The sequence below is a fragment of the Parambassis ranga genome, chromosome 10 (genome assembly GCF_900634625.1).
Source record: "Parambassis ranga chromosome 10, fParRan2.1, whole genome shotgun sequence".
Classification (NCBI taxonomy): Eukaryota; Metazoa; Chordata; class Actinopteri; family Ambassidae; genus Parambassis; species Parambassis ranga.
Window position 1 is genome coordinate 21,091,735 of NC_041031.1, and position 104,659 is coordinate 21,196,393.

General features: G+C 41.8%; 1 protein-coding gene across 2 annotated transcripts; it reads right to left on the reverse strand.

Annotated features, from left to right (window-relative positions):
- Window positions 1-2,189: 2,189 nt before the first annotated feature.
- fat2 (FAT atypical cadherin 2) lies at window positions 2,190-82,252 on the reverse strand. 2 transcript variants are annotated; one of them, XR_003671406.1, is made up of 30 exons: window positions 82,024-82,252; window positions 68,128-71,391; window positions 66,934-67,245; window positions 61,527-61,585; window positions 60,964-61,275; window positions 59,726-59,933; window positions 51,383-51,522; window positions 50,549-50,611; window positions 50,089-50,301; window positions 49,734-49,944; window positions 45,296-48,966; window positions 43,637-44,033; window positions 41,830-42,029; window positions 41,493-41,646; window positions 41,181-41,414; window positions 38,786-39,175; window positions 29,777-29,988; window positions 28,108-28,245; window positions 27,882-28,025; window positions 24,629-24,826; window positions 23,417-24,017; window positions 23,124-23,324; window positions 20,579-20,736; window positions 14,549-15,002; window positions 12,919-13,072; window positions 10,733-10,832; window positions 10,489-10,637; window positions 9,787-10,061; window positions 2,605-5,212; window positions 2,530-2,565 (listed from the first exon to the last, which is right to left on the reverse strand). XR_003671406.1 is itself a non-coding variant. In XM_028417058.1 (29 exons), the coding sequence occupies exons 2-29, from the start codon at window positions 71,381-71,383 to the stop codon at window positions 4,716-4,718; spliced, it is 13,101 nt and encodes a 4,366-aa protein (XP_028272859.1). In that variant the 5' UTR covers window positions 71,384-71,391; window positions 82,024-82,252; the 3' UTR covers window positions 2,190-4,715. The 2 variants fall into 2 exon arrangements, 1 of the variants encoding a protein (XP_028272859.1); XM_028417058.1 differs by having other exon boundaries at window positions 2,190-5,212.
- Between the last annotated feature and the right edge of the window lie 22,407 nt (window positions 82,253-104,659).

Sequence of the window (104,659 nt, forward strand, 5' to 3'; positions counted from 1 at the left end):
TTATAGAGTGTGTTACCACTACTGCACACACCTTATCAGGTGGAGTCAGGATCTGCCAAAAAAGTTGCTGACTGGGTCAGATAAGGATGGTCTCCGTTGTAATGAGTGTTTAAAACACACGGGCTCTGTCGCTCCTTGATCTCATAATTTCTATCTCTAATCCCGCCACACTTCGACTAACACAGGCGCTTCCAGTGTCGTCCTGCCTCAATCTCATTTCATAAATATGTCTTTGAATTGTGAGTTGATTAGTGCAGCCGCAGTTCATTTCCCCCATCCCCTCACTTTCATTACGACATTATGAAAATACAAAAGAAAATTAGAGCATTAGACGGCATCAAGCGACTCTAAACAGATTTGAATGATCAGAATCTGTGAGTGTGAATCTTCAGGTACCTTATGAATCACTGCAGGCAGTGTGACCCCTTCACCTCTCGCCCCCCATCCAGACTCTGGACTGCATGTGATCCTGCAGTACAGTCCCTTCTCTCGGCCCGCAGTGTTCAGCTCTCCGTCCTTTTTGATGCACGTTGACTCACACATGCACAAACATGCAATTATGCAAGCAATTATGAGAAGTGGGACGTCGGTGTTATCAAAGATTTTTGGGGCACCGTGAGGATAGATGGTTATTTATGAGTTAATAACCTGGTGAGGTGAAGCACACCCCAAAGCACTCTGTGTCACTAATGCTTTGCTATGTTTGTTTAGCAAATGAGTTTGGAAAGGTGCTTTTCATTTGTGGTGAGTCGGGTCATTTCCAATATCTTTAATCTTTAATGCCCCCTGTGTGTTTAATAGCGAAACAGAAGAAGCGCAGAGCGACAGTTTAACCTAGTCAGGGTGTGTGTGTGTGCTGCCATGTGCGATACAGACCGCAAATTGTACCTTCTGTGATTTATAATACAGAAAAGATGGAGGCAAATTTGTTTACCTTAATTATTGTTTTTTTTAAACAAATATACATTATTTTACAGGTAGTTACAGAGGTAGAAAAAAACATCCCTTATGAAATGATTAATTGAGATACAGTTAATCAATACAATCGCTGAATCGAATCGTGAGGCGCCTTAGATAGCACACCCACAGAGTGACAGTGACATTCTATTTTACATTTTTTCACATTTAGATTATCGATTCTTTAACATTTCTAAATCGATTTTGAATCATCCACAACCAACTCGCGATGCATCAAAGAGTTTTTGTTTTTTATTTAATTATGCGCAATATGTTCAAGCTGTTCAAAGTACTTTTAGCTAAAAAAAATAAATAAATGCCCTTTTCTACTTTATTCTGTTTTTTTGCACAATGCAGAACTTTGCTTGGGTGAATTTGATTTAATCCTGTTCACTCTGACTCCTCCAAAGCAAAGAGCAGCGTGCTAAACATTTACTTAATTTGACAGTGGCTTAAAAAGGCAAAAAGTTACCAGTCAAAGATTAAAATTATATATATATATATATATATATATATATATATATATATATATATATATATATATATATATATATATATATATATATAGTATCTATAATACACTGATCCACGTTCGGCACAGATAGTATCAATGTTTAATTCAATAAGTTTATTTAGTATTTAGAAGCTGTGCACAATGTTTAGGTAAGTTAATCAGTTATCAGCTTGCGACCGATAAATGCGATTGAGATTCTAAACATTAAAGATCATCCTCGAGTCCCAGCTTTTCAGTTCTAAGCTGCTTTTTATTATTTGTAAAACAAAAGATTGTTTTACAAGGCTCACATGTGGTGTATTGGTATTTACTCTGTGCTGTTTGAGCCAAAAAAAAAAAAATTACTGATATAGGACACAAATTTGGTCCAGTAATTTAACTTGGGAAAAATATGTTAAACGCAAGTTTAAAAACCATTTATTTAATTCTTGTCACCATCTTAACTGTTATGAAGACTGCCTATGACATTTCTCTGTAGATGTATTTGAGACTAACGCAAAAAATGATTCTACGGTCTGTGGAACTTAGGATGTGCCTGGGCAGATTCAAATTACCCATGATTTCCTCTGATAACACTAATCCCATCTGGAGAGAGGTTAGAGTTCGTTTTGACTTTTCTTCCAGACTGTGATGAAAAAGCACAGATGTTTTATAAAACTCTCGTAATGGATGTTGAAAGTGAGGAATCTAAAATAAGTCTTGAATCCGTAATGAGCGTTTATAGAAGATAATATCTTTATTCATAGTCTCTTAACAAACAATATTGGAAATGGGAAGACGGCATCTTAATAAATTCTCTCACAGAGAAACAACACAACAAAACATGGGGAGGCCCACATTGATACAAAAATAAACTTTGAATGAAAACAAACCTTCAAGTGATTCATATTCTGCACGAGAGCAACACACAGGTACACACAGTATGTACAACACAATACTCTTTTGTACAAACAAAAAAAAACAGCAGTCATACTCAAACCACACTACACAGAACCCACTGTAGTGACACAGCCCCACCTTGATGAAAAATAATGAGAGCCATAATGTTATAGTTTAATTGGAAAGTCGTCGTTCTATGAACATAGCCATAGCGTCTCTTAATGCATCCTGAAGTGCTGCAAATGCTTCCGAACCCTAATTCTGTTCAGTTCCCTTGTTTTGTTAGAAATGGAGCCAAAACTCAGCAGCAGCTCAGCAAGACTGCAGAAAAGCCAGCAGTGTCTTAATATGTATTAATGTCTGCAGATTGCGTGCTTTGCTTTTGCCAGTTAGGGTGCCAGATGGAAGTTATTTGACTGTCAGAACATGAACAACAAATGAGAGAGATGGAGAACATCTTTTTCTTTGATTCAGCCCTGTCTGAATCACCCTGATGTCTGTTAATACCTCCATCTTACAACAAATGCTTCGCCCGAGTACACGCCTGGCCTGGTGTCTTGTTTATCTCCCCGGCTTGCATGAGCTGAGTAAAATGTAGTAGATGCAGGTTGTGATTTTTTTTTTACAAGGATCATCTGCATTCTCAGTATGCGTACATGGAGGCAGCAGTAAATAGTGTGCAAATATAGCCTGTGCTCTAGTGAAAACACACTGTCAGTATGGAGTAAAATCAGATCTTCTCCATGACCTGATCAAGGTTTGTGTTCGCAGTGATGGAAGTCAGTCTGAGTAATGGAGAACTTTGTAATGTTGTTGCATAGCTATGTGGATGTGTCGCATTATAGATACATGGCTTTTTGCATATGCTGAGTTTTGCTTCTTAAAGCTTCATGGTTAAACCTGAAACCACAGTAACTCATGCAGCTTCTCTAGTTTGACATGTTTGCGTGTGTTTACGTTAGTAATAACTTTATAAATTTTATAAATTTAATGATTTGAATATTGGCATGAAATGTTAATTAGAAATCTGATTATTTGTTTTTTTTTTTAATCACATATTTAACTGAATATCTGAATATCTGAGAGTCAGACACATAATAAAGTAAAAAATAGAATGGCAGCAATATTTTGAATAAATAATTTAAATAAATGTTGAGATCTAATTATGAAAAAAAAATGTGGTTCTTTACTGCAAAACAGTAAACTTAAACTTAGAAATTTGCTGTTCTGGCTAAACATCAACATATTTACTTTTTTAACATGCTGCGTACCTCAAACAGACCTTTTGACCAAGCCTTTCACACCATTAAAAATGGCTGCATGAGCTTTTCTTTGCTGCTGCGAAACATACTCCACATTATGTGTTCTCTTTATCATCGAGTGTAGCAACACTGCAGAGCAAAATTATACAAGCGTCGCCTCCAAAGGGAAATACTCTAGTTCTCGCTCATTAAAATGCATAAGGAGACGCTTACAGACTATGAATCTAGAGTTTTTACAGTAATGTAACAGTTAAAAATACATCAACTTCACAAATAACATCACCTTATTACTTGTGTTCATGGCTGTTATAATTTCTTATGGAGGATCCAGCCCTCTTCATTGTAACACATACCAACAACAAACAACAGCAACAGTAAGCAGATTAAAGAGTTCCATGAAATGTTTTATCCCACATCATTGTGCTCAGAGTCACTTAGATTGGAAATAGTGGGCTCGACAAGAGGCATTCTCACAATTTTCTTACGACCAAATCATGATTTACCTTTGACCAAGTCCTCATCAAAGCTCTTTCTCAGAGTTTCATCATAATGACATTTGTTTCTGACTCTCACACTGGGCACTGTTACGACAACAGTGCTCTCTTTGTGTCTGCAGCCTCGTACATCTTAAGGGTCCTAGTACATGTACCATTGAATCATAATGTTTAGCAGATAAATGTAGCAAAACGCAGATGTTGTTTTCCACAAGTTAGCTGAAAGATCTTTGCACAGCCAAGTCGCTAATACTGTTCATGATAATGAGTGCTCACGGCAGCGTCCTTTAGACAAAAAGATGAACTTCTGTTGAACTTCTTCCGCCGAGGTAACAGAGAAGTCCTGAGTTACCCCGTCTAGTCTAGCACAGCAAGACTACACTATTTAAAATGTCAAATAAATCACAGACATCTGAACTATTGTTTCACATGGTGCTTTCATCTCCAGCAGAATGAAAAAAAAGATAAGATCTCACAGTGGGACACTGCAGAGTGGATGTTCACTCGTTTCAGAGAAGTGTACTCATACACACAGCTGCCTTATAATAGAGGAAGAGTTGACAGGTGCCCTGTACTTGCACTGTTTAGGTTCCCATATAAAACCAGACCCTAAAACATCACCTCTTCACAGCTCCCATAATCGCTCTCCACCATGCTTGACCCATCGTAGCTGCGAGGATTCTGTCCTGCAGGTCGTGTTTGAGGCTGGGCAGGGTTTGATGCTGGTGGTGGGCTGGCCTGCTCCGCGTACGAAGGCATAGCTACACTCAGACGCATGCTGAGTCTCTTGTAGCCTCCTGAGACATTGTCTAGGCTGCGGGTGTGTTGGGTGGGGTAGTAACTGATGGCGGTGTACTCATTGGGGCACTGAGAGCTAGGAAGAGGAAGCCCATCTGGACCCAGGAAGTCATCCAGGTTCTGGTTGCTGTAGCATGGTGGTAAGGGTGCACGGCGGTCACAGCGATCCAGTGGGAAAGGGAAGCCACCGAACCGAGAGTTCCTGCGGGAGTCCATAGTGGAGGTGGAGTAGGTGTCTTCGACAATGTCAAATTGAGGAAACTCCTGAACCGTTGGGCGGCCGTAGTAGTCGGGATCAGCTGGGTAGACTGAGGAGAGAGAACAGAGGGGCTTCAGAATCATTTGTTGAAAAGCTGCCACAGCATCAGGTCAGCCCTCAAAACCCACAGATTCTATAACTGAGCGATTTATACTAATAAACACAGACAGCTGTACCAGTGTGTGGCTCACAGGATGGATTTGAACAAGACTGGGGGCAACAAAAACAATATTTACTCTTAAATCCTTTGTGTGGGTTTGAGTAGCAGATCAGGGCGAGGGAAGGTGTTCAAAGAAAGCTCAGTGTGTGTTTACTGAAAGACAGGTGACAGATCCAGAATCTTTTCTAATGGTCTAAGTGGAGTAATCCTCCTCCTCCCTCTCCTACAACCAACATTTTAAGACAATGTATTAATGGTAACCCACAAGATAAGCTCCTTTGCTTTTTCTGCGCCCCTGTGTGTGTACTGTTATTTAAGTGTTTTTCAGAAACTCATTTTATCCTAAGCCCCCCAGCCCTGGAATATGTATTTTGTCATAAAGCAAATATTTATTGTGCTAATCCTGAGTATGCTCCTTAAATCACCTCCTGTAGAATTAAAACAGGGTTAGGGTGGAGGTGGAGGAGACCGTGGCAGCTTTCCTGAGCTTGATCACCTCATGATTAATCAATGCATCAGTTTTGCTTTCTGTGTTTTCACACTCAGTGAGGAAAGCAGGCTGTTGACACACATTCATTAAATTCTGTTGCCTCATCACCTCAAGCTCTTAAAAAGGTTTCTTTAGAATTTGAGAATAAGGTATTGAAATATTTTAACAGTACCCAGACTGATGAAGAATATTCATTTGTGCCCCTAAAAACAATTATAAAAGCCACAATAAAGTAATGACAGTAATCCACAACAACTTCTGAGGTATCACAGCAGCGCACTCCCTGTGTGACTGACAAGAGTTGCCCTGCAGCGACGGGCGCTCAGCAGAAAGGGGGCCGCGCAAAAATCTGAAAACAAAATGAGGATTCTCGAGGATTACCACTTCAAATTCCTGCCCTTCATCCCCAAAGTCTCAAACTAACAAGACAGCTGTATTATACAATTTGTTCAAACAAAACGACATTAAAAAAGCCTCCCGCTGTCACTCGGGTTACTGAGAATACTAAGCAGACTCCCAGCTGCTTGTATTGTGAGACGGAGATAGGAAATGAGACAAAGTAGCAGGGGGAGTTTCAGGGGAGGCGGTGGGAAGGAGATGAAACACAAGGAATGGAGAGAGAGAGAGAGAGAATCTGAGGGTGGGAGACAGATGGTAAAGAGAGAAAAATACAGTGAGAGATGGAGGGAGACACTCAGGTGAACAATGTCAGAAGACTCAGGAAAGAAAGTAAAAAATGACAGTGGTCCACAAAAAGTGATGACTATGGCCCCGTTCACACTGGAGAAAGTCATTCCAGCTAGAGTAGGATTGAGCCCAGACAGCCTTTAAGCTGGATGCGTTCAGACCTATTTTCAAATCTGGCTAGCACACAGTTGTGTCCGCACTCAATCCGGCTTCATCCAGCGTGTTTGCTGTTCTTCAAACCACTAGGTGGCGCCTCGTAATATGGCTAATAATGTGGCTAGCCGGATTCGCTAGCCACATTTGCGTTCACACCTGAGCCACATTTGAGCCAATCCTGCTAGATCCACCTCTCGAGGGTGGATCTAGCCGGATTGAAATCAAACTGGATTCAGCCGGATTGGAGGTGTTCACACTCGGAAAAAAACACATCTGGATTGATCTGGATGCGGCCAAATCCTGCTTAAACCACATTTTTTTTCCCAGTGTGAACGGGGCCTTAAAGCACAGATTCAGATTTTGTGTTCTACTCTTTGGCCCAGACACAGATTACAGCACTTGCTCAAGCTTTAAAACTGTTTTTCCTCCCTAGCTGTAGAGATAACATATTAAACATATTATGAAGAGTAATTTAATATGTGTATTTGATGGAATATGAACTCCTCTTTGTATGACTACAGACAGTCATTCATTACAAATTGGAACCCCACTGTCATTTTCTGGCATTTTAAAACAGGCCGCATCTTTTTTTTTTTTTTTTTTAATTTAAGTCCAGATGGGAGTATCGAGGCCTCACGAAATGTAGAGGTTGTGTTTTATTTGTGACGGTTGTTGCGTTCTACATGTGGAGTGATAAATGTTTGCAGTCTCTGGGCCTCTCCCTACAATCAATCTGTGAAATGGTATGAAACAAGTCAAAATCATAATTACATGTTTGCATGTGTGTGCGCACTGGAACTTGCCAGCAGTTCTTTTTATATTATGTATGCTTGTAGTCCTTTCCCAAATTGTAAAATATAAGCAGCCTTGAAAATGTTAACGTATTTAAATATCCAATTCATTTTGTTTGAACGGTCCAAACCTGGGGCCAAGGTCTGTGCAGCATTTGAATTTAAGGCTTTAACTGCACATCAGTGCACTAAGTAAGTACTTACAGAAGTTGGGAGGCATAAGTAGAACCACAACTGAGGGGGAAGTAAAAAAAAAAGCTTCGTGATAAAGGATTAAACATCTGTGCTCGCCAAAAGTGAGGCTCCATCTAAATACACAGACTAGTTTGGTAAAAGTAGGGCACATAAAGTATCACAGTCCTGTGATGTTAGCATCACTTTAGTTTTGAACATATTTCTCTATTGACTGTCTAAATGTGTATGAATCACTTCTTTTTGGTGCCTTATGATTTCACAGTTTCATTAATATATCTTGTAATATTATATGCCTTGATATTGTGCATAGACCTACATGCAGACATAAAATCCATCTTGATATTTTGCATAATTGAGGAGCAAATTGAAACATTTTTGTGCATTGCGGATGCAAAAGAATCAGCTATAGAGGATTTATTATTAGGTCAGAGGGCAAACTGAGTGCTGTGCTGTTTAACGGTGAGCTGGATAACAAGTGAAGTGCTACAGGAATGTGTCCTTTATTCTGCCTGATAAGGTCAAGCAGATGAATGACCTGCCAGCCTGGCGTTGCCTGGGGAGCGGTGGCTTGACGACTGTGTGATCTGCCCCTCGTCATCTGTCTCTAAAACATTGCCTTGCCGTGGATGTACGAGGTGCGGCTCAGTTGTATTGATCGGTTACATGAAAAAAAAAGAAAAAAAGCTGCATACAAAAGGAGAGCGACAGAATGTGAGGAAGACAGGGAGCGAGAGGAGAAACTGTGATCATGTCAGGAGGAAAGAGAGATAAATGGACTGAAGAGACAGATGAAGAAATGATAGAAAGCAGCTGGAGAAGGTGGCGGGTCAATGGCTGAAGCATGCTTTCGTATTTTAGGGTGTGTACTTTTGGTGCAGACCATTGACAGTAAAACTATGGACAGAGCTTCCGTGACGTCACCCGTTTGTTTCTGAAGAGCCGTTCTGAGGCCCGGTGGGAGGTTCCGGGACGTTGATGACCGCCGCCATGTTGGCAGCATCGCGTCCGCCAAAACTCCAAATATGGACAAAGAGGGGGAGCACGAGCGGGGTTTAGGGGGACGGGCGATCGTGGAAGCAGGAAACTCACGCTATGATACGTCAACTGTCTGTCACTCAAGCGGCAACATAATATGCGCCCATAATTATGCGTAATTTTAAGTCCGAATACAATTATTGAGAACCTATCATTTGAGACCAGAGTGGTTTTTTGTACCAGGCTGTAAACATGTTTTTTTCTGCTGTGAAGTCGGCCATTTTAACATGGGAGTCTATGGGAAATTACTCACTTTTGGAGCCAACCCCCAGCAGTTGCGGCGTGAATTACAAGTTTTGACACTTCCGCATGGGCTTCAACTTTGAGCCCCGAAGGTTGCCGCTTGGTGCAGACTACATCAGAACATTTGAGTTTTTTTACTTATCTAACAGCACCTATATGTGTATAAGTGTGCAAATGAAATTATATACAGTAGGTATGACGAGTTCAGCTTCATACAGAAATGTGTTTTTGTTTAATTCATATTGACTAGAAGCATTTATTTAAGTTCACATCTGCTTAAGGTTCGTGTGAGTAGTATTTGGATGAAGGCCAATGACCTGCAGGAAAATACTGCAAAAGAAAAAATGAGATTAAGACACAAAGGACGTAACTGACAGAGACAGAGATAAAGTGGGTGGTGAATAAAGACGGGTAGAATAGAAAGAAAAACATTCAGAGAAGTATTGAATATATAGAATGCAGACGGCGTACAGGGAAAAGGAGAAGATGACCTAAGATCGCAGAAGAAGAAAGTGGGAAATAAAGCGATGCAGTGAAACAGAGAAATCACTCTGCAGATGTTATCACATCATCTAGGCTGCCTCGTCTATGAATGTTTCATCTTCCCGAGTTTAATCAACGCCGCATATTGACAGACAGTCTTGTGTTTCCCATGACGCACCGCCCTGCATCACTGTTAAATACTTGTGTACGATGCCCTTGAATGACTGAATCTGTCAGCCTCTTCTGACCTTTTATATTATAACAGAGAATAGCTTTTTCTAGAAAATAGTGCTTCTCCACACTCAGGAAGATTTGCAGCTCTTCACCATAATTTGTACTGTCCTAAAACCCTGGATGGGTGGATATAAATACATAATACACACCTTCATAGTCCATGTCCCAGTGGTTCTTCCTGATTGAGTCATTGTCAGAGCTTGATGGCGGCCTGGCAGGAAGATTGGGTGCCACGCTGCACACCACCGGGCCCTGTGTCTTTGGAGACCTGCCCCCCGAGGAACTAATCTGGCTGCGGGGTCGTAGTGACCTGAATGGCGTGTTGTCCAGGTCATTGGTGGGGCCTCCTAATGAGCTCATCTCAATAGGGTTGCCTTCCTGGGAGTCTGCTTTGAGGCTCTTGATCAGACCAGGCTGGAAATATCTGTGGATATAAATAATGTGTCACTTTAGTTCTGATTACTTGTTGTTAACTGTGAACTGGATGATAATGTTCCGTTCTTGTGAACTAGTGTAGTATGAAAATGGCCCTGTTTTGTTCATTCATAGCCCTCTGGTGGCAAAAAAATATCATCAGTGTATTAATGTTGAAAATAAACCTGCACAACTTTACAGTCAGATAGGCGACGAAATTCTGTTGATGCTGGGATCTTTGTGTCACTTTCTCTTCTATATCAGCTTTTACCCTTTTAGTAAATTAATTTTTGCTTGTTTCAGATGTTGATAGAAAATTATTTTCAGGATATTTGAATCAACACGTGAAGTTTAGGAAGAGTCAGTAACAGGCAGCAGCTGTGTCAAGTCTCTGTCGATGTTGAAGATTTCATTTAGACACAATAAGGCACACGTACCCGTTGGAGTCTTGGACACAGACGGGCTTTTTCTTCTTCTGCTGAACATATCGCTTCCTAATGCAAACAAAGATGGCAACCAGGAACAGCAATCCAAGTACGCTGGCAGCGATTTCCATGATTTCTACATAGCCGATCATTGGCGACACCTGATGGACAGGAGGATGTTGAATTGAGAATAATGTAAGAAAGGTTAATGTCTTTTCATTGAACTACCATTCATTCATTTGTGGTTCTGACTGACCTGAGGGAGCGGGTCACAGTGGATGGAGCCATCGGTGACTTTACAGTCATACCCTCCAGGACACACATTGGGCGAACAGACTTCAATCTCATTGTGGCACCTAAATGGTTAAAGGAAGACAGAGTTAAGGGATCTGAGAGGAAAGAACATTTTAACTTTGGACTGTGTGTTGGTTCAGTGCATGAAGGCTCAGTTGTTACATTAGTAGACCCATAAGTCCTAAAACCCAACTCATTGTGTTTTTCTGACATGAAGGTGACATTTCAGGAGCCAGAGACCACATACTCATGGTAACTCATTACAGCCCAGCTCCACTTTTGTCAGGACTTTGAATACATTTGCTGTGCTGAGGTTCAGCAAATATATGAACTGAATAATGTTAGTATGCAAATGCTCAAACATCTGCAGTTGTTGAAATGCATGACATGCATTCATCTACAGATATTAAGGATGCATCATTTATCATGGTACTTGGATGCATTGCTGCATAAAGATCAGTAGGTTACATTCAGCATGTGCTGCTCATGCATGTACACGAAAAAATCAACAAACTATGTAAGTTATACAAATGACTGCAAGTGGTTCTTGAGTTGATATTATTTTGTAAGTCTCCTAGAAAGTTATTTAAACAGAAAACAAGACTAAAAATCACAAAGAATCCCATGATAGCAGTGACATACACTTATGTCTGCCTCGTGGGTTTTGCTACTCATAAAATTGTCAAAATTGTCGCCAAAAATCAAGTGTTTCTCTGAACACATTTTTAATACCCATACTGCCCTGAGCGGCTGCAGCCCAAGGAGTGAAGGTTAAATTTGGCCGATGATACTAAAAGCTTCACAGCGGCCCTCCATCTTCCAGGCCCAGGCATGGAATACCGCCCTAAGGACCTACTGGCAGAGCTCTGATTGCTAAGTGCCAGTGCTGCAACACTGACAAAAACCTATCATTTTGTTTTACATAAAAATGCCTGGTGTTCAATGTTGCCCGCTCATTTCCCAGGTGTTACATCCCCTTGATGTACTTTACTGAGACTCTATTCCAAGAGCAATTTACAGAGCAAAATACAGCCTTCATTTTCTGAAAAAAGTTTCTGAATTAAAAGAGTTGTCGAAGTAAAATTATTTGACAGAATGAGTCTTGGTCCTTGTATTATTCTGTCAAAATGAAAACTATGGGCTTTATAAATACAAAATGTGGTGCCGCCGACCACACTGATTATTGTATGAGGCAAAGTGGCATGAAAAACATCTCTGCGTGTTTTACAAGTCATACAAAACCCCACCTGGAAGCACGGGCTGCTGTTAATAGCCGCGAGGAGCAACGCAATTCCACACGCCGCTTTAATTAAAGAAGGAATATGCGAATGTGGCTGTCATTTTGTTTGCTGGCTGCTGGTTGTGTGAGCGGAATACATCTGTGTGGTTGAACGAGGGGATGAGCAAATATGTGTGTTTGTGTGGTATAGCTGGAATAAGTAAATCCAATCACATGTAGATGAAATTCAAGGACATGCACATTGATTTTTTTGGGAATGCAAGCATGTGCTTGAGAACAAGTGATGGTGCATATTATGAGGGTTTTGCCAGTTGTTGTATTTAGGCGGCCTTGCAGGAATCATGATCATACCTCCGTGTATCTAATTATGATTTTGTGGGTCTTCATCATTTGGTAGGCTACAATACATCTGGGAGTCGTGGTCGCTTGTAATTATCATCAATATTTTTGTTCTTCTGCAACTGTTCTTCTCATCATTGACTCATTTGTCACTTATTTTCTCTATTAATCAGTTTCACAGCAGGATGCTGTGCTCATTTCATACCTTTAATACCCCAACAAGTGCATTTCTTTTTTTGAAGATAAAAGCATAATTAATCAATTGAAAAAAATGATTATTTTACTAATTAATAAAGTTCTAAATCTTTTACTATTGGCAACAGAGATGTAATGTAAAAAAAAACCCAGCTGATTTATACATTTTGAACAAGTAGCCGCCTTTTTCACATGTTTAGTGATGGTGCTACACAAAACCTGTGGTTTCTTAGGTTGTGATGAAGTGTTGGGCCCCCAGCAGCTTTGTTAGAGTTGGACATTGAAACATTCAGAAATCAGACATGTATAAATCTTTCTGTTGTCATCAAATCTTTTCATGGAAGGTCAACCGAGGTGTGTGTACATGTGTGTACCTTGCTTCAGCGTTGTCCAGCGAGCAGTTGCACATGTACCCTTGAGGCTTGGGTATACACATCCTGCCGTGGGCACATGGCTGCGAGGCGCACGGGTTGTCGACCAGCTCGCATCGGGCACCGTGGAAGAGTCCTGCACACCTGCAGCGCGGCTCTGCAGAGTAAATAAAACACACTCAGACATCTGAGACAAGAGCGGCTGATCAAAGCCACAGTGAGTTTCCCCTACAGGCAGGAAATAATCAAAGCAAAGGTCAACCTGATCCAGCCGGAGAACACAAGACTGTGTTTGATATTTAAAGGGGAAAATCAGCCCTAAATAAACATCCACACTGTTCAACTGCATTTTGGTGATGTTGTTGTTTTTCTTCCAGTGTAGAAGTGGTAAAATATAACACCTGAGATCAGGTCCATACGCTACAGATGAGTTTGATCATAAATATCATCAGAAACACATCACGCTTTTTCCTAAGAGGAAACAATATATTACTATCTACTGCTGTGTATTTTGACCTCTGCTTTACTGATATGAGGAAAAAATAGAAGTTAAACTCTATTTTCATCTGTCCTGTTATTTCAATTTCTCTTTACTTCCTCCAGAAGCAAACAAACACGAAGTGTCTGTAGAACCAGAGAGGACTGAGCGCACATTGTGCAGTAAAAAAAGAAGCATTCACAGTCTACTTTGTTTTCTCCTGCCTGTCTGATTACATTTCCTTGACCTAAAAGGATCTTTTGGAAAATAACTTGCATTTTTTTTTTTTTTTTGCTGTTCATCGCACCCCAGATTTTGTGCCTGGAGTCTTAACTGAAATGTGATTTGACATGATGATGAATAAAGTCCTGAAGAAAGTAATACCTGGCTTTAAACCTTCTGCCCACAGAGCCACAGTGGACTTTTCTGCTTGTATTATAGGAGAATAAGAAGTTATGCAGTTCAGTGACCTAACAGGTAAAACCTGCAGTAAAGGAATAACATCAGGTGGCAGGTGTGTGATAACAGCTTTTTTTTTGTTTGCTTACAGTGTTCTTCCAACACACAGATCTATATCTTGTCCAGTTTTTGTGTTTGATTTCATATCCACCTCCTTGGGAAAAAGAAGAACATATTGCCTGCACTCGGTTCCACCGTCTCACAGAGACTCATAAGAATAATATTTAAAAGCTCCTGTTTTTTTATCTGTGAAATTGCAGGACTCCTTATCAGCTGCTATTCAGGTGAAATAATAAGTCAAGCTGGCAGACAGCCTTTTTTCTTTTTGTAAAAACAGACATTGCAAGCCTCTCTGACACTTATTAAAAAAAAATCTATTGTGCTGACCTGATGCATTCTGTCCAATCAGGATGATCTAAAACAGAAATAAGCAGGCGCATGGGCCAAAAGTCAGATAAGGATTTCAGGCCAAACTAATCTTTATGGCAGAGTTAGTGGAGGTCTCCTCGACCTAGGGGTGCTTGAGGGGTTTTTGAAATCCTAGAAATTCATAATTTATGTTACCTCTACATCTAATAAGAAGCTGATTATTGATTTCAATGGGAGAAGTTGAGAATTTTTGGATGAAAATGTGCGTGAAAAATACAATAAAATATGAGCACGACACATTATTGTGTCATGCTACACATCACTCACCTCCAGCACTGTCCTCCTCACAGACTCCGCCATTCTCACAGGGGTTGTTCTCACAGGCCTCTGCCCTGTTGCAGCACTGGTAGACCCCAAACACTCTCCTACTCCCTGACCGTGTCCACTTTTCTGCGTCACCCACTCTGATTTCCTCCTTACTGAGCTGCAGGTCATCCAGGCAGCCAGTGAAATTTCTCAAATGCTGGCTGACCTCCGGTGCAGAGTCCTGAGGAAGTGAGGCAAAGAGGAGAGCGCCATGGGAGCGCAGCATGCGGCACGGCTCAGCCAGGGCGATGTAAGCTGGATGCTGATGGTCCAAGGTCAGCCTCAGGAAGGTGGAATTGACCTCCAGCAGGACGCTGTGCCAGTGGCCATTTGAAACCGGATCAGATCTGATGAGCAGTGAGCCGGGGGAGGTATTTCCACAGCTGTACCTGAAGTGCAGTTCTCCATTGGTCACCTAAGGAAGGCCAATGAGAAGTCCATTAATGATAAACAGAGGCAGTGCCCACTCAAGTTATTCTCTCACTTTAAGTCAACGGTTGTTTTTAAGCGTCCCTCCAGCGCAGTGGAAGTATGAGAGAAGTTAAGGACAAGAAATTAAATCACTGTCACTTAAACCTGGGTAATAAATAAAAGAACTCAGAGGAATCCTCGGGTACCGTCTGCCTTTAAGTTCTCACTTTTTACACAACACTTTCTTTTTCAAAGACCATAACTCTCTGGATATAAACAGGAACAGGAAGTCTAGGTCTGTGTGACATTTTACTTCTGCCTATTGACATTTAACAAACATTTCAGACTTTGTAAATTTTAACATTTTGCTTCATGTTGTTCGTGTCGCTCTTCATATTGATTTGGATGCCTGATTATGGCAATTTCTGCAGCCATTATTACTCTGTAGGAAGCATTGATTTGTGGTCTGCACAGCTTGTTACCAATTTGTATTGGTTAGATGGTTCATGTCAGTTTGCAGTTATCAGCTTTACTGAGACTTCAGACTTGCCATAGGCAGGGCATCACCCAGAAACCAAGCAATACACTGTAAAGCCACTAAAACAAGAATATTAGAATATTGAAATGTTGTCACTGTCACTGCTTCTCCTTGTTTCTGATAAGGCCTGTAACTACAGAAACACAAAACACAAAACAATCAAGGCAGCAATAGACCTATCAACTTCCATGTTCTGTGAGATAGAGTTACTGCTTTTGTCAATGGTGTCTTCTGACATCTACTTCCTTATAATTTGATACAACGGCCACAGCTCCCTGTTGTACAAGGCTGTCTGTCAGGCTTCACTCAGTTGCTAAAATACATTTGACTGCTGACCCTGTCCACCAACGCAGGTTTTCCCTGCTGCCTCCTCCCTAAACTCCAGTCATTTCAATTCTCTTGCAGTAAGTTGTATAACTCAGGACTTTATACAAACTTTTAGGAACAAATGCAGCTTAGTTTAAATGACTATGCTCTTAGTTATGAAATAAAAAAGTGTTAGGGTTATGGTTACCATAATAATATGTACCACGTGGACCATGGAGACAGACATCAAGTCAATGCACAGATTTTTGTGTCTTTGTTGTTAAGTTTTATGTGTTACAAGTAAACTCTGCGTTAGCTGTCAGGTTACCGTGTTTCCCTCATAGAACACCACAGTGTTCAGAGTCACACACATTTGCTCAGCATTTCATCAACATCAGCGGCAGCCTCTTAGGGTTTCTGCATGCTCAGCACTCCTGAAAAGTAACAAGCAAGCAGCTTTTCCAGCACCTTTTATCTCTTCATGTTTTCTTTATGCAACTCATTGCTCCTCATATCTCCTCTATTAAATATACAGATCGGGTGTGTATTTTGCAAATTGCCAAGCATCAACCCATTGGACATCGAGGGCTGTGATGCATTATTGATGGGATCTACTTTCTGCAGGACGATGAGTTCTTTGTTTTGAAAATGTATTTCTGCACATTTCTGTTCACTTACAGGTTGTTTAGCATTCTCTCTGGGTGCTGCTGGTTTACATTCTGTCCCTGATAGCAATTTCTGTTTGACTCCCTTCAGCTGGGACAGGGAATGATTCATTTTGGAGGGACGGACCTGCAAAATTCTTCTCATGGATCAATGACAGTGCACGGGGATGAGAGGGGAGTGAGAGGAGCAGCGTTCTGAGTCTGGGTCTTATCATGGGAAGATGCCGTAGAGCTGGCAGAGGAACAAGTAAAAACCATGTCACTTGTCTTTAAATCTATTTTACATGATTTGATGTGACTCCCGCCGTGATTTATGGTGGATATTTGAAGAGAGATAGCGCAGTTTGATGCACCAAGGATTTCACAGGATCAGCACAGCCGATGGAGCATGGGCACCGTGTCAAGACAAACTCTGCGGGGACTAAGGCTCTTCAGCATCAGTACCTCATGACTCTATAAATCACAGACCCCAAGCGCTGACACAAACACTGCGAGCAGGGTGCTTCAACGCTGCTGGGGAAATCTCAGTATGCGACAATGACTGCTACACTCATGCATTCTGGGAACATGTGATGTATGTGTGTGCTTCCAGCACTGATGCTGCATTGAATAAATGCAGGAAGCGACACTACATCTCTGCAGTGATAAAACCTTCACTGAGTGAGCTCAGGTGGTTTGTTGTTGTTGTTGTTATAAAAAAGGGCAATATGGGAATAGCTGTAGTATTATTGGCTCCATTTATATTCATGCCAATAATATGGATTGTACTTTTGTACCTGCCAAGGTATACATCTATATATGTCTATCTATCCATATTAAAATTTAAATGCATCGACAAAATCATGTAAGATATCCTGAGGGAGATGTGGATGCTTCAATCTCAACCATTCTTATTGGGTTTATCCTCAGAGGATCATGAATGTCTGTCTAATGCCCGGTTTACAATGTTCGATTTTGGGCTGTCGCAGACGAAAGACGACCATCGTAGGAGAATCGTGGAGATATCTTTGGTCGTGGCTCTAAATCGGTGGTTTTACGTCGCACTGTGAGACAGCTTTCACGACGGCCATTGTTAGCGTCTTGCGACCAAAGACAAGCTGAGATAAAATTCTAGCGGTGTCAGAAATTTAGGATGACTGACTCACGATGTGACAGCTGCTATGACCTGTCACTCCACGTCCTCCTCCTCCTCCTAGCATGTTGACGTACGTCACAACCTGTGATCGCCTGCGATTCAGTGAACGGTCATCGTACAGTCTGCACGCATCAAACTTGACGTCGTAGCAAAGTTTATTAAATTCACGTCGCACAGTGTGTCATGCGACACACTTATAAGTCTTATAAGTTCGCTAAAAATCGCACAGTGTAGAAAGGCCAGCCAGCAGAGAGTTGTATCCCCAACAAGGCTAAAACACAGAAATCATCTTCTGCTGTTAGAGGCTAACATAATTAGAATCTGGTCAACAAGACTCATCCTTCCAGACCGTCCACTGAGAGACACCTTCCTGTTCACTTGCAGAGATAAAAGCACTTGGACATGTACTGAGTCAGTTTGTGTTACTGCAAGGATGAAGACTAAGCGTTGGTCCACTGATTCCACACCAGTGTGAATCCACATCACTGTCGAGTGTGCAGACTGCTCTACTGTCACTCCTCATCAAGGAGTGTTATCCCTTCACTGACAAGTCACCTTTACTTGTTCTACACAGCTTACCACGCAAGCAGTTACAATTTACATTTCAAAGGCGACAATTTAAAGTACACTGTGTAAGGACATAAAAGGGAACTGGCAACACCAAATAGGTCTGAACCTAGGCTCGTATATTTTTTTTTTTTTAAAGCAACGGTGTGGCTTCTGACAGAGCATACTGATGAGGTTTGGTGATTTGTAAGAACCCACGAGATCCACGGCAGCTCATGTCCCAAAGGGAATGAAGCCTGCAAATGGGGCCTATATATCCAGGAAGTTTCTCTGAAGTCATCAGAACACTCAGGCGTGGGTCCTCTCAGATGACCATGTTTAGAAATTCCTTTTGAAGCCATTTCTGCTCACAATGAGTCAGGCGGGGGCCCATTCTTGCATGTGCAAGATGAGATCCAAAACCCAAGAGGTAGAACCTTCCGAAAGACTGAATGCTGCTTTTGAAGTTTTCCCCGAATAGGATTGATTGAATATTCAGACTAGCGAGAACATGAATGTCACACAAATGAGCGGGGGCCACGGGGGGGAGCATCACGCAGCATTTCAAGTCCATATCAAGCCCATTTTTTTTGTTGTTGTCTGTTTGGAGAATTATTCATGTCTCAAAGAACACAATTCATTATTCTCTTTCAATGTGCCTGTTTGATATGGTACAGTAGACCTTGTATTGTAGCACCAAGATGAATCTTCCTTTCCCCTTGACGGTTACACAAAAACATGTCAATAAATCTTAAAGACGGCGAGGCTTTTTATCAAGACTTCTGCACAATCCTCACTGCTTCCTTCTGTGTGCACTGGAGAGAGAAGTGCAACATGTGCCTCACGTGCAGCGCTCAGAGGCAGCAGACTGGAGTGAAAAGGGCACTGATGTACTAATTATGCCGAAACAGGAGAGAAGAATCCGCTAGAACTCTATCACTGGGTTCAGAATCCATTGTGTGTGTGTGTGTGTGTGTGTGTGTGTGCAGGTTGGGAGTTTTTACGTCTGCCTCTGATAGCCAGTCAGGCATTTAGCACACAAATGCATGAAACAATCTGCCACAAAGAGATAAAAGAGAGGAATGCCTGATATGCTCCGACGTGATCATCTGCAGGATTTTTTAGCAAGAGAGGACAGGCAGGATGCAGACTGAAATCCAGAGCAACAAAGTCCACTCTCACATCGATGTCAGCACAGAGGATATGGAAAAAAAGGGCCCAGGACACAGCTGATATTTCACAGCGAAGAAGGGCAACGTTGTCTAAAATGTCAGCGTTGCCACAATAGAACAAATTTAAATGGAGTTGATTCTGTTTGCCAAGTTTCAGGGTGTCAACAGGTGTTGTGTGATGCTGACAGAGCTGACCCAGATACACAGCAGAGTGTCCTGCTATTCTGGGGTCTGTGTTTGCAAGTAAACACAGAAAAGGACACGAGAAGATTAAGACACAGATATCCAATATATTTCAAAAGACATGACACCTGTAGTGATAACAGGTGATGCTGGCACAAAGAGGCAAATCAAATATTCAATCCTGGCATTTAAGATGACATCGGTTGGCGGAGTTGAAGTCTAGTGGTGCTGACTGGAATCAGAGCAGGAAACTAAATTAGAATGAAAAGCTTTACTCGTCGTTTCCTCGTGAGGAACTCCCTAACTCCCTTAGATTAAATCAGCATCTCTGCGATTTTATCATTCTGCAAGTAAATTAGTGTCAAACAACAACATAACACTATCCGCATCTGAAAATTAGGAGGAGATTCAATCTCTCAGCAGCAGCAGCAGCACTTGAACAGCAGCATAAATTGATTCCCAGCTCAGAACACAACAAATGTTTACACTTCCCTAAAATGAAAATAATGCATTTCTGGTTCCTTCAGTTGTAATTAAGCTGCTGTCTGTCTTATTTTATTATTTTATCTTCTTCAGCTGAACATAAAGGTGTCCTCCTCCTCCTCCTTATGTCAACACAGTAAACACTTAACATTATGTTGTTTCTTTTCCTGGATTTACCTTGGTTCACAATGCTGCACAACCACCACATAACTAGCTGACCCTGTGTGCTCAGTGCTTATTCTCAGACAGATAATGTGGCGAGTGACGAGCTTCATTATGTGTATATGGTGTCACCTTTTGTATGTAAACCCCTAATCTTCAGTCTATGCTCTGTGAAATACTGAAAATACTAAAGTGAACAGCACAGTGCTGGAGTAACAACCCATCACTGACGACATAATGAGCTACAACAGGACAACTGAAAGGCAACAGAGCTCAAATAATACCCAGCATTATGTGAATTATGATGACAAACACAAAGAGGCTGCAGCGGAAGAACACCGACATCTGACACAAATGTCCTTCCTAACGCAGCCTTGGAGGGATGAATACCTGTAAAGCTCCCCAGTCCTTGATGCTGTGGGTGGAAACAATGAGGCCGTGCTGCTGGAAAGTCTTGAACCTCAGAGTCAGGCTGAAGTCGTGGCTGTCCTCATCCATCCGGTGAAGGTACTTCAAGTAGGACTTCCCGTCAAACCTCAGTGCCGACTCTGAAATGTAAAACAACCTGTAGTGAGCAAATACAGCTGCAGAGGAAGATGCAACACACACACACACACACGTTTACACACCAGTTCTGTTAAAATCTGTTTTTTAAGTCAGCTGACATCATTTTTCAGTAAACAATTGTGATAGTTTTTCTTTCTTTAATCAAGAGAAAACAGAACCTTAGCTGATTTGTCATCTGAAGCCTTCTTTGCAAAACAACAATAATCATCATCATCGTCATCTTTTGATTTATTTGACTGCTCAATCTGCAGATGAAACTGAATGTGATGTGTGATGTCAGATCTGACACAAATTTGTTTCATCTTTTCACTGAGAAAAAAAATCAAATGCCAAAAAAAAAAGAAACAGAAAAAAGCAAAACGATCCACAGCCTGGCAGAGCTACAGACGCAGGAGGACGGACTGAGAGCAGGCTGGACGAGCGATGTGATGGGAGGATCATTCATGAATCCAGGGAGTGCATTAGTGTATCGCTTTTTTTTTGAGGCTTTGGAAATTTTTGGAAAAAAGTAGAAAAACACTGGACTTGGATCCAGTAACTCTGAATTTTTTTTCTGCTCCACATCGCTCGCTCTGAAGGGGCAAAAAACCTGATTGGTTGAACTCATCAATTCTTCAAGCGAGCAGCTCTGCAGCCACCGCTCTGTAATGACCATAGTGATTAGAAAATATTCTTTTTAACTTACCAGCAAATACTAAACATGGAAAATAAATGACAACTACAGAATGTATTATTTAATCAAACTTTGCACGATTAAAAACCTTCACCTTTTTATTATTCTTAGTTTTGAATTAACTGAATGAAAGTTTAGTCTGTAATGTTTTAAGAAAATACTTTTAAAAGTGATCCACTGATTTACTTTTTGACAAAAGTAACATTTAATTACATTTCGCTTCATGAATTACTTCAGTCTGTTATTTGTTTTTTTTAAAGGTAGGGTAGGAGATTTCACTCTGATGATCTTTTTGTTAAATTAGTGTAACTTCTCTTTACAATCCAATAGCAACCGATTAGTTCAGCAGTTTCTCATTAAAACGAAGAATATGAATCATCTGTGGAAGCTATAAAACACTAAAAACATCAGCCAATCCTCCGGGTGGACCCTGCGCGGAGTATTGGCTGGTTGTCACTCTCTTCCTGCTCTGAGCACCAGAGAGGTACGTGCATGATGGCCGAAGTCACAGACCGCAGCTCGTCTTCAGGTAATGCGCGTCCATGTGATTGGGAGGCGTGGCTTCGGGGTGAACTCCGAGAGAAAGGGGCGTGTCACTGAGTTTTCAAAATCTCCTACCCTACCTTTAATATATATTTATATATATTTTTATATATTTTTATTTTTATATATATTTTTATATATATTTTTCTACAATTCATTTATCTCCTTTTGTAGTTTATTATGACCAAAAAATTTTACCCAAATATTTATTTGAAATCAGGACATTACAGTGTTGGATCTGTCACAAGACATTACGTTTGTGTGGTTTGACCTCCTGCAGCTCTTTGTTTTCCTGGAGTGTTTTAAGACCTAATATCCAATAGTCAAAATACGGTGGCACAGACAGGAAGTGTTCCAGATAAAAGGGCTCCAAACAAGATAAAGTGTCTTATTCCACAGAGCCCCTAGCGCTCTATAATTCTCCGGGCACGGCGCTAATCCTCACAGGAATGCTGATACAAATTGTTGAAGAGCATCCGGCGAGGTGGCGCCGCCGCTGAATGGTTTAAACCATCAAGCGGCTGTAATCGAAGCTAGCTGAGGGCACATTCACACTAAAGGTGTTCTGAGTGGTTTATATGCAATCTGGGGGATTTACTCTCTTTTGTGTAGCTGGTAAGAAGAAAAAGAACCTTTGATCTCCAGCACCGACAGGTGCTTCCATTGAATTGTCTGAAAATACAAGTGACTCTAGCAGACAGAGGGAGAAATTAATCTGAGCCGAAGGGGTTCCTGCAATTAATCTGAACCTGGGAAGGAGCTGCAGAACTGAAAACAAAAAAGCTGAGAGGATCATACTGTTTCCTCTAATGATGGCTACAAATGTGTCCTGGCAGCAAGACAGAACTTTTTTTGTACATTGATAACTGCAAAAACAGTCAAATGCCTTGGCTTCACCTCTGTTTTTCTAAACCACAGCTGGATGTGAGGCAGTGGAGGACAGCACTGTGTGCTCTGTGTGGAGTTCTCAGCTGTCAGAGCAGCAGCTGTGTCTGAGGTAGCAGACTCGTCCTACTCTTCAAGACAAGATGCATGTGTGAATTGTCATTCTGCTTCCTTCCTGGCTTACACTCTCACATCAATACCCACATAGACACTCAGTCATTATAGCCTCTCTGACAAACGCACACAACAACAGGCAGGTGGGCGTACCGTTACAGGGGCAGACGCTCTCCCAGGTGTGTTGGGGGGTGATGTAACCCGCTCTGGCCGTGGTGAAATGGCTCAGTCTCTCTCCTGACAGTCGCACGGTGTTCCTGCAGCCTCGTGGTGGACACCCAGGACCCAGACACCCGTTGTGGCTCACTCTGAGGATGCTGAGGCCCAGAGAGTCCTCGATGTCTGATATAATCCCTACAGCAAGGAGTTCAAAGTTTCAGATTGTACACATTTTTATGATTGTTATTATTGATTAATATAATTCACTCATCATGTCGATTAATCACCTGCAAGTCTGCTTGTTGGCAGAGTGTGGATGCCGCCGCTCTGAGGCCTCCAGATCAGCAACACCTCCAGGACCCGGGCATCAGGCAGCTGCTGCAGGCTGGCGAGGTGAAGCTCTTGTCTGGGGAGATCCAGCGCTTGTCCTAGGCTGCGTTGGAGGCCTCTCCAGTGATCACCCAGAAACTCTTCTGGCGACAGCCCGACCAGCTGTAGTGTCAGACCAGAGTCCAGCATTCTCTGGTTGGCTGCCCACACATGAACTTTGACCCCCGTCCAGATACTGAACTTCCCGTCGCTCACACTGACATTGAGCGCATACGAACCCTCCTCCAGGTTTTCGTCTGCCCATATTTTACCATCAGCAAAGTCGATGGAGAACCGTTTCCCGTGCGGGTTTTCTGACACCAACTTGTAGGTCAGGATGTCCTGCAGGTCCTGGTCCGAGGCATGGAGCCTGCCGATGACCCGGTTTGCAAACAGCCCTCCAGATGTGGTAATGAAGACCTCGAGGGGCACCACAGAGGGAGGATACTTGCTCTGCTCAGTGACATTGATGTTGACCACACAAATGGAGGACAAGGGAGGGTGGCCGCTGTCTGTCGCCTGAGCAAAGGTTACAAATGCACAACTGTCACAAGACAAGTTCATTTAGTCACTTTTAAGTTTTAGTTATGCTTATTTAGCATGAAAATCAAGATCAAATGAAACTTTAAATTAAGTCTTTAATCAAATTGATACTGATGGGTTTCCAGGCTCAGCTGATTTCCTGGATCCCTGAAGGACACACACACACACACCTGCATCTACAGTGGTGCCCTCACCCCCAATCAGATGGTGATTATCAGCTTATTTATTGATGGACTGAAAATTACTTTGTTTTCACTTCTCTCTGCTGCTCGGCCAGAGTGATGCCACCTCTCTTGTCAGCAGGATAGCGGCTGAGGCTGCCAGGGACACTAAGGCCATGCATCAGCATGTTATCACTGAAGCAGGAGTGCAGTGCACCGCTTTGTATTTTCTTCCACGGTGTGACAATTTGTGTGATTTTCATTTTGTTGTCAAGAAATTTGAATCGCATGAGAGCAGATGTGACAGTGTATTATTTCTGCTCACTGGGTGAAGACAGAGAACAGGCGCAAAAGGTCAATGCAGAGAGAATAACAGGAGAGCTAACTCTGTGTAGAGAACAAGGTGTGTGTGACAGCCTTTCTTACCTGGATCTTGAGCTGATGGTGAGGTTTGACCCTCTTCCTGAGTGGAGCGGAGAGTGACAGCAGACCGCCCTGGTCGACATGAAAGCGGCGGTCCTCATTGCCGCTGACGATATGGAAGGAGAAAGGAGGGCCATTCTTGGGCGTGTCTTTGTCCGTCACCACGAGCTGGAGGATGCTGCTGCCGACTGACTCACCCTCCTGCAGGAGACAGGTTTATTAATCTTTCTTGTACCCCAAGTTTAATTGGTTCCACTTTGAAACCCTTCGTGAAGGTCATAATGTGGTCCAAAGTACAACAACACTTCCTCAGGCACTGTAAGCTTGATAAAACAAAATAATAACAGTTTTCTGTGACGGATTGCCTGACATGCTGATTTTTTACAGTGCACTGGAAACTGATGGTTTCTTGGAAAATAGCAGCAGTACACACAGTTTGGAGTTAATGGGCTAAAACATGCAACACCTCTTGGGTGCTAAATTTAAATTACAGCACACGTCACAAAATGCAGTCCTGTTGTGTCAGAGCATGACTTCATCATCAGTGTGCACTGTATATGCAGGCAGAGCTCAGTGGTTTAAAGAAAGCATTAACAACAGACTGAGCTTCAGCTTCCCTGCAGCCAGCAGATGTCTTTTCCTCCTGTGCGGTGCAGTGACACTAAAGATCCCAGGAAGAAGTGATTTGATTGATAGTTATCAATGAGAACTGATGCTTGGAAGATTAGGCAGGTGATTGTAGTGTGGGGTGAACACATGTCTGGAACTTAACTAGTCTGTGGTTTCTTATACTTTATAACTCATCATTTTGCATCACCTTAGCAAACCTGCAGTCCAACAAGCTAGACCGAGTTAACACGCTGCAAGTAATTTTTAAATTAGACCTTAAGAGGATATGCAGGAGCAGGAGCAGTCTTAAAATTCACAACACTAATGAATGACATCTGCGGTGAACACAGCCTAACGGGATCTTTTTATGCCTGAGCTGCTTGTAGGCGGTTTCAAAGAGAGAAAAAGTAGTGTCCCAATCTTCCTTAAAGTTCCTAAAATTATTTTTTTGCCACTACTACCATTATAAGTTTTATTATTCTGGACGAGACTGCAGACTACAGAGTAACAGAATTACAAAAATAAATAAATAAAACAGTCTACCAATCATTGATATCACTTATCAAATCTGCCAATCAGCTGTAGCCTGGAGATCAGCCAGACAGATACGATAGGTTATATTTTTTCATGGAACTATCATGTGGTGCATTCAAGGACAATTGGCCAATTTAAAGTCTGAAGATTCTACCCATCTTGTTATGATTAATGATGTAATAAAACTCTGTGTCTCCCATTAGAATGCATGTCAGCTTACTGAGGACAGCACAGATAAGCAAGCAGAAATTATAGAAAACATTATGTTGGTATTTCTAAACCCAGTGATTGAACTGCTGTTAAACAGAGATTAAATACAACAACCTAATTTTAGCAGATGTAACTTCCTAATCCAGATGCTGAACACAAACCACTTCATTCGATCCAGTTAGATGTGAGTGAGACCTGTTTGCATGGATTACTAATGTGTCGCTGTTCCACATGCCAGAACCAAGACTTCAGGCACACGTTGTCCATCAACACATCTGCAGCCTGATTCATTGCTACAGTGCTGCTGCATATTTTAAGGATGCTTTCACCGACACAATGAATCACCTGTTCTGCTGCCTTTAGTGAAATGCTTCGACTGAAACGTGCTGCAGACACTACACTACAACAGATGCGCCAGTCGTAAACGTCAGGCGTCCAAGAGTGACAAACAGTCAAACAACCGCCTGTAATTGCTGCAGGACAGAGGGCGCTGCCCCCGTCAACCTGCGGCACCTGTCTGGAAAAAATAAAAAGACATTCCCATCAGCTGCTTCAGCAGCATCCATCTGCTCAATGCAATCAGAGTTCCTTCATCAGGTTGAGCTGGCTGCAGAGACATTAGCAGATGGGGCAACATCACCGAATTTGGATTCATCACCGCAGAACGTTTGGCAACATCTTGGTTCATGAAGTATCCGCTCTGTGAACTGGATGGAGTCTCTGAGCTGGCAGAGCTGCAGCTGTAGGACTGATGGAGAGCTGGCAGCAAACGTGTCAATTGTCAGTGAGCAACAGCCAGCGAGGATGAAATAATGTGGTGTGAGGCTCCAAAACACAAACACAGGTTTGGGACTGAAGCATCCAGCGGTGCAAAGCTCTCACACACGGACGCACAGAAGTGCAGGTAAATTGCCTGTTAAAAGTTTTTCTACACCAGCAGACTTGGCTGCGTAATTAGAGGTTTTTAGGTGAAAGGGTGGCACTGATGTCCTGTTAGCAACACACACTCGCGCACACACACACAGAGCAAAAAATCATGACGGCTGATGTTCCTGCTGCTTTGATCCCCACAAAGTTCAGAAACCCTGCTATGGTTCTGCCTCTCTGAAGAGTTTCACTCTTGAACTCTCAGCACACAGTTTTAATGAGCTCTGGCTGCCGCAGTGATGATGGAGCAGCACTTACAGGTCAGCATATTTTCACAGAAGCACGGAGAGTTGATACAGAAAGGATGGAGAGCGACTGGTGTGTAGTGAATTTTCTTTAATTATCTGTAGTCATTAGTCCACCTGTCCTCAGTGTAGTTTGGACATATGCAGCTTATAGCAGAGTATCTATGTTTTTTAGGAGTTGCATGTTCTGCTCATGCTCAAATATAACATAGAGTCCTAAAATAAGTTCCCCCTGTGCATATTTTTCCATTGAGTTGTCAAAACTCACACTTGAATGCAGCTGCGACGTCCCCTTTTCCAGGACACCGGAGGTTATATGAGGGAGCTGATGTGCAGGCGATTCATTCTGGGGTGTCCTGGGTGAATTTATTTATTTCCCCCCCAATGATTGGTTGTTGACTTTTTGTTGATGCAGTAAGTTTTGTCTTTTTCCTGAACTGCCGCCAACATTTTTTTTTTTTTTACAGCCAGCCTATATCTCAGGGCACAAAACAAAAACCGGACTTCTCAAACAGAACACATCAGTAAGTGTCTCCCAGAGGTGTGCAGTTTTCTTCAGGGGTCAAATCAATTCACAAAACTTAGTTCATTAAGAAACAAATACCTCTACAGATCCATGTCTGCCCAGGATATCAATACTGTATGTAAAGAAGAATTTTTACTCTGCAGCCCTGCGTGTTCTGTCACATGTTCTGGCCTGCCTTTCATTTTTATGACTCTGGTTGTCGTACCTGCAGCAGCAGACTGTGGTTAACCTGGGAGAAGATGGGCGGGTTGTCGTTGACGTCGGTGACAGTGATAGTGATGAGGACGGCCGATGACAGAGGAGGATTACCTTCATCGGCTGCCTGCACTGTCAGAGAGTAGTGAGGGATCTGCAGAGGAGGTGAAAGGAGTTTGTTTATTTCTTGTTTTTTGGGGGAAGTGAAGCTCGTGACTCGTCCTCCACAGACTCACCTCCTCTCGGTCCAGCGCTGTGCGGACAGTAATTTCACCGCTGCGAGGGTGAATGGAGAACTGCTGCTGAAGGTCTCCACTCACTATGGAGTACCGCAGCAGATTATTGATCGGACCATCCTGATCTGTGGCTGTTACCTGAAGGCGAAGGAACAGAGGGGGGGAGATGAAATGGTTTTGGTTGGATGTCAGAGGTCAGGCGGAAATCAGACAAAGGATCAACATGTTATTGACAAACAGGCGCAAGCTAATAGAGCAACAACAATGTTTTATATTTATATTTAGGTTGTGAAAAGGAGGTCCTGGCTAGTTACTCATTCCAAGGTCTGAATGCACATCCTTGGGTTGAAGAATCATTTAAAAGGAGACTTCCCTTCCATGACAGTTTACATTACAACTCAATATACATCTGTATATTTCATTATATTGCTGTAAGCTGTTTGGACCTCTGTGACGTAATGTCAACATATTTGAGCAGATAAATTCCAATAATATGTTTGTGTTGTGCTGACTGGCCTTGATGAACAATAGGAGGTTGTTTAGCCACAACTTTAAGTGATTTTATTCCCCCGTGTGTCACCACTCAGAAAGAAGATCGGACGTTTAACATTTCTAAAATAAAAGACTTTCAGGCTCAGTAATGGGAAACGATGACTCATTAAAAAAAAAAAAATAAAACAATGCTGTGAAATCATCCTGATTCCTTCTTAATCCCTCATTATAACCAGGTCCTACAACAAAGGGCTGACAGCCTCTCTCCTAATTATGGAGGGGAAAAAAATGAAGGCGTTTTTAATGGAGACATATTTCAGTTAAACGGTGAAAATGAAGAGAAGGGAGCAGACAACGGCAGAAGAAAAATGTCAAACGTGAAACCTTATGATTACAGACTCATCATCCAGCCATGCTACAACCATCAGTGAGCCACTGAGCTGTGTTATTGCTGTGTTATCTCTGCTGCTGGCCTGACAGATGACGGGTGACATGTTGTCGGATAACTCTGTGTGTGTGTGTGTATTTAATCGGTCTTTTGCAGATGTACATCATAAACACGATCGTCTCGTGCCATCATGGTGTTATTGCGTGTATGGATTCATCTATAAATATTATTTTCATGCCTTCAATTCTCTGTGTTTGTGTGTAATCTTTTTATTTTTATTAGCTGAAGTGTCAGCCGGCTGCCAGATGCCAGAGAAGTCATATTACTTACGTGTGTGTGTGTGTCTGTTCTGCGTGTTTGTGATTTTGTGTGAAATGAGATCATCTGAGTTTATGTGTGTGCATGACTGTTAAATATTTGCTGGTTACACCTGTGATATGTGTGTGCTGATGCATGTCTCATGCGTGTGTGTGTGTGTAAACATCACTGTACTAAACCTAAAGATACCAGATAAATGTCGTCTGACCTTGGAAAGATGTATATATAAGGCCAGTTCAGTTAAAAAAAAGCCAATGTGGAAGTGTTAAAAGTTGCAGTTCATGCCTCAGCCTCTAGGGGTTGGCTCCCAAAGTGAGTCATTCCCCATAGACCCCCTATGTTAAAATGTCCAACTTCACAATCAAACATGTTTACAGCCTGGTACATAACACGACGGTATGTTGCGGTGCATTCTGGGTCAGCAAACACAGGACACGTGTAACTCCATATTTGTGTCTCCTGTCTCTTTACCGTCATGACCAGGCTTCCGGGCGTCAGGTCCTCTGATATTTCAGCTTTGTAGTCACCCTTTCCAAACACCGGCGCGTTGTCGTTCACGTCCGTCACGTTGATGATAACCGTGGTGATGTCAGTGAGGGACGACTTGCCGCGACTCCCCTCCACAGACAGGTAGTACTCCCGGGCAACTTCAAAGTCCAGCGGGGCGATGAGGGTCATAAGGCCTGCAGGACCACAAGAAGTGACATTTATGGCACTACATACAAGAACCATGACTGGGAGCAAGAGAAACATCGACTCTATTAAACAGTATTGTTTTTACTTCTTATCATAAAACAAGTGCAGTGGCATTTAGCTGGCTGGTTAAACAGCAGTGGGATTCATAAAACATGTGCAAAGTCTAGATTTTGTTGCGTGCAGTCCCACCAGAACACTGTTGTGAAGTACAGTATACAAGGTTATTTACGCAATGACATGATACAGACCACGTATGTATTTGATTATATAAGCTTACACTTAGAGAAAAACACATCTATAACTCTTACAGAGAGTTAGGGAGGAACTCTTTGATGCGGTGAAGGCCGAAGCACTAGGAGGCATGGACTAAGATAAATCATCCAACATAGAAGGGACAAAGGGTTTCATAGTCATAAATATGTTGGACCAATTATGATAATTAGTAGGTGGAGATAAAGGGGCAACATGTCCCAATATGGGAATACCAACGAGGGTCTTGAAGAACTGTTTATCTATTATGCAAATGTACCTCAACTTTCAATAAAACAAGCCTGTGTCCAGGGGAAGGGCAGAACACTTATGGAGGGGAGTGAAGCAGACTGAAAGGCCTGTGTTCACTGAGTGTTCTCCCTTTTGCAAAAGGCGAAACTACAAAACCCAGGGTATTTTCTTTCACTCAATGTTCTGAATACAGGAGACGGAATCTGACAATCCGGGGTGACCAGGGAAGGTCACGACACTGTTCAGAGTCACGCAGGTTTAAATTCAAGTCACACGCCTGGTCCTGTCAGCGTGAAGACGCACATTGTAACACTGTATTTGGTGCTGATGCTCATTAGTCATTGCAAACCACACAAATAGACATAAATAGGAGAAAACAACCAAACTGCATAATTTTCTGTATTAAAAATTTACCAACAATTTTCTAAGAGTAAGATGTCTACACATCAGTGTGTACTCTGGCAAGGTCATGCTAATCAGCACGTCAGCTGTAATGTTTACCAATTAGCATGCACCACTCAAGATGTAGGACCATTAATGATGTTGGTTTATTTGAGCCTTAGTTGTTGTTTAACTATTGTCAGAAAAAAAAACAAATGTCTGAATGAACTGTTCTTTTATTGATTGTGTAGCTAATCCTTGTAGCATTACTGAGCATCAGTGGTTAGCATCTAAACTGTCAAAAATTAATCACACAACAATTGTGAACATGTCACATTTTAGCATGCTGATGCTAATGATGCAACTCTGAACTGATGAAATGCTAACATGCTACTACTTAACTTAACTTACTATTTTAGCATATTAACAACACTAGCAGTGTTGGGAAGAATACTTTTTTACATGGATTACTTACTGAAGTAGTAGTAGTAGCTAACAGCTAACTAGTTCACTCCTTCAAGTGACGCTAACAGTGTACCGGCATCATGACTGAGGAGCATTAAGCATGCAGCGCTTCATCCTCATCCTCAGACTCTGACCCCCATCAGTCCGGCTGCTCTGTCCTCTCTGTCTCCTGCAGCTGCAGCTTTGCTGACATGAACCAAAAACGTTAGCTTTGCTCAAAGATGTTGTATTGACGGTAAGAGATCTCACTCCAATGACTATTTACTGTCATAAACACGTATATGCACACTCAATGAGACCAGCGATCAGGAGAGAGTCAGACATCTGCCGTAAACAGGATCTTTGTTGTAAGAATACGATGATTTTTTATGTGACTTCATCCAGCAGAGTGAATAAACACATGAAAGTACCGTCGTGTAATCCACTGATTTTAGAAATGTAACTGTATTCTGATTACCATCTCTTTAGACTGTAACGGAATACAGTTACTATTTTTTTGTATTCTAATTATGTAACGTCGGTACATGTTCCGTTACTCCCCAACACTCAACACTAGTGATGGAACCTTCTTAGCATGCAAACACATCTGTAAACAACTGTAAACATACTAACATGTTACCAATTGTGTGTAAACTTTGTTAACATGCTGCCATTTAGCATGCCGGTGCTAATTATGTAATGCTAATATTTTGTAAATGGTCATGCTGGTTGCTACGAAGTACGATGGAGACATGCAGGAGTCAGTTGTTACTTTTTAAAAGAAAAACCCATCAGTCACAGGTGTGACACCTGTCCCACCCCCCCAATATAAGCATGTATTTTACAGCTCTGCTTGAACACACATCATGTTGAATTATGTAGACTGACAGACATAACAGACCATTTAAAATGGTTGTTATTGTGGTACATGGAAGGTGCTTCGGATGGTAAAATCCACCGTAAGTCAAACGCGTCCCGTGTGTGTTATCGTGTGACATATGTGGTGAACTCTTCCTTTTGTCGGCTCAGTGAAGCTGTGAGTTTAACCTTTCAGGGACTATAAATCTCTCCACAGCTGGCTGCGGTGTTCATGTGTTATCCGTCATCCACATGTGAAGTCTCACCTCAATTTATGGCAGTGATAAAAAGAGGCGTCAGAGTCGGAGCGATGCTCACTGTGTGGCGTTTCCACTGTTTTTGTCTCTGCCTTCCCTTCAGATACTTTCAAGTATTCATTTATCTGACCTGCCGTAAACCTGCTGAACTTTAACACATAGACCTTTTCACCCGCCACTCTCTCCTCGTGTGGTCATTTCATTAGTGCAGCCATGTTACTGAACACTTGCTTTGTTGTGGTTATAAATGGCATGTCTCTGTGTCGGGGGAGGGACAAAGAAAACACACATTTTCTATGTTTTATGTTTAACAAAATACCAACACTGTGGATAAATGGAGATGTTAATCACCTGGAACTAAATACTCACCAGAGCAGTGTTGTTTTTTTTACTGAGGACAGACATTTTAAATGTTTTTTTGCCCTAATTCACCACAGACTGTACACATGGTGAGAAATCGTCCATTTTGAAGAGATGCACCACACTTGCTACTCAAACACAATAATTATTTGAATAAATGCCGATATAAGTCTAATAAAGTCTAATTTTGAACCTTTATTTGGTAACCCAACTATAAGCAACAGATGCACTAAAGCACAAGCCAAATTCATTTTCTGATCTATACTCTACTTTCTGAGGCAGCTGAGGTCCTTCGACATCTGCAGGACGATGCTGAGGATGTTCTCTGAGTCTGTGGAGCCATCATGTATGCTGCTGTCTGCTGGAGCAGCAGTCTGAGGGTGAGGGACATCAACAGAATCAACAGAATCATCAGGAAGGCGGCCATGTTGTGGGAGAGGACCTGGACTCTCTGACAGAGGTGTGTCAGAGGAGGACGTGGTCCAAAATAAAGACCATACTGGACTGTCCCTCTCACCCGCTCCACACTGTGCTGACCAGCTACAGGAGCTCGTTCAGCAACAGACTCCGACTCCCACGATGCACCACTGAGAGACACAGGAAGTCATTCCTGCCTGTCTCCATCAAACTACTGAACTCTGCACTGTAACATTCACTCAGACACTGTGCATTCATACTGGTACATTCATGTCCTGCTCTTTACTGTGTAAAGGTTTTTATACAGTGGTAAATATGTTTCTTCTTCTTTAGACACAACTCAGGGATTTAAATTCAACGTATCTTTAATCTGTATTGTCTGTAACAAAAAAGAATTTTCCCTCGGGGATAAATAAAGTAATTCTGATTCTGATTCTGATTCACAAGAAATTAGTCTGGTCTCTGTGGGTCCAAGCGGTACCAACAAACACAGAATAATCTCTGGACTCTTGATGCATTTGGACTCAGCGTGTCTACTTGTCTTCTTTTCTCATAAACCACCACGTCTCCCTCTCTTTGCAGTCGGACCAAATGTAAACATGGAATCAGTGTTTTGGGTTAAAACTTTTATAGATTCGGTGCTGAGGGACTGACTGTGTGTTTGTTAAACTGAACGTACCTGAAGAGAATGGAAACCTCCGAGTGAGTTCACTACAGCAGACGGAGCCCGGGAGCAGCAGCCCACTGCAGCTCATCATATCCAGCAGCACTGTGTGTGGGTGAGACACACAGCCTGCTTCCCTGGGCTGCCAGCCAGTCTGCTGAACCACACTTCATTAAGATAAAACAAAATGGGATCCAACAAAAACAACCATCTACCATTCCCCTCCAACTAAACACCTCCAGGTTTCAGCAAGTAAATTATTTGCACCTCGTACACACACACAGCACAAGTCTCACTTTATTGATTTTTCTGAGATCAAGGAGATTTCTACAGCCAGTCTGACTCACACTGATCCAAGCTGGGTTATTTATTCATTTGTTTTTTTACTGTGAGAAAGTTGGCTGAGCTCCAGCTGTTTTTTCCCATCATAATCTCATCCACGCTCCCCTGTGAGTCCTAACTTCACCAGTACGTCCAGTTTATCCTGCGTATAACACAGAGCTGCTTCTGTACACGCAGCAGCCGACAGCCTGGATCATTCACATCACTCATATCTGTGAGGAACATGAAATAACGACGGCCACTTAAAACAGACCCCTTCTGTGACAGTGAAGGACATTCAGTTCCCATTCGAGCAAACGTCATTCAAAGCTGGATGTAAGAAGTGGAACTGCAAATACTGTCATTTAAAACCAGCTGGAATAAAATACATTAAAAAACAACACTGCTTCATGCTTTTGTATTTAAAGCCCCTCGTGGAAAATCTCCCCCTCCTGGCAGTGAGAGGAATTACACCAGAATAGCTATAACGTATTTTGCATGTCTTTTTAATCCAGATGATGGATTATTGTCCATGTTTTTAGTGTGAGAACAAGGCTGCAGAGCTATTTGAGGAACTAACTTTTACCAAGATTTGAAATGTCGCCTGATGTTTTAGAACCAAACTTGCAGGCGCCTTTGTTTGAAATTTAAACGTGTATCAATGTCAGAAACGTTATAAAATATCCGTTCCATTCCTTTTAGTTAAATCGACTGTAGCTGTTTTGAGTCTGATAACTCAGTTTTTGTCCAAGTAGCTGTGAGTAAAGCAGTGGTAACCTGATTTGTGAAGGAGGCTGAGTGTTCATTCCTGTTAACCTCAACACCAAAACTCCCCTATGAAGCTGACATCTGTCATGCAAGCCTATTATTTTCATTTCAATATGACTGCACAGACACACCAAACCAAACTTTTCGGCAAAAAAAAAAAAGGTGACACTGCTGTTTTCCTTCCCTGGCACTGATTTCCCATCAGCCCCTGTAACTCCTTCCAACACCTGCCACTGCTGAGAGCTGAGAGAAGCTTAAGCTCCAAACAAAACAGCTTTTTTCTGTTACTGTAAATAATTCCCATCTTAAACAATGCGACGTGTAGATTTCCTCACACATTCACACATTGTAGAATTTCCACCAGAGACAGATGTTCCTCTGTGTAACAGCTCTGTTTGTGCAGGTAATTATGCTAATGTGTGAGGTGTTGTGCTCCTGTTCAACTCCTGCAGCAAGTATCTGATATAAACAGTTTGTTGAGCAGCTCACACACACACACACACACGCAGCTGCTGCCAGGTTTCTGTCAATACTGTCAATAAGGGTTCATATCTCTGTATTTTGGGACTTCTCAGAAAGAAGGCACTGGGTGAAGGTGATTTGTCTTTGTCGAGTCGAATTCCTGTACACACACAGACACACAGACAGACACACACACACAGACACAGTCAAGTGATCCGTCAAGCAGATCCGTTGTTTTGGACACACACACACAGACACAGTCAAGTGTGTGTGTGTGTGTGTGTGCAAAACAACGGATCTAATCTATTGTATTATATTGTCTATCTACTGTAAGATAAAGACAGCTTCCTGTATGTATTTAAACACACAAAATTTACTTTATGCACACATTTACGAAACAACAACTGACAGGCTGATACAGATCTAACCGACCTGTGGGTTTCTCAGGAGAAGAATAGAGTGGAGCCAAGATTACGTCCAGGCTAGCCTCTGTCTGTTTCATGAGCTTTTGCAATGAGCTTTTCTTTCATCTGCGTTCAAGTGTGTTCAACATGTTTAATATAATAATATAACTTTTTTAAATATTATACACGGTGACTGAACCTTCCTTCTAATTATATGTAACACAGCAGTAGGTGGAGCTAATTTAACTAATCGAGTGCAGGTAATTTGTATTTGTGATTAATCAGGAAGTGTAAAGCCCTGTTTGATCGCTTGCTTTCTTACATTTCAGAAAATTAAAAAATTTTTGCATGAATGGTTTTGAAGTAATGTTGTGTCTATTAATTACACAAAGCAATCACAGTACACATTTTTCCAACCTACAAACTCATTTATACCAAAGCATAAAAGGAGCTTTGCATTATTAAATATTGTATTCTGAAAAAGTCACCGTCTCTTCTTGAGGAATTTATCAGTGTCGTTCCCTGACATGTTGCTGGGAAGGCCTCGTCCATCTGGGACCTGCAGTAAGATGTGACAAATTGCCCTGTGTCTGAAAAAGTCCCTCTGATGCAGGGCCGGCGTCAGAGATACTGTTTACAACTGTGTCCTTAAGAGCATCCTTGGAGACGTTAACTGATGACGCAGAGAATCCATAATTTATTCAATAAATTCTGCAGACATCAAAAGACAAAACTCATGAATTATCTAATGTGGTCTCACAAAAACCAGTCAGTCTATCTACTGAGTGAAAATTAACTTTTATAAAAACAAGAGAATTCTTCTGCAGCACAGACACAGACTGAAACAACTTAAACCAACTGTAAACATTTGTCTCCAGAAACGTACACCACCGATCACATATGGATTAATGAAGAGCTCCGGGCCGTGTCTTGTCTTGTGGAGTTTATAGGTGTGTCCAAAAAGTGTTACCACCACTTTCCTGCGTGAAACGTGGGGGATTCATTGTTTGGAGCCAAAGTTAAATATAATAAAAACACAGTCGGCTTCCCTGCTAAAGGTAAATAAATAAATGCATCGATCCCTGTGAATTCTCAGGTGTTTCACCACCATAACATTTACCAATTAAAATTTTATTTGTTACTACTTTAGGGCAAAGAGAGGAAGATTCAACTTCCCCTTCTCACAACACTGACTTTTGTCGTCACTGGAGGCGACACAAAACTCAGAAAAGCCTTTAAACTCTGCACGTGTGCACTAATCGCAGGATAAAAGCCCCCCTGTTAGACCGTCGTCCCGATCACAGACTCACTGATGGTTTAACTTTAGAGAACTGCTTCACGTAAAGTTTGGGGAAAGATTCATAAAGTTCTTCATGTGAAAACAGGAGCAGACACACAACAACAACAACAACAACAACACCGAGCCTGATCTTAGGCTCTCTACGAGAACAAGTTTCAAGTTTGGGCCATGAATCAATTTCTGAGTGTGTGAGCAGGTTGCTCTGGCTTCGGTATGAATTTTCATTAAGATCACTTGACATGTCTTTGCACAAATGCTGACTCAGGCGTTGGGGCTGGTTAGGTCTTAATAGAGACACGGAGAATGTGAATGAATGTGTGTGTGCTGCTCATCCAAGCAGAGCGGGTACCATTAGATGCAACATTTGAAATGCAAACTGAAAATAAGGGAGGAAAAAAAAAGCCACAAAGGAATCAGGTTTTAGCAGCTAAACACCTGATGTGAGCACTTATTGATTAGTAGACGCTACAAAGAGCAGAAAGAAGTGAGCAGCAGTAGAGTTGTAGATGGTAAAAGTTTCTTTCTCTTCGGCATCAGAGCAGCAAAGTCTCACTCACATCTCTTAAACTTTCATCCCTTTAGCACTCAACTTTTTGTTTAGCGTTTGTTTCTGAGCTGAACAGTGAAGTCTCTGATTCTTGATTGATCGCAATACAAACATCACGCTGCAGCCTCCACAGATAACAAATCTCAGCTTAGACACTCAAGCCTTCAAACAAGGCTTTTTAATCCCCCTTCATAGCTGTGTATTTCTCATCTCATGAATAAATATATAACATTTCAAACAAAGCACCAACAGTAATCTCAACAACCTTGTCGGATCAAATGTGTTTGTTAAGTTGTTCTTTTTGTGGCTGAGTTCCAGATTCCGTTCAGCATCTCTCGTGGTTTTCAAACTTTAAAAGTCTCTGATCCCGCTAAATAATAAAAACCTAATGCAGCGGACAGTGATCAATGGATGCGCTTCTACTGACCAGCTGGCCTTTAATGATTTATTGGCAGCAGGCCGTGAGACAGTCTCTCACACGTTCCAACGGGCAGAGCTGCAGTTCACTCCTGAGCTCCTGAAAGTTTGGAATCCTACAGGGGGGATGGGTCATGTGACTAAGTGAAGGTCAGAGGACCCATTCTCCAGGTTTAAGGAAACAACAAAACAGATGAAGAGGTAAAAAGGCACCTGGGGAGGTGGAGGAAAGAACTTGCAATTATCCATCAAAAAATATGAAATGATTTTGCTAATTTCTAACTTTGCCTGGAGCATGTCGCTCTGTGGATTCCACCGGAAACCCGTGGTGTTGCATTTTAATTCAAATGCAGATATAATAGCAAGCGGCCTCTAGCCACTTCAGAGGCAAATCGTATTAAATCATTTTTTTCTTTACTTTTAAACCTTTTTAAAGTTCTTTTGTTTCCAACAAAGACGCCCTGACAACCCCACAGTTCACTAAGAAAGAGCAGAGCTGAGAAACTGGACTTGGATTTATTAAGAACCAGCGTAATTATTGTATCGTCAGCTGTTTCCATTGCCCCCAAGTGGCCAAAACTTTAAAAACAAAGCCATCGCAGAGAAAGTAACAAAGCCTCGCGTTGGACAGGAGTGTACAGTGAGTGTGTCTGTAGAGTTTAAAAGATAAAACCTCTTCTAACCTGATCGTGAGTTCAGCAGGAAGCGGCCGTCCTCGTTCCCGGAGATGATGCTGTACATGATGGGATCCGGCCCTCCGCCATCTCTGGTGAGCGCAGACACGCTCAGAACCTCCGACCCAACCGGAGAGGATTCCGGGAGCTGAGCGGTGTACTCAGAGCTCAGGAAGACCGGCTGGTAGTCGTCCAGGGACACCACGTCCACCGTCACCGTGGCGACGGAGTAGAGGTGACGGGGAAGGCCGCGGTCGGTGGCCTTCACCTTCAGCTCAAAGGTGGGCGGGGTGTCGGCCGACAGAGGCCGCTCCAGCCGCAGGATTCCAGAAAACTCGTCCAGAGAGAAGTAGCCGCCATCACCAGCCAGCAGCGAGTACTTTACCTCTGCATTTATACCTACAGGACGAAATTAAACACAGGTAAGACTCAAACTGATCACTTCGATTCCCTGATTCACTCACATACTCTCATTTCATTTAATAAATCACATCAGATACTACTTAAAGATCCATGCTGGCTGCACTTAAAAGTCTTTTTTTATTTTGGCAACAGAGGAACTTTTGTTTCTTTTACAGAAGCACGTCTTTTACAGAAGCACGTCAAATAATTTGGTTTCAGTCATGTGACGCTTGTTGAGAACGAGCACCGACAGATGAGCTCCTGCGTGACACCTTGATTCTTTTATTTGAAGGGGGAAAACAAATTAGCCGAGAAACTATTACTATTATCAAAACCACACCTGGATTTTCACAAGGTGTGTTTATGATTAGAAGAGATGACATGATGTCAAAACACAGAGGGAAAAAAAAAAGTTTGAAGACTTTCAACTCTCTGATCACAAAAGATGAAACACGCCTTCGAAATTCTGACGACTTTCCGTGCTATGCTACAAACAGAGATAGACTCTAATCATTTGTTATGTATTTTATTGTCATCCTTTGTGAGCCGTGCGGAAATTTTAAGCCTAATTAACTTTAATGTTAGTTTCACACCTGGAGTTTGGAGCACAGCAGGAGGTCAGAGCATAAAATCTAAAATGTGGTGAAATGCTTCAGACAGAAAACACTAAAAACACTAAATATGCACTCAAAGTATAATATATGCACAAAAAACAGATTTTTCTCTGTTTTTGTGAAACAGTAGGTTTTGATCTTTTGGCCCTATTCCCATGAAACACTCTGCACTAGAATCCTAAAAATCTGCAAAAAGCCTGCAATAAAGCCTAACGGGTAATTAATCACCTCCTCCATCTGATCCCTTGTAACACATGCAGCAGCTCACAGGACCCTGAGAGTTGGAGGCAGCTCTGGAGCTGCTGTTTTAGGATCATTACAGGAGCTAATGATGGAGGGTCATGTTTAAAAGTGGGCATTTTTAACAGAAACTCTTAACAAACAGATGACGGACCGGCCTGAAGGTGACGCTGCAGTTCTAAAGGCCAAATGTTGGATTTTAGGGCATGAGTTGTAAAAAGTGGAAGGATTATATCGATCCTAGAACAGATCTAATTCATTTTCTTAATGTGTCAAAGTGCTTTGATTCGTTTTTTGGCAAATGAAACAGCTGAATAAAAAAATGTTTGTGGGTTTTTCTTGTCTGTGAAACAGTTGCGAGCATTGAGAAAGAGGACAAGCTGCTGCACATCTGAAGGAGTGGCTGAGTGAGTGAGCACCTACCTGTCTGAATTCGTCCATCCCTGTGCAGACAGAGTGTGTGTGTGTGTGTGTGTGTGTGTGTGTGGGCAGAACATATAATACTATTATGTATTTGTGGTTGTCTTTTTTTTTTTTTTTTTTTTAAATCAATCCCAAGACTTCAACAAGCTGTTTGCGCTTTTGGCATGTGTTATCTGACTGTTCTAACACCTAAAAAGTGAGCAACTATCAAAGGCATCAGATGAATAAAACATTAAACCACTGCAGTGGATTTTTGCACCCAACTGTGCCGACTCACTTCAATCAGAACAGATCAGTTCTGAGTTACTTTACGTTTTTCCGGGGGGTTAAATCAGTGTTAAAACTGAGTAATTGAAAACACTTGCAAACATCTCACAACGTGAAACTTCAGAGAGCTGAATACTGATTATAAACACAAGTTAAAAGCTGCTGGGGTTAAAGGTGATAGTCTGTGAGCAGCAAATATTACAAATACAGCTGGAATGAGAGGTATCAGGTGGGTGTTTCAAAAAGCAAACTCTGACTTAGAGTGTTATTATGTTTGGGATCAGCTCATACTCACACAAAGCCAGTGTATTAAGGTTTAATAGTTTAAAAAGGATTGCTGATACCAAAGGTCTGTCACGACACGCTCTGACCTGAGAAAACCAGTATAATGTTCTCTCTCTCTCTCTCGCTGTTCGCTGCTGCCCCGAGATGACATTTAGAACTCGGCAGCTGCTCACCTGTGTCCGGGTCTTTGGCGTATATGACGGCGATGGGCGTGCGCACGGTGGTGTTGTCGAACACGGTGACCTCATAGTGGCTGGAAGAGAAGCGGGGAGGGTTGTCGTTCATGTCCTGGATCATCAGCAGGATGTCGGCCTGACAGGATCGACCCCCGCCATCCGTCGCTTTCGCCACCATGTTGAACTCCACTTCCTTCTCACGGTCCAACACGGCGAGAGTGAACAGCTCGCCTGGAGAGAGGCGACAGCTAGTTCAAACACACACAGTTAGCGAGAGGCGAGTGTTTTAAACCCCAAACGTTATCATACCTGTCCTGTGTTCGAGGTGGAACTTGTCTGCGTCTGGACCGTGGAGGGTGTATGAGATCTGACCATTAGCTCCCACGTCTGGATCTGAAGCAGAGACCTTCAGCACGAACATGCCGGGAGGCGAGTTCTCCATCACCACCTCTGTGTACACCAGCTGGAGGAGCAGGATAACGACAATAATCAGACTCCACTCTACACAAAGGACCCCCTTATTCCAGCTGAGAGCTGATTTACAACTTTCAACAGGAAGCACTGATCACTTTGAGACATTCAAAGCAATGAATCAACATCTTTCATAGATCAATACCTGTAGATGAGAGAGGAAGGCGTCACTCACCTGTTCACATAGTGGACTGTTGTCATTGATGTCCAGCACGTGGATGTCCACAGTAATCGGAGCTTCAAACTTCCCGTCAGTGGCTGTAACTCTCAGCATGTATCTGTCTTTGGTCTCTCGGTCCAGACTTTCTTTCACAATCAGACCCCACTGGCCCTCATCCTCCTGGACGATGGCAAAATGGCCCAGTGTGTCTCCATCTGGAGGAGCAACGGAGAGGCTGTCTGATGTTTTTCTTTGTTGTAATGTTTCAAGATAAGTTTGCAGTAATTGAAAAATCTCATGTCTTGTTTCTTCTCTTTCGGTAACATTTTCCACCTCCTGAGTAATATAATGGTTTTTTTCTCCCCAGTATTCTTATTTAACACAGCAGCTTATTTGATACTGAGCACCAGTGCCATGTTTTTGTTGATGAATAATTCAGTGACTTCTGTCTGCTGTCTTCTCAGTTTTTGTATTGAGGGGGATGTTTTAACAAATCCTGACTCACCTGGATACTTTGCATTTCACCGTTTTCTTCTCTGTTGTATAAACCTTTATCTTTGAGACCGCCTGACACCGGCTGCTGAACGGGGCAATCAGTCTGTGCATTACAGCAGATTGCATCACAGTCAGTCACACTAAACAGTGCTCTGACCTCAAGAAAGGGAGACGGTCCTTGCAGCTGTGAGAGGCTGAGCCAGTGACAGAGGTGGCGCTGTGTTTTGTTTGGCAGAGACTAAAATACTAATTGGATGCTACTTTGAGTAAACAGCCTGAAGGTCCTGAGGGAAACCGATGTACAGCGCTTATATAAAACTACACAGACTTCAGACTTAATTAGGGAGAAGCAGGAGGATGATGTGCTAAGCTCCTTGTGTTAAGTTTATGACGACTCAATTGAAGGTTTCTTGATGTAAACTTTGTTTTTCCAATAGATGCTATCATTTACACAAAACAAAATATGAACGGTCAGTTTTATTTTGTCTCTAATAAAATAAGAAAAATGGAGAACATGTACTACAAAACTTAACCTGTAGAAGAGCAACTTACCAACAGCATCAAGCATCCAAGTTTGGATAAGTGATATAGGAGTTGTAGCTACACCTGAGGACCCAGAGGTCACATACGCTGTATCGATTTAATGTTGGGAAAGCAAAGTAAGAAAAATATAAATAAAAAATACTGTTTTGACTAGTCACAGATAATTCTTTAATCCTGTCCACGGCCCTGTTCCAAACTTCAGTAATGAATTTTGTATTTTGTTGTGTGAAGCAGATCTGGACTCTGAATAAGTAAAATCCTCACATCAATCAAACTGGCTGTGGGCAACTTAAACATCCAGCGTTGGTTTCTGTTTTTGTTTCTTTGTGACAAGCGAGTGTCAGCATCAGCCGAACCCTACCATTATAAATAATTCCAATGCAAATGCTCCGCTCTTACGAAAAACAATGTTGTGACAGAGAGCTCCTTTAGAGCGCTTTAACTGTCTGAGGGGGGAAAACAGAGCATCTGCATTAATTCCGGGTTTTGTTTTGGTTGTTAGCTGCAGGCCATCCAGTTGGTATTCTCGTCCTGTCAGCCGCCGCCTCTTTGCGATTAATGTGTGGCTGAATAATATCCCGACTCCGTCGAGGGTGATTAGCATGGATTTCATTTCACCTCATTAACGTATTGACAAATCCCACAGAGAGACAAATCTTCACTGGGACAGTAATTTCACTGATAAACACACACACACACACACTCTTTCACAGTGAGTATTGTGACATAATTAAACACATTGACCTGCACAAAAATGCCCAAACACACACTCAGAAATACACACCTGTGATGTAACATGTCACCAGGCGGTTCTCCAGTGACACATCAGCATCTGTTGTCGTCATGGAGACAATGGGTTCAAAAGGTGTGGTGTTCTCCACTACCGAGGTGCGGTACACGTCCTCAGAGAATTTGGGCGGGTTGTCGTTCTCGTCCGTCACCATCACCTCCACCAGGACACTGGTCGAGAGCTTGACGTCACCGCCGTGGTCGGTGGCAACCACGTTGAAGCGGAAGACTCTGGTCGCCTCGCAGTCTGTCTCCCGTACGGTGGTGATCCAGCCGCTTTCCCCATCGATGGAGAATACCTCGGTGATGTCAGACTTTGTGTCGTCAGGCAGTGACTCCAAGCTGTAGGTCACGACACCATTGGTGTCTGTGTCCGGGTCATTGGCGGTGACCTGAGAGTCCAGACATGCAGTAAGTTGTTGATGAATAAAACACACTGTTGTCATTGTCTCTTTCATCTCTGTGCATTCAGGATTGGGCTAAGCTGTGCTAAATCATTTGGCTAATGCTAATATAGACATAAAGGGAAAACAGGAACATCTGATGTAGGAGGTTGGGCTGCACTGACTTGACTTTGACAAGTGAATCCACATACAAATAAACCACTTTATCTCCATATTTATCAGCTGGATCAAATGAATTAGGGGAATTTATTTCAATGGAAACTCAGTACTGATGGCTGACTGCTTGTGGTGAGATGGGAGATAAGTGTGGGCGTGAGAAATTCCAGACTTTTAATGCAGAATCACACCACGCCCATGTTTTCTCATCTGCTTAGCATGTTTTCAGTCCATCTTTAGCTCCTGAGCTCACTGCTACAACTTTTACATCTGCTTGCTATTATTGAGTACATATATGAACCACCTGGGGCATGTATGTTGTGCTCTGAAGTTCCTTGTGGACTCAGTGGGACTAGCTGCTGTTGTTGTTTAGATGTGATGTGAGATAACTGGTCAGTGTGCTGCCACTTCTTATCTTAAATTTCCACAACGGTTAAACAAAGTGTAATTATGGCTTAGGACCAAACAAGGTTGGCTGCTCCAGTGTAGTTGTGTGATTGAGCTAACGAGCGATGGATCTGCCTAAAGGCACTTGTACTTTTAAAGGGGTAAAGGTTTCTCCAATAAGTAATTAGTATTTTTTTCCACAGTACCTCAGAAACATAAGCAATTTAAGTCATTTTCGCACACTTTTACAAACCTATTTGTTATTTTATTTTATTTTTATAATAGCTCAATGTGTTCAGATAAAAAAATCTTCTAAAAAATATGGGTATAAAAAGCCTCAAATTCCCCCCTGGGTGGTGTCTGGACAACACAGACTCCTCTGATATTTAAATGCCCATAAAAGTTCCTGAAACTAAAGGAAAAAATCTCCCCCTTCCTGGGACTTTTTGGGTAATTCAACCTTTTGGAACTTTAGACCCTGGTTCTGCTGGCTGAAACACAGGTGAGGAAAGTTTCTGTGGTGGGAACTCAACAGAACCTGATATTGTGTTTCTCATTTATCTCTCACGAAAAACACGAAAGACACGATGATCTCTAACTGTCCTTTACAAAGAGTTAATGTGAAGAGATACGTTTTGGTTTTATTCTTAAAACTCCAGATAACAGAGTAGCAGCTCTGTAGAATAATAAAACCTTTGTTGTCTCACCTGGATAACTGTAGTTCCAGCTGGCATGTTTTCGGCCAGGAAAGCCCTGTATGGACTTGCATCAAACACCGGCTGGTTGTCGTTCACGTCTTGGACCTGGATGCTGACAGACACCAGAGATGCCACGTCGGTTCCATTGTGGTTCCCCTGAGCAATCACGTCTATCTGGTACCACTTTGTCTTTTCGTGGTCTATGGTCTTTTGCAGCAGCAGAGTTCCACTTTCTTTGTCCAAGCTGAACACTTTGTCTTTGTTGCTCTCCACTGTGTTCCCGTTCACCAGGCTGTAAATAAGAGGCATGTCGGAGTCCGCCCTCACTGAGCCGATTTCTGACCCAACTGGAACGTCCTCTGCAGCTGTGAAGGTGTACAGCGGCTCCGAGAACTTGGGAAGTGGAACCTCTGGAGGAACCACTTTCAACTGAACAGGGACTGTGGAGTTATAAAAGGGGAGGCTGCCGTCACGAGCCTTAACTTTGAAATTGAAGATCTTGTTCTCCATGCCGACGAGACTCTCTTTGACGCTTACGACTCCGGTGAAAGGGTTGATCTCAATGATGTCTTCTGTGACCTCTTCAGCTTCGTCTACAGTGTATGTGACATCTGCATTTTTGCCGTCGTCTGCATCATAAGCCATGATTTGAATGACTGGAGACCCTTTATTTATGGTGGACTGGATAGAAACCTGGTATTCTGAGGCTTTGAACTGTGGCACATTGTCATTCTCATCTGTGAGGATCACTTTGACGGTGCAGAAGGCCACCTTTCCGCCACCATCTTTAGCCATCACTTTGATTGCCAAGACCCTCTGGGTGGGGTTTTCTCTGTCCAGAGGCTGAGTCGTGACAATCTGACCATCTGTGTGGATGGCAAATTTCTCATCAGCCAGCTTGTTTATGATGGTGTAGTCGACACTGCCGTATGGTCCATCGTCAGGGTCAATGGCCGCCAATCGAATCACACGCGTCCCCGCCTCTGCATTCTCAGCTAGCTCTGCCTCATAGATGTTCTGTTTGAAGTACGGACTGTGCTTGTTGCTGCTTATCATGTCAATGTTGACTGGTGCAGTGTTTTGAAACACTCCGTCAGAAACTGCCACAGTCAGGTTGTAGTGAGGATCCAGATTCCTCTTGCAGACATTAGAAAAGGAGATAATCCCTGAGGATTCGTTGATGTTGAAGTACCGGCCTTCGTTTCCTGAGAGGATTTTGTACTTGAGGTTGTTCAGGTCTCCGGTGTCGGGGTCTGAAGCCTGAATTTTAATAACAATGTGGCCACACTTTGCCATTTCATCAAGCGAGGCTTTGAAGCTGGAGCTGTCAAAGTCTGGTGGATTGTCATTGACGTCAGTAACATTTATTAAAACAAAGGCCTCGCTGCTCAGAGGAACAGTCCCATTGTCGACAGCTCTGATTTTCAAATTAAAGTGGTTTATGTCTTCAAAATCCAGCTCTCGTTTTGTAACAATCACCCCACTCTGAGGGTTTATCTCAAAGAAATTTGTCTCATAGCTGTAGTCTGTTTTAACAAACTGGAAAGTCAAATCTTTGTTTCTACCAGAGTCTCTATCAGAGGCAGAAACCTGTATCACTGAGGTGTCGATTGGGAGCCCCTCAGCAATGTTCACGCTGTATGTTAGCTTTGAGAAAACTGGTGCATTATCATTGACATCCTCTACCTCAATTTCAACGGTGGCTTCTGAAAAAGCTCCAGTCACAGAATCAGTGGCTCGGACTGTCAGCACATGCATGGTCTGGCTCTCATAGTCCAGAGGGTCGGTGATGGTCAGAATTCCAGTTTTGAAATCAATGTGAAAATGTTTTGAGGCGTTCTCCTCCTCGAGATTGTAGATAAGTCGATAACCCTCAGGGTTCCTGGCCTGGACATGAAGAATGGTGGTAAATGGGGGCACATTTTCAGGAACCTTCAATGGATAAAGAAGAGTCTGGAAAACTGGGTTGGTTCGATTCCTTACTTGAATGCTAAGTTGAGCTACAGTGCTATAACTGGGCTCCCCTTCATCTGACGCCAAGACAGTCAACACGTATTTATTAAGAGCTTCAAAATCAAGAGGTCTTTGCAGGGACACGTCGCCGACATCTGGGTCTATCCTGAAGAGGTCATAGTCCTCTTCCAGGGAGTACATGATGGATCCATTTTCTCCCAGATCCCGATCAATTGCTGTGGCTTGATACAAAACATCTCCTGGTTCCGAGTCTTCAGAAATCATCATTGAAAATGGCAAATTTAGAAACTGTGGAGAGTTGTCATTGACATCATCTATAAAAACCTTGACCTGGGTTGTAGCGGTTCTGGGTGGTGTTCTCATGTCTTGTACTTTCACCATGACTTCATAAACATCTTGTTCTTCTCTGTCAAATGGGACACCGGTGGTTTCAAGCACACCGGACGTCTGAGAAATTACAAACTTTCCCATCGGGTTTACGACAGAATATAAAAGAGGCTCATTGAAGTAACATCCTGTAACTTTAAGAGCCACCAAAGTTTTGACTGTCTTTAGGTTTTCAGTAACGCTTGCTAAATAAACCATCTGCTCAAATCTGAGATCGCTCGCGGCCACGTTTGTTACATTCACTCTGACAGTTGCGGAGTCTTTGTAGAGGCCGTCAGAGGCTTTGACAACCAGCTCGTAAAACGGCCGGAATTCAGACACATTGCTCACCGTGATGACTCCAGTATTGGGGTGAATAGAAAAGGCGTTGTGAAGATTTCCCTCAGCGATGCTGTATGAGACTGCCGAGTCGGCGTCATGGGCTGTGACGCGTACAACCTCTGCATCTCTGACAGTTGGGGACATGATGGATTGCTCGTACACCGGGGCAGTGAATTGTGGTGGACAGTCATTCAGGTCCAGGACGCGGACAGTGACCTTGGCAGGCTCTGCTGCATACAGCGATGGCTCCCCTGAGTCCTTTACCTGCACCGTGAAGTGATACTCAGACTTGGCTTCAAAGTCAATGGGTGCAATTAAAGATACAGTGCCCATGCTCGGGTCTATCTTGAAGACTTTAAGAGCTTCTGGTTCAAGGATTTGATACAGCAGCAGAGAGTTAGAATCTCGATCTGCATCTGAGGCCTGAATGACCAGAGGTGTGTTCCTCTCTCCCGTCACCATGCTGTTTACATGAGCTGCCTCACTTATCTGCCCCAGGTACTCTGTCTGCTGAAAAACAGGCGCGTTATCGTTCTCATCGACCAGGTATATGTAGACAATCGTCCTGGACACGGCTCCAGCTGTGGTAGAGGCCGTAACTTTGAGCTTGTAGGATTCACAGTTCTCAAAATCCAGGTGCTTTTGGGTTGAAATCAAACCGGTGTAAGGGTTCATATAAAACGTCCCATTTGGGTTGCCACTTTCAATCCCATAATGCACTGCAGCTGGACTGGAGGCGGACACTGTGACCACTGGGGTACCAAGGGTGCTTAATTCGCTGATCTCTGTCAAGTATTCATCTGAAGGGAAAGTGGGCGGGGTTTGATCCGAGACTCGCATGTGGATGTGGACAGAGCAGAGGTCACTGCGCTGAGGGAAGCCCTGATCGGTGGCCTTCACTGTCAGGTGGAACTGGTCCTGAGGCTGAAGGTCCAGAGGCTTGGAAACACTGATAGAGCCCAGGTCTGGATCTATGGAGAAGATGTTGTCGATATTACCTGCAGGGAGAAAGGAAATTACAGATTACAAAAAATTTAAAATGCAACTATATATATATAGATATATATATCTATCTATATATATATATAGATAGATAGATATAGATATATATATATATATATATATATATATAGATCTATAGATATATATATATATCTATATATATATATATATATATATATATATGATAGAGGGTGGAGCTGTGTTGTCAGAGATAAAAGTGTAATTTTACTGGTTCAACTGCAGTGATTTAAGGCGGAGAACAGTGACATTTATCTCAGGAGAAACAGCTGAATTTGAGAGAATAATTGTAAAGACGGATGTTCTCTTCGGGGTAAAACATACTGAGTAGGCATAATGTGTTCCACTGCAGCAGCTGGGGTCGTGCTCTGTCACATTTTCCACAACTGCTTTGATCACACATGATCAGCAACACCCTCTGCATAACATCTTACACAGGCTGCGTGCCTCAGCTGTTCCATGAGTCTCTCAGGGGGTCAGTGTGAGAAGTGAGGAGAACTGAGACCTGGACATTTAAATTCAGATCCAGAACAAAGAATCATGGCTGAGTAATGGAGAAACTCCCTCAGATATCATCACTCTGCCCTTGAACCCTTTGCTTCACTGGTGCTGAGTGGCTGACATTTGGCCTTTCGGCCCTGTGGTTGTAGAGGGGTCAGCTCACTGTTCGACATTAGACAGCAGTGGCAGCTTCCAGATAATGTGTTTAATTAAATAATTGTGAAACTAAAACAGGGCTGCTCACCAGAGTGCAGTGAGTAGCTGATGTCAGCGTTGCTCCCCATGTCCTTGTCCAGGGCCTTGACACGGACAACCTCAGAGCCGGTGGGGGCCAGGTTGGAGATGGTGGCCTCGTAGCGGGGGCTGAGGAACGCCGGCGAGTGGTCGTTACAGTCCTCCACGTGAACCACTACCTTTGCAAAGTTCCTCTTCACAGGAATCTCCTGGTCACGCACCTGAGAAAATTTTCAAAAAATTTCAGAAACCGAAAAATTCTAGATGAACACAAAATTAAAACATACATCACTACAGCCTTTCCTTCTGGGTCTGATACTCAGTTCTTTCAAACACTTTATCAAGACATTCTACTCTATCATTACCATGATGATGAGTGTGTGAACGGAGATCATCTCGTAGTCCAGCTCCTCCGTCATCACCAGGACTCCGCTTTTCGGGTCCAAGTGGAAAAACTTGGTGCTGTCTGGGTGGAGGCTGCTGTGGATGGAGAACACTAGCTTGCTATTGGCGTCGGCGTCCTGAGCGCTGATCTGCAGGATGTCCTTCCATGGGGAGGTGTCCTCAGGGACCCTCACCTTAATCACAGAGGTAAGAAAAAAATCAATTTAATTTTATAATACAAAACAAAAAATTTAAATTGGAAATAAGAAGTGCTAACAGTAATTATCCCAGTGACTCAAAAGTGGCTAAAACACAGAAACGACAACAACTACTCCACAACAACTCGACAAAATATCTCCATTATAATTCTGTACCTCCTTATAATTACCATTTTCTCAGCTTCCAAAGGGGACAGTGCAAAAAAGTTCCTATGACTCTCACCTCATACAGCGGTTTCAGGAAGACGGGACGATGCTCATTCATGTCCAGTACACGCACGTAGGCCTGCAGATTGGAGATGGAACACACAGGGTTTGAGAAAATGGATGGTCAGCGTGAACAACATTGAATATGGAAGGGAGCACTTCAAAGCTGCTTCACACGCAGCACCTGATCCGCAGCCGCCTGCAGCATGTGGAATTAGATTCTGGACCAGAGGTTTTTCAGAATGAAACGGAGCCGTAAATAAAGTTTCAGATTGTGTTGGTTTGGATGCTGCTGCTGCCGCTCCACAGTGGGCTGATGTGAACAATAAGTTTACGGTGACATCACACGTTCGGACTTCAGATACGAGAAGAGGTGTACATTTTGATGATTTGCTGTTTTGCTCTATCTTTCTTGCTTCATCACAGCTCACAATAAGAGACACCAGTAACTTTAGAAAGTGTTCTTATCGACAAAAAACAGCAAGTCGCTGAAAAATTAATTTACCTAAATGTCTTGAAAGTGGGCAAATAATTCACTTATAAAAACGAATGTCCAGAGGACAATAATGTGAACCATCCAACTGATGTAAAGTGACACTTTGCTGATGGAAAATGAGAAATTGAATATATCTGGCCAATAGAGCAGAAAGGTGAGAAGAAATTTCACATCTGTCCAGAGAAGACAGAAAATGAGGGCTGTGGTATTTCAAACTCCAACACCCAGAATGCATTGCTTTCCCCCTTGTCCATGTGTGGCCCAAAGCTTTCCTTTCACTAGCCACAATAACATATAATTGTGGTTTCCCTTCTAGCTGTCAGTGAAGCAGCGTCCTCATATCGTGTCTCTGACCTGTGTGGTTGCGCTGTGGTGGCCGTCTGTGACCTGCACCGTCAGGTTGTAGTTGGAGCGCCGAGCAGCGTCGAGCTGGCGGGCGATGGAGATGGTTCCCGTGTTCCTTTGGACGTAAAAGTCTTTTTCCTCATCGCCACCTGTGAGAGAGACAGATAAAACAGAGGGGTTTTATTCCTTCAGGTGCTGATACTGTTAGAGTATATGGGGTTATGGATCGGGGCACGTCCAGCTGTCAGCTGTAATATCTCAGATGATGTGTCAGACTCTGCGGTTCTAAATTTTGACTGGTTGCAGGAATGATGCATCTTGGCATCGTCCTCCAGCGTCTGAAGAACAGCGGAGATTTCCCAGTGCGGGCTGCCACGGGCTGTAATTAATGATCCTCTCTCTAACTTTGAAAGGCACAAAATCCTTCAGCATCAGTCTCAGAGGGAAGCAACATTTAAGGATGCTGCTGCTACGTCTTGTTCCTCGTACAACTTTTGAACTCTTCAGAAGCTGGAAATTATTTACTGCTGCCAAGCAAATGTTTTCCATCAATTATGAATCAGTGTGTCGCGCAGGTCTTCATGTGAAGCGGCCTCATCTCGTCCTGACTCGACTGTATGAACAGGCCGTTTCTGATAAAGTCATGCTGCTCAGGTTATTGAATTAAAATAAAACATAGAGAAGAGAGCAGGAGATAAAAATAGCATTTCTTTGCTTCATATGAATCCATCCATCATTTCAGGACGTTTTGATGGCTTCTTATTTACAGAGAGAGAGCTGAGAAACCAACTGAGACACCAAGGCCAGCCACAACAACAAATACCGCTGCTTACCTGCATAGCTGTGTTTTAAAAGTTTAAGTTTAACCTTGACTTGTTTTTGTTTCCACTCCTTCTGCCAAATATAATAAATATTAACAGTAAAAAACACAACAGAACACTTTCAAACTTCACATCTGCTGTTTGATTTTTGAGAGCTTTATAAAAAAAAAACACTGACGTTGCCAAAAAAAAAAAAAAAACAAAAGCAGGAAGGAGCAGGGAGTCCTGTTGGTGGTGTGTTGAAACATGAATTATGATCCGGTTTCACTTATCAGAAGCCAAAACTATGCTCAACTGTTTACAATAACCAAAGATAAGGCTGTAAAAAGCATTTCATATCTTTCCTCGTGATGATGAAGCAGAAATATGCTGTTACAAAGTAATCTACCTGGAATGTGAGCTTGTAAGATCAGCAGCAACAAAAAAAAACAACAAAAAAAACAACGGGTAAGGCCTCTGTCTTATCCTGTTCTAGTATTCTTGGTTACCGTGGTTACCAGTGTCTTTTGTTTTGTGATCGATTAGACTAGATTAAACACTTCACACGTAAATGTGAGAGAGAACACAAGCTGGGACACCCAGACTATCAGACTAGATACATACAAATGCACATACAACCAAAAAAACCCAAAGTGCTAAAATGCTAGCAGGAGTCTACCTATGGTAATTAAGAGTAGAGAAATACAGTACAACACAGCAGTTAATTGAGCCACCGTTCTAGAAGTTAACAATGCTCAGTGTTTTTTGGAACCCCGCTAATTTCTGAATTTAAACGGATGTTGTGCTCTTGTTGTCGCCAACATAACAAACAGGTGTTCAAAGAGTGATTTTGTTTTAATATGCACACACAGGTCTGTTTATTTTGATTTAGCCACATATCTATAAACGTGTTTTTCTTCCTTCCTTTGTCACAAATTGCCTAAATCTGAAACATACTGTGTTTAAACCTGCGTTGATTCTGACTCACTGCGACCATCTGTTTTCCTTCTTTTCCTCGTTCCACTCTTTATCCTCCATGTCCCACCCCCGCTTTCCCTTTCTCTAGCAGCAGGTTATATGTACGTATGTGAGAAAGGTAAACCTCATGCCTGCTCAACCAGATGGTGTTTATTAAGATCATCTACCTTGAAAGGGATTAAAAACTGGGACTACACACACACACACACACATTTTCTAAATGTAACATGATACAATTGTTTTCTGTCATTACACACTAACACACTCCTTTCTGTTTATTTCTAATAACTGGTTCGTGCAGAGGTCTGCTTCTGTCAGCTACACCCTGATAATTGAGCTAACACGCTGCAGATTAAGCAGCCACATTGACCTGTGTGTTAACCTCATTTAGATTTCTAAATCCCTGGATTGACTTCCTATAAAAGGCTCACATCAGCAGCACAGAAGATAATAAAAAAAAACAGACAGCTTCGTATGTGTCGTCTCAGCACACAGAGAGGAACATCCACTGCAAAGCAATTTTTCACTTTACTGATCACGGAAGAAGAAAATATATCCCTGCCAAGGTTGCAGCGAGGCTTCTTTACCTCTCGTGGCAGCCATGTAAAAAGTATCTTCTACTTGTAGTACCAAAAAGAACACATTTGTATCCATCTATCCATCTTCTAAATGTTTATCTGGGTCAGGGCCATGACGCACACTAAGTGTCTTAGAGGCCATCAGTCATTTAACAGAGCATCCTTGACATAAACTCAGCACTTCCTATTATTGTATGTTGCACAGTATGTCCTGCAGAACAGATGGAACAACATGGGCAATAATAACAATAGCTGCCGTACACGTTCTGCCCAAACAGCAACGTGACAAACTGCTACCATTACAGTGAAAACTATTTAATTACAGATATGGCCGAGACTAAAAGTGAGCAAAAAGGAAAAGCAAACATTGTTCCTTGACCCTTCTCTGGCCGTGCGCACCAAAAGCTGCACATACAGTGGTGTGAAAAAGTGTTGTTTCAGATCATCAAACAAAGTAAACACAAAATAAAGGTGTTAATTATTTAAGAGAAAAAAACAAACCTACATTGCCCTGTAAAAAAAATGACATTGCCTCCTAAACATAATAACTGGTTGGGCCACCCTTAGCAGCAACAACTGCAATCAAATGTTTGCGATAACTGACAACGAGTCTTTTACAGCGCTGTGGAGAATTGTTGTAATTCAGCCACATTAAAGGGTTTTTGAGCATGAACCGCCTTTTTAGGGTACTACTTTACAGGCAGAGGTAAAACCTATATGGCCCTGTGTGATTACGCCCCCTATTAAAACATAAATAACTGTGGTGATTAACTATTGCACTTTTTTCACACAGGGCCATGTAGGTTTGGTTTTTTTACCCTTAATAATAAACACCTTAATCTGTTTGATGATCTGAAACATTTAAATGTGACAAACATACAAAAAAAAAGAAATCCCAAAAGGGCCAAACAGGCAACAAACAAATGAAAACAAGCAACAAAGTGCTTAAGAAGCTGGAAATAACCGTCGGATATTTAGAGTAAATACACAACTCACATTCATCCCATTCATTCAAAGACTCAAACACAGCACACATCTGGATCCTTCTGTGGATTTACTGAAGTAACAGAGTGATTTTTCAGAGATATGAGCACAACAAGCCGCCTCTGGCCATCAACCTCGACAGCCCAAACGTCTGAAGTATTAATTGTGTCAATTGAAATTATAACAATCTATTCCTTGACAAAATGTAACCCTGATTCTCCTGCATGCAAGTGAAAATACAGATGTTTTCTAACACTAACACACTTTCCTGTTTGCCTCTGTTACACTGTGTAATGGGCCGTATAGCCTTCAGTGGTCACGTGTTGCTTTACTGCTCTTTTATGAGGAGTAATCTATTCTGTAATTGATTCTCATTTCCAGTTTCACCTAGGATCAGTACAGGATGGTTTATTAGTGAGCAGCAGATGTCTCCTTCAAGGCAAGTTAAAAAACCTAACATACAACCTTTTCTGCTGCTACCTCCTCCCGTTTTTCCTCACGGGGATAATACAGGGTGGGTTAATTCTTCAACTTGGCTGGTGTCTACCTCAGGGTCTCCTCCGGGTTCCTGACCTGCCTGAACAGCTCTGCACAGCATCATGTTCACATGGAATCAGGTCAGCTTTTCTGCTGACAGGATTTTTCTTTGATTTGATCTGCGGTTGAGTTGAAACCCCTCAAAGGTTGGGACAGCAGGTGAGGGTCAAAGATGAGGATCGAACATTTTCTCTCCCTTTAGCCGTTTTTGTTCCTGCTGTTACAATCACACGGTCTAATTAAGTCATCAAATTTAAGTCGCAACTTCTCATTGCCTTGTAAAATAATCCTGTATTTTACAAGTAAAATAATTAATTAATTGCGGGGGGGTGAGTGCACTTTCACAAATGACCACTTAGGGGCTGGCTCTTCTAGTCAGTCCCCATAAAACTCATAAAGCTCCAGGTTAAAACATCCAATTATACAGATAAAATAATATTTGTATAAAAAATAGTCTCTGTAGATTAATTTCCGGTTGGCAACTGAACAGGCATCACTTTGAGTGACAGGTGGAACCCGTGTCACAATGCCGTCTTTGTAATCATCTCCAACCCCTTTAATTAATCTTCAGACTTCTCGAGGGACGCCGTCGCCAGATTTGGAGCACGGAAAACAAAAGTTTGAAAGATTAACATTAATTCTCAATCCTCTCTTGCTTTCATGCTTAACTGTCATATCCTGACATCAACAATGCTGTGACATGTTGGCACTGGGCTTACAAAACGAATGTTGTTTATAGGCACATCACACACAAAAGCTCTTTGGACAGTTTTTTGTCCTTTTCATGAGGGAGGAAAGATTTCATCGATGTCAGTGTGTTTCCATCTCAGGCCATCAAAAAACTCCACTCAGGTCACATGCTCAACTGTCCCCCCACCGAGGACGGACCTCATCCTCCAGCAGAGAGCTGCGGCCTCGGACCTGCAGGTGCTGACCCTGATCCTGATCACATCACACCCAGCTGGGATCCACTCCAGCACACAGCATGCACATCAGAGTACAAGTGAAGCCAGAGGGACACCACATCCATCCACAAACAGCGGTGCTGATTTGTTGTGTTTCCACCCAGCGTGTTGTTTTTGTACAGTTATTCTGACAGTGAGGGAAGCCTCCATTTGTCTCTGGGAGTTATCTCACAGCCAGTGAGAGCAGCGATAGGCATCTGAGTTCTGCTGCTGGAGAAGAGGAAGGTAAAGCGGGGTAATAAATACCTGATCATATCTGCATGGGAGAGGAGCTCTGTGACACAACAGCCCTCATCTGCCAATGCAGAGATGAGGGTCAGTGATACATGACTGTGGAGTAGAGAACCAGGATGGATTGGAGTGGACTCAAATAAATCAGAAACATGGCAGCCAGTTGGTCATGTAGAGACAGGGACAGAAAAGTATACAAAACCTCAAAGATTAGGGAGAAGAAGACGAGAAAACGAGGACGACGGCTCGCTCTGACAGCCCATCAGTGATAATTACTGTTACGTTCGCATACCACCCATGAAGAAAAACGCTGCACAATTATCCAACACTACAACAAACATCACACAACCCAGACACCAAAGTATCTGCTCGACTGCACTACATGACATAAAAAAATGTTCTTTAATCCAGCAACATTTACCTCACAGCTGTAGTTTCAGGCTAACTTTCTGTGACACCACGGCAATGATATGAAATCAAACAACAGACAGAAACAATACTGACTTTTGACTTTCAGAACTGATGTGATTTAAAAAGCTGCCCAGCAAGTTTAGTTTCAACTATATGCACATTAACTATGATTTTTTTCAGTCTGTTACATGTGGCTTCTCAGGCTGTTCAGGACTCCTCCGACAAATGTCACCATATAAATGTGAGCAGACGTAACATCCGGCTCTTAGCGCCCCCTCTGGGATGCACAGAGTCTCTGTTGTGCTCTGGCACAGATCGAGCTTGGCGCAGCAAAGTGAACAGGAGGAATCTCTGCGTTTCTCTGCGCTCGCCGCCCTGCCTGGCAGGACTCGGCTTGGCAAAACTCGGATGTGTTTTCCAGCGAGGCTCAAAGGGAACGGCATGCAGACACACCTCCAGAAGGTCCAGAGGGCTGATTTCCACTTCAGCTGCAAGTGGTTTTCACGCCTTTTATTTTTCTGTAAAGGTCTTTGTGACTCCTCGTAGTGTTTAGGACTAATAGAAGTCAGAGGAGGATGAGAGAGAGAGAGAGCACAGGAGGAAGAGGAGGACTGGCCAGTCATCCCCCCTGTGGTGATCTGGCAGATGATGAGAGAAGGAACGCTGCCGTTTTATCCTCACAGAGAGATACGTCCTGCTGATTCCGCTGACACCAACAGACCTTTTTTTTCCTCTCCTCCTCTCCTCTTTCTCTCCCTATTCATCCAGGAACACTTAGACTTCTGCCCTGGTGGGACTGTATTATTTATCTTTGTGTGTCTGAACATCTTTCTGAAATATAAAGAGAAGCCTGCATGGCCACTAAACAACTTTTAACAACAGTACGTGCTCAGTATTTAGGCATATTTACAAAATACAATGCTGAATTATGTGAACAGGTGAACGAGTTCAGTCAAAGCCACACCCTCCTCCTCTCACTAAGCCTCACTTCATTGAAGGCATGTCAAACACTTAAAAATGTCTGAACAGTATCTTCTGTGTGGATTAAACGATCAGCTCAGCAGACGCTTCACTATCGTTTCAAACATTTTTAGAGCTTTGAATGTTTTGTTCTTCTGGCATCACAGTCAACATAATACAATAACAACCATTTTGACCTTTTGAAACTATTTGAAGACTTGTCTTTCTCTAAACATAAGATATTGCTGTGGGCTTGAAGACATGCAAAACTGCTCTTATAATACCACATTTATAAAAACAGGAGAGGACAGACAGGTCCCAGGGGACAACATATAGAGACTTACAGTCACACTCACACCTACAGCGTTCACACTGGAGAAAGTCAATCCAGCTAGAGTAGGATTGTATCTGGATCGCCTTTGCATTGTGGACATTCTGGATACATTCACACACGTGTCCGCACTCAACCCGGCTTAAACCGGCTTGTTTGTTGTCCTGCAAACCGCTAGGTGGCGCCTCGTAATATACAGAGTAATACACACGGGACAATTTTTTTTTTGTCCCATGTCGCACGTTCCTTCGTTGTTCTTTCGGTTTAAACAGCAGTTTATTCCTTTGTAGCCCTGTGGAAAATAAACTCGGGGCAAAGTCGTTGTAGTTCGGCGGTTGTTTACATACGGCTTTTGTACGTGACCAGGACACTATCCCTGTGAACCGGAAGTATCACGTCGCTAGCCGGATTCGCTAGCTGCATTTGCGTTCAGCCCTAAACCACATTTGAGCCAATCCGGCTAGATCCACCTCCGAGAGGTGGATTAAAATCAAGCTGGATATATCCAGATTCCGGATATCCAGATACGGCCCGAATCCCGCTCTAGCCGGATTGATTTTTCCAGTGTGAACGGGGCCTAAGGCAACCTAACGTGCACGTCTTTAGTATGTGGGAGGAAGCTGGGGTACCTGGAGAAAAAACCCATGCAGGCACGGAGAGAATGTGCAAAACGGTAAGGCCTGAACTAGATTCAAAACAGGAACCTCTTTGCTGTGAGGTCAGTGCTAGCCACTACAGTGCCACATTCACTATTTTTAACATAGAAAACCCTGAGTGCAAAGTGCCGTACTCTGAAGACCCACACCCACCCTGGACAGAAACAGTCACCAACACAAAATAAAATATGTAAGACTAACAAAATGTCTGTTGCCCACTAAACCTTCACTTTGTTGAAGAATTACTTCAGCGGCTGATGTCTGACACCTCTATGTGTCAGCAAGTTAAGCAACACACACAGTCAGAAGCATGAGCTGCACCACAGTGCTTCTCTCTCTTTATTTCTTTCCACACAGCAATTATAACAAAAACTGTCCAGATTTAAGGAAAGTGAAGTTTAATCAAGAGAATAAATGACATCAGAGAAGGACTGAGACACAGAGTCGCACTGTTTGTCCTGGCCAGCATCGTTTATTGTTGCAGGGCTTTGCTGACCTTTAGAAAATAACTTGTCTGCACTTTATATGAAGGCTCATAAGGATGGATGATGATCGTAACCTGTTTGTTTTCTCCAGCGCTCTCTACAAGTCAGCACTTTGGGGTAAGTGGCAATATGGTGAGTGTCAACTATCATTTCCTTGGCAGCAGGGTTTAACGCCGCACAGAAGCAGCGGTCTGTGATCTATGAGAAGTCATTATTCTGTCATCAGCGACTTCTGATTTCTTGTCGCTGTTTCCCAAATAAATATTAATCATACTTTTATACATCGTTCGTCTTCTTTTAGACGTCATTACCCTCATTTGTGTGGAGCTTGTTTGTCATCGGAGCTTCAACTTTATTCTGTTTTCCACTGCACAGCTTCCGAACAATACTCAGCTCAATACACAAGTGTTTGTGTGTGAGTGTTGTTCCCGCTCACCTATGATGTCAAACCACCTCTGCCCATGCGTCTCTGTCATGATGATCCCCACCATGTGAGTGACAGGCTCCGTTTCCATGACGGCAAAGGTGAAGTGAGGCTCCTCAAAAGTGATTGGTTCGGCGGAGGGTGACTGGCGTGAGATCCACTCGATGTCGAGTCTCGCCGTGGATGAGCGTGACGGGGTGCCCTGGTCTGTAGCTTTTATCTGATAATTAACATAAAAATTAACATTTTAATTAAGGTTTTACTAAAAATAAATACAGCAGATATAAGAGAGTAATCACCGACAGGATGGCTGCTTGTTGAGATGAGGATAAGGCAGCGCTTTAATTAATATGATTCCTGCGTTATGCCATCACAGGTAGAGGTCAGAGTGATCAGCTGAGCAACTATCTTATTTTTACAAAACCAAACAACATTTTATTTCAAAAACTGAAACTAACTGAGTTCCCAAACAGCACAGAGACCGTGAAACTAAATACAGTATCAGTATCAGTGCATTAAATCTGGTGTCTGAGACATCAATCCTGTGCTAGCACACTCCAACATCCAAAAAAGGAGACAAAGAAAAGTTTCTTATGTTTATTTTGAAGAGCTTCTAGAAGTTTAGTGTAGCAGGTTCCTGCTGTCGCCACATTGCAGGGTACCGGGCTGTGTGTTTCAGCTGTTCAGCTGGGCATTTAATCCTCAAGGACGATGAGGACTTGAAGAGTGTTTGACTCATCGAAACCATAGAAACTTAAGTGTCTCAGATTATTCAAATAATAACAATAATAACAGTAGTAGTAATAAGACTAATCTAAGGGGACACTACTGGGGTTAAGATTTGAGTGTATCCACAGCAGGAGTGACATTCTTGAGCAGCAGACATGGCACAGGAAATAGTCAAATGTAGCATGCACTCCCAGCAGAAAGCAGAAAGTACTGATAAATATTGATAGGTCTATAGGTCAGAGGAAAAATGGAGTTCTCTGATGATCCTGGAATCTCACAGAGCCTTTCTGTACCTCATTAACCTCACTCGCCCCCACAATGCAGAGCGATGACAACAACTGAACATTCAGCAGCCTGGGCGCAGGTGTTAGGTGAAGTGCTTTTCAGGGTATTATTAGTCTCTTTAGCATAGCTTCGTGGGCTCAACACCTCCACACCTTCTACAGAGACACCCGTACTGAGCCTGTTTTCAAGCACAATCTCATTATCACAGCTGTAGAAAGACAAGTATGAATACTCACCGTGAGGATACTGTAGTTCCCAGGGAAGAAATCACCATGTGATGTCACCACGCCTGTCAGCGGGTCGATCTCAAACCGCTCGTCCTTGTTGTCTTGGAGCTTGTAGGTCACCAAGGCATTTGAACCCTCATCATCATCACGTGCAACCATCCTGCAGACCTCCAGTTTACCGCCGCGGTGGCGCTGTTCAGGCAGCTTGACGTGGAAGAGTTTATCTGTGAATTTCGGTCGGTTGTCGTTGGCATCCAGAACTCTAATCACGACAGTGGCCGTAGAACGCAGAGGCGGAGATCCATTATCGGACACAATTACCTGAGAGATCAGAGGAGAATAAAATCATCATCTTTATTACTGATGACTTCATTTTATAGATTTTTAAAAGTTGTCTTTCTCACTGGAAATGTTTTTACTATCAAATTATAGGATTAATAATCTCTTAATATCCTGCCTGGATTACTGTTATAGAATCCACTGAGGAACACAAAGTGCTTTCAGAGGTGTTATTCTTATTTTAAGTCCAAAGTGTGCGAGGTTTGGTTAAAGTGTGAAAAAAAGAGTCTCACCTCGACACTGTGCTCTGGTTTGTCTTCTCGATCCAAAGCTAAGAGAGTGCTGATCACACCTGTGAACACACACACACACAAACAGACATACAATCACTGCCGTTAGTGTGTGACAGACCAAGGAAGCGAGAGTGCTAATTACCTAAAGAAACATTCACAGGCAGTTACAAGTCATTGCTACTTGTTGTTGTAGGTGTGAATACACACCTAAAAAAACACAGTTTGGTGTGGATGGGGTTTGTTCACGTTAGGGTAAAGCTGTGTGTGTTGTTGTGTTTGTGTTGTGAGGAAGAGGAGAAAGAAGAGGAGGAAAAAATACAGCTGAGAACAAAGCAGCCATTACAAAGTTTTATTTTCACCATGAAGGTAAAAATGTGGTTAAATTATTATGAATAAATATGAGTCACTGAGCCGAACAGCCAATCACACAGCTTGCTTGCTCTCTCTCTCTCTCTCTCTCTCTCTCAGTACATCTCTGCTGTCAATTCAACAAGATAAATGAGCTTATGATCCGATGGAGGACCAGCGGTGCCAGAGAAACCACAGACAGTTTGGTGAATCAGCTGCTGTGTCTGACTCTTGTATCAGAAACAAACAGAAAAACAAATAATGTGGCTCGACAGGTTATTCAGACACGCTGTCGTGGCTTCAAACATTTCTGGAGAATTCAATATGTTCAAATTAATTAAAAGGGATCTTCGTACACTGACAGAGAGTCAGCAGACTTTTGTTTGGTCAGGAAATGTTCACTTACTTTGAACTGATCAAAATAACATCTGCAAATAACCTTGATAAAAAATTCAATGGAGATACGCTCGAGTGTTCAAAGATGACACTTTCTCGTGTCTGCAGCTTTAGACGGTCCCTCTTGTCCTCATCTCATCTGATCTTGATAAAATAAGTGAAGTGCTTTATAAGTACTCTATTCTTATGATGTGCTGACCTCTTTGCCAGGTCGCCCTTGTGAAAGAGATCCTGATCTCAGTGGGTCTTATCTGGATAAATAACGGTTAAAGGAAAAAAGACAGAAAGAAAAAAAGCATCTATTAGCTGTAGAAGCAGAGGCACACAGGCAGGCCGATGGCGATCCTGTCAGCAGGATAATAACAAGGGTCAGGTAAGGAATGTTTGGATAACAGCCTGTGTGTTTTTCTCTTTACTTTTTTGCAGGTGTGAAATGATGAGTTTTTCTCCGCCCACAAAATCTGCTTTGTCACATGACTGCAGGTCACAGCTGAGTCAATCATGGAAGTTGTGGTGAACAGTAAAGATTTTTTTTATTTTAGTTTATTTTACACATTTTTAATTGAGTCACCTTGAATTAAAAGGTTTTTAGTAAATATTTTAATATTAAGTTTTTAGAGATATTTCCGAACAATGCGTTCAAATACCGCCAAAAAGCCGATACTTTCTGTTTCGCATGTGTCTCCACTGAAAAGGTGGTTTTGACAGAAGAAAAATGGGCCCTGACGTGCCAGACAACAGTGTTTATCTTCAGCAGCGGTCCAGCACGGCTGAATGAAAACAGGCGACGGGAGAGAGACCGGGCTTTAACCCTGATTCCCATGTCTGCACTAATGACAGAAACACACTTTCTAAAGTGCCCCACCTGTCCTAATGATGGCCTCCCAGCAGGGCTTGTTTGTTCTGTCGTAAAATGGACCGAACGACCCTCAGCGGGGTCTTTTCACTGCTCTGGTGACCTGCCTGCCCCCCTCATCTCTGTCTACAGAAAACAGCTCCCAGACCTCCTCAGTGCCTCCTCCTGCTCTGGACCCTGACACTCATGTTATGCCTCTAAATCTGTTGTTTCCGCACAACCCCTTTTCTTTAGTATTTACTTCTGCTGATGTATTGATGAATTGGTTACTTCATTTGTGTTTTAAACTGCAGTTTCTCTGCTAACCTTGTTAAATTCAAAGTTGCAGTGGTAGAAATATACTCTTAAACAGCACAGAACATTCAACAAACACTAAAAATAAAAGCTCACTTGCTGCAACTGCACCAGGACATTTGTAACCCTCCAAACCCCAAAGTCTGCCAGCAAGTCTGAAATGCACAAAACAGATGTATTATCTCACCACAACCACTGAAAAACCTAATTAAATACAAACTTAATCCACTTGTTTGCACTAAAAAGATCCTGTAAAAACACAAAACTCTACATTATGATTGACCAACAGTCACAACACAAACATTTCTGGCTGGTCTGCAGCTGCAAAGCAGACTAAAGCAGACATTGTACAAACTGATTCTATTATATTTACTTATTTTTTTACACAAATCAATAATCAAATAAACTTAATTTTTGTTTTTATTCTTTCTCTAGTTCTAGCCATGTGTGCTGCTTCTTTTGAGATGCTGGGAAAACAAGTACAGCACAGGATATCAGTGTAATCTGTTCATTATCACTCTTTCAAACTCGGTCTCTCTATTCAGACCAAAACAAAATGCTGCAGAATTCTTCACATTTTATCAGTTTAAGCATCTTAAATGCTCTTCAGTAATTTGAGGAATTTGCAATTGCAATATGCTAATGAAGAGAGCACATTCCAAACTTGCCTAGCCTCATCAACAAACAACCTATTTTTGTAAAACATATAATGAAAATGAATGTCTGTATCCAGGACACACTGGTTAAACAAATCCTTACATGGTGAAACTTTAAAACTAATTCTTCTGGGCTGAATCACACACACTGCTGCAGAATAAAGCATACTTTGAGCCTCAGGATGATATACGCTGATTCAGAAACCAGTCGTGAGTCATTTTCATCCTGTAAAGACATGTAAGGTGTCTTTACCAGTCACCATGTACAATAGTGAAAATAAGACAAGGTGGGTCATGCTCTGAAGATCCGGTTTCAGCAGCAAGTTTGTGTCATTCAGAGCGATTCGATCTCCGTCCATTTAAAATGGATTTATTACATCTATGAAAGATAATGAGACCTTTCTTGTCATCTTTACTGTCAGACCATCACTGGTTACGACTCGGAGCCTTGCTGTCGTCCTATAAAAGGTCAGAGTGAATGTCAGCGTATCCTCTTATTGGTTTTTTACCTCACATAAAAGTCACTTCTTGATTTAAACTACATGTGGGCAATTAGTATCACAGTCAACATGTCAATCAGAAGGCATGAAAGCAGCACCCTCTCTGACATAGCTGAAGGGATTTCACTCCCCATTGACGCTCCCTAGTGTCAGCAGTTCATTAAACAGCCACTAGAGGCTGGGTCTAAAAGTGAGTCAGTCCCCATAGATCTGTACAGACATTATACTATGTTTTCTTAACTCAACCTTCATTACATTTTTGTCAAATAAAATAAAAAATTATAAACTATAGGAGCGGAAATGCAACCAGCCACTAAGGATCATTAGCATGTCAGTAAAAAAGGAACTAATATATGTGCAAAAAAAAAAAAGGTACCAAAACAAGATTAACTAATTGTTTCTTCCACGGCCGTGTCTGTGTCTTTGTTCAGTCAACGAGCAGCTTCTCCTGAGCAGTCGTACTTGATTGCCTGATGAAACTATAAGAATGCCCTCTCTTCTCTACCAGAATCTCCCTCGGCAGAATCATCCGACACCACATTATTAATTTTGTCTCAGTAACTTTGTAAATGAAATTCCAAAAAAAATGCCAATCCTGTTTTCCTATGTGCATTGTGCTGCTTCATAAGCCAGAATTGTTACAAAAGGAGAAACTGCCACTATTTGGTCTGGACCTCCTGTGGTTCTAGACCCAGGCACACAGCTTAAAGCCTTGCCAGGTAGATTTGTGTGAGCTCAGAAATCTTATTAGAATCCAAATCTCAAATGCGTCTGGTGTCCAAACTTAGTTCAGGAACCAGGACTTCAAGAAACTGTGTTTATGCTTTGTAGAAGTTTTACCTCATTAGTTTTACAAACTTAAACGTGAACCATGAAAAACAGCCTCAGGTAAAAAAAAGCATGTTCACACAAGTTTTTATCGAGTTTGCCTGAAGTATCAGTTTGTTTATCTGTAAGAGTTGTTGTACATAAAATGCTCATTAAAACATTTTCTTTATCGTTTTCTGATACTTATATTGTTTTTTTGTGCATCAGTTATGATGTTTGGGTGGTTATTCATGTCTTGTTCTGTGTCATCTTTAATTGATGGTGTTTTTAATCGTATTTTATGTGGATCAATAGGAGACCAATGGGGTTCTAAATAAGGAATTTAAGAATTCTGCAGGCTTTTGGCATGAATTTAGGTAAAATACCCACATTAAACCTCAGATTCAGCCAAGACCTGACATTAGGAAATCCTCAGATTTAAAAAAAAACAGCACACACAGACACAATACCCCCTTTCACCTAAACACATTTAAGCCTGTACTTGTATGCAAGGATAAGTGAATATCAAATACAGCTGCATTCACATGAAAAAGCTGGTTTTACCGCGGCACTCTCTGGCTGTTTCAACACCTCCTGCCCTACCTGCCTTTGTGTGACGTCTCTGTCTTAACACAGCTCGCCCTCTCTCTCCCTCTCTGTCTGTCTGTAATCCTTTGGTATACTGGCCTTAGGGTGTGGACAAACACCACTGGAGATTAGAAGAAGAGGACAGGACGAGTAGTGGCTTGCAGCGTCAGAGCAAAAGCTGCGCTCGTTTGCTTGAAAATCAAAGTCCTCGCCAGGTGATTCAGTTGCAACTGTCAGCGATGAACACACAGATACCTGAGGGGTTCCAGGCTGTTTCTACTCTCCTGCCATGTTGACTTTTTTCATATCACACATGAGTGAATATGTGAGTGACCTCTGTAGATTTTCTTATTATTAGATTTTTTTTTTTATTATTTCCAGCGCCCTACCCTCTCTACAACACGTCCAGGTTCTGGATCACTTGCTCTGCTCAGACATGCAGCAGTGCATTAGCAGATATGAACCACGTTTCAACATCCCCTAACATGTTAGGGGATGTTAGGATTTACAGCTATGAATCAAAATGTAAATCTGCCAAGGTGACACGGCAACATATAGAGATATGTCACAACTCTTTGTAAAATGGAAAGAATAGAGCTCCACCAGATGTCTTCTGATCACAAAGGAGGTTTGAATGAAAATGTAAATCAATCTAACGGCACCGTGCAGCCCATACTTCTGTTGAAAGTGCATTGTAAAAGGAGAGGATGACACCATGTAATCCGATGCAATTACATCCAGTTACCAACATCTCCGTGCCTGTATGTTTAAAAGCTTCAATTATATGTTTCAGGATTTTTCACTGTTAAACTGCACAGAGATGCGTTTGAGTTTTTTACTATTAGCCACCACTGAGCTGTTTACATAGCGGTACAGTGAACAATGAGCCCATAGTCACTATGAGGGTGTTGAAGGGGAGGAGTTAAACCACATAAGGAAAGGGGGGGGTATCCAAAATTTACCTGTGTTGGGGTCGACATCAAAGTATGTTCGGTGAGATTCCAGCATCTGGAAGGAAAGCTTGCCATCGGAGGACGTGTCCACATCTGTGGCCGACACCTTGATGACGGAGTTGACTGTGTCCACGTTCTCTTGGACAGACGTGAAATACACCGGCTGGGATAGTTCAGGAGCGTTGTCGTTCACGTCAAGGACTTCAAGGAAAACGTGGGTCCAGGAGATGAGAGGCTCAGTTCCCAGATCCGTGACGTAAACAGAGAGCCAGTAGTGAGGCACCATCTCACGGTCCAGGATCTCCGTTGTTCGGATCACACCTGAAGCACATGAACAGGAGAGAAAAAACAGATCTGGATAAATCACAGTGTGAACCACACATCAGTGCTTACTTGTTTCAAACCTGCAGAGCCTCAGGAAACAATCACTTATCAGTGTAATAATTTTGTCGTCCATACCTGTAACAACCCTAAAAGAAGTATCAATCACGCTGACTTTAATCTACCTAAAGGTGTTTGCATTTTAACTAGTCTGGATCGGAGCACAAAGGTGAGCTGGGTAATTTCAAACATTCTCAGCTCCACAACGTGGGTGTCACATTTGTGTTGCCAAAATGTACTTACACTGCACAAAAGGCTACTGAGACACAGTTGTGGTATGCTGGGGGGGCCTAAAGACATGAGAAAGCGACTTTTCTTCACATTCAGAAGTTTAAATTTGGATACCCTCGGGGGAAGACTCTCAAACCCCAGAAACATAGAAACATATTTCAGCACAGGTCCATTATGACAGAGAACTCTATTTGCCCTGATTTTATCTGAGCCTTAAGTGCAATAGCAGGCTAATGGAATGCACCCCGGCATGCTGCGAGGTCGTAAGGTGTCCTCTGTGAGGGATATGCTGATGGGAAAACATACAAACCACCTGCAGCACCCCGGAGGAATCATTATGTCGTACAACCACACACGTGTCCTATCATAAGCTCAGGGAAACTACAGGAGGAAATGTAATTGTGTAAAGATCTTTTGAGCTTAGGTGTGCTGCCTTCAACCAAAGCAGAGATACGCGTTTCCCTTCTTTCTCATATTTGTGCCAAGATGCTCCAAATATGAGAAATATCAATCTCCTCATTAATATTAACCATATTGGCTAGTTTTTCTTCTTCTACTACTATAAAAAAAAAAGCAAAACCAACTTTTTACCTGTTTCCTCATCAATGGTGAACACCCCAAGTCCAGAGCCATCATGGATGTGGTACCTGACGACCTGATCTCTGCCTCGATCCTTGTCTGAAGCTGTAAGCATCACTACAGATGTTCCCACTGCTGCATCCTCCATCACTGCGGCATCATACACAAATTCTGAGAACACCGGCCTGTGTAGGTTCTCATTGACGTCCAGGACCTCGATCTCTACAAAGCAGGAGGATGAGAGGGAGCGAGGCAGGCCTTGGTCCACAGCCCGGACTGTCAAGTTGTACGATGGCCTTTTCTCAAAGTCCAGTTCTCTCTCAAGAATCAGGGCGCCTGTGGAGGAGTCGAGGTGAAAGATTCCGCCCTCTGTGTTCTTCAGGTTGTAGGTGACGAGGCCTCCGCTGCCAAGATCCAAGTCGATGCTCTCCACCCAGATGAGCAGGGTGCCGACAGGAACATCTTCTGGAACTTTAATTTTGTACACCTTGGGAACAAATTTGGGTGTGTTGTCATTTATGTCTTGCAAAACCACCACCAGGTCTGTGGTGGAGAAGAGCTGAGGGCCGAGTTTGGCCTGGTCTCTCGCTTCGATCCAGAGGTCATGCCTAGGTGAGCTTTCTCGATCTAGTCGACCCGTCACAGTGATCTCTCCTGTCAGCTCATCAATCCTGAACATGTCAGTGGAAGTTAGCAGGGAGTACTGGACATTCCCGCTCATATCAGTGTCAACGTCAACTGCACGAGCTGTGAAAATAATGGAGTCGGGTTCGATATTTTCAGGCACATGTGTCACATATCTGGATTGATCAAAAGCAGGAGGGTTGTCGTTGACATCCATGACATTGACAGCAATAAATTTCCATGCAGATGTTTGAGGATTTCCCAGGTCATAAACCGTAATGTTCAAAATGTAGAACTCTTTACTCTCCCTGTCCAGGGGGCACACTAACTGAAGGTCACCAGAGAAAGTGTTGATGGAGAAGCAGCCATCTTCATTTCCACCCGAGATGGTGTACACCAGCTTACTGTTAAACCCAGAGTCCCTGTCTGTCGCCTTAAACTGAATAATGGTGGAATTTAACAGATAGTTTTCGACGAGGTCGATCGTCCCAGGAATGCTGAGGTCAAACTTGGGAGAATGTCGGTTGGTGATGTGGATGTCAGAGAACGTGTCTTCCTCCTGATGGATTAAAATGGGTTTAATTGATTCAATGAGTTTATCCGTCAGCTGTTTAAAAACTCCTGTTTCCTGGCAGCGCAGTGTTGCATCATCACCTCTGTTGGTAACAGTTACCCTGACAACTGAAACTTCGGAGTGATACATGCCGTCTGTGGCCACCGCTCTCAAAGTGAATGAGCCTTCCTGCACAGGAATCGGCTGTTTAAGAGTGATGGCTCCTGAAACAGAGTCGATGTTGAACACTTGGAGCTCATTCCCCAGCTCGATCATGTACCTCAGCTGCTGCAGCTCGTCTAAATCAATGGCTGACAGCTCGACGATTGTGTGTCCCACAGGTAAATCTAATGGTACAGTGATGTTGCAGCCAACTCTCTCAAACAGAGGGACGTTATCGTTGATGTTGTTCAGCGTTATTGTTACAGGACATTCACTGACCTGACAGAAGGGGCTGCCACTGTCCGAAGCCCAAACTCTCAGGTGATACCGCCGTTTCATCAGCTCATAGTCCAGGTGTTCGGAGGTTGAGATGACACCTGTGAACGGATCTATTGTAAAAGGCAAAGGGCCTGAATTTGCAATAGCGTAAGTCACAAAGCCGTTTTTTCCTTTATCTTTGTCTGAGGCCGACACTTTTAACACACTGCTGCCAACAGGCGTGTTTTCATCCAGCGTGGCCTCATAGGAAGTCTGTGTGAACTGAGGGTTGTTGTCATTTTCATCTATTATCTCAACCACAATGTGAGTCTCAGCTTCACCGTGATTGGCCACTACATCAAATTCATATCGATCTTTTCTCTCATAGTCAAACTTCTCTGTACTTATAATGATTCCAGTTTTGGGATTTATCTTGAAACTTGAGCTGTCTGGATTATTTTTGATACTGAAAGTAACATTATAAGGAACTGAGGTGACGGACACTTTAACTACATGAGTTTTAGGGGGTGAAAACTCACTCAGTGTGACAATGTAGGTGTCCTCCAAAAACGCCAATGACCTATAATGATAGGCCGGAATGTGGATTTGTGTAATTGGAGAGAGTAAACTTGGTGAGCTCCTGTCTTTAGCTTGAAGGGACAGATTCAGCCCAAAAGGAGTTTGAGACCAGATAATCCTCTTTGTAGAGATCACTTGGAAGTCGCTGCCCTGCACACCTAAGGGGATTATCTCAAAACACTTGTGAAGATCCCCTCCAACAATATTTAGGGATTCCACCGGCTTAACTCCTGCTTCCACATGGACATTGATAGTTATTTTTCCATCAGCGGAAATTGTGGGTTTCGGGGGTGGTGTGATCTCTGGTGAACCCATAGGCATCTTTTGTACATGCACTGTGACCCTGGCAACATTGCCAAATTTCTGAACACCGGATATCTTTTTTGTCCTGTCCTCTGCTAAAACGGTGAGGTCGTATCTGTCCATCCGGGTGTGATTGAGCTTCTTTATCAGGCTGACTGTGCCTGTGTAGGGGTCAACGACAAAAGGATGAGCTCTGCTCGTAAAGGAGTAATAAAACTCAGCGTTGCTCCCAATGTCGGCGTCTGTGGCGCTAACTCTGACCACACTTGACTTAAGTGGAGTGTCCTCCCTGATGGCCACATTGTACGAGGCAGGATAGAAGAGAGGTTTTAAGTCATTGGTGTCAAGCACCTGGATAGACACCTTTGTCTTTGCCTGGAAGTCAAAAGTGCTCTCTGTTGCCTCCACAGTAAGAGTGTAAGTGTCTCTGACTTCCCTGTTAAGGAGAGCTGAGTTACTGCTTCGTGTTTTGATCCTGAGAAAGCAGAAATCGCCGACTTTGACTGCCTCTGCTTGAAAAAAGCCATCGTCGTCGCCCGAGACGACAGTGTATTTGATGTCCCAGAGCGGATCTGTCACTTCAATGCCCATCTTCACCGGAGTCTCAACGTACATCCGCGGGGCAGAGTTCTCGTTGATGGTGGCGTTGTAGAGATGGTGTGTAAACCTGAGTGGAGAGCTGTCTTTTCCTTTACCCATTGTCCCTTGACACCTTGCTATGTGCAGCATGACTGTGGCTAACGTAAGGAGAGTTGTTCCTGAAGCTGCCATCTTTAGTTCCATGAACATCTCCAGTCCTGTGAAAAAAAGGAAAAACAAATAAATGCCAGGTAATGAAGCATAAAAATGAGTAGGAGAAGCCTTTATAGAAGCACAACAGAGTCATTCACCCATCTGTATATCCACACTATTTTGTAAATACACCAATTTTGTTCCCCAAGCTCCAGCTCCATTAAGAATACACAATGGACACAGAATACACAATGACACAACAGCAGAGGGGGGGCGGCCTGTGGCAAGGTATCCAAATCTTGTCCCGACTTGCCTTCACAAAAAAAAAGTAAAAACAAGTAACACTGTTTCAGAAGAAACAAATTGCCTCCAAGCCTTTTCAGACAGGTGGCATCCCAATAATTATTCCTCTGAAGGCCGAATACAGGCAATAAGCACACATCCAAATTATTACCTCTAAGCTTTTGTCATCATGGAGCTATGAGGAGGGATTTATAGTCTGATGACTTAGTATCATGCGGACGGCAGTGGGAGGTTCAGTTCTGATCCGAGTGCAAACCATATTTAGTGGTGAATGGTGTATTAGTCAACCCTGAAGGGATGAGTCACCAAACTGTTGCCAGTCTTATTTAAGGAACACCTGGCTAAGGTGCACAAAAGACTAAAACCAGATCAGGTAACTACTGTGCACCAAGTTCAGATCTGAAAGCACTATTTCTGCTGTGCACAACTATGTGTGACCTGCAGTAATATGAAGAAAATCTGGACCTTTTCTACAGTTCTGCAGAGTAAAGTGAAAAGTGAAAGTTTCTCATTTTTGAGGATACATTGTGCTGTTTTCACAGAAGTGCAGGGCTTTATATTCTAGTGAAGAACACTGACTGAAAATGTGACACAGACTGAAAAATCTGCTTGGGGTTCAGAGAATTAGGTACTGAGCAGATGGACTATAGGTAAACCTGTTCTGAAATTAATGCTAAAGTTATCAATTTGAATGCATTTCCGGATTCACTCTTGCTTTCAGTTCCTCTCGGAGCATCAACCGTGAGAAAATGGTCTTGTCATATTCCCACAATGTCCTTTTGAAGCTAATCTGTATCTGAATCAGTGTTTTGTCAATCTTGTAGCTACAACAGCATCTCTAGAGTGAGGACTTTGATTCTGGTCAGGATTTAGCATTCCATGGATGATTATCTCCTTTGGTGGAGCAAACTCACAGTTTTAATGTGCAAAAACAGGCCTCTGATTCAGACTTGACACTTGCTTTATGGTGCACTCTTTGCAAAAAAAAATGCAAAATGTGCACAAGATACATGGGAACACATGAGCTGCCAGTGAGCCCAGCTGATGCACGACCATACCATGCCAGCTCGAATTTCATGCAGAACTGACAGCAGAGATCTGCAGGGCAGAATGCTTTGCCCTTCACTGCCTAACTGACAGCTCATCCAGTGCAAAAAGCAATCCACACAGAACAATCTGCAGAAATGCTGTTTCCTTGGATCAGAGCAATAAGGTCATTGTATTATACAATAAATACTTCACTGACAATACATATAATCAGGTAATACATAGTATTATATAATAAAATCTACCGGGTTGGGCACCATTGCTGTCTGTGACAAAAAAGGAGCCAAGATAAAAGATGTGCCAATATAAATTATGAATAGCATTGTCAAACATCATCTGATTGCTACGGGTTTGTGAAAACAGCTCTCCTCTGGCATATGATGTCCCGATGTCTCCAGGTTGACTGGCGCTGGAGCTTTCAGTGGAGGGTAACAGGTATGTGGGGGTTTATCTCCACTCACTCTGTGACAGACAATCAGATTACAAGAGACCGGGTCACTGTTTGGGTTTCCAAAGAGATTGAAAGCCTCTTGGAATCTTGACTTGTCATGTTTTCTAGCATTTATTTTTAGACTTTTCAGGTGGAGGTGTTTTTTTTTTTTTTTTTTTTTTTTTTTTGGGGGGGGGGGGGGGGGGGGGGGGGGGCAGAGAGATATTTATACTGCCTGGTTGCTTGTTTGCAGCACGTGCTTCTACATCAAATTATACGTTAATCCCAAACTCAAGGATATGGCTCTACAGGATCGTTATAATGATGTATGAAGTAATCTCCAATGCAATAATTATAGGTTTTAGGAGGGATTGTGTCTACAGAAATATGCTTAATCCCTGTGGACAAAACAAATCTGCCTCATTTCAAATGACTCAACTGTGCAATCCAGGTTCTGCTTAACAGCCGGTCAGTGCAACAGAATTGTGAAAACATTTTTTTATTGTTATATCGTATGGGTAAACAAAAGGCAGGATCTCCAAATCACTGCACTTAAATTGAGCATATGATTGGCATCAAGTTTTGTCTATTTGTGTGCTTCCTATAGAATAAAAGTAACGTTATTAAAACAATTGAAAACTTTCAACCTCGAGGGTCAGATAAGACCATTTCTGGACTTTAATCACTCAATGAAAACAACTCCAGCAATTTAGGAGTCTATTGGAAGTCTCGAAAATATACAGACAGATCTTTGCTGTCACTGAATCTTAGTATTGTTGACTGATCCCAAAACTATTGTTGTTTTTGCAAGCCTAGCCAAGTAGTTTTTATCATTATTGAACGTAATCATTTGGAGACGGGAGCCCATCTAAAATGCTAAGACAAAGCAATAGAGAACAGCAAAGTGCAAAAATAGTAACAAGTGATATAGATAAGATTTAGTTTAAGATTTAGTCAAGCTGCCAGTTTGAAATCATCAAAAATGTAACAATTTATAATATTTATCAAAAGGAAATCAAGCGTGTCATATTATTGTGAATTCTGATCCAATTTTAGGACAAACATGTGTACCAGCCAACAAAAACACCTGAAAACACACGTTCCTGGAATAAACTACAACTGCCCCGTTGCTCTTTGCAATTTGCTCAGTGTGATAATCGAAATCTGTTTGGCAACATCATAACTCACGCAGGTGAAACACCAATATTTGCTCATCTAATGCTGAAATGAAGGCAAATCCTTTAGAGGAGGGTGAACTGCGACACTGATGAGGATGGATTACACTCAAATGGAAAACTTCAAAATATTATCAATTCCATTTGAATCTAATAAACTCTGTGCCTCGTGTGTAATGAACCCCACAAATCAGCATTATTTGATTCATCATCACAGAGGTGAGTTCAGCAACAACCTTCATATAAAAACTGAGCAGCAGAAGTAGTATGAGGGAACAAAACTGTATTGATTTTCATTACCATCTAGAAAATTGAATGTGTATCATGTTGGTCACTACTACAACTCATATGAATGTGTAAAATTAAACACCAGACAGTCCTCACAAAGCTTTTTAATGCTTTTTTTTCTCTCAGTGACTCTGAAGTCTTTGGAAACTCAGCTGAACCTGAACCTGAGATTGATAGAAAACGTCCATGTTTTTATCCAAACATCCAGTGCTGCAGGGTGGGAACCTCAGGCCATTACAGCTGCTACTACTGAGGTTGACACACACACACACACGCACACACACAACTCCACTACTGCTGTGTGTTCCAAGCTGCAACCTGCAGCCACATGTTCAGCTCCAGCTTCCTGGATCACATTTCAACATCACCCCTATGGCTGCCAGGACTTTTTTTTTTTTTTTAACTCCTCCTCTACCTCGAGCTGTCAGCATGAGCATGAAGGGGTGGTCACTGTCTGCAGTGTTCAAATCCTTCTTCTTTTATGTTTGCCGACAAGCATTTTTGGCACAGAGGCCAATCATCTTATCACATTAAGGCTGAGAATGCATATTGAGATATACCTGATAGGTTCTTCTGGAGATATTTAACCCCATTTTTTTACAGATTCTAGTCATGAAATGTGGCTCCAACAGACTGCGGTGTTCCACCCACATCAAAAGCTCAAAGCAAGCATTTCTCAGTGCAATCAATCATTTTCAATCATACCTGGTCAATCCCTGCTGAGGTACTGGCTAAATACCCAGACATTTTCTTATGCAAAACACAGCTCGACACCAAACTCCCTTTTACTTTTCAGTCTTTACCAAACAAAAAAAAACATGTATTTCTACTCTAACATTGACCATGGGAGTCATTTAAACGTTTGGAGCCAGCCCCTAGTGGCCACAGGGGGGACTGCAATTTTTGAACATTCAAACATGGACTTGATTTCTCAGCCCCAGACATTGCTGCTTGAACAGCACAAACAAAAGTGGCAATATTTCCTAGCAGGCAGGATGAAGGTACAACAGGTAGACGTATGAGGCTCAGCGCTTAAATGCATGCAGCAGTGGAATATTTATGCTGTCTTGCTCTTTACACACTGAACCCAGTCTTAACAATACAGACCTACAGGAGTGCTATAACACTCTACATGTAGCTCAAAAGCGTGTGTCACGTCCTGTTCTTATTGGTTAATAACCACAGTCCATTTACACATCACCCTCACAAATGAAATTAACCACAGAGCAAACTTCACTCAGTGTGAAGCCAGTTATTCATTTCCTAAGTAATGACTAGTGCAGCTCCGACAAGTTAAATCATGAATCCATATAGCTGCAGTGTTAAACCCAGGGGCATTTTATAATGGGAGGGCAGGGCATGCCGTTTAATCCTAAAGAGCACACAGACAACCCAGAGATATACAGGTAATTAGCTCCATATGTTTGCACAAAGGTTCTTCTAGTGAAATGTAGTGAAATACTAAGTGGTGAAAGGATTTTAGTGGTCCCCCCCCCCCCCCCCCCCTTTTGTCCCTGAAAACTATACGACATTATTCCACCTCCTGCTCCTTCTGTGATTGTGTTCATTCCATCAACCTGTTTCCTGGCTTTTGTCAAAGTGATTACACCCCCATTCTTCAAAAAGAAAGAAGAGAAGAGAGAGACTCTGGGATTCGGCTGACATATAATATCTCAGTAATCACATCAAGGTGCTGTTCTGGATGTGGGTGTTACAAAGGAGCCTCGGAAAATAGAAGGATGGAGATGCATTATCATAAATTAAAATACTGCTGTCAAACAGCCTTTTGGAATATGATTCAATTCAACAGTAGAAGTTCACCTACAGATGTTGGTATATATGTTTTTAGAATGTTCACTGCAAAGTCTAGTACAGTAACACTGTACAGTACTGTAACAGTCTATATCTTCATTTGATTTTAACCTCATTTATAAACAGTATGAAAATATGTATAGCAGTTTTAATCTTCAAGGACATATTATTATGCACAGATGTCACTTCCAGAAAACAGCCCGCCTCACTCTGACGGCAAAACAAGGTGGACTCCACGGGCATGTCGGACTGATGCTTCAGCTGCTGGACTCCAGTTGTTTCCATTTGTTTCTGCTCTCTTTAGATTTCAGCAGTGTGTAAAGCCAGATATCAGATTTCTTGATGAATTCATATGTACAGTCAATCTATAGATGTGTTTTGGACTTTTGAGCTTTTTGCCACTTGGTGGGTGTAACTACAGTAACATCTGTATCCCATGATGCCACATACATACCCTCTAACTAGTGGGGGCAGAAAAAGACAGGCAGCTGGGGGACAGTACTGCCGGACTGAGGGTCTCTGCATGTGGTAGAAGAGTGAAGGTGTCGCGCTGCACACTATGTTTCTACAATGTCCCTTAATCATAATGTCAGTGCGCAGGCTCGTTAGTTTCACTTAAGTGAATTAGCCAGTTAGCTACTGTACAATGCTTTAATAATCAATTAATAATCTTTAGCCCGTGAATCATAATCGAATGGTGAGGTACCAACCCCTACCTCTAACCCTCTTTGTAACGATTAATAAGGATTTCTGATCTTACAGAGATGCAGATGCTTCTGTTAACAATCTACTTTCAAGTAATGTCTGCTTTAAAGTTAAGTTTTTTGTTTCCAAGTGAAAGTTAACTTACTCTTCAAACTCCCTCTCATTTGCATAATTGCAGAATTCAATTTCCCCCCCCTTGCCCATTAAAAAAAAACAACACCATCGTCTTTACACCGGGACAATCTACCACGGTAATGAGTCTGTGCTGAAGTATTAAACCATGATGGATAGGGAGGACTCTCCGGGTGTCAGTCTATTAAGAGCTCACTTTTGAATTATGGTAGGGAAAAAAAAATCAGTCAAGAATCTGTTGACTACAAAGTATACATCATGTTTTTTCTCTTCTCCTTTAGGATTCATAGACTAAAATAACCCCAAAATGTCAAATTTGACAATTAAGCACTACAACAAGGTGTTAGAGCAGCTGGTCCCCTCGAGACGGAAGGATGTTCTGACAGACACTCGGTGACGTGCAGCATTTAAAGGACGGATAAGTTTTATAGTGTCTTAAAGTTTTCTAGCACGCAGCTGGTAAAGATGTTTTTAATGCTAAATAATGAAGCTTTTGTTACTTTGATATGACGTCCTGTTTGTATGAAGGACCCTCCGAGTGAACCACTCAAAGGAGGTAAATGCCAAGTTTAGGGTGAGTCTGTCTTCGTCTTCATCCTTGAGAATAATACAATATAATCCCTGCTAATCCCTATATAGCAGCAAGCCCGCTCATTGTAGGCAGCTACAGCATTTGAATTGCTTGCTGTGTCTGTGGGGCATCTTCCATTATCCTGTGCACAATGTGAGGTCTTGATATCCTGCTGGTGTTTCTTTACCCCCTCATGGGAACTCATTTTACAGTTTATGATCTCAAAACACTGTGACAGGATACATTTACATTTCACACTTCTAATATAAAGTGCTTTACGTTTGCAGGAGGTAAATGTTTCTATTGCAGACACGCACTCGCACCTGAACATGATCTGAATAAAGTTTGGAAAACTGATCTGTATTGAATGAGCCAACGAGCTGCGGACACTGTATACATGTTAATGTAAGGGCTCTGAAAACTTCAACTCAATCATACTCTTGTATCTACAAGGTCAACACTGAAGCAGGTATCATTTTTTTATCTATACAAAAAAGAAAGAAAAATATAACCCTCAGCACAATTGTCATCGTCATTAACTTATAATCATGGGACAAATACTTGCATTATAATGTGCAAAATGCAACAGTAAAATGTGAATCCAGTCCAAAATTGGCCTCAAACCCTACAAGAAAATCAGCCAAAACCAAAGAAACAACACTTCACTTCGTATTTCTCCACCACCCTTGCAGGAAAAACAGCTACACCTGTCTTTTCATTGCTTTTCACACTTCATCGTGTTGACCTTCATCCAGCCCAGATACACTTCACACTGTACAATGATGTTAAAACCTAAAAACTCCCCCCCTATCTGTTGAATACACAGAAAACTGCAAATCATTTCTAAATCAAACAAGCTCAATAAACTGATTATACACACACATACACACAAACACACACAATCCTCTGATTTCAGTCTGTATTGAACACTGGAAAACCCTGTGTTAGCATCTACAGGGATGGAACTGTCAATTATCTTTTACTTGATACAGCTGAGGTGTACCACAATAGACCTTTAATGAGGAAAAAAAAAGCAGCAGGCCTAGTGTTACAAGGCTACCATTCATAACCTGTGATAACAGATAGTTCCACTTCTCCCTGATGTGTGCTCCTGCTTCCAGATACCAATTAAAATCAGGCTTTGGGGGACCTGGGGGTTAGAGGAAGGACTGAATGAGCCTGGACGAGTCTCCGTCATTCCCCTTCCCTCGCTCTGACTTGTTCTTATTTTTATGGAAACTACCTCGCAGCACTCTGCACTGATCTTATTTTATTACTTTTTTCCTGCATGATCATTATCAGTAATCAATGACTCTGACACTCGACCTCTGTGCAATTGCCTACAGGCAGCAGTCACAATAATTCTCCTGTTCTCCTACATTATTAAAATAATATTATGCTCACGTTTAATATAACACTGATGACTTGGTGCTCTGTATAATTTAAGCATGATCTGAAAAATGAAGCTTTATTTAAGCTGCAGTCTGCATACAAGCAATATCACTGTGAGCAGTAACTTTCACAGCTCATGCCTCTGCAGAGCTGTAATTTCAGATCAGACCTCCTGGATTACGTCAGGGCGTGGTTACGATGCTAACCCCTGTCTGGGGTTAGGGAGGGCGTGGCCTTCAACCTGACCTCTCTCACACCCACCGCGTGAGGCCAAGACATGGAGGCCCTTAACTAGACCAGGGAGGTTATATTAGGAGGAGTTAACAGCTCTGGATCCAGAGGTACTTAACCCTGTCAGGAAATCAGAGAGCTCTGGTGAAACCCTGGGAATACAGACCAGACTCTTAAATCTGTCTTGTCTTAAATCTTGTCTTAAATAAATGCCTTTAAAAGCTGAAGTAAACAATATTAGAACACATTATGAGGGCATTTATTACCACAGAACTGATGTCTAAGCTGGTACAGTAACAGCAACTCATCTCCAGAGATGTGACTTTTAATTTAAAAAAACCCTCAGTCAGGTAACTTTATCAAAACACCTTAGTTTTTCTGAAAAAAATCCTTCATTAATCTGTCTATAAAATAAAAGTATACATGTGATCTTGTTGCAAAAAAAATATATATATAAAAATGCAGTAATTTTTTGTGCAATAGGAAAGATAATAACATGACACCTGGGAGGACACGCTAATATTCAAACCTCTGTTGAGTGCACCAACAACAAAACACTCTCATACCTATTTCATCATGGATCCTTTTGCCTCATGTTTTTTCTATGAATTGTCATGCAGAAATCATCACATAATCTACACAAGAAGAAGGAGGGATGGTGGAGAATGAATCAGGAGACCAAAGACAAATTGTTGGCTGTGTTCAATAGCTGGGTTTAGATTTAAGGCAAATAGCAGGGACAGCAGCAATGAGTCTCACCCCACCTACACTATGCTGGACTTCCATTGAACTGACTCCTCATCATAAAGAAAACTGACAAAGAAAAGTTACCTTCCTTATGCTTGGAGATCCAGACCAAACATCCAGAAGTGGCACATTTGGAGTGACTGTCTGTAACGTTGCTCATACAGCACGAATATGTCAAATATAAGTCACCAAACACCATTTGTTTCTCTGTTTTTCAGCGGCTTCCACACTCGAAACCATGTGTTTTCCATGTTTAATACAGACTGTTTAATTCTTCAAAGTTACTTTTACTGTCGGAGCATCTGTAAAAGTTGCACTGGTGCCCCACCAAAGGCAGTCGTAAAAATTCTGAAGTCATGGGAATGTTTAAGGGATTACAAACGAGTGACAATAAAGTGTGTTTGTTGAACTCATTTCGATTCTTTTTAAGTTGTAAACTGGGTTTTAATATTCTTTACAGTGCACTGTGTCTGTATAATCCTAGACTGTACTGTTGCTCACTGCTGCAGTCTGCAGGGTTTGTGTCATGTGAAAGGGGGGAGGGTCTAGAAAAGGGGTCAGCGGTGTCTTTTTAACTTAAAACGGCAACTCAACACACACATATGAACCGACTCACACCCTCAGGGTCACTCAGGTCTTACAGCAGACGCCATAATTACAGGGAGGGTCAGAAATGCCTCAGCAGTGCTCCCTGTTAGCAGCCTATCTGTCACTCACTCTGTTTGGATGGGACAGTATCAGATGGGCCGGGGGTGGGGATAATTGGAGTGTAGGTAGATTAGTTTGTTTACTAGTTTACTTAACTTCTATACTTCTCCCTGCACTTTTTTTTCTGCAACTGTCAGACAGAAAAGCAGCCAGTTCAAGAGGCCAGCAGGCCAGTGTAATTGCTGAGGGGTAGCATCCATCTTTCCTTCATGGCAGGCAGTTCAGCTGCATCCATTCTCCCAGCTGAGTGTAGACTTTATCTCAACTACTCCAAACGGCCACGTTATCTGCACTGTCAGTAATGAGGCTCTGCTTTTGCCAAATTACCCATCAGTTCATCTGAAAAGCTGTCAGTGCAGAATGATGGTGTTTGGCTGTGATATTTCAGCATTTTGGTGGCTCCAAAGAACTTCAGAAGAAAAAAAAAAAAACCTTTAACTTGCACCGCTTTATCAGGGATAACATTCAGCTCAAATGAAGTTCAGGAAAAAGTGTTTTCTTTTCACATTCTTTACATAATAATAATAATAGAACATAATCTATAGAACAGAAATTAACTTTTTGGCGGTCATCCATCATGATTACCATCAGACTGTCCTTTTCCTTTCACTGCATTGCAACAGATTTACATGCATCACTATCACTGCAAAAATATGATTGTGCAACTTAATTCTTCACACAGTAAATCAGCTCTAGGACAGAAAGGAAAGGGAGGGAGGGACTCTGGCCAAATCTTTAGACGTCAAGAGCATGACTGCATGTGTTGACATGTGCCATTGCCGCTCTTCAACCCTCTCCCATGGAAACACTCTGAGCCCAAACTGTCAGATTTAAAAGGGGATCCTTTAAAAAACTCACCAGCTCTTCTTATTTCTTTCTGACCCTAAAATGTGCTCTTAACACATTTAAACTGTCAGATAGTGTTTTATATTTTATATATTAGAAACATACTGTATAAAAACGTGTTTTCCAGCACGCCAGAGTCACGTGTTGCAAAAACTTTAGCTGTTTTTCTGAGGAACTTCTGCTCTGTTTATACATGCTCCTGGGTATTGTTTGGTAATACTGTGATACCAAATAGTGGCACTCTTCTCCACAATAAACAGCAGTGTGGAGTGGAGTGAAGAAACATGGATGCAACAAGAAAAAAACGTACCTGAGGTCCAGTTAGGTGACTCTTCCAGGAATTTCGGTTTTGTTTTTCTCCACTCACGCTTCAGGAACTTTAAAAATCCTTTGACAGCACGATGACAGCCGGCGTACTCCCATTGTGGTTTGGTGTAAAGTCCGTAGGGGGAAAAAAGAGAAGGTAAAGTAAAAAAACCAACATGCAGAGTTGTAGGAGTGTGTCTCAGCGGCTGCTAACTTCAACTTCAGTGCCTTCAAAGGCTCTGCACCAAAGTGCTGCTGAGACACCTCAACACTCCCTCAGGAGTCCCATCTCCACCCACTTCTTACACTGTCCCTCCTCTCTTTCTGTGACACACAGACACACACACACACACACAAAGACACACACCTTCCATGTGCCCAGATTGTGGGCTGCTGCCCCACCCCCTCTATCTTTCCCAGCCTGTGGGCTCAGACCTTTGGGCCTAAGCCAGGATGGAGCTTCTAGGGTGTGTGTGTGTGTGTGTGTGTGTGTGTGTGTGTGTGTGTGCATCTCTGTTGATACTGTACATTCAGTCCAACCGCTCAGTTGAAATTCCTACTTTTCCTACAACACATATTTGATTTGAGAAGTTTTGCAAAAATCATCTAAAAAACTAAAACACACACACAGAGTTGTGTTTCAGCACGATCAGGGCTCACAAACACTGAGAAAGAACATACCTCCCCACAGTGTAATTAAACAAATGTACGTCCCTACATTCAAGATGCATTGTGCCTTACTATCTTTGTGAGGACATTCAGTTGAGTAATGCATCTCCTAACCTCTAATTCTAAGCATTAATACCAAACATGCTTGTTTGCTGTTGGCTGGATAATGTGTGACATTATGGGGACATATCATAGCTGGCTTTCATCACTGCTAGCTTTTTTAGTGTATGTGGACCTTACCTATTACCCCTGGCAATAAACCCTCCACCTTCCACCCTTAATCCTAATCCTGAACTACAATTTAAGAAAACTTTGATGCATGTGAAGATATAAGAAAAACTCAATACACCTTAATTGTTAAGCAAATGATCAGAAAAAACGATTAGCTACAAACTACATTGTTATATGTAGAAAAAAAGCTTTGGAACACATGTTGTCTTTGTGCCACATTAACATAATGGGGGAGGTAATTAGCCATTATAGTCTATAGTTGCAGCTGAAACTTAACAGGCATTGTGCTGCTGTAAACACAACAAATAAACTCACGTGCATACAGCTCTCTAACTGCTGGCCTTGGGCCATGAATGGTTAGGAATGAGGGAGAGAATAATGAGGGTGGTGGGGGCAGCATCTTATCTAGAGTACAGGACTGGATAAAGAGGCATTAAGTAATTTCTATCTCATAAAAAAAAACACGGACAAACCTGAGGCACTGCTTAAAGAGGCCTCTAAGTAACAAAAATGGCAGTTGATTACTGTAAATAAGATGTCAGATTAAAGCAGAGCTCCAGTACAATAGAATAACAAAGAGGTAATTCGTCATCATTATGAATACTGAAATAAAAAGGGTTGCTCATTTTCTTTTTCTGTCTGCAGAAGGAAACTCTCAATACAGGGACTATTGTGTGAATTGTTGCATGATCAAGGGCCAGATAAGCAACTGCAGATGCTCAGTATTAGTCTTATTTGTGCAACAGGGTAAAGGCAAATCTTGTAAAAGCCACAGACTTCAATGTTAGATGGCCTTTTTTAATTTAACTTGTCAGACATATTCAGATTTTGGTGTATTTTCTGAGTTGCATTTTACAGTTCTCACCAGGATTTGTTGTGTTGTTACCTGGACACATTTAAACATTTTAACAAAGCGGCTGCTCCAAATGGTTTGAGATGAAAATCTCACAACTTTTCAGAGCATTGTGGGTGTCGTCACTGTGTCGTTATCCCTTACAATTAACAAATCACAAGTGTGGAACTTCTCACCACAGTAAGTGGTAAGTTTTTTCTGGCTGCACCTGTCAGACAGAAAGCACATTTGTTGGTGCAGACTGGCCAAACATGTACGTTGCAAGTTAGTTAGTGTTTGTTTTCTTGATGCTATTGCCATAGAAACAGAACCCAAATGACTGCTTTTTTTTACAAGGCTTTGAGGTGAATCTCTCCCACTGCCAGTGGCAGTTTTCTGCTACTAAAATACCATATAAACAAAGACACCTGGCTTTGCAAAGTCTGTGAATGACAGCAGCAATGGCTGCCATCCAGGAAGGAGGATGTTTAAAACTAACCCCACTTAGTTTATGACATGCTCAGACTACTTATTTCCTAAGTAAGGAACTTTTTGGTCACCATTTTGACTGTGATGATGACATCACAGTACCTGTACGACTATGGCTATGGGTATGGCTTTCTTTGATGAGTGATTCAAGTTTTTTTAAGGTGGAAGTCTGGGAGACAAAAAATAGACTGGAACAAAATAATTCTTATGACATTTATCTATCTACTTGTGGATGAATAAAACATTGTACTACCCCTTTAATGCTGGACCACAAGGTGAGCAGATGCATCCCTGAGGCTTCATGTCCAGGATTTCCAGGCCAAGGCAGAGAGACCCGATGATACAGAGCAGAGAGCGAGAGAGAGACAACCCATATGGACCTGTGGAGAGAGAGAGAGAGAGAGGTGGAGGAACTGAGACAATGGATGGTGATGGGGTAAATGGAGGGACAAGCAATGAAAGACAATGTTGTAGAGAAAAGGGGAGGAGAGCGATGAAAGTGAAAAATGTCGGGGGTGGGGTTAACAACACGAGGAACAAATGCTGATGAAGAAAGAGTGACTTTGAGAAATGTGAAGAGATGAATGGAGGGAGTTGCATATCAAATGCAAAATGGAAAACACAGCCAGAGCAGGCGGGGAGCAAGATGATAAGAAAAGAAAGCAGTGAAATGAATACATGATGTGATACACAAAGAGGTGGATGAAAAAAAAATGGCAGGGGTGATGATAAAGGGGAAGAAGAGAGGAGAAAAAGAGGGAGGAGGTCTGGTCTAGAAATAAACATCAACAGAAGGTGGGCATGAAGCCACCGGCAGCAGGTGAACCTGAGCAGAGAGCAGGAGAGCCTGGAGGAAATGAAAGCTAAAATCCACCTTATGCAACCCGCTGCTGCTGTCTCATGCTGTTCAATACATACTGCACAACATTTACATTAGCACTGGGGGACACTCGGGTTGGTGCTTCTGTCCTGACTGACTTACAGTGGAACTAAATGTCACCGCTATTTACAACATTGAGCAAATGTCAGATTTTAGTGTTTGTACCTCAGAATCAAAGATGTTTGACATCTTGAGGACAAAACCAGCGGTGAGAGTGAACTAAAGGTGCTTACTGGGGGCCACTTACAAGATTAAAGTACTTTTTACTGTCTTAGTGGCCCTAACTTGTTGGGACAAATATGTACACAGATTCCAAGAAGAGGCCAAAATGACTGCAGGAACTTGAGACAGGTATGAGGTGGCTCCTACAGAAACAGCCCCCTAATTGGCCCTTTGAGCTTGTGGGCCATAACCCCACCCCTCTCTGGACTTAATGGCTGTGGCGTGCTAAACAGATAAAGTTCTCACAACCTCAGCCTTGCTATTTCAAATCTTTCCTTTCCATCTGTTCTTCCTTTTGTCTAGTGTTCTTCGTTTTAGTTCTTGCTGTAGCTCCAATTTTAACTAGGAGGAACAACTATTTTGAGTTTAACCAAACAGTGCTAAGTGAAGAGCATGCCTGCAAAACAGGCAAGCAAACACAACAACAACAACAAACAAAGTCCTAGAGGATAAGTTCCAAAGTTGGTAGGTAGTTTGAAACGAATCCTGAGTTCCTGTAGTGGAAAAACACCTTTTATATCCACACTGCATTAACCCCCAGCACATACATTTTCTTTAACCTTCTAGGCAGTGAAGGTTTTTACATTTTAAAAAACCTCTGCAGGGAGATGTTGATGTTGATTTTGTTGTGCAGGTGCAGAGGTGTAATTCTAATGTGGTCAAAAAGAGATATGCAATAAAAGTGGTTTAATCATTTCTGCCACTTAGTGGTTTAAATGAGGCCTGTATTGTTTTCTATGTAAACATGCATGTCAGCAGTGGTGGCAAGGCGTTACTTAACATTCATATAAACAATGTGACAAGACGTAATCGCTGTAGTTTATGACCTGAACCGAAAACTTGGATGCAGACTGAAGTCTTTGCCAACTACAGGGTGGTGCACTTTCTGTTGCAGCAGTGCACGCTTTGCATCAAAGTTATTAAAAGTTCTTTTTTTGAATAATCAGATCATTACATTCAACAAGAGCTGGTTGAGGAATTGAGCTCCAAAAGCATTTTGGCAGCTTTGCTTTATTTTTCACTTCCAACATCTGTTTATCCAACAGAGGGAAAATGACTAAATTACTGTTAATTGTTGTAACATTTGAGCTTTTCTTTCATTAGGCACCTTCAGCCTCGCACAACAATAAAAATTCCCTCTAGATGCCATTGTAATTATGATGGCAGCACACAAAGAAGTGAGGGAGGAGATTGAGGTGGATATATTTCATATTTCCAATTACAAAGACCTGTCATGTTTGTCCTTTGTAATGTATGATGTTTATTGCATGGATGTTTTTCTTACTCTCTCTCTTTCATCCTCTCTGTCCTGTCTACCTCTTCTTCTCCTCCTTCACCCGGTGACTATCAGCGGGATGGTTCTCCATTGTGAGCCGGGTCCTGCTCAAGGTTTCTTCTGGGTTTCTGTAAAGGATCAGAGGCAACTTTGATTGTAAAAGATGCTGTATAAATAAAAATGAATTGAACTGAACTGAATATATGGGTTTACAAAAAAAAAAAATAACATGGGACCCTACACGAACCAACCACCTTTTCAAACCTAAATCCTGATCTGCTCGTATATGTATACCTAGTGCATAATGTCACTGGCCAGCTGTACCCATTCACAGGGATTCCAAGTCAGTGCCCCTTTATCCAAAAACTAGGCAGACTTTATGTTATGACTTGCTGCTTGACTGTTCAAAAATATTTGCAGAATTGATTTTAACACCTTGGAAGTTTTTACAGCAAAACCAGCACCCGTCATTCAGGGAAATACCCACTCCAATGCACAATGTAGTAGGTATCAATGCACTACTTATTTGTTGATACTAGTCTGGTTGTTGCTAGGCCTACAATACCTTACTGCTCATTTTCTCTGATTGGTTGTATGTCTGTCCAATTGCATCCTGAGCCAGTTTATTTATATAACAGAGAAAAAAATAGGCTGGCTGGCCAAACTATAGACCTTGCTTAAGGTGGTTTATATTGGAGAAAAAATTAAATGTGTATATGTTTTAAGTTAGCATGTAGCTGAAGTATCTACAGCAAGATATGTGAAATGATCAACCTTTTACAAAAAGTTAGCATTTATCTTCTGGGCACAATGAACACATCAAAGATATTTTAATCTGCCATTTGTAGGCCCAATATGCCTTTATTTCATTTCCATCCATCCATCCATCCATCCATCATCCGAAGGGTCACGGGGAGCTGCAGCCTATCCCAGCTATCTACAGGTGAGAGGCGGGGTCCACCCTGGACAGGTCACCAGTTCATCACAGGGCAACATACACAGACAAACAACCATTCACACTCTCACTCAAACCTATGGGCAATTTAGAGTGACCAATTGACCTATTGACCAAACTGACCAAAGACTGTGAAAGGAACAGGGAACCTTCTTGCTGTGAGCCGACAAGGCTAACCACTGCCTTTATTTATTCCAAGCACTGTAAGTAAATGATTGTAGTTTTTGCTTCTAATTAAGGTAACATGCAGTTCTGCAATATCATCTTATGATTACTAATGAACAGCATAAACTTCACCACTTAAGAGTGACTGAAGTGAGACATTTAAAAAAAAAATGCAACCAGTCACAGAGGAACAACTCATCATCCTCTGTTCTCAGTGTGAATGCAGGGTCAGCTCTGAGTTCATTGGTTCCTGTTCATGTTCCACCCTGTCGCCTCCAGATCGATGGATAGTGAAAGGAAAAGCCTCAGCACATTTCAACCACAACCAGTTTGGAGATGCAATAATGGACTGAAGCTGCAGGGCTTTGAATGGTCGTCAGTTCACCTTTGTAAAAATATGTCCATGTGTCTGTCAACAAATTCACTTCTTCAACCTCTGTCCTGTCACAGGCAACCAAGAACTTGGGGTTGGGAAAAGGTCAGGGGCCACAGGGGTTTAAATAAATGAATAAAAAAACAACTATTGCTTTTCCTGGCCATTGTTTTAAAAAAAATGACAACCCCTTATGCACACAAGTCAACACAGTATCTCAGGTTTTGGAGCCTGTTTTCTCAGAGATCTCTGATTAGGGTGGATTTACTAAACGATACGGTCAGTCACTTTCCCTTCAGAACTTCAGAGGTTGTTGACGGTTTTGGAGGGAAGTGATGCACAGCCCTATGCACACAATATTTTAGTTCCTGTCACAATTCATCTGTAAATTCTCATGGGACGGAACATGATAACAATCAGAACAATGCTAGAAAATTCCTCCAGACAGCAGCATATCATGATATTCATGGTGATGTGAGGCTTGTCCTTTTATCTTCTAGATTATTTACTGTGAAAATAAACTAAGATAAATGCCAAGTTCAAAACGCACAAGTCTGCCTATACATTTAAATCCAATGTGTTTATTTAAAACTCTGAGTAAAGATTTAAAAAAAAAATGTAATTGCAGTTTTAGTGCAGGTTTCTGCATATTTCTGTTGTGAAGTAATAACCCCCACTAGGTTAGCTTTAATGTATAGCGTTTGCCCCCACCTCACTTGACGCCTGCCCACGCTGGCTGATAAGGATCATACAGGCAGCTTGTTCTAGCTCATTCCAACATGAAGGGGGATAGACAGAGCCATCATTTAGTTTTTGATGTAATCATATTTTTAAGTCTACTCTGCTTCTGCACAACCCCATCAGTTGAATTTAGAGCACCCATGATAGTATTCACCCCATTTAACTGCCTGCATCCCTGGAATTAGCCTCAAACTTTCCTTCCAATGCAGCTAGCTATAAACTATATTTTTTACTTACTGGCTTTTTATGCAGGTTGCCAATTGCTCTTTTTACTTATATTTATTTATTTTTAAAATATAGCCAAGCTGTATGTGCACATCAGTCCAGTAAACAACAGGAATTTGCTTTGTTCAATACACTAGCATACTGTACAGTTCAAGCAGGCTCAGTGAAGGGAAAAAAGCTACCAAAGCTAAATCGACTTCTGGCTCTTAAGAGCTCTTAATCAAACAAGCAAAAAAATCTGAAAGGTCAGAAATTCATCTGAGCGCCTGACAGCTGATTTGCAGCCTGACAGTTAATCAGTCATTGTTTTACCCTGTGCACTGCAATGGCAAACAATAAGTGATGTTGCTTAAGTTCGGCCTGGCTCTAGAGGGAGTTACATGGAGGAGGTGGTGCAGACCAGCTTCATTGAACAGAGTACCCTGATATTTTTGATTGTTTTTTTTTCCATCCATTACTGTACAGGAGGAAAACCATGTGCAGAGTGCAAGAGTGGCATATGTCTCCTTGACTGGGCAGCGAGTGTGTATGTGTGTGTGTACTTGCCCTGTTAGTGGCGAGTTATTGGCAGGAATTTAACCTACGGTAGAGAGTAAAATAATAAAGCTGCGGCCCTGCAAGGAAGAACGAGTGCTCTGGGTCTTCGCTGAACTTCAGCTGTTGTGTGACGGGGGTTAACCACAAGCATCATCACTCTTCCCTGGAGCTGCACGTGGCTCGTCTGTGCTCTCTGTCTACGGTTAGGAAGCTGAGCAGAAACGGTTAACACATATGTGGGCAAGCAGTTAATAGGACACTCTATTCAAATGTTTAGTTTAGTTGTCTTATCTCTATGTCTCGCATGTCACCAGAACAACGACAGGTTGTTGTATGCTATCCAGTTACCGGCTAATTAGTGTCTTCATAATAACAAAAAAATAATGTTGGTGTAGCAAGAGGTGATAGAGGGCGCAGGAACATATAAGATGCAGCCTTATTTTACTGTCCATATATGCGCAGAAATTTTTTATTTATTTTTTTTCCAAGGCATGGGGCATTTGTTGTGCTATAACTATAAAGCGCTGTGGGAAACCCTGAAATCTAAGCTTGAAACAATGTTCTACATGTCTCAACTAAAAAGCGCACAAACCAGTTCATGTAATAAAAATAGGTATTGACTCATTTGCCATTGACAATCCAGTTGTTCTGGAGGCTGTTTCAAGAACAAAAAGCACACGGCAGGTGAGATTTAGAAGAAAATAAAAGATACTTATAATAAATATAATAAAATAAATGTCAAAAACAGGTACTGTTTTGCAGACCTGGTGCCGTTGTTACAGGTACATTTATATAGCACAGTCCTTTCGTTTTTATGAGTTATGAATTTACGCATATGAAATATTACTGTGCATGATTGAGTTCCTTCTCTTCTAGTCCCGACTGTTCATGCAGCTGCAGTAAATATATGGCCACAGAGAGTGAAAAAAATCCCCAGATATTGCATGGGTTTCAAAGGGTTAAGCTTGAGTTGTGTGTGGTCACTGTATTCTATGGATCTGGTCAATTCTTAGGTTTTATTGACTATTCAGTAAACTTAGAAAAAAAACCCTGGCATTGTTCCAGCTACAGCAGGACATTTTTACAGACGCTGAACAAAAGCAACAGGACTTAATCCATTCATCTTCATGATCACATACATACATATTAGCATAGATATATATGCCATGTTTGTTCAAGTATTTGTGAATATGTCCGTATGTGTTTGCATTATGCAGGAAAGCAGCACTCTGAGGTTGTTAAACATGTCAGTGTGGCATAAATGTAATCTTCTGTGGACTCAATGGATGTTGTTTGAATAACAACAACCATAAACATCAATATTTACAAGTGTCATCATCTGTGGGATTTTGCAGGTGAACACGCAGGGATACATGACATGGATATTTACAGCAAGCAACATGATCAAGCAGCGTATTTACATTCAAGCCAGCAGCCCAACACCACGGCGTTTCTGAGGCTGGCCATGAGTGAAATGTTGGCAAAGTTATAGAAAATAAATAAATACTACAACAAAAATGACTGAAAAACAACTTTGCTTTCCAAACCAGCACATGAATTAGTAATTTAATGAAATCAGAACCAAACTGATATTAGAAAGCAGCCAGAGACCACAGGCATCTGCCAAAGCTGCACATTTTAATTAAGAAATATTTTCCTGAAACTCAAGCCACCTCAGAGTCCTCTGAGTGATCACACTGATTGGATAAGAGTGGCTCTGAGTTTTGGAGAATTGGAGAGTCATTAATGCTTTGTAGAAAAATGCCATGATCAATCATCAAATGCAAGATAAAATGCAAATGTAGTACTGCAGAAGTGGTGGAGCTTAGATTCTGTCAATAGACAACATATTATTATTGAGGTACTGGCCTGTTTTGGCCATCCAGCCTATACCCAGGGAGTATTTGTCCAGTCGCATCTCTCTTTGTTGATGGGCGATACCCCCTGCCATAGTAGAAAAACTGACGCCCATGGAAGAAAACAGTGTTCCTTGTACGTGTGTAAAGTTATGAATGCAAGCCATGATTCTAACTTAGCTCCAATACAGTTTTTAACACTGAGTGAAAACAAAACAACTCTAACTTTGACAACTAGTGTCTCGTCCTTACCACCCAACTTATCATGGCTGCTACTCTCCACCTGAACCAGGCCAAAATATTCGATTGTATAATTTAGTATTGGCGTGATTACGGCCAACAGTAACCGTTTAAGTTCTAGCATGGCAGCGGCAACTTGTTTGAGGCCTTCTCGCCATCCTTTCACCACGTCCGGCTGAACATACAGTAGAAAATACTGTGACCTTCGAAAGAGGGCGGGGGGGACCCAGCACTTCCTCCCTGCTGTCTATCCCAGTTTCAGACAAAGACACTCTTTCAGGTGTTATCATGTCCTCGCCACGGCCTTGTGCTCCCCTGAAAGTATTTTTTTTTTTTGCTTATCACCATCCCACACTCCAAACACCAGGGTGTACAGTAGAAAGATATATTTTGTTCAGCAGGAAAACTTTCTTTTGTTGCTACACTAATGTGCAAAGTCTGCAAATTGGGCTCCTCACTCTTCAGGACGGACACTTGTAGTCTAATACTTACTACTTAATACAACCAAAGAGCACTTTAGGACAAGTATTTTTAATTGTTTTGAGTTGAAAGGTGACAGCACGGCACCAAATGCATCTAACAAGTGGCATCCAATCATCTCATTTGTTTTTACCATTTACGCAGAAGCCTGATCCCACAGGGTATCTATTTTAACAAGCTGCAGGAGGTACAGCATTAATGTTGGACACAAAGCAACTGTCTCTTAAACTTATTTCCATCATGCAGGTTAGCCATTGCCTGTGTGTGAGGTTCAGCTCTATGTAATGGTTTGTTGCATTCCATCAGCGCCTCTACATGTAGTCTGCTGACAATAAGGACTGGTGAAGTGAACCTCTGCAGCAGAGCTTCACAACTTTTTCCCAGTGTAGGCCAAAGTCTGACAGTCTGTGATATGAACAAATGCATTGTTGCTCCAGAACAACACTTCTACTGTGGCACAAGATAACAAAGCTTTCCACATTTCTCCCTCGTGATAAGAACTCAGCTGAGCAAAATTAAACAAAGTGCATGTTTTGATCTTCTCTCCGCTCTGCTTTTGCTTTATTGTCACAATGCAGACTCCATACTGATAAAATTAGCTGTGCTCACAGTTTGAAAAGCTCAAACATTGCCACTATGCTTTTGTAGCAAAGCTTCTTATTTTTATTGATGTATGAAGGCAATCAACACACAATACAGCAGCATGCATGCGCTCCAATCTTTATAAAACAGATCCCTTCATTAAATTCACTTTTCTACGTGCTGTTGTTTCTCAAGAACAATACCTCAAAATCTGTTCTTAAAAATGAAAACAGGAAAGTTTAACTAGTTAACTCTGTAAGTCCAACAGAAGCCAGAAATCTCAATAAAATAATCATTTTCATTCCTATTATTTAAGTGTATATATGTCACTTTCTAGCAGCATTCTGCCATGCAGAGACACACAAGAAAGACAGATGGATGACTGGACAGAGTGTGTTGTGTATATAAGTGGAGCATAACTGTGTGATCTGCTGGGAATTTGCGCCTTGTTTCCTGGGACCTGCTGTGTTTATACACACACACACACATACACACACACATCAGGAGTTCTGGGCGGTCGTGTACCTCCTGCCTCAGCACCATCTGCCTCCTTGAAAGATGAACATACCAACACCCCCTTACTCTCTCTGTCACACACATCAAACACACATACACACACTCCTGTTCTTGTGCAGGCCTTCCCTAACTATACTAATTCTAAAAAAAACTATATGCTATACTAATTCGAGAAAATACTGCATCATATTTTTTTCCAGGGGTTTTTACAATCTTTAGACACAACAAAAAAACCCCAACAACATTGGCTCGGCTTTTCATCGGCATCCTGAAACAACTCTCTAAGTTTCTCTAATGTTTCAGAGTGACTATAACGCAGACAACTAGGACAACAGGATGTCATTCTTGTTAAGAATTGTTGGGTTTAACTGCTCCTCTCTCCTTCTTTCATGTGCTAAACAAGCGCAAGAAACACATTTCAAGGTCAAGCCGCCTGCTAGAGACACATTTCTCCACTTACAGCAACACAAAAAAAAAAAAAAATCATTTACGTCAAAACCAGGAGCCGTGTAGCATCTTATGCCGCTTGTCTGATAGCAACAATACTCGAAGAAATGATGCGTCACTCTAGCACTTGGCTGAAGAGCTGCCCGCATCATTTATAAGAGAGAGCATGTTGTTTTTTGGCAACACTTGAAAAAATTGTTTCAGGATTGCTTTACAGTTCAATGGAAAGCCAAACTTTCTCCATCCTGTCTTTATATCACGTTACAACTATTACACACACACACACACACACACATCCCCTAGGTGAACCTTCAACCAACCTCACACCTTAAAATTTTATGACTTCCATTCCCCCTAAAGGTGGGTAGCATGTCCCCACAATGTGAGAACAGAAAAAAGATTTATGTTCACAGACACAAACACCGATACACACACACACACAGCAGGCCACTGAGCACTGGCCAGGCATCAGCTGGTCCGAGAATAATCATCGGATTTAGGAGTGACGTTATGCCAGTGAAGCGTGACCGTCTATCCTGGCCACACATGCATTCCCACTCCTGGCACCAGCACAAACCTGTGCCACAAACACCCCCAGACAGTTTTATTGGAAGCTTGATGAGGATATTGGCACATACAGTATGTTTTCACCTCAACTGACAAAGAGCAGAAACAGGTTCCTCCATGCAAATTCTAACATGAAGGACACCCTGGTGTGTTTTCTGTTGTTTTGGTTTTGCAGGTGACACCATACCCGACCCTCAGGCATTCAGAGAGAGGTGTGAAGCCCCATAGCCAAAGTCTGACAAAACTGACACACAAAACTGATGTGAGCTGTTGATTGTGTTTTCAGGTTCACAACCATAAACCACTCACTTTAAAGACTCTTCATATAGACTCACTATATGGATTTTCCTTTTTCCTTTGCTCAACTTGTATTGTAGTTTATGTTTGGCACTGCTTTGCCCTGTGTGGGCAAAGCAGTGGGCTCACTGTATGTCATCCTATAACCATTTTGTAGTGCTGTATGAATGTGAAGTGAGAATCAATAAATCAACACAAAGGAGTTCAAATTGCTCTTGGGCTCCGACTGTGTGGATGTGCTGTGGTAACTACTTGTCACGGTCGGAGTCTCTGAATCGCATAACGGATTTATTTATATGCTGATGGAAACAGAATCAGTGCATCAAAACAACATCCACAGATAACCCACTCTATAGCTTGAATAAGAAACACAAACTGAGGAGTGGACAACTTCACCAACACAGCCCAACATCAAACAAACTTGTCATTAATGCCACTAAGAAAATGATGCGAGTAGTTCCAGATGAGCTCACTATATAGCCCCATACAACAACTCCTCATACAGTGAGTAGGGAATAAATGGGGTTTGAAGACACAAAGTCTCAAAGCAACTAAAACAAACTTTATTCACTTTCTTATAGAAACGTTCACACCATGCAAACCATTACCTGCCCTTTACAACTCTAACAAAGACTTCACAGTCCACCACGGTGTGTTGTAAGGAACTACATGTAAAATGAATTAAAAAGGCAGTTTGCAACAGATGACTAAGGCAGGGCTCTAGGGTGCGACCATATGGGCGCACGTGCAACCTACTGCTGCTGCATGGTGCAACCACAAAACATATGAGGTTGCACCGGTGCGATTCCCATTCATATTCCCTACAAAGGAGATCAATGTTTGGACCTCAGTAGTTCTAAAACTTTGGCTACGGCACTGCTAGGCCCATCAGATAAACAGAGTGGACGTAGCCACAGATGATGACAGAAGGCGATGTTAAGGACTGATCCGTCCACAACCATATGGACAGCTAATAAAAAACAAACCGCAGTGTTAAGTGTGATGTAGTGCACCTAACTTTTGTGCAACTTTTGGCACACCAGTGCAACCAGTACAAAATGTTGGTCTAGAGCCCTGCAAGGACTTGCAAAATAAAAAAGCAAAAACAGTATTGATCCTGTGTCCAAGTTGTTTTTTAAGAGAATGTGAATAAGTAGACAAAGCACAGAAGAATTTAAAAATGTTTCCGATGTCAACATGAAAGATTGACATAATGATGAATATGTGTGTGCAGTGTGTGTGTGTGAAAGTACAACAGGCCTGTCTGAGTTAATACATGATGTACTCCACTCAACAACTGAAAGCATTGTTCCTTTCTTCTAGCTCTAATATGGCCCTGTATTAAAGCAAAAAACAGCTTCAGCTAGAAGCAAAGGACTAATTCTTAGAAGTTTTTCACATCCTGCTGTCTTTGATGAGCTACGCCTTCCTGATCTATATTCTTCTTTCTCCTGTCTTACAGCCATAAACAAGAAAAAAACCAGCCTCTATTCTCTGTTCCAACAGTCAAACAAGAAGCCTGATTAATACAGTATCTAAAAAAAAAAAATATTTCTTTTTTAATATGTCTGACCACTAATAGCGAAATTATTCAGTCACTACACACATAAAATAGCAACATAATTCTGATGATTCTGAAGTCCCAACTGCATAATACATGCAATCTGTGAAAGAGTCTTTATAAAGAATATAATGTGTTTTTATGTAGTTTAGTGTCAAAACATCTCAAAGTATCAGGCCACAGCTTTTTGCAAATGATGGTCTGTTCATACAAACTTCCGAACCAATACAAAAATAAGCCAACTGCTACTTGCTGACAAAGATCCTAAGCCATTAGTCGTTTGTGCTTGTTGGCAATTCGTTAATCAGATTAGTCAAAGTTAGTTTGTGATATATGGTGACTAACAGATGGTTCATTCAATCAGCTGCCAAGTATTCTGGAATGAGGTGTATTATTTTAGGCCACTTTTTGCACAATGACTTGACTTGGGCACACTGAGTCAATAACAAAGGGAGCTTTTAATTTAATTAAAAGGTGTCTCTGTATGAAGTCAATTCTTTATCTGCCTTTTCAGGTACAAACAAGTTGTCGTACTTTCCCCTGCTCCTTTAATTTTCATTATCCATTATGTCTTTCAGTACTTAGGTTAGGTTGGTTTGCAGTACGCAGTGATCCCTCGCTATAAGGCGGTTCACCTTTCGTGGCCTAGCAGTTCACAGATTTTAGTGCAATTTTGCATGCCTTTTTTTTTTTTACAGCGCATTGTGTTGTGCGTCCTGATTGGCTGAAGACCATTGTCAATCAATCTCCTCCATGCCGTGTCTCCTGTACAGTACAGAATGCGTTCAGCATGCCTAATTTACATAATGTTCGTTCTAAAAATCCATCATTATTATTTATAGGAAAACATTTATATCTTTATTCCTCAAACAAATGTTTGGGCCTGAAAAGGTTTTGATCTTTGGTTTCATTCTATAATATTGGACTAATTTTCTATGAAGGTTTGAACTTTGAGAGTATTTAAACAAGAGAGAAAAGTGTGAGAATGTTAATGCTTGTCTGAGAAAAGTGTATAAAGTGTGTAGTGAGGGGTTTTACAGCCTTATAACATCTATAATAAATTGTAAAAAATAAAGCTTGGTACTTGGTAGATTTCGGCTATTGTAGGTTATTTTTAGAACGTAATTCCCGTGATTAACGAGGGACCACCGTACACAGTTCACACCGGGATTCTATATCAGATCTTCTTATCTGTTCATACCAGGGACTCCAATATACCAGATTGTCATTTGGTCATCTTGGTCTATTCATGTCTTGCAATTACATGAAAAGGATGCAGATAAAACGCATCAAGAATGTTAGTATTATTATATTATTTTGACTAAACTTTCACCTTGGCACATGCCAGAATGATTTAACGTTTCATTTTTGGGTGGTGTTTTAGGTATTATCTGGATTACAACCACCCATCCCTAATTACAGCCTTTCCCAAACATGAATAATCAGCTTTTCCTCAGTGAAATGAGCCTCATTGTTCCTCGTTTACCCTCTGCAGAGAGGAGCTTAGATGTTGACAAGTTTGTTCTGATCCCCCAGAGCTCGGAGACAATATCGACCGTAAGTATTTTGGCAACGCAGCTCTTTGAGGCGTGACGGGTTTGTCCGAACCTGCTAAGTTATGGGAGCTGTCTGTGTGACATGATGAAAGAAAGTGATTTAGCACATGTTCCCTTGATCTGAGTCTGCCTTCTCATGTTTCCATTTGTCTGTATCCAAACTCTTCTTAATCTTTCTACTTTTCCCAGAATTCACTCCTCTTCACTCTTTTCGGATCCTTTTTTACACATCAACTCAACTAATATATATATATACATATATGTATATATGTATATATATACATATATAAATATATATACATATATGTATATATATATATATATATATATATATATATATATATATATATATATATATATATATATATATATATATACATATATACATATATATATATATATACATATACACACACACATGTGTATGTCTATATATATATATATATATATATATATATATATATACACTTCACTCCTATAGAAATATGATTTGATGCATGTAAAACATTTCCTGTGTCTTGTTTCAAAGGACTTATAAGAGAGACTGTAATACCAACAAAGACAGAGAGCCCAACATGTAGCTGATTTCTGATGCCTGTATGCACAAAAGTTTTTTTCTCTGCTTGACAAAAGCAGTGAAGCATCTCTGCAGGTCACGTGATGACAGCTCTTTATCCTCCGAGAACATATAGTCCCTGCACTGTAATGTCTTAGAAAATGAAAATAATACAAAAAAGAAAACCAATTTTTTCCTTCCATCCATGTTTTCACTTGGGTTTTGTTTGGTGTAAATGGAAAATCTCTCTTTCTTCTTTTTTACAAAAAGAAAAAAGAGAACAATCATGCTTTATCCGTTGGAGGAGTGCTTTAGAGAAAGCGTGTCAGTTCATTTTGTTCAGTTCAGACGCAAGAGACTTCAAAAAAATGTCTCAGGTAAGCATTCGCTTCAAATACAGGAAAGAGCAAAAAAGAAGAAGCATTATTTTCACAAGACAAATATATTTCATAGTTTCTCCATACAATCCAGCTCCCACACACCTTTTTTGTATAATGATTATTACTCTGAAAATAATACAATTCCAGCAGCATATTATAGAAGCCCTGGGACCACAACTGTTCTATTCCTCACTCCATATCCATGTGTCCAGCACATCCTTATCAGGAACACATACTCTGAGGTTGTTATTTCAGGCCTTGAAAACAGAAAGTGTGCATATTTCTTCAGGTGCATCTCTATGTCTTTATGGGGGCAGGACTCATCACAATGGTAGCCAAAAAAAATGGCAGCAGAGGAGGGTTTTCCCTTGCAAAATATGCAAATATTATAAATTCACGTGGTTTAGACAAGCCACAATTAAGAGTTTAAACTCAACTTTAAAAAGCCCGTAGGTGTGAGTGTGAATGGTTGTTTGCCTGTATGTTGTGGTGGTCTGGCTCATACTGGTCTCAAGACCTGCATACTGACCTGCAGTCCGGCCCCTGATCTCTCCTGTGCTCATCTTTGCTTTGATTACTATCAAATTACTATTACTACTTATGGACTGATGATATATATAGATATCCATTATAATATAATCACTGTTTCATCTTGCTGTCATGTTTGCTCCTCTCTCTCTCTCTCCTTCATCCTCTCTGTCCTGTCTCCCTCTTCTTCTCCTCCTCTACCCGGCCGACTAGCAGCAGGACTGGTTCTCCCTTAAGTTGACGGGTCCTGCTCAAGGTTTCTTCCTCTTAAAGGGAGTTTTTCCTTGCCACAGTGCTCTTAGGGGGGTTCGGGTTCTGGGTCTCACGAGTTTCTGTGAAGCGCTTTGAGACAATTTCTGATTGTAAAATGCGCTATATAAATAAAACTGAATTGAATTGAAATTGGTGACCTGTCCAGGGTGTACCCGCCTCTCACCCATAGAGAGCTGGGATAGGCTCCAGTCCCCACTGCAGGATGAAGCGGCTTTAGATAATGGATGTACTGTTAGCATGTCATATCCAGTTGATGTATGTTATCGACCAAATGTGGCCTCTTTTCATGAGTACTTGTTGCATCTGTCTCTCTCAGCGCTCCTTTTACACTTTGATATGTAGCGTGCAGCCTCTTACTGCCACAACTCTCATTTTCCAAGCATCAAAGCTTTTTTTTGTCTTCAACAAGGTTAAATCAGACAAAGTCATCTCATTTTCTCACACCGAGTGGGTGTGTTTAAGTAGATTTATTGATTGGTCTAAACTAGAAATTCAAACAACTATAAGGTTTGAACAAATAACCACATTTTACAGCAGAGGTGATTGACTTTTTATTACTCATACCAGTTTTGTCAGGTGGCTTTAAACAACTCCATGTCCTCCACAGCTTAATAGAAAACAAAACCTAATGGTTTCACTACTACACAGTTCAAACGTAACACTGCTATTCATGTTATTTGGCCTCTAAAGACACATGAAGAAAGAAAATCAGGCGGTTTCCAGCCAGCCTGTCTCAACCTGAGTGTCTCAGCCTGACAGTCTGCTGGATCAGCTGTGATTGGTCAGCTCTGTTTATCTCTAACGGGTCATTGTGATTGGTGGGTTCTGTTTATCCAACTGACCTGCTGTTAGCATCTGTCAGTCACACGCTCAACTCCTGAAAGCTATCAATCAGCCAGTGTTGAAACATGAGGAAGAGAGTGTGTGCAAAGAGTAGGTGGAAGAGAAAGAGAGAGAGAGACAGAAATGGTATGATGGTTACATTAAATGTGAACAAAAGACCTAAAAAAAAGAGAAATAATAACAAGTTAAAAAGGTGTGGCACACAATGGATAGTGAAGAGGGAAGGAAATGCAGATAAGAAATGGAGGGTGTGAGGCCAATAAAAGGAGGAGGCTAAGTATGAAGGACAAAGCTGATAAATCAATATATAATTTAAATATTTCTCTAGTAGTTTAACCTGGATGTTTTGCTGAATGATTTGTATAATGTATTCATCACTAAAAAACACCATTCCATGCAGTATTTACTTCCATATTTTCATAATATAATAATAATCTAGGATTTAAGACTATTACAGTTTTTTTTTATTTATTTAAATTAATATGGTGATTTTTTTTCACTTAAAACCCGTCTCCATGAGTACCGTGGTATTTTTCAGATTAAAGGTCAAAGCAGGGAGTTTCTCTCTCAGGTGATTTATGGACGGCAGTGTATGTCACATATTTAATGGTGTTAATAGGTTTTTTTTTTGTCTTAAATAATGTAGGACATGAGTATTTTTTTTTACCTCTAGCGATAATAAATCAACTAAATAGATTTAAACAAGGAAAAATTGCTTGAAATGAGAAAGGTCACTATATCATACTTCATCACACACATACACATCCAACAACATACATTACAGTACCGCTGTCATATCTTAATTCATATTATATGTGAAACCCAAAGCAGGCTTTCAGTGAAAACACCTCAGTGGTGTCCCAGTTCTTCAGTCCAACATGAACACACATTAAACCACTTACACAGCTTTTCTACTCATCTGTCTTCTCCAGTTCCCGTAAGTAAGTAAGGACGGTAGTAAATAGTTAATCTGGTGAGTTATGTCGACAGTTTAAATGCAGATCACGGCTCAACCTTCACTCATATGGGCAGAGACTTGAACACCACAGTAATCACAGCATTAAATCATTGTCTATATGATCCATCGTCATGTCACCTGAAAAAAATGTAAAGCTGTAGAGCTTCTCTGAACTCTGTGTCTATATAATTCCGTACTGCACAAAGACATGTTAGAGTTCTCTCTGCCTGTAGCCATTACTTTGCTGGATGAGAAACTGCTTAGGAGGTTAAGAAGGCTAAGGTCAGGGAAGCTAAGTCATCATGAAGAGAAAACAAATTTAAAATTTAAAAAGTGTAAAAAATATTATTGATATTATTAATATTATATCCACACCTGACTCCTCTCATTACAGACTAAGCAGACGTCACACACCACACCACACTTTATTAATTATAGCAGCCATTAGATATGTCGTACAACTACTGGAATGTCTGCCTAAATTTAAGAGCCTTTTGCTTTGTCATCTGGGTTTCCAAACATAGGAATTGAGCTTTTCAACTTCTCCCAGCCTCACACACGTGTCAAGCTGTGAGCTGACCTGATGAAACACAAAAACCGCAACAACAACAGCTCCTCCTGAGCAAAAAGGTGTCATCCTGTGTAAAGCTAAAATTTGGGTAGCTCTACAGTGAGTCCAGACAACATTCAGTGCTTAAAAGCACAAAATTATAGGGGTCATGAGTTGTGTGTGTTTGTTTTTTTAATCACTGGAGCAATTTGCCTCCCCCATTTTTCCTTCTCCTTCCATTAGCAGGAGCTTATTCAGCTGCTTCATGTAATTCAAAAGCAAGGGGGTGTCGAGGTTTTACTGCCAATCTATTCAACTTTCACTGCCATTCACTCAGTGTCTTTGTGTGTCAACAAAGACCCTGAGTCACATCTTTAGACTGTAGACATAAGGTATATGCTGAATGAAGTGGTGGAAAAGGAGAAAAGGGAGGAAGGAGGTGGTGGTGCGATGAAGAGAGGCCGGTCAAGGCTCTCTGAACCTATGGTTATCAATCAGTGGAGAAGAGAGACATTATGGAGGAGCTATTTTTTGAAAAAATGTTAGATAAGCACACACTCGCAAATCTTAATAACCCATATAGTAAAGTGTGCTAAGAGACTACTTACATAATTATATCCATTTGTAAGCAGTGAACAGGACCTTGAGCATTGTTACTACCCTCAATGTTGTTGACAAGGAACCATTAACCTACATATGGAAGTCATACTTCCATATGTAGGTTGATAGTTAAAGGCTACAAACAAAGTATTTGTAATATTTATTGGCCACAATCATTTATTTTTATGAGAAAGAGTTGGAACTCACTACAGCTTGTAAAGAGACCTAGAGAGGAAAAAATGTAAAGCTTTAAAGTTTCCCTAATATCTAATCTATATAACTCTGGACTGCACAAAGACATGTTTAAGTTCTCTCTATTTTGCCTTTTCCGTAAAGGTGCTAGATGTAATGATGCAAACACCTTTCTGTTGTAATTATAGCAGCCATTAGATATGTCTTCCAACTACTGGAATGTCTGCCCAGGCTTTAGAGCCTTTTGCTTTGTCATCTCGGTTTTCAAACATAGCAAGTGAGCTTTTCAACTGCTGTGAGCTGAACTGATGAAACACAAAACCAGCAGCATCAACAACAGCTCCTTCTGAGTGAAAAGGTGTCATCATGTGCAAAGCTAAAATTTTGGTAGGGAGTCCAGAAAACATTTAGCTACTACATTACAATGAAGCAATTTGCCTACATCTGTTTGTATCTATGTGTGGCTCAGCTCAAAGCTTCCCACAAGCAGGAACAGTGGTGAGAAGTAGGGATAACACTATACATTGTTACATAGAACATATTTTCTGGAAATTCCACTGAGAAGCTGGTTAAATGTATCTAACTGACACATGGATATATTGCATGTCACACTGATGCATAAAACCTGCAAATCCAACAACATTATAAAGGAGCTCTGCTCATTGATTTACCCACAATGATCTAATAAAACCAGAAACACAAGGATATTAGAAGATGCTGTCTGGGGACATCTATACAGTGGGACTTCTATAACCCCGTCATAAATATCATCAAACAAGGAGGGAACAGATGGATTTAAAAAATCAAACTATTGATCCAAAGCTTTGGGTAAGAATAAACCTCAACAATATACAATATTCAAAGAAATATACATAGACTAAGAAAGGAAAGAATATCAGCACCATTTAAATCTGACTTCAAAATGCCATCCATTCGGCTTGTGTGTTCATCATCCTTACAGTGGAAAGACAGTGGATTGTGAATGTTCATTCAGCTCTCAGGCATAAATGATTGTGAGGAGAAAAATATAATGCAACGTAGCTAAAGAAGATGCAATTGACCCCCATAGAAGCAGAACCGAAACTTTATGTTCCTGCCACAGATGGGGGATGCTGAGCGTTGCATCTGTTGGAACATGACAGAAAAGTAATGACAGGTTTGTACAATAATTTGTAGATGTGGAAATTATACAGCGTTCTGTGGCATGCAAGCAGTGAGGGCTTTTGTCTTAGAGTCCCATTGGCATGAGGGAGTGGTGGAAGGAAGATTTGCTGTCAAGACTCTGTGGGCCTGCTGCTGCTTTCCAGCAAAACACAACTGCTGATGGAGCACAAACTGACAAAACTAAGTAAAAGGGAAAAGACAGAGAGACAGAGCAATGAATTCTTGCAGCAATGCAAGGATAACAAAAAAAGATGGGAATCAATTCCTATTCAATGAAACACCAATTATTGAACCTAGAATCTCTCAGTTGAAACACTGCCTTTAATTAAGGACCTGGAACCAGCAAAATGTGGCCACACACACATTCTCAAACATAACTGCCATAATTGGTTGACTTTCACCAACACGAACAAACGACATACGATATGGTCTCCAGCAATCAATCTGACTGGGCATGAGTATATAGACTGAATGTGACCATACTGTAGAACAGTTGCACACTAATACCCCGTTCACACTGGGGGAAAAAATCTGGCTAAAGCGGGATTCGGGCCTATCCAGATGTTTTTTTTTCTGAGTGTGACACCTCGAATCCAGCTGTATCCAGTTTGATTTCAATCTGGCTAGATCCACCCACGAGAGGTGGATATGGGACAAAAAACCGCACGACGCATGGGCACACGCGGTCCTACCGCGGACTGACTGGACTCTGTATATTACGAGGCGCCACCTAGTGGTTTGGAGGACAGCAAACACGCTGGATGAAGCCGGATTGAGTGCGGACACAAGTGTGTGGTAGCCAGATTTGAAAATTGAGCCTGGGCTACAACTGACCTCTCAGTAGCGCTGAAAATGAAGTAAATGATTGATGAAAGGTGCTTTTTGTTTTCACCTTAAGT

Coding starts and splice junctions, on each gene's coding strand:
- fat2 (XM_028417058.1), bottom strand. CDS start 71,383: ATGTTCATGGAACTAAAGATGGCAGCTTCAGGAACAACTCTCCTTACG. Junction 41,415..41,492: donor CCACCTCGAACACAGGACAG/GTATGATAACGT, acceptor GCCTCTCTCCAG/GCGAGCTGTTCACTCTCGCC. Junction 20,737..23,123: donor GAGCGTCTGCCCCTGTAACG/GTACGCCCACCT, acceptor TTTACATTTCAG/AGTCGGCACTGAGGTTTGAC.